Below are 144,179 nucleotides of genomic sequence, written 5' to 3' on the forward strand. Positions count from 1 at the left end.
GCATCCCAGGAATTGGCACTTCACCAGTTTGGTGAATAATTGGTGTTGGTATGGGTGTTAAAAATGGCTTAGACAGCTCATCAACATAATGGGTTCAAGATGTTGTCATTCACAAACTCAATCCATCATTCTTTTTAAGTGCTTATTTATGTTGAGTACTGGAGATATAAGAAACAAGGAGTGAATCCCTACTCATAAAGAATTTATATTCTAGTGGAAGAGATAAGTACATACAAAAATATATACAGAAGAAATATAAAGTGAATAAATACAAATATAAATAAAATAGTTTGATTCAAGGGAGAACATAAGCATTCAGGGAAGGTCAGGAAAGATTTCATGCAGAAGATGCTAGAGTTGCATCTTAAAAGGAAGAGAGGATGTTTGTGAGTCAGAGTTAAGGATGGAGTCCAATCCAGGCATGTAAAGCAGCCAGTACAAAGGCTCAGTGCCAGGAGATGGAGGATTGTGAGAGAAAGGCTGAGAGAAGAACAGTTTGACTGAATTGCAGGATGGACGGTAATGTTTAATGAGACTGGAAAGATAAATTTAAGCTTGCACAACATCATTCTTTGTATTGTATCAGATGTTAAAAGAAAACTACCACTCCCCTGGGCCCCTAGGCTCATGGTTGGGTAACTTTTAGGGCTTCCATGTTACTGCTAACTCATTGAATCTTGCAATCTGGAAACAAACACATACAAACACACATATAAACACACATGGACAACCCTAGAACCTGTTCTAGGATTTCATTGTCTGTGTGACCCTTAATATATCATTTGACCTTGTTGGGCTTCAGTATCACTCGTGTATAAAATGTCTTCTGAGGGTTCCTTCTAGTTTCAACATTCCATATACAAAATTATATAGAAGGCAAAAAAACAGGGGAGGAAGCCCCTACAAACAGGATTGCTGAGGGGAGCAGCATTGCCAATATGTATTCTATTCAAGAATACACAGTTTCCATGCTCTAGTCTAGAGTGTCTGGGTTTTTTATTTAATATCCAAGGCAGAGGTCATAACCTTTCCTGAATTACAATGAGAAAGTCTGAGATAGGTCTCTTGGAGATTAAGAAAAAGACATTATTTTTAAAAAGTTAACATTTCTGGGAATATAAGGTGATGCTGACATTAAAAGTGCTCACAACTATTCCTTTGAAAATTTTGACAGCTCATGAAAAAAGGATAGCTAAGTTATTGGGGAAGAGAAAATGGTTGCATCCTTAGAAGGACAGAAATGAAAACAAAGTTCATCTTTGCAGAGGAGGAGGAGGACTATGGCTGTATATCATTACATATATGGTCATACTTAGATTGGTATATTGACTGGTTTAGTTGATTATCACTTTTCTCTTTCTTTTTTTTAATTTTCTGTTAAAAAGAAAAATTTTATGGAATGAAAGTCAATTCATGTGTTTGGGCTTTAGTTTCGTCAATGAAACAGGGATAATACTTATTCTACTTACCTCATGGGATTGGTAAGAGTAGTGCTTGCCAAAATGAAAAGAACAAAGGATGGAGAGGATTGAGCTGACTAGCCCAGTATCACACAGTGAATCCAGTTGACAAAGTCTTGAATAGAAACCAGGTCTTCTGATTTCTGGGTTACTTCCTCCAAAACCTCCCCCACCCTTACCATAAAAATCCATAACATGACAACATGACTAGAAAAGATCTATATTCTGTGGTAAAATATGAGACAAGTCAAGTAATAACAGATAAGCAGTCCCACCTGACCAATGGTACCCATCACCATTTCCATTATATCATTCTTATTGATGGTTTTTTTTTTAGGTTTTTGCAAAGCAAATGGAGTTAAGTGGCTTGTCCAAGGCCACACAGCTAGGTAATTATTAAATGTCTGAGACAGGATTTGAACTCAGGTACTCCTGAGGTACTCTATCCACTGCACCACCTAGTCATCCTCTTATTGATGTTTATCCCAAGTATCAATTGGCCCTATTCCTTGACACAATGGATTTGTTTCACATTAGTAGTTTTTCTCAATAATAATCACTATGTTTTGTGGTACTCCCACTCAGGGCTTCCCCCAGGAATACCTGAATTTGTCTTGTGGATCTCACAAGAGGGTTTTCAGTTCCCTTATAAACAGTCAGTTGAACAAGTTTGATTTAACCCAGCAAAAAGAGCAGAATTGATTCAATTTGATTCATTATTTTTAGAGTGCTGTTCAAAGGGATTTATAGTTCAATCCTTCAACAATCAAGAAAACTCTCCTCCCAGAGAGACATCTTAAGGCACTTCTAGGATGGATGGTTCTGAAAAATATTTTGGAAATTTATGAGAAAAATCATTAAATTGCTTCTGCTCTTTGATCTAGTAATCTCATGACTAAGGAGATCAGACAGAAAAATGGTCCTACATATATTAAAATATTCAAATCAGTGCTTTTGTGAAAGCAAAAAACTTAAGTAAAATGATTTCTCAGCAATTGGGGAATATTAGAAAAAATATTTGAGTTGGAATGTGATGTAATATTATTATACTAAAAGAAATGAGGAATATGAAGTATTCTGAGCACCATGGGAAGACTATATATATATATATATATATATATATATATATATATATATATTGATGATGATGATGATGCAGAACACAGAAATCAGAACCAGGAGAATGAGTCAGGAGATTACAATAATGTAAAAGAAAACAATGGTAAAAGACAGCTAAGACCCCAATTAAAAAGACAATAACTAAAGACAGATAATGAAAATAATCTCTTTCTAGACAAAGTAGGTACTGAATGGTGTCAGTTGAGTTTACTATGGCAATTTCATTTGATTAATTATTTTTCTCTGAAATAAAGGAGAATTTTATGGGACTATATGGATGCCTATGTTAATTTAAAAAATCTGTAGTGCTCCTCAGAACAAATGTTTTCCATCTTTGGGATCATGTAGATATTATAGCTTCTCTATGTGAGTAAACCTGGACATCTTTGACTCCTTTCCCACCGTCTCTTGTGCAGACTCTTCTTTTATATCAGGACTCTCTCTCTCTCTCTCTCTCTCTCTCTCTCTCTCTCTCTTTCTCTCTGTCTGTCTCTCTCTTATAATTTTGTAAAGGTTTTATTTATTTTGAGTTTTACAATTTTTCTCCCAATCTTACTTCCCTCCCCTCACCCCCCACAGAAGGCAATTTGTCAGTCTTTACATTGTTTCCATTGTATACATTGATCCAAATTGAATGTGATGAGAGAGAAATCATATCCTTAAGGAAGAAACATAAAGTATAAGAGATAGCAAGATCAGACAATAAGATATCAGGTTTTTTTTTTTATAAATTAAAGGCAATAGTCCTGGGTCTTTGTTCAAACTCCACAGTTCTTTCTCTGGATACAGATGGTAGCTGTATGTCCATTGCAGATAGCCCCAAATTGTCCCTGAATGTTGCACTGATGGAATGAGCAAGTTCATTAAGGCTGATCATTGCCCCCATGTTGCTGTTAGGGTGTACAGTGTTTTTCTGGTTCTGGTTATCTCACACAGCATCAGTTCATGCAAATCCCTCCAGGTTTCCCTGAATTCCCATCCCTCCTGGTTTCTAATAGAACAATAACGTTCCATGACATACATATACACAGTTTGCTAAGCCATTCCCCAATTGAAGGACATTTACTTATTTCCAATTCTTTGCCACCACAAACAGGGTTGCTATGAATATTTTTGTACAAGTGATGTTTTTACCCTTTTTGTCATCTCTTCAGGATATAGACCCAGTAGTGGTATTACTGGATCAAAGGGTATGCACATTTTTGTTACCCTTTGGATGTAGTTCTAAATTGCTCTCCAGAAAGGTTGGATGAGTTCACAGCTCCACCAATAATATAACAGTGTCCCAGATTTCCCACAACCCTTCCAAGAATGCTCATTATCCTTTCTGGTCATATTGGCCAGTCTAAGAGGTGTGAGGTGGTACCTCAGTGAAGCTTTAATTTTCATTTCTCTGCTAAGTAATGATATAGAGCAAGTTTTCATATGACTATGGATTGCTTTTATCTCCTCATCTGTAAATTGCCTTTTGCATATCCTTTGACCATTTATCAACTAGGGAATGGCTTTTTAAAAAATTTGATTCAGTTCTTTGTATATTTTAGAAATGAGTCCTTTGTCAGAAACATTAGTTGTAAAGATTGATTTGCAGTTTACTACATTTCTTTTGATCTTGGTTATAGTGGTTTTGTCTGTGCAAAAGCTTTTTACTTTAATGTAATTGAAATCATCTAGTTTGTTTTTAGTGATGTTCTCCATCTCTTCCTTAGTTATAAACTGCTTTCCTTTCCATAGATCTGACAGGTAAACTAATCCTTGATCTTCTAATTTGCTTATAGTATTGTTTTTTATGTCTAAATCCTATATCCATTTGGATCTTATCTTGGTATAGGGTGTGAGGTGTTGGTCTAATCTAAGTTTCTTCCATACTAACTTCTAATTCTCCCAGCAGTTTTTATCAAAGAAGGAGTTTTTATCCCAATAGCTGGACTCTTTAGGTTTATCAAATAGCAGATTACTATAATCGTCTCCTGCTTTTGCACCTAGTCTATTCCACTGGTCCACCACTCTATTTCTTAGCCAATGCCAAATGGTTTTGATGACTGATGCTTTATAATATAATTTTAGATCAGGTAGTGCTAAGCTACCTTCTTTTGCACTTTTTTCATTAAATTCCTAGAAATTCTTGACTTTTTTATTTCTCCATATGAATTTACTTACAATTTTTTCTAACTCATTAAGATGATTTTTTGGAATTTTGGTTGGTAGGGCACTAAAAAGGTAGTTTAGTTTTGGTGGAATTGTCATTTTTATTATATTAGCTCTACCTATCCATGAGCAGTCGATATTTGCCCAGTTATTTAAATCTGATTTATTTTGTGTGAGAAGTGTTTTATAATTGTTTTCAAAAAGATTCTGAGTCTGTCTTGGAAAATATACTCCCAGGTATTTTATATTGTCTGAGGTTACTTTGAATGGGATTTCTCTTTCTAGCTTTTCCTGCTGTATCTTGCTAGACATATATAGGATTTATGAGGGTTTATTTTATAACCTGCAACTTTGCTAAAATTGCTAATTGTTTCCTGTAGTTTTTTGGATGATTTCTTGGGATTCTCTAGGTATACCATCATGTCATCTGCAAAGAGTGAGAGTTTTGTCTCTTCCCAATTCTAATTCCTTCAATTTCTTTTTCTTCTGTAATTGCTGAAGCTAACATTTCTAATACAGTATTGAATAGTAGTGGTGATAATGGGCACCCTTGTTTCGCCCCGATCTTATTGGGAATGCCTCTAGCCTCTCCCCATTGAATATAATGCTTTTTGACAGTTTCAGATAGATATTGCTTATTATTCTAAGGAACTGTCCATTTATTCCTACACTCTCTAGTGTTTTTAGTAGGAATGGGTGCTGTATTTTGTTAAAAGCTTTTTCAGCATCTATTGATATAATCATATAATTTCTGATAGGTTTGTTGTTGATATAATTAATTATACTAAGTTTTCCTAATATTGAACCAACACTGCATTCCTGGGATGAATCCTACTTGTTCAAAATGTATTATGCAAGTAATAATTTGTAATCATTTTGCTAAAATTTTATTTAAGATTTTGCATCTATATTCATTAGGGAGATAGGTCTATAATTTTCTTTCTCTGTTTTAGCTCTTCCTGGTTTAGGTATCAGCACCATATTGGTTTCATAGAAAGAGTTAGGCAGAGTTCCATCTTCCCTTATTTTTCCAGAGTTTATATAGAATTGGAACCAATTGTTCATTAAATGTTTGATAGAATTCACTTGTGAGTACATTAGGCCCTGGAGATTTTTTCTTAGGGAGTTCAATGATGGTTTGTTGAATTTCTTTTTCTGAGATAAAGTTGTTTAGGTATTAAATATCCTCTTCATTTAACCTGGGCAACTTATATTTTTGTAAATGTTTGTCCATTTCACTTAGATTGTCAAATTTATTGGCATGGAGTAGAGCAAAATAATTTCCAAATTATTACTTTAATTTTCTCCTCATTGGTGGTGAGTTCATCTTTTTCATTTATGATTCTAGGAATTTGGTTTTCTTCTTCCTTTTTTAAAATCAAATTGACCAGAGGTTTATCAATTTTATTATTTTTTTTCATAAAACCAACTTTTGGTTTTATTTATTAATTCAATAGTTTTTTGCTTTTGCTTTTATTAATTTTTTCTTTAATTTTCAGAATTTCTAATTTCATATTTAATTGGGGATTTTAAATTTTTTCTTACTCTAATATTTTTATTTGCATATTTAGATTATTCATTTCTTCTTTCTCTAATTTATTCATGTAAGCATTTAAAGGTGTATAATATATCCCTTGACAGCTGCTTTGAGTGAATCCTATAGGTTTTGGTATGTCGTTTCATTACTGTCATTATCTAGGATAAAATAATTAATTCTTTCTATAATTTATTGTTTGATCCACTCAATTCTTTAAAATGAGGTTATTCAGTTTCCAATTAGTTCTGGGTCTATATCTACCTGGACTAATATTGCATATGATTTTTATTGCATTGTGATCTGAGAAAGAGGTATTCACTATTTCTGCCTTTCTGCAGTTGATCATTAGGTTTTTATGCCCTAGTACATGGTCAGTTTTTGTATAAGTGACATGTACTGCAGAGAAAAAAAACATATTCCTTTCTATCCCCATTCAATTTCCTCCATAGGTCTATCAAATCTAGTTTTCCTAACAATCGATTTACCTCAACTTCTTTCTTGTTTATTTTATGATTTGATTTATCTAAATCTGAAAACAAGAGGTCGAGGTCTCCCACTGGTAGAGTTTTGCTGTCTATATCTTCCTGTAGTTCTTTCAGCTTCTACTCTAAGAATTTGGATGCTATCCCATTGGGTGCATATATATTCAGTAATGAAATCACTTTATTGTCTATGGTACCTTTTAGGAGGCTATAGTTTCCTTCATTATCTCTATTAACGCTATCTATTTTTGCAGCTGCTTTGTCTGAGATAAAGATTGCTACCTCTGCTTTTTTTCACTTCAGCTGAAGCAAAATATATTGTGCTCCAACCTTTTACATTTACTCTATGTATATCTCTCTGCTTCAAATGAGTTTCTTGTAAGCAGCATATTGTAGGATTCTGGGGGTTTTTTTAGTTTTTTTTTTTTTGCAAGGCAAACGGGGTTAAGTGGCTTGCCTAAGGCCACACAGCTAGGTAATTATTAAGTGTTTGAGACCGGATTTGAACCCAAGTACGCCTGACTCCAGGGCAGGTGCTTTTTCCACTGTGCCACCTAGCCACCCCAGGATTCTGGTTTTTAATCCAATCTGCTATTCACTTACTTTTTAAGGGAGAGTTCATCCCATTCACATTCAAAGTTATAATTACTAACTCTTTATTGCCCTCCATCCTATCTTCCCTCTGTTTGTATTTTCCCCCCTTTCCCCTTTATCCATATTCCCCAGTATTTTGTTTCTGAATACCACCCCTTTCAGTGTGTCTGCCCTCCTATATCCACCCCTCCCCTTTCTTTCCCCTTTCCCTTTTCCCCCTTTCCCCTTCCCTTCCTTCTGTTAGCTACCCTTTTTCTCCCGCTCCTGTCTCCCTTTTTTTCCCCTTTTAATTCTCTTAAAATTTTTTTAAAATTTTATTTATTTAAGGCAATGGGATTAAGTAACTTGCCCAAGGTCATACAGCTAGGCAATTTTTATGTGTCTGGGGCCAAATTTGAATTCAGGTCCTCTTGACTCCAGGGCTGGTGCTCTATCCACTGTACCACCTAGCTGCCCCTCTGTTTCTCTTTCTGTGTCTTTGTTATACCAGGCCCTAGATTCATGTAATGCTTTGTAGAGTTCATATGAAGATATAAGACTTACCCCACCACTGCCTTCCATAGAGCAGCTTCATGCCTTTGTGTCCATATCTCTTACTAATCATTAGAACTTTGCCAAAGTGCAATGGGACATATAGGGTTCCCCAACAGCAGTGTTCTTCAAAGAGAAGGTAGATGACTATCACTTGTGAGAGATGGCAGGATGAAATTCCCATTAAAGTAGAGGATGGGCTCAATGCCCTCTGAGGTATCATCCTAGAAAGGAATTAGTAAGGGTACAGAGGAGGGTGGGAAGGATAGGGGAGTCTTCCAGTTCTTTGTAGGTTTTGTCTGATTTTTGATTGGATCAGAGAGGAAGAAGAAAAGAAGGCAGGATGGGGAAATATTCTGGGAAAAAAGAAAGGACTAAGAGAGCCTTAGGATTGAAGATTTAAAATTGGATGGGACTATAGATAGATTTCCAATCTCAATGGATATTTTTTCTTTATTCTTAGTGCCCTCATTTTTTAAAAGAAGCAACAGGATGATTTACCAAAAGTTTATTAAGCTAGATTAGTAATTTCCCTTACATTCAAGCCAAGGTGAAAACAATAAATCCTATTCAGGCACACAAAGAGATGTGTTGGCACACCTTTCATAATCTCAGATACTGATAAAGTGGAACCCTCTTGCTTCTTCTTCCAATTCTGCATCCTCCAGGAAGCCAAAATAAGCAGAACTTGGGAATTGTGGGGGCAGGTGAAAGGTATAGAATGCAGATGTGAACTTGACTGATACCATCCACCCAGTATACCCTAAATTACAACCTTGCCCCTCCTTCCTCCTAGAGATAAGCTGAAAGCATGAGCCAAGCAAACACAATAAACTGGGCAAAAGGAGATCTCATTACATACTATTTGAATGATAATACTTTATATTTGAATAAGCCTTTAAAAATCTTATTAAACCTTTGGAAAATCATAAAATCCTTTCACATATAATGACATGTGACCTTATCATGCTGCTTGGAAGCAAGTAGGGAAAATATTATTATTCTTATTTTTTACAAGATGTGGAAAATGAGGTTCAGGATATGTGTTGCAAATTTTACCTCCCTAATTAGATGAAAATCAAGACTCTGGATAAAGGCATTGGGCATCCCTTTCAGAGTTCAACCCAATTACTGTTTCTACAATTAATAACAATATTATATGTTTATATAGTACTTTATAATTTTTAAAGTACTTCACAATCATCTCATTATCTCATTAATAATAGAACATTTATTAAGTACTCACTGGGTCCCAGTCATCATACTAAATTTTGGGAATAGAAATGCAAGCATGTAAGACACCCCTTGTTCTCTAGGAGTATATTCTAATGGGACCTGGAAAGGGGAGATAGATATGGTGTCATGGTGTGAGATAGCCAGGAAGTAATTTGAGACTATTGATTATGGCAAATGTAGAAGTTCTGAATACTGTAGATAAGTTCACTTATCTTAGAAATGTATTTTTTTTTGTTTTTGTAAGACAATGGGTTAAGTGACTCACTCAGGGTCACACAGCTCAGTTATTAAGTGTCTGAGGTTGAATTTGAACTCAGGCCCTCCTGACTCCAGGGTCAGTACTCTATCCATTGTACCACCTAACAGCCCCTGGCAATATACTTTCCAAGGAGGCACACATTAACAATGAAGTTGACATATACGTTGTCAGAGCTAACTCAGTATTTGGAAGGCTCCAAAATTGTGGGAGAAAAGAGGTATTAGACTGACTACCAAATGAAGGTCTACTGAACCGTTTTGCTGATCTCATTGTTGAATATCTGTGAAACCTGGACAGTTTACCAGCTCCATGCCAGAAAACTGAATTGCTTCCATTCAAACTGGCTTAGGGAAATTCTGAAGATCACCTGGCAGAATAAGCTACCAGACAATGAGGTCCTTTCTCAAGCTAAACTGTCAAGAATTCAGAGACATTTACTACAGAGAGCACAACTATGATTAGACTAGCCTTGTCACTGAATGCCAGGTGTACCCTTCCAAAAAAGACTTTTATAGAGAACTCACACAGGGCAAGTGCTCACAATAGGATCAGAAGATACAATACTGGGATACCCTGAAGATCTCTTAAGAACTTTAGTATTGAGTGTGCAGCATAGAAAATAGAGGCAGAGAACTGCCCAGCATGGCATGCCCTCATCAGAGAGAGTGGTATGCCCCTTGAACAGGGCAGAATTGAAGCAGCTCAAAGGAGATTTGAGATATATAAGTTTAGAATACCCACCCTAGATATTCACATGGACTATTTGTACCCATCTGTGGTAGAGCATACCAAGTTCATATTGGTATACTCAATGATAATTGGATGCATTGTAACTCATCTCTAACATAGTGATATAATTTTGGTCTTCTTCAATAACAAAAGACAAGAACCAATATGGAGGCATGGCTATGGCCAACAAGTGAGTTCTCAGTAGTGAGTTCAAGGTCCCAATTAAGGCAGGATGGGGATGTTCACAGGAGTTCAAGAGGCATGCTGTGGAGAAGTTCAGGAAGTCCACTGGTTGTTTGAAGTAGTAGACTAGATATTGTTATCTCCATTTTACTGATAAGAAAACTGAAGCTGAGAAAAATCCCAAGTCCAGTGATCATTCCACTATAATATGCCTATATCATCTCTGTTCAAATGCCATTACTCTTGGGGAGGGATAATTCATTAATAACACTTTGTTGTTGTACAATCATTTTAGTTGTTTCTGACTCATCATGACCCCATTTGGAGTTTTCTTGGCAAAGATATTGGAATGGCTTACCATTCCCTCATCTAGTTCCTTTTATAGATGAGGAAACTGAGGCAAGCTGGGGTTAAGAGATTTGCCCAGAGTTACACAGTAAGTGACTGAGGTCAAATATGAACTCAGGTCTTACTGATTTCAGACCTGGAGTTCTATCTACTGTGTCACCTAGCTGCCCAAATGTAGATATGCATCTCCTCTAGAACAGGAATCCTGAGAGAGAAAGGTTAAGGGACTTGGCCAGGCTCACAAAGTCAGCAGATTGAGATTAGTCTCTATTCTATTTCTAAATGATTTCAAGGCGAATTATTTATTCTCTAGTCTATGACACTTTCCTATAGACTTTCCCTAGGCAATAAAAGTTTTTAGAAAGTCTCTGTCCTATGTAGTGATCAATTAATCAATCAGTATTTCTTTAGCTCCATTTTTGCGCTTGAGAGATATAATGGTATTGGGGCAAGAGTTCTGGGCTGGGAACCAGGTGAACTGTGGTCCAGATCCTTTCTTAGATATTTACTGAGGGCAGCTAGGTGGTACTTGAAGTCAAGAAGATGAGTCTTCCTGAATTTAAATCTGCCCTCAGACACTTACTAGCTGAGTGACTCTGGATAAGTCACTTAGATGTCTTTGCCTCAGTCTTTTTTATCTATAAGATGATCTGGAGAAGGAAATGGTAAACCACCCAAATGGGGTCCTGGAGGGTTCGACACAAATGAAACAACTGGACAATGATAGCATGTAACAATAAGCAAATCACTTAATCTTCCACAGTCTTACCTTCTTCAAGATGAGGAGTGATATGACTTTGCACCCATTACCACGGGGGAGATTGTCATGGCTCCTAGCCTCATTGCTTGGGGAGACAAGGCTAACACACACACACACACACACACACACACACACACACGAAGAACAATTCAAATAATTCAGAACTCCTGAAAATGATTGGAAGCAGAATTGCAGAAAAAAGTGAGCCATCCATCATACCAGAACTGGGAGTAGAAAGGAAAACAAAAGCGGGCAGCTTTTGGAATTGTGGAGAAGATTGTCAAACCAGAACAGTGGAATGAAGATACTACAACACCAAAACCCAGTGAGTATAATAAGCAAGTAGATGGTGAGATAAAGATGAGAGACCACAAAGAGCCAAGATCAGGCCAAAACATCTGGAATTCAGATTGGAGAGCTGAGGATGGTTCTAGGGCATGAGCCGTAGGGAGACATATGCTCCCTCTCACTCTCGAGAGGGTAAATTTGCCCATAATCAAACAAGATAAACTTTGATTGTATTCTTTTCTATTGCCACATTAAACAGCCCATACCTTTGCAACTTTCCTTCTTATAGTCAGGTATCACTGATAGCCATTGAAAAGAGGTCTGAGTCTGAAATCAGAAAGATTCATCTTTTCTGAGTTCAAATCTAGTCTCAGATGCATACTAGCTTTGTGACCCTGGGCAAGTTACTTAACCCTATTTGACTCAGTTTTGTCATCTGTAAAAATGATCTAGAAATGGCAAAATATTCCAGTAGCTTTGCCAAGAAAACCTCAACATGAAGAGTCTGACATTAAACATTTGTATAAATGTTTATTCCTTTCCCCAATACTTTAGTTGGACCTAGACAGGTAGGTAGCATTATGTATAGTGTGCTAGATCCAGAGTCAGGAAGATCTAAGTCAAATCTAACCTCAGACTCTTATCAGCTATGTGACTCTGAACAAATGGCTTAATTCATTGAACCAAATGAGAAGATAGTTATAAAATATTTTCCAAACCTACTATATAAATGAGTATTATTAAATCATTATATTATTATTTCTGCTACTAACATCTACTCCAACTTCATTTTGTAAATGAGGTTCAGACAAGGTTACTTACCCAAAGTCATAAAGGTAAATGTATATAAAGTAAATATATAATATAAGATACTATATAGTATGCTATTACATGTATATTATATAATTATATAATAAATATGAGGTGTGGTTTATAAAGTAAGAAGTGGTAGAGTTCAGATGCAATTCATTTTCTTTTTAAATTTTATTTCAGTCAATGGGGTTAAGAGTGACTTGCCCAAGGTCACACAGCTAGGCAATTATTAAGTGTCTGCGGTCACATTTGAACTCAGGTCCTTCTGACTCCAGGGCTGGTGCTCTATCCACTGCACCACCAAACTGCCCCCTACAAGTCATTTCCTAATTCTCTAAAGTCAGACCTCTTTGTACAACACCATGAAATCTTCCCATAAATTCAGGGCAGAACAATGGATCATGAATCTGGGAGTCTACATTGTGTGAAGTCTGATCCTTACAGAGAGGTGATGTATTCAAAATACAGAATGGGATATATATTTTGAATATGGATATTGTGTGAATTTGTTTTGTCTAACCATTCCAATTTTTTTAACAACTATTTTGTTTTTCTTTTCTTTTAAATGGGTGTGGGAGGGAGAGAAAAATAAAAGCTTGTTAATTGAAAAATGAAATGGAAAAAAAACAAACTTCAAAATGATGGAAAAATAGAGATGTTGGAGCAATGCCCAAATCAGATAAGTTCCTAAGGCCAGATGGAATGCCCTGGGTATTATTGCATGAAGTCTTCCTTTCCTCATCAGTGGAGTGAGCCCAGGGGTTGGGGTCCTAGTGTCCCTGGCTTCTGTCCAGCTTTCAGGCAACAGATCAGGCTCCCTAAATGGTCAGGCTTTCAGTCTACATAGGACTCAACTTTTTTTCTGTAGTGAGAGGAGAGATTAATTGCTGGGGCACAGCCTGGCAGCTGAAGCAGTCACTTTTTAGAGAGAGAGAGCCAGCAACAGGCAGTGAGTAGCTAAGCAACAGGAAGACAGAAAAATTTCTTCATCCCCACAGTTTGAAGAAACTAGAAATGCAAGAGTGGGTGAGTTTCTGTGGGTGAGTTTCTCTGTGAAGCGTGTGCCAATTGAGGTGGGGATGGGTTGGGGGAATGGGAGGGAAGGAAGTCCTAGGGCTGTGATGAAAAGCCTCCCCATTTCACAAGTCACTTAATAACCCATACTGTCCTTCTGTCGGCAGACCTTTGAAATCTGAAGTTGCCGCTTGGCCAGCTTCCCTTCCCAGGCTCCTTGGGATGGGGAGGTGCCTGTGGCCAGGGTTCAGAGACTCAGGGCTGGAAGTCAGGGCAAAGCATTTTAGATGGTTTCCTATTGGCATCTTCGAAGTAGCCACAGCACAGGGGTTTTGTTGTGACATGTGTTAGTGTAGGTGGAAGTGACTCATTCAGCAGCCCTTCTCAGAAGGGAGCTGGCGATGGCTGCGGCTGCCACCGTCACAGCTGCCTGCATGCCGCAGAAACAGCTAAATAAATCCTGCTGATGGCATAGCCTGGAAAACAGCCCACAAAAAACTGTCTGCAGCTAACCAGACCTGCCTGGGGGTCACATAGGTTCAGGGGGGCTACTGGGAAGGGTGGGACATCTGCAATCTGCTTTTGGTTCCCAGAATGGAGGGAACACCTTGAAGAAAGTAGCTCCTCTGCAAATCCATTCATTATGGGTTTTCTTGATAGGAGAAGGCCAGGCCCCTTCAGATCTTAAGTCAATTGGTATCTTTTGGTGATAGAAAACTGAGAAAGCATAGTATTCCAAGGCAGAGACCCCTTCTTAAAGTTGTCCCTCAATTCCTCCAATATAATCCCTACCTTTGGTTTGGAAAACCAAAGTAGGAGTATTGTGTCCAGGTTGTTGGGTTGTTTTTGTCACGTCTAACTCTTGGTCATCTCATTGGAGATTTTCTTGGCAAAGATACTGGAGTGGTTTGTCATTTTCTTCTGTTTGTTTTACAGATGAGGAGACAAACAGGGTTAAATGACTTGCTTAGTCACTTTGAGGCTGGATTTGAACTCATAAAGATGAGTCTTCTTCCTTTCAAACCTAGCTCCATCTACTGTGCCACCTAACTGCCCCATTGTCTCCAGGCCACCATTAAAACACACATGTTATCTGGGAGTGGTCTAACTCTCTCCATGAGAGGCTAATCAGTGTAAAGAGTGTAGAGATTTAGAGCTGATTATAATTTAGTACAAAAATTAAAGATTTTGTTTCTGGAAGTTATTTCTAATAAAGGTTATAATGCAGTCTGTGGTGTAAGCTAACAGTTCTGAATGTTTCATCTAACTTTTTTGTTTTAACTCTTTGGTTTGTCCTCATTCTAATCAGGGAGGCACCATGAAAAATGAGAAATTCCTTTTTGCCCCAACACCCAAATGACTTCTGTGGATTTTTTTTTAAGTGGAGTCCCCAAAATAGGTTTTGAAGCTATAGATTGACAATTGGGAAGTTAACATGTGACAAAAAGAAATTTCCTAATTGTAAGCCTCAAAGTTATCCAGAGTTATGAACTACAGATTGATACTAGGAATAATAAGTGATCAAAAGAAATACTTGGTTTTAGTCTGAGAAAATATGTTGGATTTTGTTAGTGCCAGACTGGCTATAAACTAAAAGCAGGGAGGCTTTACAGTTACTACACCTCAGAGAATAGCCACTTGCCCTGAAAAAGTTAAAGAACTGAAGCCCGGCAGATGACTTCACCAAAAGATGTCAGTAGAAAGATGAGAATTGCTCAGGACATATGTGCCTGATATAGCTCCCTGTTTATATATGCTTTCTACCACTGATAGTATGATAACCTTTGGGAGACATTAAAGCATTTCAATATGGGATAATCTTGTCAACATATCTGCAATGCTGTTTAATTAAATACCTTTTGTTCTGAACTAAGGCAATTTGTTGGAGGCAGCTCTAACCTGCTTAAATGTTCAATGAGAGCATATACATCTCAGAAATCAGCCATAGTTATAAATCAAGGCTTGATTTATGGATTTATTGATTGTCTAGACTAGTGATATCAAACACAAATTCAAATTGAGGGCCACTAATCCATAACATAAGAATCCATATAGTTAGCATTATTGACTTAGTTTTAAAATGTAATATGATCTTTATTTTATTGTATTTTTTTATTTTGTTAAATATTTCCCAATTATTATAGCACTCTAGAGTACTGAGTATGGTAGACCACATACTGGAGACATGAGCCCAAGTGTTCAACTAGACTTAAGAAAGTTTTAATAATTCAGATGAAACATAAAAGGGTTTATGAGTTCCAGTTTTGAATGGCTGTTGCCTCAGAGAATACCTTGGCTCTGTGGTGGTTTTTCTATGGTTCACATGCAAGAGGGCTTCCAGGTTCCATGATAGATTGATTAACTATCATCTTAGAAAGCATAGAGTCTGACCCTGAGGGTCCAAAGTACAAAATCTGTAAGTTTAAATATGAGGGAGATGTGTGAGTTTATGTGGGATCACTAGGTCTGTGTGGGAAGAATGTCCAACAAAAGATTGTGACTGAGAAGAGATCTGGGTAATCATAAATACAAAATAGATCCCTGGAAAAGGAGAATATGGTTAAAGGAAATGGGACCCAGTAGGCAAAGGGCAGTTAGGTAGTACAGTAGAATGCAGAACCTAGCATCAGAAAGACTCATCTTCCTGAGTTCAAATAAGGTCTCAAACACTTGTGATCCTGGGCTAGCCACTTAACCCTGTTTGCTTTACTTTTCTCATCAGTAAAATGATCTGGGAAAAGGAATGGCACATCATTTCAGTACCTCTGACCCCAGATGAGATCACAAAGAAACAATCATGATTGAATGACAATAACAGAGTTCTTATGAGGATCAAATGAGAAAATATTTGCAATTCCTTTCTAGATTAGAATAAAAAATAACTAATAAATTTACTTCAGCAGATCATGCAAACCTTCTTTCTTCAGCATACTCTTTTTTTTTGGGGGGGGGTGTTGCAAGGCAATAGAGTTAAGTGTCTTGCCCAAAGTCACACAGCTAGATAATCATTAAGTGTTGATCAGATTTGAACTCAGGTCCTCCTGACTCTAGGGCCAGTGCTCTATCCACTCTGCCATCTAGCTGCCCCTCATACTCTTTCTTAAATATTCATTGTTTTAGTGACTAAAATGGTTTTTATTAATATATCTTAACAAAATGGCACACCTATCTCATGGTGGGAGAGAGGGGTGGGGAAACCCCCAAAATGCAATCTCTTTTATGCATAAACATGCAATTTTTAAACAAATTTAAAATTAAAATTAATTAAATAAATTTTAAATTAAAAAATTTTAATTTAAAAAAATTTGGATTCCAAATTTTTTCACTCCCCTATTTCCTCCTTAAGACAATAATCAAATTGATATAGATTGTCTGTATGCAGTCTTATAAAATGTATTTCCATTTTGGTCATGTGGCAAAAGAATAAACAGAATAAAAGGGAAGAGGTATGAAAAATAGAGTAAAAAATATGCTTCATTATGCATTCTTTTTCTGAATGTTGATAGCATTTCCCCTCATGAGTCTTTTGGAATTGTCATGCATCACTGTACTGCTGAGAAGAGCTAAGTCAATGGTAGACAATCATGGCACAATATTAATGTTACTGTGTACAATATTCTCCTGGTTCTGTTCCTTTCACTTTGCATCAGTTCATATAAGTCTTTCCAGGTTTTTCTGAAATCTACTTGCTTATCATTTCTATAGCACAATAGTATTTTATTATATTCATATACCATAGCTTGTTCAGCTATTCCTCAATTGATAGGCATTCTCTCAATTTCCATTTCTTTACCAACCTAGCATACTCCCAGTTGAAATCCCAATGTACAAGTCCTGGCTATGCTTAAATAAAATAGCATGAAAAGACTGCAACTTTTTTAAAAAATAAGATTTGTCATTTCAGTGGCATAGAGATCTCCCCCTATAATTGAAAAATTGACATCTGCTTTTTAACATATAGTGGTAGCAAATGCCTGGGGATATTGAGAGGTTAAGTCATTTTTCTAGGGTCACATATTCTGTATATGTCTGAGTCATGTCTTAAACTTCCTTTAAGGTCTTCCTTTAAGTCATTTCTTTATTCTCTATGCCATTTAAATGTAAGTGCATTGCATTTAATTACTTGCTATTTATTAGTCTTTTCATATATATTGCTTAGATACTCATATACATACAGGTATTCTCTATTAGAATGAAAGCTTCTTGAGGGTAGGGATTGTTTCATTTTTGTCTATGTATTCCTAGGTCTTAGCACAGTTATTGGTATATAGTACTTAATGTGTGAAGATTGTTTGAATGATTTTGCTGTTTTCAGTTAGTACTTTTCCTTTTACTAAAAAAAAGATGGGTACATTCCTTATATATTAGCATCAACATTGTCCAATATTTTTGATTTGAGGTTTGCTGCTGCTTAATGTCTTGATTTGCAGAGTTGTAGTAATTATGCATTATTTATTATTCTTTAGTTTCTGTTTTTTTCCCTTGTTCTGTACCACTTTGTATGAATCTGACTATATTTCTTTGAATTCATCATATTCATTGCTCCTTATGGTGTTGTAATATTCCATTACAGTTATGTACTACAATTTTTTTAGCCATTTTTCCAATCATGGTGCACCTATTTTGTTTACAGATTTTCCATCATGACAAATAGTACAATTTTATCTATTTCCCCCCTTTATGTCAATCCCTTTGGGGCATAAATCTAATGGAATTACTAAAGGGTATAAATAATTATGTAATTTTTGTTGTATAATTACAAATTGTTTTCCATAGAGTTTACTTGGCAAAGATACTGGAGTGGCTTGCCATTTCCTTCTCCAGCTCATTTTATAGATGAGGAAACTGAGGCAAATAGGGTTAAGCAACCTGCCCAAGATCACACAACTAGTAAGGGTCTGAGGCTGGATTTAAACTCATGTCTTCCTAACTCCAGATCTGTTGCTCTGTTCTCTACATCACCTACCTTTCCTACTATGTAAGCTATTCATTTCCATAGTAATTGCTCCAACTCTTTCTATTGCCTTTGAGTCTAGAACTAAGGATTAATCCACTATATAGTTTCCTCTAATCAATTGATTATCAAACATTTATTAAGCCCCTACTATATTTAAGGTCTTGGGGTTACAAATTTAAGTGAAAAAAATCTCTTCTATGATCCCAGAGGTCACAGGGGAAGACATAGAGCAGGTGAACAGATACCCAGAGTACCATGCCCCAGTCACTCAGAGCTCTTGTACACCTTGGGGGGGGGGGGGCGGTGATCAACCACTCTCCTTTAGGTTCAGTCAGAAATAATTCTGATGTATTCAAGGACTTAAGTGATTTCTACTGATAACCTAGATCCTAGAGTTAGATCTAGAATGGGAAGGGGTCTCAGGAAACCATCTACTCTTCAAGTTAGTGATAATGTAACTGATGTCAAGGGAGCAAATGGCTTGCTCAAGATCATAAAGGTAATACATGTCAGAAGTGGGATTTGAATTAATGTCTTCTCATTTCAGAAAAAGTGATTATTCATTATATCTCAATGCCTCCCAGATCAGTTTTAGGGGAACCAAGAAGGGAAAAATTGTGCCTTTCATCTGTGGGTTTCCTTCTCAGGCTCAGAGAGAATAGCTAAGTTTGGACTAAAACTTTCTTCCTTTTTTGTTAAATCATGAAAGTTATCCACTTAAATCTTAACTGTATTACTCAAAATAAGTCACTTAATCTCTGCCTCTTACATGTAAAATGGGGTTGTTAATAGCTTCTACCTCTTAGGGCTACAGAAAAGATCAAATAATTCTTGTTAAACACTTAGCATAGCAAACCACTCCAGTAAATCTGGCAAGAAAATTCCAAATGGAAACATGAACAGTCAGACATGATTGAAACGACTAAACATCAACTAATAGGATAGGGATTATCATACCCATTTTATAAATTAGAGAACTGAGACCCAGAGGAGTTAATATTACCTCTGGCTCCAGTTGGGATTGTTAATTCTTATGGTTCTTACCAAGGCTGAACCAATTGGGAAAGAGCAGGAATGGGTGAGGATATGTTGTAGTTAGATTATTACTAGGAGATGAGGATTGGGGGTGGGGTGGGAGGGGTGGTTAGAATATGGCATGAGCTGCTAGGGACATACGTCTTGGAAAAGAAAGGGCCAAAGAGGAAGAAGCCAAGTCCTGGAATCTCAGGATGCCTAATTAATGTTGAAATCTATCAAATTCAAGTCCAGGAAGCCCCAGAGGGGAGCAGGTTAAGTGACCAGTGTGTGTCAGAGGTGGGACTGGAGCCTAGCTTTGAGTCTATGTTATCCTACTTAGAGTAGGGAAATTTCCCAAACTCTCCAATTTCACTTAATTATTTGAATTCCTAGAATCATAAAACATCATAACCATAGGGGACCTCAAGGATCACTTAATCCAATGTCCTGATTATGCCAGCAAGGACAATGACCCAGAGAATCACATGGTTGAAGAGTAAAAAATTTGAAATTGATGAAAAGAACTAGTATTAGATTTGGAATCAAAATATTGATAATAAGAGTTTGCTGTAATGATTAAAAGTTTTATAATTTGTAAAATTATTTCTCCCAACAATTCTATGAGGTATGTAGTACCATTAGCTCTATTTCACAAATGAGGACACTGACACTAAGATGTGAAGTGATTTGCCCAAGGTTATATAGCTAGTGATTATTAGAACCAGATCTTGAGTCTTTGTCTTAATACTTAGATTGAAATTTTTATAATATCTGTAGAAGAGGGAAACAAGAACAGGAGATAGAGGATGAATGTGTAGCAAAAGTTGGATACGTGGTGATGAGAGTGAGGGGGGATCATTCTCTGATTCATCAAAAGCTAAGCCCCACCCCCCAGTCATGTCCAAGAATATAAATGCTGACACATATGATCCTCTTAAATGATTCTTCCTTAGTCTTCAAGATGGAAGCAGGTAGAAGGAATTACATCAAGAGGATAAGTCACTGAGTTAAGAAATACCTCCCACTCCATAGTGAATCTTTTACTCAAGACTTTTTTTTTAGGTTTTTTTTTTGTAAGGCTAACGGGGTTAAGTGGCTTGCCTAAGGCCACACAGCTAGATAATTATTAAGTGTCTGAGACAGGATTTGAACCCAGGTACTCCTGACTCCAGGGCCAGTGCTTTATCCACTAGGCCAACTCAAGGCTTTTAAGTAGTACAATGATTCTTAAATGATTCCTCTTCAATTTACTTACCAGGTGAATTGTTTTTCCTCTATTTTATATTTTCTTTCATTTAAAAAAACTTTTGATTTTGTTTGTTTGTTGATGCTTCATGGAATCATTAGCTTCTGCTTAAGCAGTTCTAATTTTTTTCCAGTTCTAATTTTTAAGGAGTTATTTTCTTCAGTGAGGTTTTGTACCTCTTTTTACTATTTGGTCAATTTTGATTTTTAAGGTTATATACTTCAGGTTTCTTTTTTAACCAAACTGTAATTCTCTTTTCATAAATTTCTTGTATTGCTCTCACCCCCCCATTTTCCCTCTGCTACTTTTATTTGATTAAAAAAATTTTTAAGCTCTAAAAGAAATTCTTTTTTTTGTTTTTGCAAGGCAATGAGGTTAAGTGACTTGCCTAAGGTCACACAGCTAGTAAATTATTAAGTGTCTGAGGCCGCATTTGAACTCAAGTCTTCCTGACTCCAGGACTGGTGCTCTAACCACTGTGACACCTAGCTGTCCCAAGACATTCTTATTGGCTTATATCTGTTCTGCATTTTTCTTTGAAGTTTTGTTTACAGATGTTTTCAAGCTGTTGTCTTCTTTTAAGTTTTGAACTTCCTTGTTACCATAGTAGCTTTTTATGGTCAAGTTCTTTTTTGTTGTTGTTTGCTCATTTTTTCCACACTATTTCTTGACTTTGGTCTTTATTAGAATTGGATTATATTATCCTCTGAGGAAGTTGACAGGTCTAAGCTTCTGTCTTTTATTCCTTTCTGCTACTTTCACAACTCAATGTGGGGTTTTGTTAGTTTTTGTGGTTTCCAATATGTGATCCAGGGAGAGGTCTGTTCATTACCCTTTTGATATGTGTTCTTCTTATATAAGTAGGTCTCTTAATAGTGAATGCTCCTCTCTGCCCTGGAACTATGACTAGAATTGGGTAATGGTGACAGAGCTGTCACATAGCACCTATTCCTGTGCCTAGTGATAGTAAAGGATCCCCTCAGATTTCTTTTTGCCTGTGTGTTCAGTCCTTGCCATCCCTGGGAAGCTAGTCTAATCTCCTCATACTATTCTTTCCAGTCCCACTGACCATGGTCTATTGTGTAGAGTTCCTTGTGAACCTCCCCCTACACTCTAATGCTCACAGATCTTTCTATCTATCTTCCTAAGCTTGGGCTTGGGCTGGAAAAATAGTTCACTATGATTTTTTTCTTGGATTTCCCAATTAGAATTCAATTTGGTATTTTTTTAGGTCATTGTAGGAGAGGTTTTGGGGTATCAAAATTAATAGCACCAAATTTTCTAAACTCTTGCTCTATCATCTTGACTCTACCCTCCATACACCTTTCAAAGGAAAAGAAAACTTCTGCATGAAATCTCTTTACCAACTTCTGGTGAATATGGTGAGAGTTTTCTTTCTTCCCCACTCGCAGCACTTGCAAGAACTTCTCACACTGAGGAGCTATACCAGGTGATCTTCCAGATCAGCACAAACCCAGATATTCAGGCTCTGGATGCTGCTTTGTTGCATTGCTTTTCTCTCCTTGAGCATAAGTGAACAAACAGCAATCATAAGAGAATCCTGGCCAAGCCACTTCATGTTTCCCAGTCTCAAGTTTCCTTAACTGTAAAATGGGGATAATAACAGTACTTACCTCCCAAGGTTCTTGTGAGATCAAAGGACATCATATTTGTAAAGCATTTAGGTTGGTACATACTAGGTGCTTAATAAAAGCCTATTCCCTACCACATATTGAGTATATGGGCAGGTAGGTGGTCCAGTGGCTAGAGTGCTGGCTCTGGAGTCAGCAGGATCTGAGTTCAAATGTTATGCTGGGAAAATCACTTAACTCTGTTTTCCTCAGTTTCTTCATTTGTAAAATTAACTGGAGAAGGGTCTTTGCCAGGGAAACCTCAAATAGAGTCACCAAGAGTTGGACATGACTAACTGACTAAATAACAGATTAAATATCTACTCACTCTGGGAGTAAGAGCCATATGTAAGTTTTAATTGATTTTCCATTTTAGGCTCTGGGGTGAGGTATAAAGAAACAGAAGCAGTGAGGGAAAAAAACTCTTTAGAGGTCAGTCTCTACTAGGACTGAATTTGTTTTACACTGAGGGAGAATGTCACAGATGCCCTGGCTAAGTGAAGTCTATTGTTACAAATACAAAAATGTAACTTGTTATTGTAATACCATCAAAAAGCAGCAAGAAAGTAAAGAGAATGAGATCATGTGCCTCTCAATGTTTTGACTAGAGTGAGAATTCTTAATTAAATGTCTTATTAACGAAGAAATCAAAAAAGAGAAATGAGAAAATCTTGATTACATAAAATTGAAAAGCTTTAGTGGGAACAAAATCAATGTAATTAGTATAAGACAGTAAATTGTCAATTGGGAGAAAAATTTTTTACAAGAATATCTCCTATAAATCCCTGGTACCTAAGTTACATAGTGAACTAATCTAAATTTATATGATAAACAGATATTTCCCAGTGGGCAAATAAGTATTCAAAGGATTTGAATAGATGGTTTCCTGAAGAAGAAATGCAAACTATTAGCAGCCACATGAAAAATTGTTTCAGTAATTACTCAGCAAATTGGCCAAGATGACAAATCATGAGAAGTCAACAAATGAATAAGCATTGATGAAATGTCTGTTATATGCAAAACTCTTTTTTTTTTTTTTTTGGCTAGGCAATGGGGTTAAGTGGCTTGCCCAAGGCCACACATCTAAGTAATTATTAAGTGTCTGAGGCCAAATTTGAGCTCAGGTACTCCTGACTCCAGGGCAGGTGCTCTATCCACTGTGCCACCTAGCTGTCCCTATGTGCAAAACTCTTGAGAGCTCACATTCTGCTGAGAGCAACAGTACATGTCTTAGGGTGCAGCAATAAAACAGGTAGTAAAATCTTATTTATTGACATTTCTTTTAGGTTTAGGACTTGAAGCTAAGATTTCATTTATAAAGGGATCTGTTACATGAGAAAACTCACTCATCAATTCAGGTCAGCCTCTTCTCTATAACTGAAAGTCTTAGACAATTGCCCTGAACAGAATTTTCAAAGTATGGTCTGTGGACTCCTAAGGTCCCTGAGACCTCTTCAAGGTATCCTAGGGGGTCAAAACTATTTTCATAATAATACTAAGACATTATTTGCCTCTTAAAATACTCCCCCCCCCTTTCCCAGCTTCTTATCTATGTAAAGTTTTACTTAATCTATTTCAATCAGAGAAATTCCTAACAGATTGAATACAGAAGCAGATGTGAGAATCTAGTTGTCTATTAAGCCAGATATTAAAGAAATTTGTAAAATTATATAAAACTATTCCTCTCTTTTCTAAATTTTTAAATTTGGAAAACAGTTATTTTTTTTATAAAAATGTCACTCAGATTAACATAGAATATGCTTATTATTTTGAAATGAATTAATACATATTTTAATGTATCCATTTTAATATCAATATAGTGAAATTCAAAAAATAATTCATATAAACAAAAGTTCTCTAGTGTTGTTCATAATTCTTATTTTATTTTATTTTAAAATTCCCCCAACTACATGCAAAAACAAGTTTCAACATTTACTTCCAAATATTGTAAAAGTAAACATACCCCCACACACACACACAAAGAGAAATCTCATGAAAAATAAAGTGGAAAACAAAAGTATGCTTCAGTCTGTATTCAGATATCATCAGCTCTGTCTTTGGAATGGATAGCATTCTTTACCATAAGTCCTTCAGAGTTCTCTTGGGTCAGAGAATTGCTGAGAAAAGGTAGGTCATTCACAACCCCACTTGCACCAGCTAGTGTACATTTTTTTACTGATAGCATCCTGTTCATCATTTCCATAACAGAAAAGCATTTCATCTCAATCACAAACCACACCTGCTGAGCATCCCCTCAATCTCCAGCTCTCTGCCACCAGAAGAGCTGCTATAAATATCTATATATATATATATCTATATATATATATCTATATCCCTATATATAAATATTCATATATATGTGTATATATATATGTATATATATAGAAGTTCTTTTCTTCCCATATTTTGTCTCTTCTGGAATATAGACCTAGCAGTGGCACTTTTAGGTCAAAGGGTAGGCATGGGTTTATAGCCCTTTGGGCATAATTCCAAATTGCTCTACAGAATGGTTGAATCATTTCATAACTCCTTCTAACATTTAGCAATTTCTCCTTCTGAACTATTAGCAATCAATGAGTATGAGCTAGTACCTCAGAAATGTTTCAATTTGCATTTCTCCTAACAATAGGTAGGCAGTGCATTTTCTATTTTATTTTTTAAAAGATTTTATTTATTTTTGAGTTTTACAATTTTCTCCCTAATCTTACTTCCCTCCCCCCACCCCACACAGAAGGCAATTTGTCAGTCTTTACATTGTTTCCATGGTATATATTGATCCAAATTGAATGTGATGAGAGAGAAATCTTATCCTTAAGGAAGAAACATGAAATATAAGAGATAGCAAGATCAGACAATAAGATATCAGGTTTTATTTTCTAAATTAAAGGTAATAGTCCTTGGTCTTTGTTCAAACTCCACAATTCTTTCTCTGGATACAGATGGTATTCTCCATTGTAGACAGTCCAAAATTGTCCCTGATTGTTGCACTGATGGAATGAGCAAGTCCATCAAGGTTGATAATCACCCCCATGTTGCTGTTAGGGTGTACAGTGTTTTTCTGGTTCTGCTCATCTCACTCAGCATCAGTTCATGCAAATCCCTCCAAGCTTCCCTGATTTCCTGTCCCTCCTGGTTTCTAATAGAATAGTGTTCCACGATATACATATGCCACAGTTTGCTAAGCCATTCCCCAATTGAATGACATTTACTTGATTTCTAATTCTTTGCCACCACAAACAGGGTTGCTATGAATATTTTTGTACAAGTGATGTTTTTACCCTTTTTCATCATCTCTTCAGGGTATAGACCCAGTAGCGGTATTGCTGGATCAAAGGGTATGCACATTTTTGTTGCCCTTTAGGTATAGTTCCAGACTGCTCTCCAAAAGGTTGGATGAGTTCACAGCTCCACCAACAATATATTAGTGTGGGACATTTTTTTAAAAAAATATTTAAATAGATTGCTTTGATAACCTTATCTGAAAGCTATTCATGTCTCTTAACCATTTTTCAATTGGGGAATGGCTCTATTTTTTATAAATTTGGTTGTCCATAACTCTTTTTTGCTTTGTTTTTTTGTTTTTGTTTTTGCAAGGCAATGGGATTAAGTGGCTTGCCCTTGGTCACACAGCTTGGTAATTATTATGTGTCTGAGGCTGAATTTGAACTCAGAGTCAAACAGAGCAGGTTATCCACTGAACCACCTAGCTATCCCTGTTGTCCATATTTCTTAAGGATGTAAAAGAATCTCAGAGTTTGAGAATACCTGATTGAGAGCAACAGCAGTTTAAGTGACTTGCGAAGGATTGAAAAGCCATTTTATATCAGTAGATGAATTTGAACCCAGGTTTTTTGGATTTGAGTCTACTTACCTGCTACCAGGTTACCAGTAATTTATCAACTTTCATTGATAAAATGATATTCCTTTTTGACCATAAACCATTCAATAGTGCCAAGGACTAGGTTTCTGAGAAGTTAGGGATTCTGAATTGCAGAGGTGGCTACCAGGTTGTATTTCCCAGGGATTGCTCCCCTGAATAATGGCTAAAGGGACTGAGATTGGAACTATGACAGTGCTCTGGGAGACACTACTAATCCTGAAGCTTCCTGTGGTCTACCTCCACTAGGATCTAAGGGAATATGGTGGCTAGAGGGATGATGATGATTTGACTTTCCTTTTCACATGTCTTCTCTTGCCTGCTCAGCATAGTAGGTGCTTAAGAAATGATTACTAGTTGACTATCTCTTAGAATGTTTTGTTACTTTAGCTAGGAAGGTACTTCATTAGGTAAAGATAGGTAAAGAGAGTCTAATGTTAGAGGGGCTGTAGAAAGACAAGTACACTAAGATACTATTGGTGGAACTGTGAATTTGTCTAACCATTTTTTTTAATATTTTTTTTTTGCAAGGCAATGGGGCTAAGTGGCTTGCCCAAGGTCACACAGCTAGGTAATTATTAAGTGTCTGAGGTCGCATTTGAACTCAGTACTCCTGACTCCAGGGCTGGTGCTCTATCCACTGCATCATCTAGCAACCCCCATAGTCTAACGATTTTGGAAAGCAATTTGAAATTATGTTTAAAAAGTGACTGAAATGTCTGTTCTGTCTTACCTAGAGATCTTGTTGTTGAACATATACCTTAAGGAGATCAAAATAGAAAGAAAGGTCCTATATACACTAAAATATTTTAATAATCCTTTTTGTAATAGCAAAGAACTAGAAACAAAATAGATGCTCAATGATTGGGGAAATGACTAAGCAGAAGTAATTGAATAGAATTGGACATGACTATTGCCTTAAACAATGAATGTTGAAGAATACATATATATATATATATATATATATATATATATATATATATATGCATGTATATATTATGGGAGATTGTCAAATGAGCCCATCCCTTAAGAGCATGTGTAGGTTTTCTTAGTTGATGAAATCTCCACTTGGTCTGTGAACAGGTACATAAATTCTATAATTGATTCTAGTGATTTTTTCTTGTTCAGTCATTTCTGTTGTACCCCACACTTTGTGACCTCATTTGGGTTTTTTTGGCAGAGATTTTAGAGTGGTTTATTTCCTTTTCCAGTTCATTTTACAGATGAGGAAACTGAGACAAACAGTGTTAAGTGACTTGTCCAGGGCCCGAGACCACATTTGAATTCAGGTCTTTCTGATTTCAGGCCTAGTACTCTATCCACTGTGCTTTCAAACTGCCCTGATTCTACTCATACAATGTGATAAAGAAAGACCTTTTTTGACTGGTTGTATAACAAGCACTGAAAGCTTTCAAAAAAAGTGGCTATTGTCAAGTAGAATGTAGTTTTTCTCTTGATCTGACTATATCTTACCTAGATGCGTTCTGGTAAGAGATGGTACTATAACAGGAGAGACTTCAGGCTCTCCCCATTTAAGGCCAACGTGCAGATCCTGAATATAGGTCTTAGTTCTTTGAATAGTTCTTTGTTCTTTTATTTTAGGTAAAAGAGAGTCATATTAAGTGGTCAGAAGAGTCACTTAAGGTCCAGGAGTAGAGCACATGTTAAGTTTTTCAGTTCTGATCCAGTTCTGAGGTTCCCTTAGGAATGATTTTCAATAGCTTAGACAAAGATTCATCCAGCCAAGATACTGCATTTAGACATGAACTTCTTGGAACCTAAGCCATGCAGATGGAAAGTACATTGTCTTTGTTGTTGTCAACAGCCTCTACCCTGTGAATGGCCAGAGTTGAACAGAGCAGGCTAGACAGGAGACTCAGGGATCAAATAGAAGTTTAATTCATTTCAAAGTGAGGAAAACACTTGCAGGCAGAAGTTCTCCTGAGGAGGAGGGCTTAACATTCTGTGGCATGGCAATACTTTATGTACATAAAAATCCACAAGTGGCTGGACCATGACATAATCATTCTTAGGTCTTGAGTAGTGATTTCCTCATCAGGTTCCTGCGTGGTCATTGCAGGTGTTCTTGAGTCCTGTGGGAACAGTCTCCAAGTTGATTGCCTCACAGTGTCACACAGAACCAGAGTTAGCATGATGGGAAGAGGAGTGAAGTACCTGATTTGGTTCACTTGGCAGTCACAAGGAACAGGGATTGTGAGCATGTCAAGAGATGTGATGGATATTGACTCTCAGGTCCTTGGGAAATGGAGTTAAATCACAAATCCCTCAGTGAACACCTGGTGCTGGTCAAAGACGTACACTTTGCCAGAGAATGAGATCATCTAGAGCACAGAGTATTATTGTTATGTCAAGCTTAGGGGCACAGCCTGTTTGTTGGACCTTAACTCTGTGAAGCAAGGTGTCTCCAAATATTTTGATATTGTTCTTCATCTTGAAGAAGGCTATGACATCAGGAAGGTGAAGTCTAGACTTGCTCATGAATTGTTTTTAAGTGAGACAGAGCAACTCAAAGTCATTAGCCTCACTCTCTCCTAGAAGGAACCCACTCTCCTACAAATAGAAAGAGTATAGTGGAGAGTGTGCCCTGAAGGTGCTGGGAAGTAATATTTGTACTTCTCTTCTTGTTATACCTTCAAAGTAAATATCCCTTTGTAAAAGGTAAATCCTGAATATAGCTCTTAGTTCTTTGCATAGTTCTTTGTTCTTTTACTTTAGGTAAAAGAGATTGAGCATTAAGTGGCCAGAAGACTCACTCAAGGTCCAGGAGCAATTGTAAATAACCAGGAGGTAATTGTTAGTAACAGTAAATGAACCTGAGACATTAGTCATTGGCAGCTAAAGATTAGGAGAGCTAAGGGATGTGCTAGAGCTAGTTGATATCAACTTGCAAGAGCAGATTGTTAAACTCACAGTGATTATTTAAACTTTGGAAATTGGCAAAAAATAAATAAATCAGGTCTTGATTTATTGATTTGTTCATTGTCCAGATTCAAGAAAAGTGATAGAGAAAATGTTAATAATGAGGATTAAACTTAAGAAGTGTGTCTTAAGGTCTTTTTTTTTGGTGAGCCAGTTGTTAAATATTTATCCAACTCATAACTGGAGGAACCATTCTGGAATGGGGGCTTGAGATGATAGTATTAAAAAAATATATCTCTAGCCCCTCTCTGAAAGGGAGATTCAGTAGATCTCAGTTTGGGAAAATGAGGCAAGAGTAATCAGTACACAGAAAAACATGTGAACATTTATATGAAATGGTATAAAGTGAAGAAAGTAAAACCAGAAAAACAATATAATATGACTACAATGATGTATAACTGAAGAAGGAAATAAAACTAAATGATCTATATTGAAAATTATCAAGCTTGATCCTGAAAAAAGCAATAAAGCAATAAAAATTTATATAGAGCTGATGATGTTCTGGGGCACTGTATTAATTGCTTTTTTTTAAAAAAATAAATATCATTTCATTTGATCCTCCCAACAACCCTACAAGTTATTCCTATTGTATAGTTGAGGAAGAAAAGATTAAGTGATTTGTCCAATGTCATAAATAAGTATCTAAGATGAGATTTGAACACTAGTCCTCCTGATTCCAGGCCTAGCCCCAAATCCTTAAGTGAACATCCTTCATTTTTTGTAGAGTTGAGGGTATGGAATACTTTATATTCTTTCTGACTAGGTGATGTATTGGTTAGTTTTTCTAAATAACTATTTCCCCTTTTCCTTTATTTTATTATTATAGAAATGAAGGTGGTGCAAAAATAAAAGTTATCAATAAAAAATTAAATATGTCAGAAGCACTAAATTTTTAAAAACAGCAGGAAATATCAATTATTGTTATAAAGAACAAATCACATTTAGTAAAAGACAAGTATGAAGTAGTGAATTCAGAAGCATCCCATTGGGGCAGCTAGGTGGCACAGTAAATAGAGCACTAGCCCTGGAGTCAGGAGGACCTGAGTTCAGATTTGACCTCAGATACTTACTAATTACCTAGCTGCTGACCTTGGGCAAGTCACTTAACCCCATTGCCTTGTTAAAAAAAATAAACTAAAAAAAACGACCCAGAAGCTGTGGGTTTTCCTCCTCCCTAACACATGCCCTTTGTTATAGCCCAAATAAAGTCTTCTCCCTGTCTTGTTATGAACTTTTCCCAATGAATCTATTGATCTTTCTTTTCCCAAATTTCTGTACCAGTTAAAATCTATACCAGATGTTATGCAGCACTCAATTATATCCTGTCTTATATTGCTAATTGTTTTATGTATATAGCTGTGTCTTCCTGTCCATGCCCACATCACAGCCAAGGCAGCCAAGTGGGGAGGAGGTGATGATTATTACAACTTCCATTTATAAATCCTGCCCAATCCTCTGGATTTGTTGGCACTGTAACCAGTCAAGTCTTTGACTTGACCCTGGCAAGGCATTCTGATTTCTCTTTGAGATGAGAGAATTTGGAGCACACCCTTTTTTCTTCAAGCAGGTTGTTTTCCCTCCAGATATATTAATTGCCCTTCTTCATCTATACTTAGCCCCATTACCATAGAGAACAGTGACATTCCTCCAAGAGAGTGTGTAAGTTCCTCAGGAGAGATATGATGTTTCATAACTTGTATAATTATCAATATCAACATTATAACATTACTTCAATATTTCAAAGATCTATACTTCCATTGGTGTGACTATTTTCTTCCACAACACAGATCACAACACCTTAGCAATTGAGGAAATGGTCTTTGAGAGTTCCAATGGCCAAAAAATTCATTGCTCTGTAGCCATCCCAGTGACAAACCTCTCTGAATTCATCTAGGCTAGTCCTTGGAAAACAGATTTGCAATCTGTCACCAAGTCAATATTCAGAGATTAGACTGCCAGGTGGCAGAGTGAATAGAGCAATGGACTTGGAATCAGGACAAGTTGAGTGCAAATTTTGATACTAATTAATTGTTTGACTTAAACTCTCTGGGACTCAGTTTCCTCATCTGTAAAAGGAGAGAGCTGGACTTGATGACCTCTAAATCCCTACCAGCTCTAATTTTATGATCTTATGATTTTCTAGTAGCTAGAATCTTCTAGAACAGGTGTGTCCAACTCAGCCCTTGGCCTACATGTAGCTCTCAAAGTCCATTTATGTAGCATTGTTACATTTTATCATTATACTCATGAATAATATGGGTTACATTGTAATCATAAATAAATATTAAATTCTATATGCAGCTCTTGACAAGTTTTTGTTGAGTGAGGATCCAGAATAGCTAAAAGGTTAGACACCAATCTACAACATGACCTTTGAGAACCAAGGCTCAACAAGTCTTCAGAGGAAGGCTTCCAAGGAGATATTTTACTATCTAGTGACTATTATGTGCATATTGCTAGTCATAAGGAATAGGGATTTAGATTTGGAAGATAAAATTATGAATTAAAAAGATATGTAGCAAAACAAGTTATATGTTAAATGTTAAGTGTAAGGTTCCAGTTACCAGATATTATTGGTAAGCATATTGTGTTAATTGATTGACCTGACTAGTTGTTCATACAATAGATATACAATGGGCATATTTGATTTGACTGAGAGGACAAATTCTTTCTCAGAGTTTATATACAAAAAACCATTTGATCACCTACCCTTTCTTAAAACATTGGGCAGTCATATCAACCCTAGGCCTTTTGATGTCAGATAGAAGGAGTAAAGTTCTATTTGGGATCCAGTTTATACTATAGGAGAGAGTTGTATCCTGTATACATACAATGTGGTGAAGAACTGGGCCAAGAAAAGATATAGAGTGTTGTTATAATGTATCTTCTAGGACTTGTTTTATGTCCTTGATCTATGTTTCTGTGTCATCTCATTTCCTGTATTATGGGACTGATCTCACCCTGGATGTCTCCAGGTTGAGATCAAGCATTACCTTTTTTGGGGGGTGGAGGGGAGTGAGATTATTAAGCACAGGAATGTTGAGTGGTGATATAATTGCTGTTTGTATGCCTAGAATTCTTTTAGACAGGTCAATTGAGCAAGAAGAGTGAGTTGGAGTACAGGAGATATCTAAGTTATGAATTTGTATGATTGTACTTTGAAAGGAAAGAAATTTGAGCAGGTTGATGAACTGAGAAATGGTATTGATTGGGGTAGAGAAGACTGTCAGCGAGGTACTGAACTTAGTGGGGAGAGGATCAACAATGACCTTGAGATGCATGGATGATAGTCACAAGGATCTAGTGGGAAGGAATGAACTTTGAAGAAGGAGAAATAGTTCCAAGTTAATAAACATTTATTATGTGCCTACTATGGGCTAAGCACTTTGCAAAGTGCTAAGGAAACAAAATACTGAGTAGAGGGGTTCTAAGAGGAAGAGATATATAAAGGGAAGCTTGTTAACAGTAAAGTAGAGCTCTAGGTGGCCTACTAAAAAGTAGGACTGAGTTAGATAGGATCTGAGTTAGGCTAGGGTGGAATTTGCAGTGGGGTGGTGGGGTGTAGAGAGAGGTTGATGGTGCATTCTACTTTTATTGTCTGTCTCTCAGTTAATCTTAGACTGATCCTGAATATTCTGAAAGGTTCAGATCCCCAGGTCATACATAATAGTCTGTTGTTGTTGAGCTATTTTTTTACTTGAATCCAACTCTTTGAAACCCTATTTAGGACTTTTTTTGGCAAGGATAGTGAAATGGTTTACCATTTTCTTCTCCAGCTCGTTTTGCAAAAAGAGAAAAACTAAGGTTGTGTGTTGGGGACTGTTGTGTGTGGGAGCACTGTAAACTATCATCACCTGGTGTCCTTGAGCACAAGAGTCTTATTTTACTAAATGCCATGGGAGTGGGAGTGGATTAGAGATGGGAAGGATATTTAAGCACTGGTATTTGGTTCAATAAATGGAGCACTTGGAGATCCTGATGGAGTACTTGTCTCCCTTGTCATCCTTGTCTCTCACCCCTTCAAAGCTCATCTGGGGAAGATTGAGGGAGTCTAGAAAGAAACTCAACATAAGAGTCCAGAAAGGGACTCAACAGTTGTGGTGTGATTTGCTCAGTCTTACAACTAGCAAGTGTCTGAGGCCAGTTTGAACTCAGTTAAATGATTCTTCCTGACTTTAGGCTTGGCACTTTACCAACTGCATCACCTGGTTGCTTACACTATAGTGGAGAAATGGACTTTGGAAGAGAGGTATAAAAGCTGTGGACCCTGAAGGGCAGTAACCTTGAAGCAGGACAAGGAAATGAGCCATGAGGAACTTTGGAAAGGAACTTTGAGATCATCTAATCCAACCCCTCCACATTTTTCAAATGAGAACGATGGGGCCAATAGCAAGGAAAGGAATTGCTTTGGGGTGTCACATAGCTAGCTAGTGACAAATGTGGAGGACCAGAACCCAATTTTCCTAGGAAAAGCTTATATACTTTATCTTTTACTGTGCTTATTCTGACATATAAATAGTAAGGGAAATTGTTTTCATTAATTTTACTTTTCATACATTTCATATTCATTTACTTTTTTTTTGTTTTTGCAAGGCAATGGGGTGCCCAAGTCATTTACTTTTTATATACATTTCATATACATTTGGCACTGTTTGCCTTATATTCATTTTGGCTCTGATTTTTAGGACCTACTACTTTCAATCTATCATAAAGCACCATGGTATTTGGGCTACACCACCCACCCAACTACAGACTAAGGGAGAAGAGTCAATTCAAAACTAGCCCCATTCCAGGAAGACTATAACTACAACAGTAATTCATTGTGGACAACATCTGGCACACTGCAATAGTTTCTAAAATATCTACTGAGATCACAGGGGTAGGGTAGGGACTTAATTAAAAAAATAAATATACCTACCATATAGTATCTTTTAATGAATTTATCCCATGATATTTCCTAAGGAAAGGTCTATTAAGGCAACTTGACAAAAAGACAATGACTTGATTAAGTCGAGAAGGCTCTAGAAAGGATTACAGCTGGAAAGGAATTCTGAAATCACTTACTCTACTTCCCTCCACCCACTCACCCCACCTCACCCCTGCCACTTTTTAGGTAAGGAAAATGGGACCAATAGCAAGGAAGTGATTTATTCCAGGGTATCACATAGCAGCCTAGTGGCAAACTTGGATCTGGAACCCACATTTCCTAAGAAATGTTTCTGTACTTTCTTCTTTCTTGAACTCAGGAAGATGAGTCATCCTGTCTTCAGGTTGGGCAGACAATACAATGTGCCAACTAGCTGCCTTGTGATCATCCAGTCTAGACTAAGATTCCTTTCCGGACCTATATATTTTGAATCCTCATATGAAAATGTAAGCTCTTTGAGGTCAAGGACTGTTTCACTTTTGTTTTTTTTAAAACTTTTTTATTTATTTATGGCAATGGGGCTAAGTGTCTTGCCCAAGGTCACACAGCTAGGCAATTATTTAGTATCTGAGGTGGGACTTGAACTCTGGTCCTCCTGACTCCAGGCTCAGTGCTCTATCCACTGCGCCACCTAGCTTCCCCCGACTGTACCACTTTTATATTTTTATGCCCAGTGCCTAGCATAGGAGGCACTTAAATGCTTGTTGGTTCATTGATTAAAAGGAAGGGAAGGAGTCAAAGCTTCTAAAAACAATTATTGGGGTTTTTTTTCTGACCACTGCCAGAATGATCCAACACAGTACAGAGAAAAGAATTGTTGTTCATGCTTAATTTTTGAACAAGACAGGTGACATCTTGATTTGTGCATGAACTGAATTTAAGTGAGACACTGCTGCATAAAATCATTAGCCTCATGAGTTACTGAAGTCCAGTGGCAGTTCAAAAGTCAAGAAAATTGGTTATGACCCAGTATATAGTGAATGATCTTGGTGTCTTTGATGTCTGACCAAGCTCTAATTACTCTACAAAGCCCTCTTCAGCTGCTTTCATGGTTGTTGGAACAAATTGTTCTCATTTTGCCAGGAAAAGTCTTCACATGCTAAGGGTAGACATCCCGCTAATTCATTAATGAGTTTGAGGCCTATCAATTATCTTCACCTTGTTGTAGTCCATATGCTGAGACAGTTTTACCAGGATGTGACTGCTGAGCACATACTACAACTTCTTGGAGTCATAGGTTGGGTGACCGGTGAATACCAAAGGTAGATGAACAACTCTGAAAGGGTTCTGAAAGCCTTCCCACCAGAGATGCTACTTCTCCCTGACTACCTCATACACTCCTTGAATATCCCATACACAAGATCAGACACATACTCAATGAAAAACTTTAGTTATATAGTTGGAAGAGATATATAATTCATCTGGTTCAATCCCTTCCCAAAGTGAGAATTCCCTTTACTTATTCCTAAAAAACAATGCTTTAAAGCATGAACTTTAACAATCAATCACGTTCAATGTCAAAGTTAGCTTGCATATCAGGAGATAGAAATGAATAAGTTCCAACTACTCATTCATGGAGATAGCATTAAAGAAAATGAATTGCCATCTGTTTTGCCACTGCACCCTAAAGATTATTCACCGGGTTTTTACTTCTGTCTCCTTTCCCTCTCCAACTCTTTTACAACTTACAACTTTTATTTGTATCCATAGAACTTAACGCAGTAAAAGATTAATGAATATTTTTTATTCATTCATTCAATCAATCATTTGCTTAAGAAGTCCAATCCCATTGTAGGTTTTGCAAGAGATGGATCCCAGGCATTTCCCTGTATGTTAGGCCAGTCCTTTAAGGATAAATACCAGTAGCTGTTACCCAGAAAGATGTTATGCCCCAAAGATTATAAAACCATGGGTGGAACCTGACACTTCAGAACTGGTGCTCAGCAAACAGGAAGTTAAATAGGATGTTCTTCCTGAGTAGCAATATAAGACATTATATCATAAACACTTGTGCTATTAAAGGCTTTTATGAGGAAGGTATGGAACAGTTGTGCTCCATATCCAAGGACAGAAAAAAGATAAATGACCTCACACATTGAAAAAAGAAGGATTTCTGTTATATTCAAGATGGAATTTCTTAACCAGAAATGTAAGATAACTCAGGTAGCTAAAAGTAGCTAAAAGATCTTTAAGTGAGGGAGCCTTGACAGAGCAAACTTCCTCTAGAGTTATTCCCCAGTTCCTTCATTGCTTGGAGTGACCGCCATCCAGAGCAGGTGGTGTTGTTGGAAGAAAAAGAAAAGAAAAAAGAAGCATAGAAAGAAGAGATTTGCAGTGTTATGTGCAATCATCTTTTTTTTGTTAAACTATGTTATAGAAATGCTTGTTTTATTTCATAAATTGAGAAAAATCACCTTCCTTTTAGTGCTCTGAGAAAATTAACATGCTCATTTTAAACTTTGGACTGTTGGACTTGATTCCCATCCTATTTCATTCCTACATCATCAACAAGAGATATGTTTAAGAATACAGGTTGAGAGCAGTAAATTCTGGACAGGATGCTCTGGAATCTGGCTGCATCATCATCCTTGCCTCATCCTTTCCTTTCTCTGAACCATCTACCCCCCAAAAAAGAGTTTGTCAGTTGATTGATGGAAAGTCAAGAAGGCAAAGAGATACATTTCTAAATTTTCTCCAGACTGAGGTACACCTAATTAATTTCAACCCCAGACAGTTAGTTGGACAACAAGCATTTTTTTTTTATTAAGCACTTTTTAGGTACTACACACTATCCTAAAAAACAAAATCAAAAACATGGTTCCTGTCCCTAGAAAGTTCATTTTCTAATGGAGGAAAAAATATATAAACCACTGATATGTATCAAATAAATGGAATATAATTTCAGATGGAAGGTGCTATCACAGCAAATCTGGAAAGACCTCCTGTAGAAGGTAGAATTTAAGCAAGTCTTGCAGAAGACCAAGGCAGCCAAGAGGGGAAGATGAGGGGACAGGAAATTAAAATGTCTGGGGGGAGGTCCAGGAAGAAGTACAAACCTGTCTGTCTGGCACCTTGAAGAGTGGTTATCTTTCCAAGGGCAAGAGCCTTCTGTCCTTATTCCATTAGCTGCAGTAAGACTGATGACTCAGATAAGGACAACTCATGAGTCTCAGATGACCTGAGTGCTAAGCATGGTGATGCTAAGCCAGAATCACCACTCTCCTTTAATCCATCTGAGGTCCCCCATCTCCTATCACTCATTTTGCTTCCATAGTTCAGAGAGACGGTAGCAGCATTATTTTCAGAGAGAAAAGGATATTGTTTTTCTGACTGCTGAAAAATTCTATTCTGGAGGTTTGACATAGAAACCTTCATTCACTCTGTGAAGGCCCAATTGATTTCCAAACCTTCAATCTGACTGTCTTCAACCATTCCTTCTCTTTCTAACTTAAAATTTCATTTGGGAAAGTATTAATACACCAATGTTTAGGGAAATTCTATATCTTCTATGATGTTTTGTAAAAGTTTGTTGACCTTCATTCATTTATTCATCTGACTATTCATCTTTCAGTATCATTTACTGAGTACCTAGATTATGGAAGGCAAAGTATACAAAGACAAGTAGGACATAATCTTCACACTTAAGGAGCATTACAATCTGGTTTGGGAGACACCAAAAAAATTGAATATCAACAGGACAACAAGACAACAACCCATATGTTCTCTAGAGGTCAGATAAGTGAACAAAAAGTACAGGCATATGGTAAACAAATTAAAGTGATCTATTCTTTATTATTATTATTATTATTATTATTATTATTAAATCCTGCCTCAGATATATTGCCTTGGTTGTTGCCATTAGTTTAACCTCTGTCTGCCTCAGTTTCCTCAACTGTAAATTGAGAATACAATAATACCTACCTCTAAGGGTTAGTCTCAGGATCAATTGTGATCTTTTTAAAAAATGCTTAGCACAGTGTCTGACACATTTGTTGTTGTTCAGCTGTATCTATCTTTTTGGTACCTCATTTGTGGTTTCCTTGGCAAAGATAGTAGGAGGTTTTGATGCAGAGAACCATGGACTTGAGAAATATTGAAATCAATTGGAAACAAATTTTATAAATCTTTTGTTTGCACCGAAAAAAATCTCTTCACTCTTCCCTTATCTCTGTTAAAACATTTCTGTCTTGACTTTCCTGTAACCTTGGCCATGTTCTCTTTTGGTAAGGAGCAGCTGAGTTGGGCAGACACTTGAAAACAACTTCTGAGACCACCCATACATGAATCCAAGATTCTTTGACCCTTCCTCAAAAGGTGAACTCTCAGTTGAGGGACTTGGGCAACTCCCAAATCACCACCTCTTCCCATGGACCCTGAAGGGGAATTTAAGGAGATTTCGGGAGGGGCTCAGGCTCTTTGCTTTCCAAATTCCTGCTGAACCTGGCAGCTCACCTGTCAAAATTAATTAGCAATCCACATGGCTTTTTCTTTAATCTCTTCCTAACTTTTCTATTACCTTCTTATGTGTTGTAATTTCTTTTTAATAAATTTCTATTTTCTTTTTGCAAAGCAATAGGGTTAAGTGACTTGCCCAAGGTCACACAGCTAGATAAAATGTCTGAGAACAGATTTGAATTTAGGTCCTCCTGACTGCAGGGCCTGTGCTCTATCCACTGCACCCCTTACCAAAAGAGAATGTGGTCAAGGTTACAATGAAAGTCAAGACAGAAATGGTTCTTTTTTCCATTAAAGATTTTATTTATTTTTGAGTTTTATAATTTTTCCCCTAGTCTTACTTCCCTCCCCCCATCCCCCACAGAAGGCAATTTGACAGTCTTTACATTGTTTCCATGTTATACATTGATCCAAATTGAGTGTGATGAGAGAGAAATTATATCCTTAAGGAAGAAACATAAAGTATAAGAGATAACAAAATCAGACAATAAGATATCAGGTTTTTTTTTTTCTAAATTAAAGGAAATAATCCTTGGACTTTGTTCAAACTCCATGGTTCTTTAATCTGGATACAGATGGTATTCTCCATTGCAGACAGCCCTAAATTGTCCCTAATTGTTGTACTGATGGAATGAGCAAGTCCATCAAGCTTGAACATCACTCCCATGTTGCTTGTTAGGGTGTACAGTGTTTTGCTGGTTCTGCTCATCTCACTCAGCATCAGTTCATGCAAATCCCTCCAGGCTTCCCTGGATTTCCATGCCTCTTGGTGTGTTCCATGACATACATATACCATAGTTTGCTAAGCCATTCCACAATTGAAGGACATTTACTTGATTTCCAATTCTTTTCCACCACAAACAGGGCTGCTATGAATATTTTTGTACAAGTGATGTTTTTACCCTTTTTCCTCATCTCTTCAGGGTATAGACCCAGTAGTGGTATTGCTGGTTCAAAGGGTATGCACATTTTTGTTGCCCTTTGGGCATAGTTCCAAATTTCTCTCCAGAAAGGTTGGATGAGTTCACAGCTCCACCAACAATGTAATAGAAGATGGAAATGTTTTAACAGAGAGTGAACAGTTTTTTTTACAGTGCAAACAAAAGATTTATAAAATTTGTTTCCAATTGATTTCACTATTTCCCATGTCCAAGGTTCTCTGCATCAGTTTGCCATTTCCTTCTTCAGCTCATTTGAAAGATGTGGAAACTGAGACAAATAGAGTTGTGACTTACTCAGGGTCTAAGGTTAGTAAGTATCTGAGGCCAGATATGAACTCAACAAAATGAGTCTTCCTGACTCCAGATCCAGCACTCTACCTACTTCACCACCTAGCTGCCTTTCTGACACACATAGTAGGCATAATATAAATGCTTATTCCCCTTAGTCACCACCAGTTCTGCAATTTATAATCTTCCTAGGGCACTTGAAAGTGACTTGTCTCATAGGTAATATTTATCAGAGAGACTTGAACTCAGATCTCCTGACTCTGAAACCAGTTCTGTAGTCATTACCCTACAATACCTTGCTCTGAGTCATTATTATCATAGACTCCCACAACCATTATTTGACTTCCTCTGAAGATACTTGCACTTCCAGGTATGCAGAATATGGTTCTCTCACTCCCAGTCTCTTGGGCTTCCCTCTCTTTCCATTTCCCATTTCTTGGGGTTAGAGATAAAAAAGGAACTTTATTCTTAAGATGGTCTAGGATAGGGTTTTTAATTTTAAAAAATTTCCAGCATTCATCCTTTTGATTTCTACATTTTTTCTATTACCCTCCCTTCCTTCCCTCTCCCCATGAAAGTGAGCAATCTGAAATAGGCTGTACACGTACAATCATACCAAATCTCCATATTAGTCATGTTGTAAAAGAAGAATTAGAATTAAGGGGAAGGGGAACCATAATAAAGAAAGGGAGAAAACCAAAACTTTTTTTTTGGGGGGGGGGTTGTGATACAATTGGGTTAAGTGACTCCCCAAGGTCACACAATTAGTATCAAGTATATGAGGCCAGAGTTGAACCCAGGTCTTCCTGACTCCAGGGTAGGTTCTTTATTCACTGCACCATTTAGCTGCCTCCAAAAAAAAGTTTTAAATAGTGAATATAAGTATGTTTTGCTCTGCATTCAGACTTCATAGTTTTTTCTTGGATGTGAATGGCATTTTCCATAACATGTCTTTCAGGATTGTCCTTGATCAGTGAACTTCTGAGAGGAGCTCATATGTCCATCATAGCTGATCATCTCACAACATTGTTGTTAATGTCCACAATGTTCCTGGTTCTGCTTAATTCACTCAATATTAGTTCATATAAATCTTTTCAGGTTTTTCTAAAGTCCAGCTGCTCAATACTTCTCATAGAACAATAGTACTCCATCACATTCACATGCCAAAACTTGTTCAACCATTGATGGACATTCCTTCCATTTCCAATTCTTTGCCATCACAAAAAGAGCTACCATAAATATTTTTGTACATGTGAATCTTTCCCCTTTTGTATGATCTCTTTGGGATACAGATTTAGTAGTAGTATTACTGGATCAAAAGGTATGCACCGTTTTATTGCCCTTTGGGCATAGTTCCAAATTGTTCTCCAGAATGGTTGGATCAATTTACAACTCTACCAATAGTGCATTAGTGTCCCAGTTTTCCCACAACCTCTCCAACACTGATCATTTACCTTTTTAGTCATTTTAGTCAATCTGATAAGTATGTGGTGATACCTTAGTTATTTTAATTTGCATTTCTCTAATCAATAATGATTTGGAGCATTTTTTATATGATCATAAATAGCTTTAATTTCTTCATCTGAAAACTTCCTGTTCATATCCTTTGTCTATTTATCAATTGGAGAATGACTTGTATTCTTATAAATAGTTCTCTATATGTTTTAGAAATGTTCTAATTAAATCCTTTATCAGAAACACCAGCAGTGAAAATTGTTTCCGGGTTTTCTGCATTCTTTCTAACCTTGGTTACATTGATTTTATTTGTGAAAAACCTTTTTAATTTAATCTAGTCAAAATTATCCATTTTTCAATTTATAATGTTTTCTTTCTCTTGCTTGGTCATAAATTCCTCCCCTCTCCATAGATTTGACAAATCTAATTGGCTTATCATCCTTTATGTCTAAATCCTGTATCTTGGTATAGGATATGAGATATGAATCTATACCTAGTTTCTATCATATGATTTTCCAGTTTTTCCCAGCAGTTTTTGTCAAATAGGTTTTTATACTATAGGGGTTCTTAACCATATATGCATGGTTGACCCCTTTAAGTCAAGCATTTACTGAGTGCTGAGAATTCAAAGAAAGACAAAAATTATCCCTGCCCTAAAGGAGCTTACCTTATAATGAGGAAGACAATGTGCAAACAAGTTAAGCAGATACACATATGACAAATTGGAGGTAATGTCATAGAGAAGGCAATAGCAGGTCAAGGAAAGGCTTCATGTAGAAAGTGGTATTTGAGGTGAGACTTGAAGGAATCCAGGAAAGTCAGGAGGCAGAGTTGATATTCTAAGGAAGGGGGAAGCCAAAGAAAATGCAATAAGTCAGGATATGGAATGTTAGATGTGAAGAACAGCTAGGTAGTGAGGATAGTTGGAAGAGAATAAGGTTTAAAAAGAATGGAATGTTGAGGAGATGCCAGGATGTGAAGGGCTTTAAAGACCAGCCAATTTTACATTAGATTCTGGAGATCGTAGGGAGTGAATGGAGTTTGCTGGGCAGAGTGGAGACCTGTACTTTAGGAAGATCACTCCAGTACCAAAGTGAGGATGGACTGGAGTGAGAAGAGACTTGAAGAAAGGAAACCAACCAGAAAACTGTTGCAATAGTCTAGAAGAAGGGGTAATGATGGTCTTCAGCAGGGTGGCAGGAGTCTTATATGGGAGATGATAGAAAGGTGGCATTGATAGGCTTTAGGGGCAGCTAGGTGGTGAAGTGGATAGAGCACCAGCCCTGGAGTCAGTAGCACCTGAGTTCAAATCCAGCCTCAGACACTTAATAATTACCTAGCTGTGTGGCCTTGGGCAAGCCACTTAACTCCATTACCTTGCAAAAAAACCTAAAAAAACAGAAAAAGAAATGGAAGACAGCAAGAGGATGGATCTAAGGGATGAGAGACAGTGAGGAATCAAGTATGACACCTAGGATTGAGTCTTTGGTTGACTGAGAGGATAGTGATATTTTCTATAGAGAATTTAGGAAGAGTGAATGACTTGGGGGTGGGAGAAAGACAGTAAACTGAAGTTTTACATATGCTGAGTTTAAGGGCATCCAGTTTAAAGTATCCAATAAACCACTGGAGATATGAGACTAGAGATAAGAAGCTCCAGATAATGAATAAATTGATCTGATCATCAACTGCATAAGGGTGTTCATTGAATCCATGGGAGCTGATGAGATTACCAAGTGAGATAGTATAGAGGGAAAAGGGGAGAGGACAAATTCCCAGTTAGCAAGTGTAATCTGGATGAAGAGTCATCAAAGGAGACTGGTAGGAGAACCAGGAGAGAGTGGTGTCACAGAATTGAGGATCAAGGAGAAAAGGGGATTGACAGTATCAAAGTCTGGCAAAGGTCTGGTAAAATCTACAGACCTCTTGCTGAAATAATTTTTTAATATATAAAATAAAATACAAAGAATTACAAAGAATACCAATTGTATAAAAAATCAGTTATCAAAATAATAGGGAAATAAACAAGTTCATAGACTTCCTAGCAGAAAGTACAAAGCCAATCTAGAAAATGCCCTGGTTGGGAAGCATAATCTCCCACTGTAAAGCGGAATTTGAGAAACAGATAGAGTAGTAGCCCTAGAGGATCACAGTTAAGTTGGGTAGGTAGATAAAAACGGCCATTCAAAGATTTTGCAAGCTCAGAGGTAGGAGATATCTTTCCTATGCCCCTTTACCCTCCACCCCCAGATGGAGAAAGATTACAAGATTTCTTAAGATAGTTTTGGTAGGAAGAGTACTTACCTGGGAACCAGGAACTCCATGGTCTAAATTTTACTCCACTGTGTAATGTGTAAAAACTCAATTTTTCTAAACCTCAGTTTCCTCACCTGTAACAATGAGAATTGGACTAGAAAAATCTCTGAGTTCTCTTCCAACTTCCATATTCTGTGATTCTATACTCATTTTTCATTACTGTGATAAATGATGGGAACAGAAAAAGGTGGGGGAGGAGAGATCCTGGATAAAAGGAAATTGTCCCATATGTTTTGATTTTATTCCTTGCAATTAGCTTCCTGTGAGAAGCTGTGAAGCAGAAAAGGACCATTGTTTCTGGGTTCCTGGGGAGTTCCAATTCACAGCCATTTCTGATGCCTCTGGGTTTCAAAGCATTGGCCAGCATTAACAAAGAGCACCATGCCAAGGCTGTCTGGGTGAGTGATCCCTATCTTTGTACATAATGCAGAGATCTGCATGGAAGAACTGGGAGTCCCAGTGCCTCAGAACATGTGATCACAATTTAGCATGCCGGTGAGGGGCCAAGCTATCACTCCTCCCATATAATTGCTAACTCAGCTATCTGAGTCCCTTCCTGGATCTCTGCAATCATTCCTACTTGTAAAGCCAGGGTGATTCAACCTTATAATAATGGCTCATGTTGCTTTAGAGCCTAAAGCTTACAAAGCACTATCCTCATGATAACCCCGTGAGAGAGAGTTAAAGCAGGTATTATTATCCTCTTTTTAGCAACAAGGAGACAGAATCAGAGAGATTAAGTAACTTGCCCACAGTCACAAAGCTAGCAAGTGTATGAGCTGGGATGTGTGTCTGGGTTTCTCCTGCATATATAAGAAATGGGGATGGTTAGCCTTCATTATTCATGTTCATTAAAAGTCTTTTTGAAAAAAAATTTTGAAATGTGCCCTGCAGTTAGTCTTGAAAAAAGAAACCTTGGTGGGGGGTTGTGAGTTGTGATTTTGCATGGAAGGTAACCTAAAGGTCACTCACTTTCCACATTTTGAAATGAGGAAGACAAAATTACATTTTGGCTTAGTTGACACCATATACTGCTAAAAACATCCCTGTCTTTACAAGTGGTTGTCTCTACTTATTTTGTACCCCATTCAAATTAATATGTTTTTGGTGTTTGCATCTGTTCTTTCTTTCTTTGATATCTCAAAGTAAGATTCAATCTATGAAAAGGAAATGCTTGAAGTTGATTGGGACTTCTTTCCATTCTACCCTCTCAATTTAATAGCAAAGACTAGTTTTTATTTCTGTTGTCTCTTCCATCAGGGCCTATAAAAGATTATTGCCCTATTGGGCCTTGGTCTATGGAGTTGACAGAAGGACCAGATGAGGCAATAGTTCTTGTCCAGGAAAGCAGAAAATCACTCTAGATACTCAAACCTATGAAGAAACTGATTCACAAGGACAAATTTTCAAAGTCCTGTTTTCTGTCCCAATTGATCTGTTGCTAAGAACTCTGACATCCCTGGTTCAGGTCAGGGTAGATGGGGAAACACCAGTGTTTGGCCTTGTAGAAAATAAGATATCAGTGAGTAGGGAGCAGGTTACATAGACCATGACTCCTTTAACTCAACAAAGGCTTTTGGATGAGGATGTGAATCCCCACAACCCAGGGTGGAGTTTTGTTGTCCATCAGTGATCTCCATATTTATATGGTTGTAATTATGTTAGTCACTGTGTTCTTCAGTAAAGCAGAATGATGAAAGAAATTCAGTCAAGTCTGAAAGATATTAGGATGCAGGGAAGTTAAAAAATCTTCAATGGGTAATAAAGCTTTTGGCCACTTAATATCATTAGCAAGCAGAACTTCTATGGACTAAGTTAAACAAACTATTTCTTTTCTATAGAATCTGAGCCTCTTGACTTCACACACTGGAAGCACCTTGCATTCCTGTGGCCTCTCCTCAGATTAACTGGTTTCTTCCAGAACTTCCATTTTAAGGAGCATGTCCAGAGCAATCATGGTTTCATTTCTGCCCAAGATATGGTCCAGACTTTGAACTTTCTCTACTGTATACCCCCTCATCCATTGCCTTCATTTCTTCCCACCCCCCAGTGGCTTCCTTTTGGGTATTATCTATCCCATTAAAATGTAAGCTCCTTGAGGGTAGGTACTATCTTTCATCTTGAATTTTTGTATTGCCTATACTTAGCACAGTGTCTAGTATATGATAAGCATATAGTTAATGCTTATTTAAGTTAATGCTTGACTTGAAAAACATTTGTTTCCCTGAAGACATAGTATGAGGGTAACTAGGTGGTATAGTGGACAGAGTGCTGCACCTGGAGTCAGGAAGAATCTTTTTCCTGAGTTCAAGTCTAGGACCAGTCATTTACTAGTTATGTGACCCTGAGCAAGTCATTTAACCCTGTTGGCCTCAGTTTCCTCTGGAGAAGGAAATGACAAGCCTTTCCAATATCTTTGCCAAGAAAACCCCAAATGAGGTCACAAGTCAGACACAATTGAAATGATTGAACAGCAACAAAAGAATCCAGCACAGTACAATGACATAGGCATTTCATGAATCCTTGTTGATTGATTTCCTACTGAGATTATGTATGTATTTATAATATACATACACACATACATACATGTATGTATCCACACATATGTATACTTGTAATTACATACATTGTTGAGGGTTTTTCAATTATATCCAACTTTTCATGACCCCATTTGGGATTTTCTTCACAAAGATACTTTGTCATTTCCTTCTCCATTGTGTGTGTGTGTGTGTGTGTGTGTGTGTGTGTGTGTGTGTATAAAAAAGCAAGGATAAATACCTATCATAATAAGAAGAACAGTACCTCACATTTATATAATATTTTAAAGTTTACAAAATATTTTACATATATTAACTCACTTCATCCTCACAACTAGTGACTAGCTACTATTATCATTTACATTTTATACAGAAGTTAAATGACTCTCCTCTAGAGCTTGCCATCGTTCTAGGTGCTCCATTTACAAGAACAAAACCCCTGGCATCTCTCTATTTCACCATGACCTTCTATTATTCCATTTTTCCTTATTCCTTACCCCTTCTAAACCTATTCTTTTTCCTCATCATATCCTCCTTTTGTCAGTACTTTATGAGAACCTTTCTCTTTTACATTTCCCCCTTTCTAATCTCTACCTTACAGTTAACCAGTCTGACTTCTTATTGTCCTTTACTCTGGAACCCCTTGCCCCTTGACAAATCCTGTCTGTGAATTACTCCCACCATTCCCCCCCTTCTGTTGTTGTTGAATGGAATTGTAGGAGGTCTCAATGAATGTAGGGCCTTCATAAAAGCAGGGCAATGCTTTTAACACATTCCTGAATGATTCCCTAATCTTTTTTCCTACAGAAGTCATTCCAAACCTTCTCTTCTCTTCACAAACTTTTCCTACCTCCCAATTCCCCATCTTTTTACCTCATACTTAGTTGAAAAAAATGGCCATTTTCTGTGAATTCACTCTTTTCTTCATCTCAAAATTCCAACATCCTCTAGGACTTTTTCAAACTGACCTCCTCATAGTTTGATTCCATGTTTACAATTCATAGAATAATTAACAAAAGGAGGTTTATTTAGTCATATAAAGGGTAGGATATTGAAAAAAGGATTTTCATTCAAGCTAAAATCTTGATTCCACTGATGGAAATTCTCTTGAGCTGATCATTTTACTAGTTTGTGATTATAGCCCTGAGATTATAGCCCCCACCTTGTGTTCTGGCTATTTTTATACTTAGACTATTTGAAGCAATCAAATTTTGAGAAGTATCAATACTTTTTAGAGAAAAATTAGTTTAACCTATATGTTGTATGATCTTAATAAAAGTAAGCTCAGAGCTAGACCCTAGAAAATATTGTTCTTACCACTTTTTCTTGCAAAGGTCTAACTTTTCTATAAACTCCTTTGATTCCATTAATGGCTTCCTCAGTCAGTCCCAACTCTAGTCTTTAGTCTCTCCTTATCTATTGATTCCTTCTGTACTAGCTTGAGCACCCCTAAATCTCCTCTATTCCTTAAAACAAACAAATAAAAAAACCCCTCCGTAAACCCTCCCATCCTCTCTAGTTATCACTGTATAATATCTTTTCCCTTCCTGCAACTCCTAGAAAAAGCTACTTCAATCACCTCTACTTTCTCTCTCTCTCTCTTTTTTTTAGGTTTTTGTAAGGCAAATGGGGTTAAGTGGCTTGCCCAAGGCCACACAGGTAATTATTAAGTGTCTGAGACCGGATTTGAACCCAAGTACTACTGACTCCAGGGCTGGTGCTTTATCTACTATGCCACCTAGCCGCTGCTTACTTTTTCTTTTATTTTTATTTCTCAACCCTTTAAAATCTGCCTTCTGATCTCATCACTTAATTGAAACTCCTGATAATCTCATAATTGACAAATTTTGAGGTTGATTTTCTTGGTTCTCACTCTTCTTGATGTCCACACACTGCTGACCACTCTGCATTTTTAGAATATTGCTTTCCCCTGGCAATCCTGTCTCACCACTCCTTTTTAGTTTCTTATGCTGGCTCATCATCTATATTATGTATTCCCCAAGATCTGCCCAAAGAAGCTTTCTACCCTTTCTCATTTAGCGATCGCATTATCTCCCATGTGTTCATTTATCATATCTATTCATATGACTTCCAACTTTATATATCCAACCCTAGATCTCTTTTGAGTTCTACTTCTCAATCACCAGACCCTTCAGATGGAATATTCCATAGGCATCTCACATTCAACATGTTCAAAAAAGAACTCAACATCTTCTTGCCCTCTCCCAATCTATTCTTTCACTGAACTGGAAGTCAAGCTTCTCCCCATTCCTATTTGTTATAAATGGCTCATGAATACTTAGTCCAGAGTAATTAAATTTTTTTTTATTAAGACATCTTAATGGCACACCTCTCTCAAGGGGAGTGGACACTGAAATCCCAAAATGCTAGATGTTATATGCACTTTGAAAGGCTTTGTCCCTGACCCTTTGTGCCAATTGTTGGCTGGGATCACAAATCTAATTGATATATTCACTCCTATACATTTTTCCTACCCTGCTCATTATACTAATGAGCAAGAACAGCTACCTCCTTGACCAGGTGCAAAGGATAATAGCACAGACTCCCATTCAACCCCTGCAAAGTTATTTCACCTTTTCCCTTTGTCTTAACTCTTTCCTTCTTGTGAACAGGTTGGCATTTCTTGAGTTCTACAAAGACCAGACATCCTGATTTTTGTAATGTATTATCCTCACAGACATGTGTGAGACTGGCAAAATCCTTTCTCTCCCTTGTGAAAGCAAAACACTTGCTTCTTTCCCTCACTATTCCTGAAACTCAAGTTTGACCATATTTCACCCTTACTCAATAAATTTCAGTGGTTCTCTATTACCTCAAGAATAAAAATATAAACTGCTTTGTTTTACTTTTTTTTTTCTTAGGTTTTTGCAAGGCAAATGGGGTTAAGTGGCTTGCCCAAGGCCACACAGCTAGGTAATTATTAAGTATTTGAGACTGGATTTGAACCCAGGTACTCCTGACTCCAGGGCTGGTGCTTTATCCACTGCGTCACCTAGCCACCCATCTGTTTTACTTTTAAAACCTCTCTCCAAATCAAAGGTATGTCCATCAATTGAGGACCGGCTAAATAAATTGTAGTATGTGTATGTTATGTAACACTACTGTTCTATTAGAAACTAGGAGGGCTGGGATTTCAGGGATGTCTGGAAAGATTTGCATGAACTGATGTTGAGTGAAATAAGCAGAACCAGAAGAATTCTGTAGACCCTAACAGCAACATGGGGGTGATGAACAAACTTAATGGACTTGTTCATTCCATCAGTGCAATAATCAGAGACAATTTTAGGATATCTGTGATGGAGAATACCATCTTATCCAGAGAAAGAACTGTGGAGTTTAAACAAAAGCCAAAGATTATTACCTTCAATTTAAAAAAAAAATTGTCTTATGGATTACATAATTTTTCTATCTTTAATATTCAATTTATTCCTCAAGGATATGTTTTTTTCTCTCAAAACATTAAATTTTGATCAATACATAGTATGGAAACAATGTAAAGATAATCAGATTACCTTCTGTGGGGGGGAGGGGGAGGGAAAGGAGGTTGGGGGGAAAATTATAAAAATTCAAAACTTTACAAAAAATAGGTAGGCAATATGACCAGAAAGGATAATGATCATTGTTGGAAGGGCTGTGGGAAATCCGGGACACTATTACATTGTTGGTGGAGCTGTGAACTCATCCAACCTTTCTGGAGAACAATTTGGAACTACACTCAAAGGGCAACAAAAATGAGCATACCCTTTGATCCAGCAATACCACTACTGGGTCTATACCCTGAAGAGATGATAAAAAGGGTAAAAACATCACTTGTACGAAAATATTCAAGTAAATGTCCTTCAATTGGGGAATGGCTTAGCAAACTATGGTATATGTATGTCATGGAACACTATTGTTCTATTAGAAAACAGGAGGGATGGGAATTCAGGGAAGCCTGGAGGGATTTGCATGAAATGATGCTGATGGAGATGAGCAGAACCAGAAAAACATTGTACACCCTAACAGCAACATAGGGGCAATGATCAACCTTGATGGACTGGGTCATTCCATCAGTGCAACAATCAGGGACAATTTGGGATTGTCTGCAATGGAGAATACCATCTGTATCCAGAGAAAGAACTGTGGAGTTTGAACAAAGACCAAGGACTATTAACTTTAATTTAGGGGGGGGGGAAACTGATATCTTATTGTCTGATCTTGCTATCTCTTATACTTTATGTTTCTTCCTTAAGGATATGATTTCTCTCTCATCACACTCAATTTGGATCAATGTATACCATGGAAACAATGTAAAGACTGGCAAATTGCTTTCTGTGGGGGGAGGGGGGGAGGGAAGTAAGATTAGGGAAAAAATTGTAAAACTCAAAATAAATAAAATCTTTAAGTACAAAAAAATATAAGTAGAAACTACTGTTTGTATATAATTGGAAAACAAATAAAATATTTATATAATAAAAAATGAGAAGAGAAAAACATTTTAAAAGACCCTCTCTCCCCCTCATCTTTTTGGAGGCAATTGGGGGTTAGGTGACTTGCCCAGGGTCACACAGCTAGTAAGTCTGAGACTGAATTTGAACTCTAGTCCTCCTGACCAAGTGCTTTAGTTGCCTCCTTTTAAAGCTCTTCCAAATCTGCTCTTCCACCTTTTTTTGTAGTCTTATCATATATTTCCCCTTCTTGTACTCATCCAACTGGCCTCTTACTGCTCTCCACACAGTTATTTTATCTCCCATCTTTCTACTTTTGTACTGGCCACCTCACTCCATGCCAGGAATGCTGTCCCTCTTCATCTCTACCTTTTACATTCTTCTCTTAGAGATTCAATTTAAGCTTCACCTGCTTCACAAATCTTTGACTCATCCTCTCCAACTACTAAGGCCCTACCAAAACTATCTTGAATTTATTCTGTATTTGTTCTATATATGCTTATACACATAATTTCTAGCTTCACCAATACAATGCACAATCCTTGAGGGACTGCAACATCTATTGTCTAGCCCAGTACTTGGCTTTATCAAGATCATTACTTGCTTGTTGATTGATTTTTTGACTTTGCCAGCTTTACACAACTACCAAGTATCTTGCATCAGGATTCAAATTGAAATATCTGTGATCCCAAGCCCAAGACTCCATTCATTAGGCTAGGCTCTTTCTCAAGAATACTAACATCCATAGCTGCACAGACATTACATAAAACCAAGGGGATACACACTCATACACAAAAAATAGAATTAACTTTTATGTGACAATATACATTGATGGGCAATGGACTGGAATCATTGGGTTCTGTGCTCTTACATCCACCCCAACTTGTGAGAACACTGGTTCTGGAGTCAGGAAAACCTGAGTATAAATCTGACCTCAGATGCTTCCTAGCTGTGTGACCCAGGGCAAATTATTTAACCACTGTCTGCCTCAGTTTCCTCAACTATAAAATGATGATGATAATATTATTACCTACTTCACAGGGTTGTGAGAATCAACAGCACCAGAGAATATGGTAGGCGCTTACTCTGTTTCTTCTTCCTTCTTTCTTTTTTTCTTTTCCTCTTTCTTTTCTCCCTTTCTCCACCCCTTCCTTGCATTCACTTCATTATGTTTGCCCTCTTAAGCTAAATAAACATAATGGTATTATTAGGTGTGTAGGCAATGGCATTGGGAATTTGTTGGGTTGATAACCTTTTAAACAGGCACATGGGACCTTTTTTGGGGTAGGAAAACTACCTTAGGGTCTTCTGTCCACTTCCTTTGACAGCCTTGAGAAACTAGGCCCTGAATAGGCCCAACCCATTTCCTGTGAAGTTCTGCTAATTCAAATAGTAACAATGAAAGAGAGATGCTTTCCAGGTTCCATAAAATCTGTTTAATTAACTGTCTTTTGCTTTGAATTAATGTGTCTTCTGGTTGGTCTGATAAAAGAAACATTAGATATATAATTCACCCACATCCATATAGGGAATTGGAGTTTCTGTTTTCTTTCTTTCTCCTTATCTGTGAGAAATAATAAATTATGTCACATTTATAGAGCTTCTTAAACTTTATTACCTAGTACTTCCCAGTAACCCTGTGAGATAGGTAATAAGTACCCTATGAGTCAGTTGATCAATAAGCATTTATGCTGCTTAGATGGCAAAAAGGAGAGTCCCAGTTCTGCAGTAAGGAAAACTTGAGTTCAGATCTGGTCCTAGACACATTACTATTGGATCCTGGGCAAATCTTTTAAACCATGAATGTTCCAGTTTCCTTAACTATAAAATGAGCTGGAGAAGGAAACGGCAAAAAAAAAAAAAACCCTTCAGTATCTCTGCCAAGAAAACCCCAAAGGGGGTCACAAAAAGTTGGTCACAACTAAAAAAACAAGTGAACAACATAAATAACTGAGTTGAATTCATGGAAGGAAATCAAATTTAAGAAATCTGGAAAGGTAGAAAGAGGCTGGATTATGAAAAATACTACAATTGCCAACCAGAAGGCTTTATTTTAAAAATGTTTTGGTATAACCTGCCAGAAACAATTTTATTAATTTAAATTATTAAACATTTCTACTTAGAGAAAGGACCAAACATGGGTGGTTACTCCATTAGTTTGAAAATTTTCTCTCACAAATAACTTTCAATCTAGAATTTATCATATTCTCAATCAATAAATGAAATTTCAAGAAGATAAAACATAGTTCTAGAACTCAAGATGGTTAGTTTTGCTTCATCCAATAGAACTATAATCCCTTAACTGTTGGAACAGCCTTAGAGAATCCTCCTAATACCATTCAATCAGAGGATTATGTATTTGATCCTAGAAGTGACATAGAGTTATCTATGCTTGAGATTCTAAAATCATTTTGTCAGCCGAGTGAAGGATGGATCAGTGTGAGGAGAGATTTGAGGCAGGGAGACCAGGTAGAAGGCTATTGTAATAGTCCATTAATTGTATAATGAAAATATTATCCACAAAACCCACTCTATTTCAGGATTATGGTGGCTAAAACTCAGAGATCTATTTATTTTGTAGTTCTCAAGCTAGGAATAAGATGTTTCCATTATTTTGGCCAGAACCCAAAGCTACTAGTTATTCCACTGGAAAGAATGCTTAGATGCTGCTAACCACTGATGCTTAGGGGATAATTCCCACATGCCATCACCTGCTATTCTCCAGGTGCTGGTCCCTCGGGAAGGTGTGAATGGGTTTCCATTGGCAGCTAGTACAAATTCAGGTGGAGAAACGAGTGGAGGCAGGAGCCATAGCTCCCCCTTTTCCTCTGCCTCCCCTCCAAAGTTACAATAACCATGTATCCTAGCATCTGAAGGGAATTGGGACACTGGCCACCTTCTCTGAGGACCCTAGTCTTTCCTCTTCTTCCTGGGGAAAAGTTGACTTGATGAATGTCAATATCTGGCCTACTAAAGCAGACTTGAAGAATCCCTGATGCTCATATCATGGAAACCCTCTGCAGCTAGAAATTCTTCCCTTTTTACTAATCCTATACCCCTAGAGATAGATGTTTGTTTCTATTCTTTCCTTCTTCCCTTCCCTCCTTCCTTCCTCCATTCTTTCCTTCCTCCCTTCTTCTATTCTTTCCTTCCTTCCTTTCTTCCTTATTTCCTTCCTTGGTCCCTTCCTCCATTCCTTTCTTCCTTCCTTTCTCTCTTTCTCCCTTCCTTCCTTCCTTTCTTCCCAGGACTAGCACTAAGGGTGAACAACAAAAGGCTTTTTGTAGAAGCAGGTATTGTTGCTAAGATGCCATAGGAGGGGCGGCTAGGTGGCGCAGTGGATAGAGCACCGGCCCTGGAGTCAGTAGTACCTGGGTTCAAATCCGGTCTCAGACACTTAATAATTACCTAGCTGTGTGGCTTTGGGCAAGCCACTTAACCCCATTTGCCCTGAAAAAAAAAAACCTAAAAAAAAAAAGATGTCATAGGAAACAGTCTGCAAAAATAACTGGGAGGTTATGTGAAGACCTCCAGAAGATATATGTGTGTATCTATGTAAGATATATATCCACATCATATTTCTAAACTTATAGGTAGGTAGTTCAGGTGAAGCATTGATATCTGGCCCATCCCTCTCCAAGGGAGACTGATTTCTGACTGATTTCTGCTTTAAGGGGAACAGAAGGGGCCATGAAGCTAGACAGTTTTTCTCTATACACTAGAATTTTTTAAAACCTTGGATCCTGGAGCATGGATTAACCTTACTGTCTCCCACATCAAGGAGAGTTTCTGGCATATTAGACCATAAAGTTGAAGCACAATTGGGGAAAGCTGGTCTTCCCATAAAATTCATCTGTCTTTGGTGGTAAAGTCTCCCCAGCTTTAGTTGTAGCAGTTAGTCCCCTTTAGGTTCAAAGAGATATCTGCCTATAATGAAGGTCTGGAAAGTATCAAAGACTAATTATAAAGACAGAAACATCCCTGAATGGAAAAAGAAAAGCTGGTTCTCCACTTATCCCATGTGTTGCATGTCATGTCATATGTATATAGAACAGACAAGGCTAAGAGGAAATTGAAGTCCAAGATTAGTGAGAAGATAGTAACAGAGTACAATACTTCTTTCAATACATTTAAGTCTCTTGCTCCAGATGAAATACACCTTCAGGGTAGCAAAAGGACTGTTCCATGTGATTGCTGAAGATCTGTCAGATGTCTCTGAGGAATATTCAATCACAGGAGAGATACTAAAAGAAGGAAACATGTTTTCTTAATTTTATAAAGGGGAAGAAAAAAGTAGTTCTGGAAACTACAGATCACTAAGTGGCAAGTCTTCAATAAAATTAAAGAATAGTTCATTAAAGGGATGGATTATTAGTACTTAGGAAGGAAAACATTAATCATTAAGAACCAATAACTACCTTTTGACAAAATTCAGTTCAGTTCAATCAGGTGAGGGAGGAGAGACAAAAACTACAGCCTGGAGTATGCCCAAACACAAAGAAGGATGTGGGCAGAGAGACTGATCCTAAGAGAGGGGTGTCAAGGCACTGGAAATGATGGATTGAAGGCATACCACCATAGGACCTTGATGCAAACTGCAGCACAGCAGTTACCTTGGAGGAGGGATGAAGTATATTCCTCAGACAAGTCATTGCCATTGGCTTACATTGCATATCTCTTAGGGTGTTGTTTCTTCTAAATTTCTTTCAGGATAAGCATTGATCAAATTCTGTCTTAACATTATTTTTATTCAACATTTATTCATCATTACTTTATTTTCATCATTATTTAATTTTTATTTATCAAAATTAAAAGCCTAAAATTTAATTAAGCTTCATTTTAAAAAAATAACAACTAAACTTTACTTTAAACATACAAACTTTTAAAAATAAACTTCTAATTAAACTCCTCTCAGAACACAGAACAAAGCCATTTTTTGTAGTCTTCTCTTTTCGACTTTACAAGTCAACTGGACTCAACTCTGCATCTGTCACCATGTACTTTGCCAGAAAGACCTGGTAATCGAGCTTTAGATTCAGACTGTTTTCTTTAAAATTTAAAATTTTAACATCTTTGCCTTCCTCACCCCTACCATTCAGAGCTTTAGGTCATTTTATACTAATGGATGAGCTATAGAAAACAAAGTCACAATGGAAGTTAAATAAAGGAGAAATATCTAGTTGATATTATAATATTTGGGGGGGGATTGTGGTTAAGTGACTTGCTCAGGGTCACGAAGTTATTAAGTGTCTGAGGTCAAATTTGAATTCAGGTCCTCCTGACTCCAAGGTCCAGAGATCTATCCAAAGCACTACCTAATTGTTCCCATGTCTTTTTATTTAACAAGGATTTATTTTTTCTGTCTTCCATTTGCCCTCCTCTCTAAATGAAAAACAAATAAAAATAAAATTCTTAAACAAATATGTATCATCAAACAAAACAAATTCCAACATTGCCTATGTCCAAAAATATATTTCATTCTGAGCCTTGAGTCAGTTATCTCTCTGTCAAGAAATGGGTTGTATTATTCATCAGTGGCCTTCTGGAATTGAGGTTGATCATTGCATCAATCAAGGTTCTAAAGACCTAAAATTGTTTTTCTCTATAGTATTTTCATAACTATACAAATCATTCTCTCGATTCCAATCACCTCACTCTTCATTTGTTCAAAGAAATCTTCCAGTTTCTCTGAAATTTCGGGTCAAGTTAAGTGAAGTCAACAAGAATTTATTAAAGATTAGCACTGTACTAAGTACTGAGAATATAAATACAATCTAAAAGAAAGACATTTCTACCCTCAAAGAGCTTACACTCTTAATAGGGGAAGGTAGAACATTAAAAAAAAGGAGCTTTCAAAGAGGGGAAAGGAGGGACTGACCTAGGGTTCTGGGAGGAGACAGTCAAACAGAGGAAGAGGTCCAAGGTCAGAGAGCACTTCCAATATGAGAAATTCTCCAGATAAGAAATATTGAGTACTATTTCCAGGGCTCTGAGGTTTCTGGGGTATGACAGAGAAAATTCAAAGAGTCAGGTGTGTTGTTGGGAGAAGAATGAAGATGGCTGACCTGGGCATCCTCCTTAACATAGAAGTCCTTAGAGAAATCAATTCATCAGAAGGAGAAGCTTCAGCAGTGGAAGGGATTTCAAGTGTGAGAACTTCAGGGATAAAATGAAGTTTCCAGAAAGAAATGGAAGAAATTTTCTTTTTTGTCATTCCTTATGGAATAATAGTATTCTGCTTCATTGATATTTCATAATTTGATTGGTCATTCTCTACCTGATGGTTATTCACCAAGTTTCTAGTTCTTTGCTGCTACAAAAAGAGTCAGGATAAATATTTTTGTGCATGTTGGTCTTTTTTATTTTTTTGATCTCTTTGGGTTAAAAGGCTTTGCAGTGATATTTCTGTTTCAAAGGATTTTCCCAGTTTAGGAACTCTTTTTTTTCCCCTTAATCTGGCTGTAGTAGGGGCAAGGGAGTCCCCAGACATCAGTAGAGGCATTCTGGGGAATGGAGGGAAGAGAGAAGATTGCCTACTCCCAACTCTGTCAATAAGAAGACCTATTAAAGGTGATGACATAACAACCAAAAGAAGAGGGTTATGTCTCCTCCCAACCCCTTGATGGCATAGAGCCTGTATCATTAAACCTACTTCCTTCTTCCTGCATAAAAACCTTGTGGAAGAAGTAGAGGGGAAGCAAGTAAGAAGTGGAAGAAGGAAGCAGGAATAGTAGGTAGTAATGTATAGCCACAAAAAATTGAGGCTCCAGTGCCCTTTGTGAGTTCTCGTAACAATAAGATATATATTAAGATGGGGCCTGAGTATAGATGTGAACAGTTTTGGTCCTCATCATGAGACAAAATTCTGTTTGCTATGGGTTAATTACAGTTCTAGGTTTAGTAATAAAGAAGTCTAATGATACACACACACACACACACACAGAGATATATATATATATGTATATATATAATATATATTTTTAAATATACATATATTTTGATAGGCCCGCTAGTTTGACAGATCAAAGAAATGGTGCAAAGGGTATCAAGTTAGACTTGATGTATATGTAAAAAAGACCTTTGAATGAAGGACATTCAGAGTTGCTTTTCCCGACTCTGGTCCATCACATGTTTTTGGTTTTTGTAAGGCAACAGGGTTAAGTAACTTGCCCAAGGCCACACAGCTAGGTAATTATTAAGGGTTTGAGGTCAGAGTTGAACTCAGGTCCTCCTGACTGCAGGGCTGGTGCTCTATTCACTGAGCTACCTAGCTGCCCCCTGGTCCATCACATATGAACTTGGGGCTTTAGGATATTCAGCACTAAAGAATTTGCCTTATTGACTACTGAGAAGAACTGATTCTCTTCCCTTCTGATTCGAAATTACTTCAGGACTGTTTTGAGCTGCTTTAGGCAACAGGATGAAGGAAAGGGTCAGTTTACTCTATTCCTCTCCCACTGGCTAAGCAACTGTGAGAAGACATTTCTTGCTGATCTTGGTTCAACTTTGCTGACAGCATCCAGTGAGTAATAATGCTGTATGAGAAGAGGTCTTGGATCTTTCTTACTGTGACCAACATATTGCTCCAATGAAATGGACCATAATCTTTGACCACAGCATCTTTTTTAATTGTTCAAATGAATGATATTATTCTGAAGGTTTTGACTTGTGAGTTTTGAAAGATCAAAAGAGCAATTCTTCAGGAATTTGGGAGTCAGAATCCTTTCCAGGTTTTTCAGTAGCATCAGTATCAATGCCCCAGAAAGCACGGAACAACTTTCAGAGGTGATCTTTGGGACCCAGTCCAGCAGTAGCTAGGATGAAGACTCATTGAGAGTCACACTTTCTGGACCATGTGGTTGGTGAATCAGGTGGACCATAAAGTTGGTAGGACTAGAGTTATATGGAAATTGTGCTGAGAGGGATCCTATTCTCCCCAAAAGGTTTAAGATGATATAAGGAAGAATTCATTCTCAAGGTATTGGGGTGGGGAGAAAAGAAATGCTTGTTCTTTTTAAAATAGTGTTATCTCCTCAAAGTAAATATTCCTTTCTAAAAGCTAATTGATGTGAAATATTTAAGGGAACAGTGTTGGTTACTGACATCTAATAGTGGAAAGAACAGAGCCAGGGGAGGCTCAAAGCAATGACGTTAAAGAGAAAACATCCTCAAATCCATTAACGTACCCTGCAGTCCTGCCTGAGGGGCAGATGTAGTAGTCTAATTTGCTATACTGCCAATTTGCTATACTGAGATGGATATGTCCAGGATTAGAGGTGATCAGAATTGAGGTAGGATTGAGAAGTCCTGCAAATTGCTTTATATTCTAATGAAATTAAAAATATTAACCTTCAGGGTGAATACATATATGTATATTCTCTTAATTAATTAATTATTATATTATTATTATTTATTTAATGTTATAATAAGTTACTTAAACTTGTTTTATTTTGTTCTATTAACATGCACTGTATGTCTTTTGTGTTCTTTAAAATTTCTTTTGTGTGCAGGAAATAAATGCATGCTCCATTTGTTGTTCAGTCAATTCAGTTGTGTCCGACTCTTTGTGACACCATTTGGGGTTTTCTTGGCAAAGATACGAGAGTGGTTTGCCATTTCCTTCTCCAGCTCATTTTCTTCAGTTAGCTTTTTTGTTTCCTTTCCCAGTTGGTTAGTTTCCAGCTCATTTTACAGATGAGAAAAACTGAGGCAAATAGGGTTAAACAACAGCTGCTAAGGGTTGGAAGTTAGATTTGAACCCAGGAAGCTGAGTCTTCTCAGCTCTAGGACCAGTAACTACACAATGTACTGCATCCCCTAATACGCCCTAACCTAATTTATATTGTGCATTTGTGATCCTTTAACTTCTTTTGGGAGACTTGAAACAAGAGTCAAAAACCCAAATTTTAAATAATTTCCCTTCAAAGTGATTGAATTGGGTTTGGCAAGCTGAATGAAGAATGGGGGGGGGGGGGGCAAAGCAACCATAACTCCTTTCATTAGAAGTCAGGCTACCCTGGGACTGAATTGAATTAAGACTATATCCTGAATCCAGAGGTGAGTGGTCCTTTAGGGAGAAGGACTGGGTACAATGCTTCGGCCCTCTGGGTCCTATACTGATTCATCAGTTTTAAAAAAGGAAAAACATTCTAACAAACTGGTCCAAAAGTAAAATGAATTTCTTATGGAAGTAGTGCAGTTCTCTTTCATGGATGACTCTCAAGAGGAAGGCTAATGACTTTTTGTTGGGGATGTTGTATAGGGATACTAGTTCATTAGATTGTAAGCTTTTTGAGGGCAGGGACTTTTTTTCCCTCTTTTTGTTTATATTCTTAGTGCTTAGCTTAATAAATGGCACATGTTATTATTATTATTATTATTATTATTGAGTCATTCAGCTACTCTTCATGACCCCATGAATCATAGCAAAGTCCTATCCTTCACTATCCCTCAAAATCTGTCCAAGTTCGTCTTCCTGTTCATTGTTTCTATGACATTATCTATCTTATCCTCTGCCATCCACTTTTCTTTTTTGTCTTCAATCTGTTATCCTTGGGATTTGGGGTTACTGAGAGATGAAAGAATTTGTGTGCTCCCTGGAATTTTCAAACTGCTCTGGATTTTATTATAAATTATTACAAAGTAAATATGTTAAAACTCTTCTCCTGAAGAAGCAACAGGAACTTTAGGACAGAGTGAATATCAAATGGCTTGGTGAGGTTGCTTGGAAGACAGAGAGAGAGAGAGAGAGAGAGAGAAAGACAGACATTCAGGGAGAGCTGACCGGGCCAGAGAGCAGACCGGCCCTGAGCAGGGGTTTAAGTCTGGTTTTTATAGCCTTGCCCATTATCTGGGCACTGAGGGCAAACGGGGAAATCTTCCCCCCCCCCCCCCCCATGACCGAAACTAGGTGGAAAGTTGTCGGGGTGGGGGTGGGGACTGGGAATGAAGAGACAGGATACAAATTTTACATTCTCTGCCATTTTCATCTCTCTGGACCTCAGTACTCTCCTCTGTAAAAATGAGAGTTTCAACTCTGCCTCTAAAGTCTTTTCCAGCTCCAGAGTTACAATCCTACAGTATTATTTTGTGGTCCTATTTCTTTTCAGTGTGTGAGAGAGATCCTTTTTTTTATACCTCTCAGTCATCTATGCAACTGGGAAGATGTGGCCTGTTGTAGAAAATAGATTGCAAAAGCCTGGCTGCTTCCTTCTCATTTTTACCTCAGCAATTCCTAATCCCCGGGGTTATAGTAATGGAAACAATCTTTAGTTTCCTTTTAGAAACTTTGACTCTTTGAAATATCTCAAAAATCAGTAACTGAGTTCTTTTTAGATTGGGTTGCCTCCAACACAGTTTTATTTTGAGTGTATTTATTTAGGTGCACTCCAAACTCTAAGTAGGAGTTTTTGCACCTGGGGCTATCATTTTATTAAACACATCCAGGACATGAAAAACAAAAAAAGAATCAGGGCCAGGAGAACACTCCCATAAATAGAGACCTCAGGACATCATGTAGCCACCACTCAGGAGGTCAACTAAAATAGAGAAAAAGCCTCCCATCTGGTAACTGCTTAATTTTCATTTTTCTTTTCTTTTCATTTTTTTTTATTTTTGCAAGGCAATGGGGTTAAATGACTTGCCCAGGGTCATACAGCTAGGCAATTATTAAGTGTCTGATGCTGGATTTGAACTCAGGTCTTCCTGACTCCAGGGTCCGTGCTCTATCCCCCTGTGCCACCTATCTGCCCCTTATTTTCATTTTTCATAGCTTAGTCACTTAGGTTAATTATTTCTCCATGACTGACAACCAAAAAATCTGATTGTTGGGGAAAGGAATATTGCTGTCTCCCAACATCAAATGGATGTTTGGAGAATAGGGAGTAAAAAGAGTGCCTTAAAACAACACCTTTTTCTTTGTTCAGTTGTGTCCAATGTTTTGTGACCTCATTTGATTTTCTTGGCAAAGATATTGGAGTGGTTTGCCATTTCCTTTGTCAGCTCATTTTGTAGATGAGGAAACTGAAGCAAACAATTGAATGAATTGCCCAGGGTCTTACAACTAATAAATGTCTGAGGTCACATTTGAACTCAGGCCTTTCTAATTCCAGGCCTGGTGCCCTTTCTATTGTACCACCTAGCTGTCCCTTTTATTTACCTCAATATAAAAAAATTAAAAGTCCACAATTTCAAAATATGAAAAAATATGATGAGTCTAAGTTTTCCTACTCATGGGTCAGAATGGAGGTCAGGTCCCACCAGCCACAGTCTTGGATCTCTTCTCTCCCATCATCTGGGGAATTCTGAGAGACAAGAATCAGTGCCATGACCAAACTACTCCACATTGCTAGCCTGATCTCGCATCTGTTCTTGACATATTATCACTGAGCTCCACCCTGCCAACTCCTAGAAATAGGAAAATGCCTCAGTTGTCCTACATTGTTTGCTGCTCTGGGTGTGGCCTCCTTTATGACTTGCTCTACTTAAAAACCATTTCTACCCCTTACATCTTTGTATCAGGAATTGGGGTAGTGGGTTCTAAATTAACTAGATAACCTAGGCTTCCATCTTCCCATCTCAGATTTATTTTCTTCATCTGTAGAATAAATGGGTTACCTAGATATTCTCTAAGATGTCTACCAGTTGTTTTGCTTTGATTTTGTTTTAAAGCAACATAGTTAGCATGTACATATAACTTTAAGGCTTGCATGATGTTTGTTGCTTCAGTTGTGTTCAGCTCTTCCTGACCCATTTGGGTTTGTTTGTTTTTGTTTTTGCTTTTGGTAAAGTTACTGGAGTGGTTTGTCATTTTCTCCTCCAGCTCTTGTTACAGATGCGGAAATTAAGGCAATAGGGTTAAATGGTTTGCTCAGGGTCACACAACTTGTAAGTGTCTGAGGGTAGATTTGAATTTAGGAATGTGAATCTTATTCCATGCCTGGCACTATATCCACTGTGCCACCTAGCTGCCCTTTAAGGTTTGCATAGCACTTTACAAATTTTAATCTCTTCTTATACTCACATCCCTGAGAGGTAGGTGTTATTCTTACCTGCATTTTACAGGTACTAATAAAATATTCTAGTAAATGTAGCTAGTAAATGTCTGAGGCTAGGTTCAAACTCAAATCTTCCTGGCTCCAAGTCCAGCCTTCTATCCACTGCACTCTTTAGATGCCTTTTAAATTAAATGTCTTATTATAAATTAAACAATTAAACTTGTTTAGTAAATATATGCATCTAAGTAAATTAATTTCAAGCTATAGATTATCAAAGAGACAGTATGGCAGAATAAGTATTTAAACTCTATGACATTCTTTCTTGAAACTGTGGCTTTCTTAGAATGGCTTTAGAATCAAGAATACCTGAGTTTATATGTGGCCTTTCAAATATGCTAAACTTGGGCAAATCACTTAACCTCTCAATGTCCCAGGAAACCTTTTAAGACTAAGTGGTTGCAACTATCAGTCATTTAGAATGAATTTCTTCCTGGAGGTTTCAAGTCCAATAAAAAAAATTATATTTTTTTCATTCTTCCTTCTAAATTCCCATAATGGTTCTTTAAACACTGATTTAAATTTACATTTCCTTAAATGATCATAGCTAGACCACATCTCCTCTTTTTTTGGCTGTCTTTTTAAATTTTACAATATTTTATAAAGATCTCTCTAAATTTCTATATTCTGTCTTAATTGCATCAAGATCTCTCTAAATTTCTATATTCTGTCTTAATTGCATTATAACCTGTCTGCCTTAATTACATGATAGCATTTCATTTAACTGTTCCCGTATTTAAATTATTTATATTGGGCTTAGTTTTTATTATTGTTTTGCAATGTAATATAATTCTTTCTGTGAAAGTTCTCTGATTCTTTTGTCTATGCAAAAGCTTATGCAAGTATCACCACACGAGTCCACCTCATCCTCTACCTTCTTTTGCCACCCCCAGCTCTGCCTTTCTCTATGGCAAGAAATCCGCTTCCCCCTACAGTGAGAGAATCAGCCAGTCCTTGTGGCTGAGAAGGTAAATGAGTGATCTCTAAGAGGTTCTAAAGACATGTTGCCATGGAAGCCCTAGAAGGACTGTTATTCTTATCCTAGATCTGGTACTAAATAATAATAACTCACATTTTTATGACGCAAGATAATCACAAGGAATTTGATGTCAAGGCTCATATTTGATCTTTACCACATTCCTATGGTGTATGTAGTACAAGTATATTTATCTACATTATGCAGAGGCTCAGAGAGGCTCATTCCTTGTCTATGGTCACATAGAGCATAAATCATAGATTCCTAGGATTTCAGAACTAAAGGGAATATAGGGTTTTCTTGGTCCAAACAACTCATTTTTTAGATATTAGGGAAACTGAGGCCCAGAAAACAGCCAAGGTCACATAAGTAATAAGTGACATCCATAGGATTTGAATCTAGGCCCATTTTCCATTATTCCAGTAGTCTGATAGCCTTTACATTGTTTCCATGCTATACATTTATCTAAGTTGAATGTATTGAGAGAGAAATCATAGCCTTAAGGAAAAAAAAATATGAGAAAGCAAAATTACATAAAAGAACGGTGCTTTTTTTTTTAAAAATTAAAGGTAATAGTCTGGTCTTTGTTTAAATTCCACAGTTCTTTCTCTGGATACAGATGGCATTCTCCATCACAGATACCCCAAAATTGTGCCTGATTGTTGCACTGATGAAATGGGCAAATCTATTAAGATTGATCATCACCCCCATGTAGCTGTTAGGGTGTACAATGTTCTTCTGGTTCTGTTTAACTCACTCAGCACCAGTTCATACAAACCCCTCCAGGCTTCCCTGAATTCCCAACCCTCCTGACTTCTAATAGAACAGTAGTGTTCTATAATGTACATATACCACACTTTGTTCAGCCATTCCCCAATTGATGGACATTTATTCAATTTATTTTGGGTTTTCTTGACAAGATGCTAGATGGTTTGCCATTTTCTTTTCCAGCACATTTGATAGATAAGGAAACCGAGGCAAAAGAATCACACAGCTAGTGAGTGTCTCAGACTAGATGTAAACTCAGGTCTTCCTGACTTCAGGCCTGATGCCCTATCCATTGTGCCCCCTAGCTCTTTAACTGAGATCAAAAGGTTAGGGGCAAAACAAGAACAGGTTAAATTAGTGGCTGTGATCATGGTCAGCAAAAGAATTACAGGGAATGCAATGAGATAGAAATACTAGACTTTAGGAATGTCAGAAGGAAACTCTTCACTCACACCCTTCACAGCTGGCATATTTTCATCCCCTCCCCCTCCTGCACTTGGTTTTTTAGCAACAAGTATACTCTAATGTCCACAGGCACCAGAGGCATTTTTCCTCAGCTCTTGTTTTGACCCAGATACTTTGAGTCATCAATCACTCTGTCTCATTTGGGGGGGGGGGGTGTTGTTTTATTGACATTTTATGTTTTTAATATCACTTTCATTTTTCAAAAATTCCTCCTCCCTGGATACCCACTTAGAACCTTCCCTGGTAACAAAGAAGAGAAGTAGAGCAGAGCAAACCATCACAGGGACCACATCGGGAGCATTCTGCCTCTATTTATAGTCTAAAACCTTTTGAAAGGAAGAAAATACACTCCATCATTGGTCCTCTCAAATCAAGATAAGTTACTGCATTTTCCATCTGAATTTTGATGAATTTTTCTTATTTTATTCATTTAATTTTTTATCTTGTTGTTTATTGTGAGCATTATTCGTTTGGTTCCTCTCTCTTTTTTTCCTGCATCAATTTATACACGTTTCTCTGAATGCTTCAGACAAGACACTCCATCTGTGGCTCCCAGCATTTTCTTTGGCTAGCCCCCATAGTACTGACCTACCTAGCTTCAAGTGTCAACTAATATTCCACCCTCCACAGGAAGCCTTCCCCAATGATCTCCCTTCTGTTAATTATTTCTTATTTATCTTGTATATAGCTTGCTTTGTATATATATATATTTGATTGCATGTTTTCTCCCTCTATTAGATTGTAAGCTCCCTGAGGACAGGGACTGTACTTTGCTTCTTTTTATATGTTGTTCTTGTCATTTCTTTGTGACTTGGCAAAGATATTGGAGTGCTTTGCCATTTCCTTCTCCAGCTCATTTCACAGATGAGGAAACTGAGGCAAACAGGATTATGTGACTTACCCAGGGTCACACATCTAGTAAGTATCTGAAGTCATTTGTGAACTCATTAGGATGAGTCTTATTGACTCCTGGGTCAGCATTCTCTCCATTGCTCCACCAAGCTACTCCTCATTTTGTACCCTCAGTGCTTAGCACATTTCCTGGAACATAAAAGGCACTTAAATGCTTATTGCTTGGGGCAGTTAGGTGGCGCAGTGGATAGAACATTGGCCCTGGAGTTAGGAGTACTTGAGTTCAAATCCAACCTCACATTTAATAATTACCTAGCTGTGTGGCTTTGGGCAAGCCATTTAACCCCATCGCCTAGCAAAAAAAACAAAAAACAAAAATAAACAAACACCAAAAACCTAAAAAAAATGCTTATTGGTTGATTGATTGATCATATGGTACAATAATATTCCATTATATTTGCATTCCATAGTTTGTCATTCTCCAATATCTTTCTCCCTAAACCTGCTCTTCTTCCTAATTTGTCTACTTTTAACAAGGGCATCTCCATCTTTTTACTTATTCAGACTTTCAATCTCTGATTCCTTCTCAACTCTTTACTATCCCTCTCCCCACATAACTAGCTAATCAATTGCTAAGTCTTGTCATTTTATACTCCCATGACATCTTCCTTTCTCTTTCCTCACAGTCCTAATTCAAGCTCTTATTACCTCTTATCTGGAATATTGTAATACCCTCCTGATTGCCCTCTCCCCTCTCCCATGCTTCAAGTCTCTCTCTTCTCTTCAATTCGAAGTTGCCAAGATGATATTCCTAAGGCATAAGCTTGACCATATCACTAACTTGATAAACTCCAGGGGTAATTAGGCCCTGCTCAGGCTAGCAAGAGCTGATTGTTAAATTTCCAATGTGAGTTACCTCAACAGTTGACAAACGCTACAAATTAGGGCTTAATTTGTTGTTTTCTTAGTTGTCTAGATTTAAGAAAGTGATGGAGAAAATATTAATAATGCAAATTAAACTTAAAAGTGTCATGGGTGCATTTTTGCCTCTGGAGATCCTGTGACTAAACATTTATCAGAATTCTGCTGGAGAAACTCTAGTATCTCTTTATTAGCTCTGAAATCAAATGCAAATTGCTCTGTTTGATGTTTAAAATTCTTCACAACTTAGCCGCAGCATATCTTTCTAGGTTATGACTTTCACACACTTCATAGTGTAGTAGATCAGTCAAAGTGACTGTTCCTCATAAATGACATTCCATCTCCTAAACATTCTATCTCTAATCTTTGTATAGACTGTCTCTCATGGACAACACAGTGGATAGAGAGCCAGACCTGAAATTAGGAAGATCTGAGTTCAAATGCAGCATCAGACATTTAAGTATGTCACCCTACGTGAGTCACTTAACTTCCACCTGCCTCAGCTTACTCATCAGTAAAATGAAGATAATAATACAATCTAACTTCCAGGGTTGTTATACAGAGCAAATGAAATAATAAATATAAAACATTTATTTCCTACTTATCTTTTACATTGTTTGTTTTGTTCATGTGTGTTTGCTCTGTGTGTGCTCTGTCATATATTAAGCACTAAATGTTAGATATTATTATTATTATTATTATTATTATTATTATTATAAATTCTTGGTTTCCCCCAAAAGTTCTATTCAATTGTCATTCCTATTTGAGGGCTTTCCTGATTTCCACCAGCTGCTAATTTAGCTTTCTACTAAATTATCTAATATTTATTATATATGTATATGTTTGGCATATACTTTCATGACTGTGTGAAAGTTTTGTATACACTTACATATTTATCTGAGATTTCAGAAAAAACAAAAAGTATAGAGGACTAAAGAACAGAGATATCAATATGTAAAAGGAAGGGTCTTCAGATGCAAAATAGACATTCCCCCACACTAGAAAATGTCTAAGGCTTCACTAGCTTGGTTGCATGGTGAAAAGTCCTGAGAGACAATGAACTTGCTATAAGGTCACTGGCTGCATTCATACCCTTGTTCCTGGATGTAGTCAAAGTAAGAACCCCAAAGGAGTACAGGAGGTGATGCTGACTGAACTGAAACAGATTATCTTAAAGAAAGGTAGTGGCTTACTGAGGGGAGGAGTTTTAAAAGCCAGGTTGAACTCTCATACTAAAGAAGTTAGACTTCATCCACTTCCATCCTCTGAGGGAGTCAAAGAAAAGAGACTTCTGTTGATCCTTGGCCAAGAGTCACTACCCTAGCTGAATGGGCTCTATAGTGCTCAGACTAAAAAGAACTTTGTTATATACCTCATAGAAAAACATGTAGCTGAACCAGCAGAAGATGGTGGGAAAGATTACACTGCTCATCAAAGCAAAATTAGGGAGTCTAGTGGATTGACCTGCCACATAAGAGATGCTATACCTGAAAAAAAACTCAGTAGACAAGTTACCTGCCCAAACCCAGACTGGCAACAGCAGAGCAACCTGGCTGGCCCAGGTTAGCAGATTAAGTCCAGGGAAGAGCCAGATTAGTGACTAAGTGATACACTAGACTCAGGTCCATAGCAGACCATCACCTCTTTGTGAGTACTTGGTCCACTCACACCCTTTAGCAAATGTCCTGAGAGACCTTCAGATAAAGAGAGACCACAGAGGTCCTAGAGTTCTAGAATTGTGAATTCCCAAGGTCATGTGTGCTAGGTGGTGCAGTGGATAGAGCACTGGCCCTGGAATCAGGAGGATCTGAGTTCAAATCCAACCTTAGACACTTGACACTTGCTAGCTATTTGATGTTGGGCAAATCACTTAACCTTAATTGTCTCACAACCAGGGCCATCTCCAGTCATCCTGATTCATATTCATTAGATATCCATATTCATAGCCATTAGACCCAGATGACTCTGTAAGAGAAAGTGAGGCTGGTTACTTAGCACAGCATCCTCCCACTCAAAACCAATTCATGTGTTTGTCAGGGCTTCACCTCCCTGATGTCATGGCTTTCTTTGAGAATGAAGGACAAACATCAACAAATCTCACTTCATTGTATTTTAAGTTTATGTATATTTGCAGGAGTATAACCCTAAGTGCTGAGGGGGGGGGACAGATGCTTTTTAACTATTGTTCTTGCTGTGCTCTTGGAGTAAATGCCTTTGCTAAATAATTGAATCTATTGTCTTATTATTACATAGAAGTATACCAGTGGGGGCTCATGAGTTAAGGATTAGCCAATCACAAGGTTACTCCTAGAATTGTGAAAGTAATAGTAGCCACGCATCTTGAGACCCAATCTGCCAGTGTCAGTATGAATTGGATGAGTGAGCTAGAGGGGGAGGATGTATACACAATACATATGCACACATGCAGACATACACACACACATACATATATACTTATTTTGTTCATAGTTATATATAGATTTATCCCTGAAAGGATGTTCCATGAGAGCAGAGATTATTTTAATTTTTTTTATCCTCCTCCCACCCCCACCCCCACCCCCAGGCCTAGCACAGGGCTTGAAACATATCAAATACTTAATTTGTTTCCAGGGTTTTGTTTTCTTTTTATTTTTTGAGGGTTTTTTTTTTTTGACATTTTGACATTATAAAATTCTATGAATTCCATGAATGTTTTGATACATATGGAACCTTTTTTTCTGTCATTGGCCTCCTTGTAGAATATATCCATTAATGGCATTATTGGATCCAAAGGTATAGTTTAGTCACTTTTTTGGTGTGTCTTGTGCATAAATTCCAAATTGATTTCCATTACTAGTGGACTAATTCACAGATCCTCAGAGTATTAGTGCCTGAACTTCCTATAGTCCTTACAACATTCACTTTTCCATCTTAACATCTTTGTCTCAGCTTTTCTTAACATCTTGCCCTATTGCTCCCAACCATTGGGGCTTAAACTCAGACTCTTGTGCTGAGTCCCCTTTATCTTCATCTTCATTTAGCCTCGATGTAAAAACTCTTTAAGTGGTGCCACTGCAAATAGATCTAATCCTTCTTTGCTTTTTCCTTCAGATCTGTTTGTAGGGATAAATCAGCTCTGAAGTTACAGGGAATTCAGAGAAGAGACAGGTCTGGGTTGAGTTCAGAGGTAAAGGGTATAAGGTACCCATTATTATATGGAATAGAAGGGAAAGGGCTTTACAAAAACACAACCACCAAAAAGTAAGCAGGGAAATGCTTAAGTGAGTAGGGTTTCTTTCCTGTCTACCATGTCCCTTTGTAACCTTTGTGCTCAGGTTAGCCAGGTAAAGGGAAAGAGGGAAGGTGTGTAAAAAATGAACTGGGAGGGACCTTAGAAAATTGAACTTCTCAGTCATTTATGGTATAGAGATAGCTTGGTAGAATGACTATGAAATCAGAGAACCTGAGTTCAAAACCTTTCTCTTCCACATACTTCTGGTATGATCTTGGACAAGTCACTTAACAACTTGTGAACCTCAGATTCTCCTGGAAAATGAGAGTACTGGTCTATAAGACTTTTAAGATTTCTTCCAGTTCTAAAACTGTGACTATTAAATGTCCTCATAGGGAATGAACCTAATCTAAAACCAGGGTGGAAATACAGGTTTTTTGATGTCCTGAACTAAGACTTTAAAGTGCCCAAGAATTATTTGGCAGAAATTGATATCACATCGTTGTCTTTCTTTTTTTTTTAACTTTTTAAAATTTTAATTATTTAAGGCAATGGGGTTAAGTGACCTGCCCAAAGTCACACAGCTAGTCAATCATTAAGTGTATGAGGCTGGATTTGAACTCAGGTCCTCCTGCCTCCAGGGCTGGTGCTCTATCCACTTCCTCACCTAGCTATACCCCTCATCATTGTCTTTCTAAACTACTCCCTCTTGACAAAATCATCAGAATCAAGGTCAGGGGGATGTTACTTTTAAGTCATAGATGTTCACTGCTGACATAAGGACAGGAGGGGTTGCTCAATGAGCATGTATGAAGCATTGCTAGTAACTGAATTAGATGCTAGAACTACATATACTAAAATGAAATGATCTCTGCCCTTAAAAAGTGTCATTTCTACTAGAGGAACACAACCAGGGTTGTGCTGAAGTCAGTTTTAACCAACCCTTCAAAGTTAATTGTTAAATTTTCCATATTGGCTTTTGCCATCAAAAATCCACAAAAGCTACAAAATTTTAGTGGAGATGGATTCTCTCTCTCTCTCTCTCTCTCTCTCTCTCTCTCTGTCTCCCTCTTTATCTCTGTCTCTCTCTCCTTCTCTGTCTGTCTCTTTCTCTCCCTGTCACCCTCTATCTATATTTCCCCTATGTCTCTCTGTTTCTCTCTACCCATTAAAAATCTGTCTACCTAGGTTATCTAATCACATCTCTCTCTTTCTTCATTTATTTGTTTCTTCACTCATTCATTGACTCACATATTTATTTATTTGTTTATTTTTGTGAGGTAGTGGAATTAAATGACTTGCCCAAGGTCACACAGCTAGTAAGTATCAAATGTCTGAGGTTGAATTTGAATTCAGGTCCTTCTGACTCCAGGGCTGGTGCTCTATCTACTATACCATCTAGCTGCCCCTCACACATTTATTCATAGCCTTAAGAAACCAATGGAAAAAAATCTTAATATACAGATAAATTTTAAACTGCACTCTCTCTCTCTCTCTCTCTCTATATATATATATATATATAAAATATTATATTTTTTCTTGGAGATTCAGTTGTTAAGCATTTACCTGGTAAGTATATAACAGATATGTATGTGTGTGTGTATAATGTATATGCATATTCATATGCATGTATATATTTATATGTATATATATATATTTATAGGGAATACACACACACACACATACACACACAATCAAATACACAGTAATAGAGTAAGGAGGATAAAGGAGGGAATCAAGAAAGACCTCTCTTGAAGGACCTGGTACGTGAAACTGAGTTTTCTAGAGATTTGGAGTTCTAAGAGGCAGAGTTGAGGAGGGAGGATATTCCAGGTATGTTAAATAACCTGTGCAAAGACATGGAGGTTGAAACTTGGTACCTGTTGTGGGGTAAGTTGAGGTTTATGGATCATTTGAGTTCGAGGGTTCTGTGATGCAAAAGGAGTAAAACTGATCAGATTTCCACATTAAATCTGGCCCTAATGTAAGTCTTGTTTGGTACCATCAATTGTGTCTATGACCCCATTTAGGGTTCTCTTGGCAAATAAACTGGAATGGTTTGTCACTTCCTTCTTTAGCTCATTTGATAGATGAGGAACTGAGGCAAACAGGGTTAAATGACTTATCCAGATGGTAAGTATTTGAGTTCAAATTTGAACTCATGAAGATGAGTCAACCTGATTCCAGACCCAGCACTCTATTCTCCAACCCACCAGAAAAGAGAGCCACCATATTATCTGAGGAGGGGCAGACTGAACCAGATGAGAAAAAACAAAGCTGATCCAGGTTGATCAGCTTTGGTTTGGGGCACTTGAATGACCACTGTACTTCTAGACTAGGAGAGAGAGATAGGAGACTCAGTTTCAAAAAAAAAAAGACATGGCAGTGAGAGATGAATGTGAAATGGCCAGTAAGCCAATTTGGCTGGAGTACAAAGTTTGTAATGAAAATAATTTTAGACTGTGTCATTTTCCTGAAAAGATAGATTGGATTCAGGTTACAAAGGCTTTGAAATACCTAAAAAGTTTGTATTTTATGCTAGAGACTGAAGTTTCTTGAGCTAGGGACTGATACCATCAAATCTATAATTTAGGAATATCAATTTAGCAACTATGTGGAGGGATAGATTAGAGAGGAGAAAGGCTAAATCCAGAGATGTCAATTGAAAGGCTACTCTAACAATCCCTGCAGAGTGATGAACTTTTAGACTAGATTAGATTTGTGTAAGTAGTGAGACAGGAATGGTGATGTGAGATATTGTGGAACTAGAATCTATAAGACCTTGGCAACCAATTGGATATTAGGTATAAGAGAGAATATGGGCAGCTAGATGACATAGTAGATAAAGTAGATAAAGCCCTGGGCTTAGAGTCAGAAACACCCGAGTTAAAATCTGGCCTCAGATCCTTACTAGCTATGTGACACTGGGCAAATCATATAACTGTTTGCCTCAGTTTCCTCACATGTAAAATGAGCTGGAGAAGAAAATGGCAAACCATCCATATCTTTGCCAACAACAACAAAAACAACAAAACCCAAATGGGGTCATGAAGAGTCAGGACTAAAAATGACTAAATATCAGTATAAGAGAGAGTAAAGAGTAAAGGATGATTCCAAAATTAGGTGGAGGGGATAACCTTAACAAAAAGGGAATTAGTTCTAATTTAGACTTTTTCAAATTGAGAAGCCTATGAGACATTTAGCTGGAGCTGTTGATCAAGTAGTTGAAGAGCCTTACCTTCCCCTAACTGGCTCATCCACATTTACTCTCCTCTGTTTCTGTGTTTTGACATCCACCTCCCCTGGGTATTCCTGTGTAAAGTGCTTAGCTTTTACTGAGCATCTCAGATGCATCTCATTTCACACCTGTCACTTCCCCTCAATTGTGTAATGAGGAGGCATGACAGCCATCTATCATTGATAGATTCCAGTCTTATCCTCCACCAACCCAGGAGGAAACATTCTTTCCTCTCCTTGTATCAATAGTGAATAGATAAGACCTAACAGCTGACAGACTGTAATACTGTTGTTCTGGTCAGATTGCTTGTTTCTACTTGAGCATGACAGTTTATTTACATGTTAATTCATCAATTTATTAGTTTTTTATTTCATTTAATTTTTATGGATATGTTTTGTTTGAACATATAAAAATCTCAGTGGTATGGAGTCCCTTACAATGTAGAATCTTTGAAAACAATTCAAATAAAACAATGCCAATTCAATGATAATTCATGAAACCTTAATTTTTAGTAATGTAATACTTAACAAAAGGATGATATGTTCTTTTTAGATTAATATCATTGTCATCTGATGTTTCTGACCAGAGCTTTCTTGCATTTTAAACTTGTCTTTCTATATTTATAATCAATCTGCTTCGTTGCCAAGTAAATTTGCAGAAGTCTTCTTGTAATATACTATATTTTGTTTAGTCCAATCTTAGGGTATATGGTTTGTTTTCATTTTTTTTTGCTAAGAAAAATTGTGCTGCTATTAACAATAATGGTGATGATAAGTTAGCATTTATACAGCTCTTTAAGTTTTGTATGCACTTTACAAATATCTCATTTGATCTTCACTGGGAAGTAGATACTGTATTTATTTTCATTTTATAGATGAAAAAACTGAGGCAGACAGATATTAAATGATTTGCCCAGTGTTTCACAGCTAGTAAATGTGTGAAGCTGAATGAATTTAAACTTGGTTCTTTCTGAATCCAGGTCCAACACCCTAGAAACAATAAAATCTAGCTATCTCTCACATAGCCACATATAATCACTCATACATTTTTATTCAAAGTTCTTTTTTGCTGCTAATATCCTTTGTTTTTGAGATTAAAACTTAATAGTAAGATGGCTTAATCAAAGGCTTTGCAAGCAAAATTATAAGTTTTTAAAATAGTTTTTCAAAATGTTTAGACCATTTCATAGCTCCACCTAGAGTGAATCAGTATACCTGGTTCTCTGCCAACAATTCATTTTTCCATTTTTTTTTTTGGCCATCTCTGTCAATTTGATAGTTTTGAAATGGTAATTCAGTTGTTTTCATTTGCATTTCTTTGGTTATTAGAAATTTTTATAATTTTTGATGGTCATTTGATTATTTTAATTTCATTCAGAACTACTTGTTCAATTCTTTAATCATTGAGAAATAACTAATGATATTACAAATTTGTAATTCCTTGAGTTTGTGTATCAGACTTTTAGAAGAAAATATGAAATAGATAATTAGTAGAGAATGAATGCTCTATGAATAATATAAGAATTGGACCAAATCAGATATAGAGAGTATTATGAAATATAAAATGAATGATTTTGATAACATAAAATGAAAAAATTTGCACAAAAAAGTCAATGCAACCAAAATTAGGATTACAGAGAACTAGGGGAAAATTTTTATAGCAAGTATTTTTTTTTAGGTTTTTGCAAGGCAAATGGGGTTAAGTGGCTTGCCCAAGGCCACACAACTAAGTATCCGAGGCTGGATTTGAACTCAGGCACTCCTGACTCCAGGGCCAGTGCTCTATCCACTGCACCACCTAGCTGCATCTATAGCAAGTATTTTTAATGAAGTCCTAATTTCTCAAATATATAAAGAATTGAGTCAAATTTATGAGATTAAAAGTCATTGTCTAATTGATAAATGGTCAAAGAAGAAATCAAAACTATATTTAATTGAGAAAAATGCTCTAAATCTCTATTGATCAGAGAAATAAAAATTAAAATAACTCTGAGATACCACCTTAAATCTATCAGATTGGTTAATAGGAGGAAAAAGGGAAAATGATAAATGTTAGAGGGCTGTTGGAAAATTGGGACAGTGATGCACTCTTAGTGAAGTTGTGAACTGATCTAACCATATTGGAAAGTAATTTGGAATTATTCTCAGTGCTATAAAACTGTGCATACTCGATTTAGCAATACCCCTAGTAGGTTTGTATACCCTGCAAATTTTTTCTTAAAGGGAAAACTTTTATAGCACCTCTTTTTACTGTGGCTAAGAAATAGAAATTAAAGGCATATCCATTAATTGAGGAATGCCTGAAGAATTTGTGGTATATAATTGTAATGAAATATTATTGTGCTATAAGAAATGACAAATAGGATGATTTCAGAAGACACATGGAAAGACTTACTTAAAATGATACAAAGTGAAATGAGCAAAACCAGAACATCCATTCACAGTAACTAAATGATGAAGAATTGTGAATGACTTAGCTATGCTCAGGAATATAATTATCTAAGACAAACCCAAAGGATTAATAGTCTCTATTGCCAGAGAAAGAATTGATGTCATCTGACAAACTATTTTTCATTTTTTTGTTAGTTTTCTTGCATAAAATGATTAATATGGATTTTTTTTGGTTACACATGAATAACCTATATCAGATTGCTTACTTGTCTCATGGAAGGAAAGATAGAATTTGGAACTCAAAACTGTTTTTTTCAGGTTTTTTGCAAGGCAAATGGGGTTAAGTGACTTGCCCAAGGCCACACATTATTAAATGTCTGAGGCTGGATTTGAACCCAAATACTCCTGACTCCAGGGTAGGCACTCTATCCATTGCACCACCTAGCCGCCCCAACTCAAAACTTTTAAAAAATGAAAGTTAAAATTATTTTTACACATAATTGGGGAAAAATAAAATATTATTTTTTAAAAATGTGCAGTGGACTAATATGTCTAAAACAGAACTCATTTTCTTTCCCCAAATCCTCCCCCATTCCTACCTTCCTTATAACTGTGAAAGGTAACATCATCTTCCCAGTCTCTCAGGCTTGCAACCTGAGGCATCATGGACTCCCCACTCTCTCACCTCACATATCCAGTCTGTTGCCAAAGCCCTCATCACCTTGTGCCAGAATACAGTAAGAGATTACTGGTGCATCTGCTGGCATCAAATCTCTCTTCACTCCAATCTATTGTCCAACCACTAAATTGCTCTCTAGTTTTCCCAGTACTTCTTGGTATGTAAAGCATAATCTCCCTTGGACTTTTGTTTATGGACTGATGTATACACTTTCTCCCAAGTCTTATTTATATAATCTATTCCACTAATCAACTTTTCTACTTTTATTCTTTGAACATTTATATTAACAAAAGTGGACTAATAAATTGATTATAGAATTTTCTTAAATTTGAAAATCAATAAAATAATATCACAGCAAACAAGTTTCAGAATTTAAAGCCAATCTAGATCAAAATTAAAAACAAAATTTATTAGTTAATTTGATTCAAAAGAGCAAAAACTAATAAAATCAAAACGAAATGGAGTAATTCACAGAAAAAAATGGAAAGACAATAAAGACAATTACTTAAAACTGTTATATCAACTTATATGGCAACAAAATTAAAAACCAGGGGTGGCTAGGTGGCACAATGGATAGAACACCAGTCCTGGAGTCAGGAATACCTGAGTTCAAATCCGGCCTCAGACACTTAATAATTACCTTGCTGTGTGGCCTTGGGCAAGCCACTTAACCCCATTGCCTTGCAAAAACTAAAAAAATAAATAAATAAAACCAACTGAAATGAGTATCTGCAAAAATATTAAATACCCTAACAAAATAAAAATGATAACCTAAGTTATCATTTGGCCTCTGAATGAGCCCAAAATGAATTCCCAATGGAGTAAATATTCCAAGTCTAGATGGATTTACAAGTGAAGTCAATATAATATTAAAAATTAAATAATTCCTGTGCTATATAAATTGTTTTTAGAAATATTAATAGAAAATATTCAACCAGATTCTTTTTTTTAAAGAAAGATTTTATTTATTTTGAATGTTACAATTTTTCCCCTAATCTTGCATCCCTCCCCCCACCCCCAGCAAGAGGCAGTCTGTTAGTCTTTACATTGTTTCCATGGTATGCATTGATCTAAGTTGAAAGTGATGAGAGAGAAATCATATCCTTAAGGAAGAAACATGAAGTATAAGAGATAGCAAAATTACATAATAAGATAACAGTCATTTTTTTAAAATTAAAGGTAATAGTCTTTGGTCTTTGTTCAAACTCCACAATTCTTTCTCTGCATACAGATGGTATTCTCCATCGCATATACCCCATAATTGTGCCTGATTGTTGCACTGATGGAATGAGCAAGTCCATTAAGTTTGACCATCATCCCTATGTTGTTGTTAGGGTGTACAATGTTCTGGTTCTGCTCATCTCGATCAGCATCAGTTCATGCAAATCCTTCCAGGCTTCCCTGAATTCCCAATCCTCCTGGTTTCTAACAGAACAATAGTCTTCCATCACATACATATGCCACAGTTTGTTAAGCCATTCCCCAATTGAAGGACATTCACTTAATTTCCAATTTTTTGCCACCACAAATAGAGCTGCTATGAATATTTTTATATAAGTGATATTTTTTACCCTTTTTCATAATCTCTTCAGGGTACAGACCCGGTAGTGGTATAGCTGGATCAAAAGGTATGCACATTTTTGTTGCCCTTTGGGTGTAATTCCAAATTTCTCTTCAGAAAGGTTGGATGAGTTCACAGCTCCACCAACAATGTATTAGTGTCCCAGATTTCCCACATCCCTTCCAACACTGATCATTGTCCTTTCTGGTCATATTGGCCAGTCTGAGAGGTATGAGGTGGTACCTCAGAGATTCTTTAATTTGCATTTCTCTAATATTTAGTGATTTAGAGCAATTTTTCATATGACTATGGATCACTTTGATTTCCTCCTCTGTAAATTGCCTTTGCATATCCTTTGACCATTTTTCAATTAAGGAATGGGTTGTCTTTTTAAAAATTTAACTCAGTTCTATATTTTAGAAATGAGTCCTTTGTCAGAAATACCAGTTGCAAAAATCATTTCTCAATTTATTACATTTCTTTAGATCTTGCTTACAGTGGTTTTGTCTGTGCAAAGCTTTTTAATTTAATGTAGTCAAAATTGTCTAGTTTATTTTTAATGATGTTCTCCCTCTCTTCCTTGATGATAAACTGCTTCTCTTTCCATAGACCTGACAGGTAAAGTATTCCTTGATCTACTAATTTGTTTAAAATATTATTTTTTATGTCTCAGTCCTGTATCTAGTTTGATCTTATCTTGGTATAGGGTGTGAGCAACTTTTCTACTTTTAAAAACAATTCTGTTTAATTTTGATGATTATTTTATCATATAACTTGAGAACTAGTAACATCAAACTCGATTCATTCCCACTTTAAAAAAATTATTTTCCTAAATATCTTGACCTGCTGTTGCCCCAAATGGATTTAGTTATCATTTCTAAACTCTTCAAAATATTGTCTTGGTAATTTGAGTATAAGTCTTTAAATTAGTTTGAGTGATAACCATGATTTTTTTTTTCACTCTATTGACACAGACTAGTCATGAACATTAAATATGCAAGTATTTACTTGGGTCTCTATTTCTTTGAAAATTATTTTGTATTTGCATAAATCCTATTTGTATGTCTTGGTAGATTCTATCTCATATATTTAATTCTTATTTCAAATGCTACTTTTTCCTTTTTTGTTATTGATATGCATGTAATTTGTTTTGTTTATTTTTTCTCTAAGATTTTCTATATAAATCATAGGGCCCCAAATTTTGCTTTCTCTTTGACAGTGCTTATTCCTTTAATTTCTGTTTCTTGTCTTTTTACTATAACTAGCCTTTCTGATATTGTTCAGTAATAATGGTAATAGCAGGTATCTTATCTTTATTTTTTGATCTAATTAGGAAAACTTCTAGTGGTCCCTCATTAAAAAAAAGTGCTAGCTTTTAGTTTAAATGAGTACTTTTGTCTATATTAAGAATAAGTCATTTTTTGTAAGTATTTTAGTAATTTAAAAAATAAATTCTACATTTTATCAAAGTGTTTCTAAAATTTTGATAGAGTTATATAGTTTTATTTATCATATTTTCATTATTCATATTCATATTCATATTATGAATCTGAACTATCACATGAAATTTTTCTTAATATCTATCAGTACGTTCCTAATAAAATTCAATGTAACCATAATGTATAATTTATATGTATACATATATATTGCTACATATTACATATGCATATATATTTTATGTATATTGCTATAATCCTTTGGGCAATAATTATTATAGTTTTTGTAACACTTGATTAACATTTTTCCTCTATTTGTGACCTCCCTGATTTGGAACTCAAAACAATGTTTATGGCTTAGAAAGACTGATGAAATGCCTTTTCTCTATTTTCAAAAATAATTTATGTAGCATAGGTATTGTTCTTTAAATTATTTGTGTAAATCTACCTGGCCTTTATGCTTGTTTTACAGAGAAGTTCATTTATGCCTTGCTTATTGTGTCTTTTGAAGTTCAGTTTATGTTTTCTTTTTAATCATTTCAAAGATTTTATATTTCATAATTTTTTGTATTTACTCTTTTTTAAAATGTTGTTTTATAATTTTTAATAGATGGGGATGTAACAGGCATTGTGTGCTTAGTGCTTTTTACAAATATTATCTCATTTGATCGTCACAATATCTGTGGAAGATAGGTGCTATTATTACCCTCATTTTACAATTGAGGAAATTAAGTAAACAGAGGTCAAGTGACTTGTCTAGTGTTACACAGCTGGTAAACATCTGAGACTAGATTTGACCTCATATCTTCCTGACTCCAGATGCAGGGCTGTATCTACCATGCCACTAGCTACCTCAGAGAATTTTCACTAATTTTATTTGTTTTTTAGTTGTGTTGATATCTATCTATCTATCTATCTATCTATCTATCTATCTATCTATCTATCTATCTATAGTTACAGTAGTTTCAGATAATGTTATTTTCTCTTCCTTTATTATGAATTCTTTTAATTTTTTTATCTTTTTCTCAACTGAGATAATGTTTTATATGTCTTGTTAATCTTTTAGAAACTATCGCTGGGGGGTGGCTAGGTGGTGCAGTGGATAGAGTACTGGCCTTGGAGTCAGGAGTACCTGAGTTCAAATCCGGCCTCAGACATTTAATAATTACCTAGCCGTGGGGCCTTGGACAAGCCATTAACCCCATTGCCTTACAAAAAAAAAAAAACTAAAAAAAAACCCCAAAAAACTATCTCTGAAATCTGGAACTATCCTCAAATGGCGATCAAACTGTACATATCTTTGATCCAGCAATATCACTACTAGGTCTGTATCCCAAACAGATCATAAAAGAAGGGGAAAAGACCCACATGTTCAAAAATATTTATAGTAGCTCTTTTTGTAGTGGCAAAGAATTGGAATTTGAAGGGATGCCCATCATTTGTGGAATGACTGAACAAATTGTGATTTATGAATGTAATGGAATAATATTATGATATGAGAAATGTGGAAAGACTTACATGCATTGATACTGAGTGAAGTGAGCAGAGCCAGGTTAACATTTTACATAGCAACAGCTACATTGTGTGATGAGCAACTATGAATGATTTAGCTCATCTCAGCAATACAATGATCTAATACAATTACAAAGGACTCATGAAGGAAAATATTATCTACATTTAGAGAAAAAGTTATGAATGCAGATCAAAGCATTCTATTTTCACTTTTTGTGTATGTTTTTTCTTTTGGACAAGTTTTTCTTTATTGCTATGACTAATATGGAAATATACTTTACATGACTGCACATAAATAACCTTTAGCAGACTTCTTACTGTTTTAGGAAAAGGAGAAGAGATTTGGGACTCAAAATTTCACAAAAATAATGTTAAGCATGAAGAAAAAAAATAGCCTGGAACCAATAAGAAGGAACTTTTCAGGGAGGACTCATCATTGTTGACTTCCCTTTAAGAAAACTTCTTTCTTCTGATGCTACCACCATACTAGTGCAGGCCTTTTGCTTAGATTATTATAATAGCTTGTTGGTGGGTGTACCTGCTTCTTCAATTCATTCTCTCCAGTCAATCAAAAATTGATTTTCCTAAATACAAGTCTGGTCGTGCCACCTCCCTAGTCAATAAACTATTGCCTCCAGGAGCAAATACCAAATGCTTGATTTGGCAAGCAAAGTCTTTCATAATTTCCTACCTTTCCATTCTTCTTACTGCTTACTCCTCAAATGTATTCTTTGATTCAGTGACATTGACTTCCCGGCTATTTTCCAAAGAAGTCATTCCATCTCTTAGTTTGTACATTTTCTCTGGCTATCCCCCCATGCTCTCCCTCCTTCACTCTGACTACCGATCTCCTTGACTTCCTTTATGTCCCAACTAAAATCACACCTTTCACAGGAAACCTCTCCAACTTCTCAATTACAGTGCCTTCTCTCTGTTCATTATTTCCTGTTTATCCTCTTTACAACTTGTTTTGTATTTGTATGTTGTCTCCCCCATTAAATTGTAAGCTCCTTAAGGGCAGGGACTTTTTTTTCCTCTTTTGAATCCCTAGTGCTTGACACATAGGAGAAACTTAATAAACTTAATAAACATTTATTGATTGATTAATTCATCTGTTCCACCTTTCTATTTCTATTAAATCATCTTTTGTAAACTGTTCTATCACCCTCTGCTCTAATCAATATTTTTCCCAATCTCTCTAGTGCCTAAACAACTTTGACCCATAAATTAAGTTACTCTCCACCAGTATCTTCCATAAACTCATTGAAGCTTCTGTTTCTTTTTCATTCTGCCTCCATAGTAATAACTCCTCATAATTATAGAACATTTTGTATCTTTTCACCCAGCAACTTTATGAGATACGCTGTAATCTTCACTTTACTTCCAAGAAAGCTAAAGAGAGCTTATGTGATTTGTCCTTCTAATGAGTACGGAAGTCTAATTCAGATACTATTTCAAGTCCATTGCTCTCTCTCTCTCCCTTTCAGTATCTTGCCTCCTCTTGCCTATGATTCTATGGATTCAACTTTCATCTATCCTTTACCTCATTTCAGTTCTGCCCTTATGGGAGGCTAAAGAGCTCCTCCCAAGGCTTCCACTTAAGGGTACCCAGATAAGCTGTCTCTTCATTTCCCACCTGATTGCACTTGTTGGACTTTACCTTCTGTTCTCTCTCCCTCTTGTCCCACTTCTTAGCTGTTGTGTTTGTCTTCTCTAATTAGATGCTAAGTTTATTGAAGACAGTGATGATCTTTTTTGTATTCCTAGTGCTTAGCATAGTAAGAGGTTCTTAAGTAGTCATCTAATGAATTTTAATTAACTGACTGCTTCTCTTTTGCAACCTTACCTTTCCTCCTCAGGTTCATGTTCTCTCATCTCAGGTTATCTCCTTTTCAGAATGGCCATAGGACATATAATTTATTTCTAACAAGGTAGAATTTGACTATAAATTATCTTCTGATGTCTTCTAGTGGTTTTGGGGTGACTCTGGGGTCCCTGACTAGACTGTAATGTCCTCAAGGATAGGTCCCATAAAGCTCCAATACATACATTGACTGAATTGGAAGCTTCTTAATTGGTGTCTGATTAGCTGGTGTCCTGACCTTTGGGGCTCCTGGGGTTTCATTTGGTGTCCTAGAGTTAATTTGTGAGCTCATTTGAGATACAAATAATTGTGAGCTCATTTGAGATACAAATAATTACCCTAAATATGCACACAAGCATACAGATAATATGCTATTGTAGAGTCAAAATGCTGTTTTGGAAAGAGCATTAGATCTAGGGACAGAAAACCTAGGTTTGAACATTGGCTTTCCTCCATAATTATGCTGTATGACTTTTGAGGAGGTAAACTTCTCTGGATTTAACTCATCTGTACAATGAGAACATTGAACAAGATAATGTCTAAGGACCTTTCCTTCTCTAAATCAAGTTGTCTTTAGGTTTAAAAAAAAAAAGGATGATGCTACAGACCCACAATCAGTAGGACATGTACTTGAGCTGTTTCACAGTTTCCCTTGTTATCAACTGCACAATGTACAAGACAGGGGAAAATGAGGTTGAGAGTCAGAGAACAGCATCTGGCACATATGAGGAATGAATCTATACTTCATTTGTATCATATTCTAGTCTAACCAATGGAGTTAGCCCACCGCAGAAAATGTTTCCATCAGCGCCATCTGTAGGATATGAAAAATTAGGACAGATCTTGAGCAGAGCCTGGCAGATGGGCAGTGACTCAGGGAGGAAGCTTGGCAGGGGCGGTAGAAAGAGAGAAAGAAGTGGTTTCACCAACTGGTGATTAAAAAGACTTAGGCTTCATACATACCCAGAGGCATGCATGCACACATACATGAACACATGTGCAGTCCATCCCCATGGTCACTAAAACAAAAGAATGCAATTGTCCCTTTTCATTTTCACACTGATTTTAGGTTATACTTATTCATTGAAGTTTTTATTTTAAAGTTTCTGATTTTACCAGGATAAATATGTTGGTGGAGGTTAGACAATGTCTCTTCTCAGGCCTATAAACCCCATCCTGGGGGTAATTTTGAACCCTGTGACTTATACAGTTAATCTTGTGTATAATAACAGGGTCCCAGAAAGCAATGAGTAAACTCCAGTATAAGTGATCCTAGGAAGAAGGAAGAGAAGAGGACTTCTTTTTTCTTAGAGATCTGGGATTTAATCTTTGGCCACCAAATCTTAAATGAACCCTAATCCTAACTGATTCCTACAGTAAGACAAAGCTTATTTTAAACTCCCCATTCTCCTATTCTTGCAATTCCCAACTAAGTTTTCACATTGGAACATTGGCAGTTGGAGTGTAGTAACAAGCTCTGGGCAGACAGCTGAGAATAATACCCTAAGAGTCTCTGTATTCCCATCTATTCAGGATAATCTCCCACCTAGGATAAGTCCATGAATGGATCCTGAAGAAATCAGAATGTGCTCATTCCCTAAGGTTAATGTGTGAAAAATGTGTGGGATGGGGAGAGAGTAGTAAAGGGATTGAAGAGGGATGGATCAGTGCCTTTGCCTTCAAAATCAAAGCCTAGGAAGGGCTCAAATAAAGTCTGTTTCCAAGAATTGCTGGAAAGTCACTATTTCATCCCAGATGGTTGTTTCCAAATAATTTTGAGAAAAAGATATATTGGCACAAATCTTGCTCAGAAAGGAAAGAAGGTCACTGGATGAAGGGGAAGGCAAATAGAAAAATGGGCAGGGAGAAGTGTAGGACAGGATACTCCATCTCAAAATATAGGTATGATGGGCTTTTGGCCAGAGATGGAGGCTACTGAAAATGCATTTCCTTGGAGTCTTACAAATTAAAGGGGTATTAAGGTAAAAATGAAAGGAATTGGAAAATAAAAACTGCCTATATATATATATATATATATATGTATATATCAATCCTATAGATATTATAGAAGGTTGTGATGTAGGGAAGAAAAACAATGGGAATACTTCTTATTTCAGAGTAGATAAAAATCTAAAAAGAGAGGGAGTAATAAAATCCATGGTGTTAGATATCTGTATGCAAATTCATAAAACACTGGTTACAGCTGAAGTGTGGTAGAGATGTCAGGGCAGAGGCAAATTGGACCTCATAGGTATCATTGAGACTTCATGAAGTAGAACCCAGGTAGTAATAGGGTAACCCAGAAGAAAATAGATAAATGAAGGAAGAGGAGTAATGTAATATAAGATGACACTGACATACAAAGAAATCTAAAAATCTTGGAGAACAAGTCTCAAAACCCAAAGAAATTCATTGAGTCATTTGATAGAGGAGAGCAAACAGGAAAGGAGGTATAACTTCGTCTCATCCAGACTCTAGAAGATTTCAATTATATAGGATTTAGACCTGGGAACAAGGGAATCTGTTCACAAACCATGCATATGCAGTTAAGCAATTTTGCTATGAGGACAACTTAAAACAAAGTAGATTGAGATGGATATTAGTAAATACAAATGTTTAATAAAATTTGGGTGAAGCCAAAAGACAAAGAGAATCCAAAACAAATTTAGGTGAACCCCAAAACAAAATCTAGGTGTGGGGTGGATCCAGGACCTAGGGAAACTCAAAAATTCTTTGTAGTCATCTCTAGTATACCTGGAGAGTTACTGAGGTCAGCATTTCATTCTGGGTACAAACCTTCTCTAATAAAAAAAAGTTTGATTTAAATGTTATTCATAAGTTTCCTGAACAATATAAGAAGTAGAAAATATTTAAGTGAAGATCAACAGGAGAAAAACCCCCCAACAGAAGTAATATTGTCTTAGTGCATTCTACAGAACACCAGGACAGAAAGAGAAAAGAGTTGAGAAAGCATCACAAACTTTACACATAGTATACAGTGTTTCCCTATAGTCTCTAGGACAAGATGCAAATTCATTAATTTGATATTTAAAATCTTTCTATTATCTGACTCCAGCTGACTTTTTTTTGAGACATTTCAAATTGGTTCCCTTCATGAGAAAAAGGTACCAGTTTAGAACTATATCTAAGTGACTCCCCACAATTTGGCGGGGGGGGGGGAATTCTTTAATTCTTGGGTTCAAGCTTCTTTCCTGATTGCTACCCCTTAAAGATGAAGGGATAGAGCTTATAGGCAGAGGTTAGATCTCTATACTACGAAATGTGAGTTACATAAAATATTATCACAAAAATGAATAGAGAATAAACTTATTTATCCCAGAAGATAGCAAACAGGAATTAAAGCAGTTGTACAGATAAGAATATTTCAGAAAATACGTGTGGTGTGTGTGTGTGTGTGTGTGTGTGTGTGTGTGTGTGTGTGTGAGAGAGAGAGAGAGAGAGAGAGAGAGAGAGAGAGAGAGGAGAGAGAGAGTCCCCAGTTTCACCCAAGAGGAAATTCCCTAAAGTCTCTAGGAAGGAAATCTGGGAATCAGACATGTTGAGCTGCCAGTTCTTCTATACATCTGCTGTTTCTAACGTCTGTTCTCTTCCTCTCCAGATTTCTTTCCAAAGAGGGTCTGGTGCCATGTGTTTCCTCCTTCAAAGCAGAAATCAAGGAGATCTCTCTTCACGCAATCTCTCATGCCAACTCTGCTCATCAGGTAGGCATACAATGTCAAGTCACCAATGAATCAAGTGTTATTGAAGTCATTCATGTTTGAATTCTGGGTTAAACTTGGAGTTCTCCAATATCTTTGCTTTGCCTATCTAGTGAGATGAAATTGAATAGAGAAATGCAAGATCATACAATTAGGTTCAAAAAATCCATTTCACAAGTATAAGATAAAGAAGGTGTGTAGTTGTAGCAAATAGCTTGAGAAAGATCTGGGATTTTGAGTAGTTTACAAGGTCAAAAGTGTGATATGGCAGTCAAAAGAGCTAATGGGATTACAGACTGCATTGAGAAAGACTTGAATATCTAGAACTAGACAGCTGAAAATCCTGCCTTCTTTAATAAATAATGTATTGTTCAGTTACAGGTACCACATTTTAATACAGATATTTACAAGTTAGAGAACATTGTGGAAAAATACAAAGAATTTATCAAACACCTATGATGGGCCATGCAGGTGGTACCATTGATTGTGTGGCAGGACCAATGTCAGGAAGATCTGAATTTAAATCCAACTTCAGACAGTTCCTAGATGTGTGACCCAAGTCACTTATCCCTGTTTGCCTCAGTTTCCTCATCTGTAAAATGAACTGGAAAAGAATATGGCAAGTCACTTTGGTATCTTTGCTAAGAAAAATCACAAAAAAGTGGACATGCTTGAAACTGACCAATGACAACATGAAATCATGATAAAAATTTTACAAATATATCTCATTTGTACCGCACAACAGCCCTGGGAGGTGGGTACTATTATTATTATTCTCATATTACAGTTGAAGAAAATGAGGTAGACCAGGGTAAAATGCTTTGAGGCCATATTTAAACTCAGGTCTTTCTAGCTCCAGGCCCATTGTTCTGACTCAGTGTGACCTAAATTACAAAGGGCTTCAATGCCACATGAGAATCATTTGAGTATGTTGAACCTGTAGGTTTAGAGGGACAGAATAGCAATCCTCCCTATTCTAAAGACTATCTCTTTCATGACAGTGGAAACATACTTTTTTTTCAGTTTGACTCCAGAGGATAGAATCAAGAGCAAAATGAGCCCCCAAAAAAAGGTAAAAAGTTGGAAATTTTAACTCTGTGAAAGAAAATAATTTTCTAATATTTGGCACTTTCCATAAATGTAAAAGGCTGCCCCTAGGAGGTAATGAGTTCCCCATCCCTGGATGTCTTCAATTCACAACTGGGTGGCTATTTGCTTCAGCTATCATAGAGAAGATCCCTGAACAGAAACCAGCATTTGGGGCTCTGTTCCCATCAGGAGATTTTGCAATTTCACTATTTCCAGACTCAAACCTCAGGATCAAGGAAGGGGACTTGACAACAACACCCTAGGAAGAGGGTGGGGGAAGATTCTTTTAGGGAAATGCAGACCTGGCTCCATTTCATCAAAGGGAATGAGAAGCAATCAACAACTTTGCTGAAACACATCTCACCTCAGTGTGAGCTAATGAAGCATGCCTGGCAGGCCGATGTGAGGCCCAATTCTCCCTCCCTGAACTCAGCTAGCCATGTTAATGAGAGGCAACAGCAGAGAATACTAGGAAGAGACCTGGTTTTGGAATCAGAAGACTTGTGTTTGCATCCCATCTCTTAGTCCTCATGTCTCCTGGGGCAGAGACCTTGACCACTCTGTATCTTAAGTTTCCTCACCTAGAAAATCTCACATAGAGTGTTTAAATTCACTAAGACCCTTTATAATTTGTTGTCTTAGTATTCCAAATTAAGAGTCTTGTATTCAAATACATGTTTATAACTTTAAGGTTTCCAAGGTTAATTCTTCACACAAATTTCATTATACCCATTTTGTAGATGAGGAAATTGGGGTTCAAAAATCATGTATCTTTTCTTAGGTCACACAGGTAGAAAGTGATGGAGTAAGACACTCCAACTTTCTGCTCAGTCCTGAGAGTGGGGAGCTCAGATAGGAACCCAAGTTTTCAAGCTTTCAAATCAGTGCTCTTTCCACTATGTTTTTTCCATGGTTGACCCCCAAGGTATATCTTAATAGATGCTTTTTTGGAGTGTAACAGACTGAAGGGGGATGGAAACTTTCATGTTCTATATGGAACTGCATGTGGAATTGAACATTGGAGGAGGTAGGGATTAGGCCTATGATTTCATCAGTGCAGGGAGATCCTAGTTAGAAAACTTTCTTTTTAAGAAACAAATCAACATCTTTGCAGAAACTTATCATCCTAGAATGGGGCCAAGGACCTCTGAGAGATGAAGAGACTTGGCAGATATCCCAAAGAAGAAAGATTTGAATCCAAGTCTTAATGAGTCAAAGACTAGTTCTCTATCCCCTGTGTTCTTGTGGAATTTATGAAACACAATAATCCTGGAAAAGGGTTTCTATAGTTCTAAAACTACTGCCTTTCACCTCCTTTCATTGTTTCCCTCCTATCCTCCATGTCTTTTCCCACATAGCTATAGATATTAGTCAGACATAGTCTTTTTATATTAAGAGCAAGGGGGTCTATGCCCCTTTTCCAACAACTCTAAATGATTAAACAGGCTTGGGTCCTCTTTATTTAATTTAATATTTAATTTTTCCCCAATTACATGTCAAAACAATTTTAGCATTCTTTTTTTTTTTTTCAAATTTTGTGTTCCAAATTCTCTTTCTCCCTCCCCTCCCATCTCTTTGGGAACACACACAATTTGACATAGGTTATACATGTATAGTCAAATTCTCTTCTAAGAATAATAACTAGCATTTATATAGTCCTTTAAGGGTTGTGAATCATTTTGCATATATTATCTCATTTGATTCTCACAGGAACCCTGGGAGGTAGGTGCTATGATTTCTCCATTTTACAGTTGAGAAAACTGAGACTGATAGTGGTTAATTAATTTGCCCAGTTACACAGTTTGTAGACATCTGAAGGAATGTTTGAAATTAGGTCTTCCTGAATCCAAGTTCAGCCCTCTTGACCTAGTTGCCTCATCTGCATTTCTCAGATAGAAAAAAAAAAGAGAAAAACACTCACATTGAAGCTAGCTTCATTCCAAGGTTGAGGGTCTGACAGGTGGTCAGGTTGAGCATGGAGATAGAAGGAGGTAGAAATACAGGAAATAATAAAAAAGTGAGGGCAAATGAAGATGGTGCATTTTCTTTCTCATGCCCTCACCTCCTCTCTGCCTTGAGCTAGCTTCCTCTTTTTCTGTTTCCGGGGCTCTGACTTCTCACTCCTGTAGGGAAATCAATCTCCAGGTTTTTTACACCTTCAGGCTGGTCAGCAGGTGGCTGCTAATGGTCTACACAGGTGGTGGGTAATGGCCCTGTGACTACACAGGTGGCAGAGACCAGATCTGGAGAGGAGGAGGAGGGGAGTGTAATAGAGAAGGGAGACTATTAAGTAGTTCAGCTTTGCTCTAGAGGTCAGTGAAAAGGGCTTTTTGCAGCCACCTCAGAGGACTTTTTAGCCTCAGCTCTCTAATATCCATTGGTCAGAAAGCATTCTCTTTTGAATTTACTATGGGGTTTAATCAGAATGAAACATGTAGTATGTTCCCTTCCTTTGTCATTCACCTCTCTGGTGATTTTAATGCTTAACATTATTAGCTTTTCTAGGTCTACTTTCTTTTCTTTTTTTTTTAAAGAAAGATTTTTACTTATTTTGAGTTTTACATTTTTTCCCCCTATTCTTTCTTCCCTCCCCGCCCCAGAAGGCAGTCTGTTAGTCTTTACATTGTTTCCATGGTATACATTGATCTAAGTTGAATGTGATGAGAGAGAAATCATATCTAGGTCTACTTTCAACTTCAAGAAAGAAATAGGGCCATCTCTCTACCATAAATGGATCATAAGCTTTAATGGCTCTTTCCACAGAGATTATAGATACCTGGTGAGGACAAATTTCAAATTCCAAAATGCAGGAGGAGAAAACAACATTTCCTAACCCATCTCATCCTTTCAGGAACTACCTGTGATGCCTCTGACCCTGATGGTAAGGACCTGAAATTTCAAATTCCCATAGCAATCAGATGTTGGCATAGAGACAACTAGACTCCCAGGTCACCTGATAGAGATAGCAAGAAACAGGCATTCCTAGGATTCCCTAGGTATGAAGTCAAAGATTGACTCTTACAAGATGGCCTTGGTTAAGTTGCTGAGAGTGGCAGTGCTGACCTAGAACAAGGGCTCAGGCTGACTTCTGGGCAAACTTTTGACTATGGAAGGGGGAAGAGAAAAGCTACAAAAACTATCATAAGTGTAATCATGACAGATTAACAGCCAAGACCTCTAACTGAAGGCCTCTCTACTGATAAAACATTATGCTCTGTCCCTATTTTTCAAGTAAGGAAAGAAGGAGCTGTGTTACCCAGTTGACCAGTTCCATTTGGGTTCCCCCAGTGGGGCAGCTCCTACTTCTACTCACAGGCTGCTGTTTGTCCTTTGTTCTTGAAGAAGATCATGACATCAGGAAAGTGATGCCATGACATTCAAGTGAATGAGATTTAAGTGAGGGTGGGCTGTGCAAAGTCACCAGCCCCACTCTACCCTCTGGAGATATCTAGGTCCAGTAGCCAGACAGAGATCAGGACAACTGAAGATGGCTGAAGGTGGCAAGTCAGGTTGCAGGAGAAGAATAGAAATGCTTTTTAATTTGGGGTATGATTGCAGCAAATATTTCTTTCATGGCTCTGTGTTTTAAATTTTCTTTTTCTGTTCCAAATAAATTCTTTTGCAAGCTTTATATTGTTGTTTTGCCTAAGTTTCTGGGAACATTTTAATAACTAAGTATTTGGATCTAGATTTATTTTAAACGTTTCCAGTTTCACTCTGGGGTGAGGACTCAAGCCACATGCTATATTCTCATCAGAAAATTACAATCATAAACATGAACCCAAGTCCATTAGAGGCTAGTGCTGGCTGGCCCACTGGGCAACAGCCAAAAGACAGGTTGAGCAAATTCTCAATATCCAGAGACCCAAGCAGGCCCTCCTATCCCCTGACCTCAGTCAAAATTGAAGAGAACAAGGCATGCCACAGATTGCCCAGCAAAAGCATTTCCAACCTGGGTTCACTTTATTGTTGTTGCTCAGTCTGTGCTGAATTGTAAGTATTGTAAGTAAGTAATTTAACTGGAATCCAAGGGTGGGGTTATAATTATACTCCAGAGTTGTACTTCACAGGCCAAATCTCTTGTTGCCTGACCAACTTTAATATCAAATAAGGTATATCTGAGATTAAGACCAAGTACTCATCACCTGTGTCCTGCCTCCCCTGGTGCTAAGGCAAAGAAGTTTACTTTCCCTCACTATTTATATTGATGGATATCCAATGTGCCCAACTTCATCCCACACATGTTCCCAGACACACAATTCTCCCAATTCTAATTTTAGGTTTTTGCTGCTAGTATTTGCAGCAAGGTGGCTAGATACTGAGGTAAATGGACCTAGCAGGAGTTTGATATGGGTATGAGGATATTCCAGAGAGTGTTTTCTTCTAGTTCCCTTCCTTTGTCATTCACCTCTCAGGTGACCTTACTGCTTAGGATTAGACCCTTGTAGGTCTATCTTGCTTCAAAATCAAGAAAGAAGTCTAGCCATCTCTCTGCCTTATGAATAGACCATGAGCTTCAAAGCTCCTCCTACAGAGGCTATAGACACCTGCCCAGGAAGAGCTTTACATTCCACAGTGAAGATCAGTTAGGCTAGAAAGCCAGAATGGTGAAATGAAAGGGCTGGTAAGTAGGAAGGTGGAGGTTTTTACCCCTCTATATCAGGGTTATCTGCTGATTAGCTTTGCCCCTTTTTTACTGCAGCTGGTTCCTGGTCAATAAATTTGCCACCATTAGTTTTTTTTCTTTTTATCTTTTTATTTTTTGTTTGTTTTTGGAGCCAATTGAGGTTAAATGACTTGCCCAGGTTAACACAGCTAGTAAATATCTGAGGTTAGATTTTAATTTAGATCCTCCTGCCACCTAATTGTTCCTCCTGTTTTGTTTTATTTTTTAAATAATGAACTTAAGATTTTTAAAAAATTTACTCAGAGCGGGCAGCTAGCTGGTGCAGTAGGGGGCAGCTAGCTGGCGCAGTAGGGGCAGCTAAGTGGTGCAGTGGATAGAGCACGGGCCCTGGAGTCAGGAGTACCTGACTTCAAATCTGGCCTCAGACACTTAATAATTATCTAGCTGTGTGGCCTTGGGCAAGCCACTTAACCCCATTGCCTTGCAAAAACTAAAAAAAAAACAACAACAAAAACTCTTTACTCAGCTTCTTCTTTCTGAAACCAAAGGTTTGATCATGTTCATATTCTGCTTTAAAAAAATATTTAATGATTTTTCTATTTTCCCTAGCTAAAAATCATAGGAAGTCCCAAAAGTCTTAATATAGTTTTAAACTATTGAAGCTTTTGCTGCAGTTGTTCAGTTGTGTCTGTGACTCTGTTTGGAGTTTTCTTGAGAAAGACTTTGGAAGAAACTGAGGTAAATGTGGTTAAGTGACTTGACCAGGGTCACATATCTAATAAATGTCTAAGGCCAGATTTGAACTCAGAAAGATGAGCCTTTCTGACTGTAGGCCTAGAACACTATCCACTGCACTTTTCACTAAAACTTAATCCCATTCTGGAAGGGGGTTTCTACAGATGTAAAATTGCTGTCTTTTTCTTCTCTTTGATAGTTTTTCTATTGTCCATTCTAAGAATGTCACTCAGTCTCGAAAAAGCCTGAGAAAGTATCATTGCTTTTTTAATGCTGGGAGTCAGGCAAGGGGCCATTACCTAAGGAGTAATAAATCTTTTGGGACATTAGTCTATCATCAAAGGTCCTCCATAATCTGTCTCAAATTCAGCTTTACTTTATTCTGTTCCCCTAGGCCAACTGAATTATTAGCTATTCTCAGACCTCACAGCCTTTTCTCTTCTGTCTCTGGACAATAGTTGGACCAAGTCTCATAACTGGAGTACACTTTGAACACAACTCTAGATCTCAAGGTCCAGCTCAGGTTCTATCCCTTCATCATTCAGCCTGAAGTTGAGTTCTCCATATTTTATACAGCACTTCATCTAGATCCATCCTTTGTCGTTCAGTCTTGTATCATACTCATGTGTGTGTATCTTATTCTTCCCATTAGACTATAAGCTCCCTGAAGGCAAGTTCTATACACAGTATCCTCGGTGTCTAGTTTAATGCCTACAAATAGCATTTAAGAAATCTGATGAATTTAATTTGCTTAGTTATTCATGGAAGAATAACTGGACAAAGAATAACTCCTCATCCTCATTTTCCTTTCCTTTTCTTTTCTTTTCTTTTCTTTTCTTTTCTTTTCTTTTCTTTTCTTTTCTTTTCTTTCTTTCTTTCTTTCTTTCTTTCTTTCTTTCTTTCTTTCTTTCTTTCCTTCTTTCTTGCTCTTTCCCTACCACTGATTTCTACTATTACTATTATGCTTTGCTATTATTATTATTATTATTGCATATTATTTTTCCCCTGGCAATTGGCCAGAATCAGTTAGTACTTGGAGCCAGGAAGATTCTTCTTTCTGAATTCCAGCATGGCCTTAGATACATATTAACTGTGTGTTCCTGCGTAAGTCAATTAACTCTGTTTCCTCAGTTTCCTCATCTGGAAAATGAGCTAAAGAAAGAAATGGCAAACCACTACAGTAGCCTTGCCCCAAATGGAGTCATGAAGAGTGGATACAATCAAACAATTAAACAACATGGTTAGGGGTAGATGTGAGAACAATCTTAGTTCCTAGACTATTGTACTTTTTCATTTTTCTGATGACTTGGAGTGGGCCATAATAACAGCCAGATAGCAACCAGGAACGGCAGGAGGCAGTGAGATGAATGCTTAACTGGGAGTCAGAAGATCTTGGTTCTAATCCCAATACTATTACTAAAAAAAATTGTGAGCTTAGGATAGTCACTTATACTTGGAGGGCCTCAATTTCCTTATACATAAAATGAGAGTTGGATTGTTGTTGAGTCATTTTCAGTCATATTAGGTGATTCCTAAATTAATGCCTTTTAGCCTTAAGATTCCTCAAGCCCTAATTAGGGTTCAAATTAGTGCTACAGGATTTGCCATTTTTTTCTCCTAACTCATGAAAAACTTCAAATCTTGCAGTGAAATCTAAGCCCTTGTTACACCAAAAAAACCCAGCAAGGTAGTGAAAAAAGTCCATCATGTGTAGTTTTGGGCCAGGGGGGGAGGTAGCAAGTTACCCCTCTGCTTCTGGGTCATGAACACTTTTTCAGGAGCAATTGCTGACTGGCTTTTTCCCTTTTTGCTTCCCTTCAGAGGTCTTTTCGAAGTGGTCCAAAGATATTGGCAAAACTCAAGCCCAGTTGCTTGGGAAGAATGTGGGAGAGAGACTGACAAACAGAAATGAAGGTGGGGCGAAATGTGGCTATGACTCCAAGTGAGAGATGCTAAGGTGATCAGAAGGAGCATAGCCCAGTCTTCGGGGAATAGAACTCAGAGCACTGTAATTCATAGCAATTATTCAAATGGCTCAGGGGGATCTCGACTCTCTGGGCTCAGATGTGAGTTCTTTCTGGATTCTTTTCTCTGTAAACAAAACTCATCTATATTTGGAAGCCATATCAGCCTGAATGCTTGGAAAGGAGGCTGGTAGCTACTTTAGGGGATCACCACATAAAGAAGACTCCAGGTTCCAGTTGGGTGGGGACAAGTAGCCAAAGAAATGAAAAATCACCAAAATGTACCTAGATCTTTCATGTAAGAAGAAGGTCTCTGATCCAAAGGTTACATAGATATAAGGACACATGGATTGTAATCTCAGCTCTGATATTGTTGCATGCAACTAATGACTTTGCCTTAGAGCTACAAATTAACTGACGGCAATAGAAATCAGTTTAAAAATTTAAAAAAAGAATGTTGAATGCAGACATCAGAAGGGACTGGCTACCTGACTTTGATCCCAACTAGATCCCAACTTTGATCCCAACTGGATCCCAACTTTGATCCCAACTGATTGGAATAGGTCCAATCTAGTTTCCCAGTTGCAGTCCTGAAACTGCTGTTCTGACCAATTGTCAGCCCTCCCCTACACCTCCTCTGGTCTTCCCTATGGACTTCTGGTTGGTATGCAAAGCAACTTATGTAACAGCTTCTTGGGGCTGAACTTCTCATGAGACTCCCTCCCTGTTGAAATGTATTTAACCCTGCTCCTCTTTGCCTTTCTTGGATTCTAGTACTTTGATACTATATGGTTACCCTGAATTGCAATTCCCTTGCCTTCATTAAAGTCCCTAGTTTTTGCTAATTTAGGGCAGCTAGGTGGTATATAGTGGATAGAGAGTCAAAGCTGAAATCAGGAAGACTCATCTTCCTGAGTTAAAATCTGACCTCAGATACTTATTAACTGGGGAACCCTGGGCAAGTCCTTAATCCTATATACCTCTGTTTCTTCACCAGTAAAAAGAACTGGGAAAGGAAATGGCAAATCACTTTAGTATCCCTACCAAAAAAAATGAAGTCATGAAGGGTTGGATGGGACTGAAATAACCAAACAACTTTGCTACTTTGGTAGTATTCTTTATTTCAGGTTGATCATACTTAACTAGTTGAGTAAGTTATGTGGGTTCTTAGCAAGTCTCAGAGTCCTCAGATCTGTAACAATATCAATATTACTTATGATTTATTTAGGATTCTGTGAGGGAAGTACTTCACAATTCTTCTGCACTTCAATCTAACATTTTACCAAAAGAGGTATTCAATACGTCAATACAAGGAGCAACTCTCTGCAGCTTAACTGGGCAGTTTTTGAGTCTTGTGGTGATTGAAACATTGATCATCCTGCAGTCAACCTGGCAACGAATCCTTCCGAAAACTTAACCAGGCTGGTCCCTGACTATCGTTCAATAGGGAAGTATGGAAATGCCTGTTTTGTTCCATAAATATGTATTAATGTAATAAAAAAGGGGTAAATAGAGAAGTTGCTTGTTACTAAGTCCTTACTTGAATTCTTTCCATCTTGATAGACCCTGCCATAATGTACAATCTACCTTTGAGAATTTTCCATTCCCCTTCACACAATGGTGAGATATTAGAGTTAAATTTAGTCAAGTTTTAGAACCTTAAACATTATAAAAATTTCAGTTTCTCAAGGGTTTCATATGAGATACTAGTTCTAATTTTGTACTTTCTAGATGTGTGACTTTGGACAAATCCCTTAACCCTTTTAGCCTCAGTTTTCACATTTGTCAAATGAACTGGAGAAGGAAATGACAAACCACTTCAGTATCTTTGCCAAAAAAATACCAAAAGGGGTCATAAAAAATTAGACATATCTGAAATGACTGAACAACAAAAATAAGAATTTGTGTACATATGTACCTCAGAGATGCAATGGGGCTGCAGTACAGAATGATTCTTCTTCTGAAATGAGTAACTAATGTCCTAACCCTTTGGGCGAGGCACTGCCTCTATGTCTTTCCCCATCCACTTATTTGCATGAGAAAATGTAAAAAAAAAACCCTAAGGAATCTTGAACCATATAGCTGTTTGGCAATTACTGGGCAAATGGCTATTATCTGGCTTATAGTCAAGTCTATAGAGATGAAATTAGGGAGGCATATGGACAGTTTACCACAAGCCAAGATCTGATAGAAGAATTGGATCATGAAGAGAGTCTAAAGCAGGGGTCTTCACCCAATTTTTTGTGTATGGTTTGCTTCAGCAATCTGGTTAAACCTATGGGCCATTTCTTGGTATCATTTCTTTAAATGCATAAAAATAAAATATAGAGGATTATAAAAGGAAGCTAATTTTATTGAAATCATAGAAATCAAAATATTTTTAAAATATGGTGGGGGATCTCAGATTAAGAACCCCTAGAAAGAAAACACCAAGGCTGAAAGTATTAATTAACTGGGAGTATACTGTTTTTGATTTGAGAAACTTGGTATTTGGAATTGTCAATCTTTTGTTGGAAATATAAGTAGCCGAGATTTACAAGAATCTGAAAGTTGAGTTTGGCATCCCCTGCTTTTTTCCTTAAGGAAGAGATGAATGAAACAATAATTATCAGTTAGCAATGTAAAAAACACTATGGATCCAAAAAAAAGTAGGACAATTCCTGATCTCAAGGTGCTCAATTCTAATATGGGAAACAATACATAATGAAGGTTTCAGCTAAAAGTCAGATGGAAAATTCTGATAGTCCTCAGGTCAGGAGCAAATCACATGGTAATGCCTCTTCTTTAATGTCATTTCCACTAATATAATCATGTCAGTTTCTAATGTTGAACTACTTAATATGCCAATGCAGGAAAAAAACATTCTTTTCTGTATCTTTCAGGAGTCATGGTTGTAGCATTTCCAAATTAGTAGTTTCCTAGGAGGTCTCCAGGCTGGAAGTTTTGCTATATTCTCAAAGTTCTTGGGTTATCTCTATCAGGTTTTTAAAAAAAAAGTTTTTTGCAAGGCAATGGGCTTAAATGATTTGCTCAAGGTCACATAGCTAAGTAATTATTAATTAATTATTAATTATTATTATTATTATTAATTAATTCCTCCTGATTCTTGCCCCCTCTCATTCAGGTTTTAAGGGGAGATGGTGGTACCTTTCACGTTGCATTCTACTTCCTGATTGTCATTTAGGATGCCTTGCTGTTTCAACTAGACTGAGTTTATCTGTAGCATTTGGTTTTAATGGCTGGTTCCTTCTCCACTGTAGCTGCCCATGTCACAATCCTCCTCCAGATGATAGTGATGAGGAGTGGGTTGGAAGCAGGTCTGGTGGTTTGGGGGTAGTGGATGTAATGACATTCTCAGGGATGTCACTATACTCTTTCATTAAATGACTTGTTTCAAACCAGTAGTGACTTCAGTCTGATTATTAATAGTAAGAACATCAGCAGTGGGGATTCATGAACTATGTTTTTGGGGACCGTCAATCTACAAAGTACCTCAAATCTGGTGTAGACATTCCTTGAAGGAATCTAGCTTGGGATTTGGAAGGTGCTACAGACCCTACATCCATTTATGTCATCATATATTTTATTGGTGATTGTTAATACTAAAAATTTCAAATAAATATTCATCATCATTATTATTATTTCAAGCCTTCCCTTTCTAAAATTCTAGAAACTCACATAGCAGCTTATAGAAATACACAAAGAAATGGAATGGCAAATGAATTGCAAAATCACAAAATCTCAGTTTTGGAAGGAACTTAAGAGGCCATCTATCTATTCCAGGACATAATTGATTGACAAGTAATCATTCGGTTTCTACTTGAAGAAATGATGGTGAATCTGTCAGCTCCCAAGAAAGCCCATTCCATATCTGGATAGAGCTAATTGCTGAGGTTTTTTCCTTATATCAAAACTAAATTTGTCCTTTTTAAATGCCCATTCATTTCTTCTAGCTTTGGTCTTTGGTGGTAAGCAATAGGAGTCTATCATGTGACAGCAATTCAAATGCTAGAAGAGAGCTATTATGGCCCTAATAAGCCTTTTCTGTCAGCAAAACAACCAACCTTTGTATAGAATGATCTCAAGGTCCTGGATGCCATTTTCCTTAATAAAATACAAAATCTACAGCTAAACAGATATAGTATAATCTCTGACTATCACCTCCCTGGTCTCAGACATTATATTTCTCTGAAAGTAGACCTAAGATTGTATTACTTTTCTTGATAGTCAAATCACTATAATGACTAATATTTAGCTTGCAATCCATTAAATTCTCAAGATCTTTTTCAGATGTGATCTAACCATGGATTGCCATCTTGTACTCAAGACATTTTGATATTTTGAACCTAAATATAAGATTTTATGTTTTTGTTCAGTCATTTTAATTGTGTCTGACTCTTCACAACCCCCTTTTGGGTTTGCTACTGGAGTAGTTTGCCATTTCCTTCTTTATTTTTTAGATAACAAAACTGAGGCATAGAGAGTGACTTGCCTAGCTAGTAAGTGCCTAAGGCCACATGTATCCACGATGCCACTATTAACCAGATTGAACCAACCTCTAATCTGTGGATAGTTGGAGTCAAACAGAACTAGAAAAAGGAGTATCAGGAATCAAAAAGAAATTTAATTTCAAAGTGAAGGAATGGCTTCCAAGAAAGAATACAGATGCCAGAGACCTACCCCTAGTGGGGGAACCTGAGATAGTATGGGGAGATCGCAGTACATATTCCATTGCATATACAGTGAGCTGTAGCTGACAATGGACATATTCCATTGCATATACAGTGAGCTGTAGCTGACAATGAGAGTTTACAGCAGCAATGAGACAAATATGATTCATAACAGGGCTTTATAACCAGAACATGGATACAACAGGTGATTGTCTGAACCCAGAGAACATCTGGTACTGGTCAAAGCAATACAATAATTATATGAAACAATTTTGGGATTTTGCTGTGGCTGAGATCATCCAGAGGGTGAGTGCAAAGGATTGTTGTTATGCCAAGTTCAGGGTATAGCTTGCTTTCTGGGCTTTAGTTCTGGAAAACAGGATGTATTATAATATCTTGACATCACCCATCCTAGCTGCCTCAATCCTGTATTCATCTCTGTTAATTCCATTAATATAAAATTTAACCCAGTAGTCTAGCCAGTGAAGGTCTTAGTACATCCTGACTCTGTCATCCATTGTGTTTTGTGTCAATTGCAAAGTTGTTAAACATGTCATTTTTGCATTCATCCAAGTCACTGATAAAAAATGTTAAATAGCTGAAGGCCAAGCTAACATTTTTGGAGCACTTCACTGGAGACCGTCTTCTTAAGTTGAGAGATATACAAGCATCTGAGTAAAGGGAACTAGCAGTGGTCTGTTCTAGGCTTTTAAGGACACAATAACACTACCTACTGTGAGGGCTGGTTTCCCTGTGTCTAGGGATAGAATTATCCAGATGGTTGCTATAGTCAGTTGAGAGATATACTGAGAATTAGAGAGCAATTCTGAATCTTCAAATCACCTACTTTCAATAGCAGACCTCCTGCCATCCACTGATACTGCTTAACTCATTACTTTATCCTTAACAGACTTACTTCTCACTCTTTCCATCCCAGTGCTGAAAACTGTTGAAAAACAATTCTCTTGTTCTTGGTCCCTGTTGTCTGCTCCTTGATTCTCCTTGTCTCATTTCTATCCATCCCTTGTTCATGTCTCATTCCAGATTTGCCCACCCATTCCACTCTGCCTTCTGAAATGCTATAATTCAATGACATCCTTTCATTTTTGTACTGCTTTCTCTCAGGCCTTTTCCATGTTTTGTCATTCACTCAGACTTGACTGTCTTTGTATGGCCAAGTAGAGTCAATAATAGTTTCAGTGCTTTTCTGTACTGGTTGAAGTTTCTTACATACCAATCCCAACTCACTGGTCCCAGAGGAGAGTCTCTTTGCTCTTTTTCCATTGGCACTTTCAGACTTCCCTTTTACCACTATCCAGAAACCTCTCCTCTCCAAGAGGGTCACTTTATACAAATATCACTCAATCAAGATCCTGGTGATTATCATTTACTGATTTCCCAGGACATTTGACCACCTTTCTCAACTATTTCAGTCTCCATATGCACCCCAATTCCTGCCCTCATACTAGGGGACTTCAATATATATATATATATTGCTGTTTCCTCAAGTATTCTAACTCCCCAATTCTTCAGCTGATTCAGTTCCTATGACCTACTCTGTGACTCCATCTTAACTCAAAGCATCCAAAATAGAATTTATTATCTTTCCCCTAAACTCACTTCTTTTCTGAATTTATCTATTGTTGCCAATTCTTGTCATTTCTATCTTCATAGTATCCCTCACATCACTCTTTCTCAATCACAGAACTGATACTGTTGTTGTTGAGTCTTTTTAGTAATGTCTGATTTTTTTGTGTCTTCATTTGAGATTTTCTCAGCAAAGATACTAAGGATGTTTGCCATTTCCTTCTCCAGCTTATTATGATGAGGAAACTGAGACAAACAGAGTTAGGTGACTTTCCCAGGGCCAAATAGTTACTAACTGTCTGAGACCAGATTTGAGGTCAGGTCCTCCTGACTCCAGACTTGGCACTCTATCTACTATGTACTGCCCCAGTCATACAGCTAGGTCCTATTTGTTTCAGCCATCATCATTCCTTCCTTGAAATATTGCCATGGTCTCCTAATTAGCCTCCAAGCCCCACATCTTCCTTCCTCCCTTCTACAATCCATCTTCCACATAACTGCCAGAGTGATTTTTTTAAAGTTCAGTTCTGATCATGTCATCCCACCATTTTCCTGCCCCCCCATTACTTAAAAAGTTCCAACAGCTCTTTATTACCTCTAAGATAAGATACAAACTCTTCCATTTAGTTTTTAAAACTCTTCACTGGTTCCAATCTTTATTTTGAATCTTCTGCCTTCTACCTTCTACCTCCTACCTTCCACTCTACACAAATTATAGTGGACTATTTGCAATAGGCCACACACCACACTCTGTCTCCTGTCTCAATGATTTTGTACTTTCTGGCTCCATGCCTGAAATGCTTTCTCTCCACCTATCTATCTCATGGAATGCCTGACCTTCTTAGTGATGCAGCCCAAGGGCCACTTTCTGCAAAAGATAATTCCCATTCCTTCCAGAGGCTGATACTTTCTCCTCTGAGGTTGCTACCTTTTATCTATTTTGGATGTGTCTGATATATACATAAGGAATATAAAATTACATATGAATTTGTTCATCTGTACAACAGAATTTTGTGCTTAGAATTTTCATTGAAACTCCCTTCTAGAACCCCTTAGGATCATCACAGCTTGAGCCAAGATGATTTGGTGACTCTGCCAATAGGCATCTGTTCAGCTTTTACATAGCTGGGAATTGAGATAGCTTCCCAGAAGAGATACTCTGGAGTTCAAGAGAAAGCTAAGCTCAATCTTTAAGTGGACTTTCACAACAAAAGATGAAATTAAGCAAGAGCACAGGTGCAAAACAATCTGGCTAATGCTTCCCATTAGTTACTAACCTCTGTCTGGAAACAATTAGCATAGGTCTGATCAGCATAGAAATGCTAGTGATCTGCCTACTATGACTGAACCCTTCCACCTAGTGCCAGTTTATTAGAAAGGTAATGTAAAGAAAGGAGACTTTGTAGGATGCTGTAGCCATGATTCCTGGAGGATGCCAAGTAGTTCTATTGCTATAATATTATTTCATGCATATTTGTGTCCTAGCCTTAGGTCCTAAGAATGGAGATTGCTGGTGGAGAGCTTCACTTTTTGGTATTTATCAGTGTGTAACAATAGTGCTCTGGGAGATCAGTCTGAGCTGGTCAATTTACGAGACACGATAGACACTTCTGAGCTAAAGCTCTTCCCAGACTAAGCTCACTAGGCTCTTGTCTGATAGTATGACTCTGGGGCTCCTCCTGTCATTACAGTCAAAATGGAACACCCAGGGAAGCTTTCTTTCAGCACGGTTACTCAGAATTCTGAATGCTATCTGATTGCATTGCTAGCTCAACTGTTTGCTCTGATCTCACCTATCCCTTTCCCCCAGGATCTAATTGATTCTTCTCTGTCAACCTGGGCAGGCAGCCAATCTGAGAGTGGGTCAGCCAGAAGACTCTAAAAAGAATGATAAAGTGTTTTATGAGAGCAGGGCAGGGAAGGTAACCAATACCCAAAGGGTGTGAATACCTAAGAAGAGAATTGTGCTAGGTAAAAGTGAGCAGCATTAAAGAGTGTAAGGAGTAGTTATAAGATGACACTGAAATGATATTTGCGGGGGGATCAACCAGCAAGAATTTTGAGCTCCTCCTGTTTATAGCTGGGGAGAAAGGTAAGGTATAAAGCATATTCTGTTCCCTTAAAGATCTTGCAAAGATCTTGGTGGTAGTGGTAGCCAAGTGAGAATTGAGTGTCCAATTGCTGTAAACCTCTAGGGACATTCCTCAGTTCACACAAATACCTAATCGTTCCTTTTCTTTTTATCAGACAGCTGAAGAATTGTCCTGTTTACCTTTTCCCCCACTATTTATATCAACATTTCTTAATTTGGGATCAATGGTTGTGGAAAGATATCAGGGGATCTGTAAATTTGATTGGGAAAATTGTATCTTTAAAACAACTAAAACTTAGCATTTTCTTCAATTACAATTTTTTAAATATATTATTCTGAAAAGGAATCCATAGGTTTCACCAGAATGCCAAAGGAATCCATGACACAAAAAAGTTAAGAAATCCCATTCTATAAGGTGTTTTATGACCCTGAGCAAATCACAATCCTTCTGAATCTTAGTTATTATATCTATAAAATGGATATAATAACACCTACACTTCTTTCCTCACAGGGCTACAAGGAAGATCAAATCATGTGAGAAAGGGGGTAGATAGAGATTAATTGACTAAAAAGTGCTGAGTATTTTGAATATGCTTAATATTTTCTGCCTAGTGTTAACACACATGGACACTTGGGAAACTTGACAAAAGGGAAAGGGGTTTGGCTCAGCCTGAATCAAACAGATTGGATTTTGTGTTGAATTTATATTCACCAATGACATTGGTCTATAGTCTTCTTTACCATCTATTTTAAGCTTTAGTACTATATAGATTTGTTTATCTTGCTGATAGATTTGTCCAAAACTGTAAAAGGGATATCCTATCATCTTTGTATTAGTATCTAAGTCTTCTTTTAGTTCAGTTAATTTTTATTTTTTGAATTTAGATATTAAGGCATTTGTAGCATATAAGTATAATGTTGATATTGGTTTGTTCTCTATTCTAGAAGTTTCAAGCATGTGACCCATAACACCCCCAAGTACAGCCTACAGCAGTTCAGAATATAATGGAGAAATATTTTTAAAAATAAATAAGAATGGGGGTAGAGCCAAGATGGCAGAGTAAAGGCAGGATTTCCCACAAGCTCCCCCCCAAGACCACTTTAAATTCCTTTAAACAATAACTCTAACAAAATTCTAGAGTAGCAGAACCTACCAAAAGACTAAGTGAAACAATTTTCCAGCCCAAGTAACTTAGAAGATATGCAGGAAAGGTGTTATTATACCAGGGTTAAAAAGGGCTGCACACAACCTGCCCAATGCCAGAACTAACTAGCTTGAGCCATCCAGAAGTAGCCTGTGGGATGCCCAGGTACCTGGGGGCACCTGGGTTCCCAGAAATGGTAGCAGTTTCCAGACCTCCAAGGATAATTGGGAAACTCAGCAGGAAATTTTTGCCACAGCAGAGTGAGTGCAGAGCCCAATCCAGAGCAGGCCTCAATGCAGATCCACCTGAAAATCAGGAAGAGTCACCTGGCAGGGTGTCACTTGGCAGCTGTTTCCAGAGCACTCAGGCCATAGACCATAACATACTCACATCCAGACTACATTCTAGGACCCTAGAATCAGAAAAAGAAGCTTTACTAACATGGGGGGGGGGGGGGGAGGGAATGGGAGGGTGGGAAAAGGAAGGGGGTGGGGAGGTGGAAGATGGAGTAGGAGAGAGGGGAAAGGGCAAGGAATGATGAAGGGGGAGGGGGTATAGGTGGCGGAAGAGAGGGAACACATGGGAGAGGGTGCCAGATACAACACACTTTTGAGGAGGAACAGAGTGAAAAGAGAGGGAAAAAAAGAATAAATGGGGGAGGGGGGATTGGATGGAGGGAAATACAGCTAGCAGTAGCAATTGTGAGAAAAAAATTAAGGCAATTTCTCTGATGGACTTATGATAAAGAAAGAGCTGATAGTGACTGCATACAGACTGAAGCATACTTTTGCCCCCCCCACTTTATTTTTCTTGTGGTTCCTCTTTCTTTGGGGAGAATTATATCTACTTATACAACAGGAATATTATAGTAATGTGTTTTATGGCTACACATTTTTAACCTTTACCAAGTAACTTGTGGTGGGAGGAAGGGAGAGAATTTAAAACTCAAGGTTTTGGAAATAAATGATAAAACTTGCTTTTGCATGTAACTGGGTAACAAATTTAAAAATAAACTTAAAAAAAATTTTTAAAAATACAATAGAACATAGATAATGTTAATATATAGTTTCCTAAGTAAATATGTAGCCTACAGGCATCTTCATGTATAATTTAAGGGCCCCCTGTTTATCTTTGACTCGGATATCATTGTTCCATGTTTCCTTTAAAAGTAATATAGCTTGGGGTGTCTAGGTGGTGCAGTGGATAGAGCACCAGCCTTGGAGGGAAGTACCTGAGTTCAGATTCTGCCTCAGACACTTAATAATTACCTAGCTGTGTGGCCTTGGGCAAGCCACTTAACTCCATTTGCCTTGCAAAAACCTAAAAAAAAAAAGTAATGTTGGCCTCTTAGTTTTTTATGCTGTAACAATGTTTCTTTTTACTTTGAGAGCACAATTTCACCTCCTGCTTTTCTGGATTTGCATGATACACAGTCAGTTTTGTTCTAGCCATCATTTTTGTTTTCTGAGTGGTTTTTATTTGTTTTAAGATGTGTGTTTTTTTAAACTACAGATTGTGGAGTTTTGTTTTCTTATCCAATCTGTTACTCTTTTTCATTTTATTGGATTGTTTAATCAGTTCACATTGAAAGTATAAGAGTTAAGCATATTATTTCCCTCCATTTTCCTCCAATATTGTTTTTTCCTCTGAATTATGATTATTCCTCTATAAACACAGTACTTTTTCCTCTTTGGTTATTTGAGCTTAATATACTATAAAGCAATTCTATTTTCATCAGTTCTCTTCCTCTTAAAATCAAGCTCCTTCTCTTTAATTTTTACCCCCTTTTCTAATTTTAGATTTTGATTGATTTATTACTTAGTATTATTATTATTAACTATTACCTAATTATTTAATACTTTTCCTCTTTTTTCCCCACAAAAACATGGATTTATCTGTAGGCAGGCATTATGAGGGTTGAGTTCATTATGTTTTAGGACTATTTCATTATCACTTCTCTTTGACTTCTGCTTTCACCTTCATCCCCTTGTGAACTTTAAGAAAGAAATCTTAATAGTCTGTTGTTATTTAGTTGTTGTTGACTTGGTTGTTAAATTTGTTTGTTTATTCATATATTTCTGTTGTCTGGGATGTTTGAAAAGCAAGTAATTCATTCCCATCTGGTTTTCTTTTCTAGGAATCTTTTGAATGCCTCATTTTTTAAAATCTAAGTTTGGGGGGGTGGCTAGGTGGCAGTGGATAGAGCACCACCGGCCCTGGAGTCAGGAGTCCCTGAGTTCAAATGTGGTCTCAAGCACTTAATAATTACCTAGCTGTGTGGCCTTGGGCAAGCCACTTAACTCCATTTGCCTTGCAAAAACCTAAAAAAAAACAAAAATCAAAGTTGGGTTTAAAAAAACCAATAGGCTCAAATTTGCAGGGTATGTCACTTTGTGCTGCACCTTTTCATTCAGAACATTATTATTTTTGCTCCTTTGGTTTCTGGTGTGTGCTGAATAGTCTTGAGTTATTCAAATTCATTTCTTTTAATATTTCAAAGGTTTTTTCCTCACTTAACTTGCAGAAATTGTTGTCTGTCATTGGAATTGTTAAAATTAACTACTCAGTCTTGGAGTTTGCAGCACAGCCTTTTGTTTTGCTTTGTTTTGAGGGGGTGATCAATGAATTCTTTCCATTGGCATTTTGTTTTCTGGGTTTATATGTCTGGTCAGTTTTCTGTATTTCTTGATGCTCTTTTATGTTCTTCTGGAAGTTCCATTATACTTAAGTTTTCTCTATGTGTCCTGTCATCAAGATCAGTATGATTTGCTTCTCAGTAAGTTATGTCTTCTTTTAATGTTGTTGCATTTTGTTTTCTTCTTCCAGATTGTTCTTTGCTTCAATTTATTTGTAATCACAGTTATACAGTCTTTTGTTTATTTTTGATGCCACTATGGATTCAGTGGTCTGCAGTGTAGGCCATAAATTCAGATTTTATAATTATTATTTTTTTACAAGATCTTGAAATGAGTTTATTCTTTCTTTCTGAGATCTTGAGTAATTACATTCTTTTTATTTTTCTTTTATTGCTCACTTTCTAACTCCTTCACTTTTGGTAATGGCTTCCCTAGAGGATAGACCTTAAAGTCCTTAAGTTTCCTACCAAGCTAAAGCATTCACATCTCACCAATCTCAATCTCTGCCCCAAGTATCTTCTGGGGGGAATATAACTGGCTTCAGTTTGATTGTGGGTCCTTTGCTTCAGGCATTCATATAGATCCATACACTTTCTAGCATACTATACCAGATCCCTCTGTTCCTCAGTTTTCCAGATGAGTATTATTGCAGTTCAGAGTGCTATAGTCCCACTCAAAGCAGTCTTCTGCCTTTTGGTTTTCCTTGTATTGAGAAAAGGAAGATAGGTGGAGTTGAATTCTGTTGTCAACCTGTGGGAGTGCTTATGTAGCTCTTATAGAGCATGATGGGTAGTAGGGGAGAGGGTACTGAATGAGGATATTAGGCTTCGGGTTTAATATTCTTTTCTGTTATTTCAATGGTTCTTAACCTTATTAATAACCTAATTAATTAATTAACATATCTTTGTGTCCTAGACCATGTCAACATTTGACAATGGTTTATTTTTTTTTTTTAGTTTTTTGCAAGGCAAATGGGGTTAAGTGGCTTGCCCAAGGCCACACAGCTAGGTAATTATTAAATGTTTGAGGCCGGATTTGAACTCAGGTACTCCTGACTCCAGGGCCGGTGCTCTATCCATTGCACCACCTAGCCACCCCAATGGTTTATTTCTTGCACAGAATTCCTATTTTAAAGAGGTTTAAGAAGTTTTGAGGATCAGAGAAAATATAGTCTTCTATTTTGGTCACATGACCTGGCAGCCTCTCAGAGCTTGCATTCTAATACAACACATAGAAGGAAGCTAAAAGGAGTAGGAGAAAAAGGGCATACCATAGATGTCCATAGAGTTCAAAGCACTATGGACTCAAAGCACTATCCCCAACATGGAGGTCCCAGAACAAATCCACCAATAGAGAGAAGGGGGTTAGAAGGGAGGAGTAAGAAGACCCCAGTCACTGAGGGAAGCTATAGGATAAAAAAAAAACAGCTAAGTCTAGAGAGGGTAAGAAACTCAGCAGGGAGGAGAATAAGTCTTACTGGCATGGCCCATCCCCAAAATGGAGGTCTTAGAAGGAATTCACCAATGGGAGAAGAGAGTCATCATGGAAGAAGGATGTTCCATAGTGAGAAGATTTTAAGTAAGGGAAGTACCAGGATGAAAAGGCAGCTGCAGTCACTAATGCATTCACTGAACTAACTAGACAGTGGGGGAGGAATAGAAAGAATTACCAGAACAATTAAGATTTACCTGATCATCTAAAAATATATATGCATAACCCCACTTTCCCCCCCATCCCTAAGTTTTCAAAGAGGAGCTCTTCCATCACACCTTTTTAAATGCAAATATGACTTTGAGATGGGTAAGACATTTAACAAAATTATATTTGAAGGTAGAGCAGGTATCCTAAGAAGCTATTTTAAAGAGGAAAAACAAAAGAAGAAAATAAAGGTGCCATAGAATATATATTTCTTCAGCTTCTCAATTTTTTTTCCTAGAGAAGATGGGAAATAAATTGATCAAATTCCCACAACATTATACAGGTAAAGGCCATCACATTACATTGGGAGTTCAAAAATAGGATTAGAGCTGTCAGGCAATATTCTTGTATTTATAGGATGAACAGACTGTCCATTATATCTTCTTTTGACCATCACACCTAGAGTATTATCACCAAACCATAGAGAAAAAAAGATAAAATATATTCCTGGTTGTACTCCCCCTTCTAGACTTCCTCCTAAAGACTTATTACTCTGTAAATACCTCACCCTCTTCCTTGTCTTCTAATTGGGGGAGTCTTTAGACCACCATTTCATGAGGTGCTCTGGCTATGCTCACTTTCCTCCTACTTCCACTCCTTATTCTCAGGACCATTTCACCTGCTAACAGTCAATTACTCTTCCTCTTTCACCATTTGTTCTTTATATATTGTATAAAATATGAGCTCCTTGAGGGTGGGAAATTTCTTTTTTTGCTTATATTTGTTTCCTTAGGGCTTAGTATAATGCCTGATATATAGTATATGTTTAATAAATATTCTATCTAGTTATCATCTATCTGTCTGTCTGTCTATATCATTTACATGTTATCTAGCTATCTATTATCTATAATTCTATCTGTCTATCTGTATCTATATAATTTGTCTGTTTATCTGTCTGTCTCTATCTTTCTGTCTGTCTGTCTGCCTGCCTACCTGTGTCCATCATCTATCTGTTCATATCATCTACCTGTCTATCTGCCTGTCCATTTATCTATCTGTCTGATTGTCTGTCTATATAATCTATTTAATTCCTCTATCTCTCTATCTCATCTATATGTCTGTCTAGCTATCTATCATCCATCCATCCAATATCTATCTATCTATCTATCTATCTATCTATCAGCATTGAAAAAGAGGGTTTAGGGTACAGACCCTGTGCATCTTTCCTTGATAGTAAAGGCAGATTCGCTCCTAATCTTAGGGTCAATTCTCAGCAGCAGCAGACCTCCCAATTAGAAATCTGGCCACTCAGACAGTTCCTCTTTGACACTCAGAGGTCACCAACTTTATGCCAAGTTGTTCATACTCTCAGGAGCCCAAAGACAGGATACATCTCTCCTGCCCCCATCTCTCCCACAGTGGTCAAACCAAAGGCAGACATGTGAATTTTCCCAAAGCAGCAACTGCATGGATCTCTTGTATGTGTCCCAGTTGTAAAATTGGGAAGAGTTCCTAATCTACCCAGCTCTCTCAGCAAGCTGAGAAAAGCAGCTAATTAGATCACCAGTGTACTAGAAGTTCCTGATGCTGGGTGAAAGAGTCCCAGGCTAACTACCTTCAGCAGAGAGAAACAGCTGGGGGTAAATGCCATCTTGCTTCACCATCTGGGCAACTATTCTCCCCAATCAAAACACCTACATCCTAGCTTTCTTTTAGACTCAGATTATTTTATGGTGAGCATAGTTTTAGCAGAGTACAAGTGAGTTTGTTGTTTACTTCCTTTCATGTCTGTGCTCTACAGCCCCAGGGTATGTCCTTGTCAAGTGGGATGAATCCGTGTTGTTGACACCTATACTGTAACCTGTCAGAAAAGATGAAGAATTGGGAACATCTTTGCTCCAAACAGCAAAGGGAGCTCCATCCCTATGGGGCAGGCACTCCTAAAAACACCAACATGTATAAAGCTGTACCAGATCAATAATCCTGCTACATAATCAGTGATTTCAACAAAGGTCACCAGACAAATGCTGTTAAAGTAGAATAGTAAGGGGAATTTTTGATGCTCAGATCAACTCTTTGCTGCATGTTCTCCCTGCCCCCCCCACTCCCAACAGAAGTGAATCAAGGTCAGATGCTTTGATCATGTTTTAAAGCTTTGAAATTTTTAGGTGATGGTCTTGGTGCCTCAGGTAACTCTCTAAGATTACTGTTCTGCATTGGCAGACTTTTCTCATTAGGAGTTTCTCATTGAAAGGAAATCATGCATATAGTGACCTGCCCCTTCCCCATCTCTTTCCTTGTGTGCTGGAAACAGTTCAATCCAGGTCAAGAGACCCATAGTTAAATTTTCAGTGAGAGCATTTATATCATGGAAATCAGCAAACATCATAAATTAAGACTTGATGAAGAAAATGTTAAGTATGCAAAATAAAGTTAAAAATATATCATGCCAACATTTTTACTAGTACATCACTGTCTCCTCTTGTTTTTCAATTTAATACTGCAAAAGGGTAATACTTCCATGACCAATTAACAAAAATGAGGAGTAGGGGAAATTAACCTTGATATCTTCTCATTTCTTTTTTCTTCTTTATACCTCTTCTCATTTTTCAGGTCATATTCTTATGGTATCTTGCTTCTAACTAATGATCAGAGCTGGAGAGCACCTATTTTTTTTTTAGGTTTTGAAAGGCAAACGGGGTTAAGTGGCTTGCCCAAGGCCACACAGCTAGGTAATTATTAAGTGTCTGAGACTGGATTTGAACCCAGGTCCTCCTGACTCCAGGGCCGGTGCTTTATCCACTACGCCACCTAGCTGCCCCCTGGAGAGCACCTATATTGAGGAGTCAACTGAAGGGTTGTCCATTCCATGAGCATCTACATTTTAATACAGGACTCTTGTGGAGGAAGCAATATCCCTTCCCTCTTTCAGTTTGGGCTAGTTTTTCTTTAAAAGGTATGAGGTCATCCTCAGGACTTGACTGAGCTCAAGGGACTAAGAACTTGGTCCATTGTTATCACTTTCAGGTCACTTGAGTGAAGCGACTTGTTTTTTAGGTTGACTTGGTGACCGATGATGGATATCTTCAGAGGCAAGGAAACTTCTTTTTCCTGAATTAACTCATGGTTTCCATGATGCATATCCTTACTGAATATCCTTCCCCTGTTGAATGATCTTTGAATGTATCACTTCATTGCAATATCCAACCTAAAGTGGATTGACCTTGGTTAGGCCTACCTCAGAACAAATCCTAATGATTCAAAAGACTAACCTTTTCAAGGTGAAATTTCAGGCATCATAGTAGGAAGGATATACTGTTAGTCAGGAGAACCTTCCTAGTGCCCCTCAAATCAGTAGGAGGCTACTGATTAGCCCTTTCTGCTCTATCTCCCAAGCTAAAGACAGTCCAACTTTTTGCTGGATGTTGTTTCTATTCTCTGTAACAATAGATGAAGACTGGCAAATCCAACATGATTTCAACCAGGGTAACCAAGTTAGGACTTTTACTTTTGTTGGCTGTTTATCAATATAGCTTGTGAGACTCATTCTGCTTTCTGAATATTCATGGATTTAGAACTTAAAACAACCTAAGAAGTTATCTGATCTGACCACTTCCTAATTTCTAAATCCCAGTCAAGTCATCCAGTCCCTTGCACATAGTAGGTACTTGATAAAGGTTTATTGAATTGAATTGAATAGAAATGCAGACTGGAACAAGGACAAGGAAAGACTGAGCTGTAACTTAGCAACACTGTGAAGGCAGCAGCATTGACATTCAAAGAAAAGCCAGGGGAAAAAAATGAAAGCCTTCATAATTTGGTAAGTGTAGCTTCTTTGTGCTAGTCAAGGGACTGATGTCAGTAGGGCAGTGCATGATGGAGTTATCATGGACCATGTTGAAGGTGGGGCTATTGTGCAGCAGATAAGACTGCAAAAAAAAAACAAGCCAGATATTTTGTTGCTACTGTTTAATCATTTCAATTATGTCCAACTCTTTATGACCCTATTTTAATTTTTTCAATTGAAATTTTATTTTATTTTTCCAATTACATGCAATGGTAGTTTTTCAACATTCATCCATTTGCAAATTTATGAATTCTACATTTTTCTACCATCCTCCCTTCCCTTTCCACTTGCATTGCAGCAAACAGTCTGTGCATATACTTATATATAAACTTGTACATAAACATTCATATTTAACATTATTTACATATTAGTTTATGACCTTATTTGAGGCTTTCTTGGCTTTCCATTTCCTTCTCCAGCTCACTTTACAGATAAGGATTTTGAGGCAACTAGGGTTAAATGACTTATTCAGAGTCACCCAACTATTGAGAGTCTGAGGCTAGATTTACACTCAGAAGAAGAGTCTTCCTGACTTTAGGCCCAGCACTCTATTGACTGTACTACACTACATACACATTGAAAAGGAAAAGCATCATCTATTTACAAATTTCTAACTCTAGCAGAAATCAAGACATTTTCTTTCTTTCCTCAATTATTTCAGTGCCTGATTAACATTTTCAACTCAACTCTCCTTCTCATACTAGAAAACTTCAAAATACATTTTATTGATCTTTCAAGCATTCTAACTTCCTAATTCCATAAAATATTCAGTTCTCATGACCTGCATCTCCACTGCACCACAGATATACGGAAATGATCTTATTCTTGATCTTTCAAATACCCAATACAATTGTTTCATTTTCAAGTTTATGAACTCTAAAACTGTATTTATCTAATCAGAATCTCTTACTGCTCCATCTTGCCCTGTATCTTATGATCCTTTGCCCTGTTCTTCATCATCATCACAGTGCACTTCATTCTTTCAGTCTATTACTCCCTTCATGGCTAAACTTGCTTCCTTTTCCTGTCTCAATATCACGGTAAACCAGTTCAACTCTACACTATTCTTTACTCTTGAATTCCTTGCTTCCTTATCTTATTTCTGATCATGCCTTGATAAACCTGAACCCTGTTCTATTTCTACCATTTGTTTTCTTTGCCCTCATTCCCCATGCTTTTTTTAGTTTTTTTGGAAGGCAAATGGGGTTAAGTGACTTGCCCAAGGCCACACAGCTAGGTAATTATTAAGTGTCTGAGGCCACATTTGAACTCCTGTCTCTGGGGCTGGTGCTCTATCCACTGCACCACCTAGCCATCACCTTCTGCATGCTTTTGAATGGATCTAGAGAAAATAACAGAATCATGTTGATTATATCTACTAAAGATTTTTTGATATCTTATATCAACTGGACCCTCACTGCCTCAAGGCAATTTTTCACCCAATCAATTTACTATCCAATTCCCCATAACAACTGTTTAAAAACTTCTCATCAATTCTCAAGTCTCCCTTGGTACCCCTTCCCACGACCTTTTCTACTCATGGCCTTCCTTCATATATCACTGAAAAAATTGGAGCCATTTGTTGAATGCTCTATCTCCATTTCTCCTCATATCACTCAGACATATTCCCTCATTATCTGCTCTTTCCCTTCTCTATCACCTTACTGCCTCCTTTCCTACTGCATTGCAAGCATTCTCTTGTATCACCAATCATAAAAAAAATCCACTTTCACTTGATCTGACCATCTGCACTAGTCATTACCCTCTCCCTTCCTCTCCTGAAATAAATTTCTTAAGAAAACCATCTATATTCAGTACTTACATTTCCACTCCTTTCAGTCTTAATCTTCTGCAATCTGATTTACAACCTCTCCAAATTGACCAGTGATCTTTTCACTGCCAAGTCTTATGGTCTTTTCTCAGTTCTCATTCTTTTTGACCTCTCTTCTGCATTTGACATTGATCACCTTCTTCTGGATAATCCCTCCTTTCTAGATTTTTGCGACACTGATTTCTCTTGGACTTTCTACTTGTTTTTTAGACTCCTTTACTAGATCTTTATCTATTCCCCCTAGGTTCTGCCCACTTCTCTTTTCTTTCAGCAATCTAACCTCATGTGGATTTGGGAGCTCGCCAATGACACTGAATATATTCAGGGAGGAGGGACTGAAGATTGACTGAGAGATCTCTGAAAGAGAAAAGGAGGAAAGTGAGAGGAGAGAAATGGGACAAGAAAAGAGAAGGCATAAACATTGAATGTCCCTCTCTGAGTCATAGGCTGACAACATGCCCTTTGGTTCCAGTACTCACAATCCCAGAGACTTCTAAGGACAGATTGTTTGGGCAATATTGTTCTGTCTCAGGTAATTATTCTCTTTTCACCCTCTAATTTCAGTCAGTTGCCAAATTGTGTCATTTCTACCATCATAGCACCTCTCCAACATATTCCCTTCTCTCCATTCACATGGCTACTGCCCTAGATCTGGTCCTCATTATAGTTTATTACAGTAACTTTCTCTTTAGGAAAAAAAAAATCACATTTGATATCTTTTTGTTTTTCTATAAACAACTAGATTTCTTTCTGTATCCCATCTCCCCTCCACCACTAACTCAAGAGACTTCTCTTATAAGGAGGGATGGAGAAAAAGAAAACAAACATTTATTTAGCAGCTGTTATATGATAGGCACTTTACAGATATTATCTTATTTGATCCTCACAATAACTTTGTGTGGTAAGCAGTAAGCACTATTATTAACTCCATTGTACAATTGAAGAAATTGAGTCAGACAGAGGTGACACAGCTAATAAGTATCTGAGGCTGGATTTGAATGGACTAATAAATCGCATTCTATTTAAAGAAACAATCTTAAAAATGCATCTTTATGAGATCCCATAGTGCTCCCAAGTCTTGACACTACTCTTTATTATATTGAATGGCTAATCAGTTCACTAAGTTCTATAAATTCCTGTGTTTGCTCTCCTGTTTTGTTTTTTTTTTTTTTTGCCACCATGGTGTTCTAGAAAATAATTTCTTCTTTCTAGAGGTCTTTTCTGCATCCCCTTAAAATCATCCTTATTCCACCTCATCTTGAAATGGAAGCTCTAAATCATTTTAATTACAGTATTGGCATCCCAGTATTGACAATGCTTGTCAGGTAAATTCCAAAAGAGACCAAGCATTTACAGTTGATGACATGTATAATCTAAAGTAATTTTAATTAAGGTTATAATTTCTTGCAGAACCCACTGCATTTAAAGGAGTAGAGGAAAATTAGAATGGCAAAATTGGGTACAGGGATCCATAGATCCAAGCCTGGAGAGAAGGAAGGAAATTTCTAAGGCTGGATCATTGCAGTCTTGTTTAAGGATAAAATTAAAAGAACTCTTTGAGGACAAGAAGTTCTTTTGCCTTTTTTTCCTCCCCCCAATGCTTTGACTCAGAGTAAATGCTTAATAAGAGACTGCTGTAGACTTGTCCTGGATGCACGACCATGGATAAGTCAATGAGCAAAGGCAAACTGGAATCCCCACAGCATGAATATTTAGACCTCAGAAATTAGCAAATGCTGCAAATTAGGGCTTAATTTATTATTCTGTTGATTTCTAGACTTAAGATGTTGATGGTGAAAGTGCTATTAATACAATTTAAATGTAAAAATATGTCTAAAGAACCAGTTGTTAAACACTTGTCAGCAGTCCCCTGCTCAGTTCCTCTGCTAGTTTACTATCTTTTCTGTTCAGTATTTCATTCCTTAGAAGGACCATTCCAAAATTTTGTTTTCTTCTCTTTATCTTCTTACTTACCCATACAAACTCTTGATTTAGCCTTTTATTTCACTGAGTTTAGACATCAGACATAATCATCACCAGTTTCTCTCTTCTATTCCTCAAACTTCTCAACATCATCCCTTCTCTCCTTTTTTATCCATCCAGCCAAAGAAAATATCCCTACTCTTTACTAAGTTTAATATAACGACTTGTGCCCTTGATGCCATTCCCTCAAGATTCCTTTAGGACTTAAAGAGGTCATCATTTCTCATTCATACATCTTCAATTTCTCCCTCTCCACTCATTGCTTCCTATCTATCTACAAACAAGATGTGGATTTAGGCTGCTTGATTATATTTGTTGTTTGTCATTTGCTCTTGAAGAGGATCCAGACATCAGGAAAGTGATTATAACTTGCAAATGAATTGGATTAAAGTGAGAGAGGGCTGTGCAAAAATCACCAGCTTCACTCCTTCAGAGTACTTTTTAAGCTAGGTTCTTTTTTTTAATTTAAATTTTATTTATTTATGGCAATGGGGTTAAGTGATTTGCCCAAGGTCACACAGTTAGGTTAATTATTAAGTGTCTGAGGTCAAATTTGAACTCAGGTCTTCCTGACTCCAGGGCTGGTGCTCTATCCACCAAGTGACCTAGCTGCTCCCTTAAGCTAAGGTCTTTAACAGGTTTCATTTTGTCTGAGGCAACAGCCTCCTTTACCTAATTAAAAAAAAAAAAAGCAATTGTTTTTATTTTCACCAGAAACTCTGAAGGTCTTTCCCTCCCAGACTGACTATATTTATTTTTTTACAAAGAAGGGTGGTTTTTTTTTTGAGGAGGGGGAAAGTAAGAAAAAGAAGGAAACAAACACTTATTAAATATCTACTAGGTACTATGCTAAAGGTTTTACAAAAATAAAGACATTTGATCCTCTCAGCAACTTTGGGATGTAGGTGCTATTGCTGTTGTTCAGTTGTATTAGACTTTTTGTGACCCCATTTAGGGTTTTCTTGTCAGAACTACAGTGTTTTGCCATTTCCTTCCCCAGATCATTTTTATAGATGAGGAAACTGAGGTAAATGGGATTAAGAGATTTGCCCAAATTCACACAGTTAAAGCTTCTGAGGCCAGATTTGAACTCACAAAGATGAGTCTTCTTGACTCCAGGCTAGCACTATCCACTATACCACCTAATTGACCTATTTAGATATTATTATTATTATCATTATTATTACTAATTATTATTCCCATTTTACAGTTAAAGAAATTGAGGCAGTTTAAATGACCTGCCTAAAGTCAAGTAGCTAGTAAGTATCTGAGATTGGCTTTAAATTCAGAACTTTATTTTTAATTTCAAGACTAATTATTTTTATTTAAAATATTATTTTAATTATTTTATAATTACAAGCAAAGATAGTTTTCAACATTCATCTTTTTGTGGTTTTGAATTCTACATTTTTCTACTTTCTTCCCTCCCCTCCTCTCAATGACAGCTAGTAATCTGATGTGGGTTATACATGTACAGTCATACTTAACATATTCAGCTTATGAAAGAAGAATCAAAACTAAAGGGAAGAAAAAATCATAAGAAAGAAAAAACATAAAACATGTCTTAAAAATGAAAATAATATGTTTCGATCTACGTTCAGACTTCATAGTTCTTTCTCAGTATATGGATGACTTTTTCCATCACAAATCTTTTAGAGTAGTCTTTGATCAATGTATTGCTGAAAAGAGCTGAATCTATCATAACTGATCATCACACAATGTTACTGTTACAATATTCTCTTGGTTCTACTCAATTCAGAGCATCATGAACAGAACTTCTACCTGCTGCACCACCTAGCTGCCTTTTGTATAGGAAGAGTTATGGAGGGAGATTGAGGGAGAGGGGAAGGTTAGTAATTATAATTCCTCACTTTGCCACCTCCCTAAAAAAAAGAAAAGAAAGAAAAGTATCTTTGATAGATTCAATAATCTGAAACCCTACATCATACTTCATTCATGTTAGAAATTATGGGGTGTTTTTTTTTCCACAGGATATGAGAGGATATTGCTAGGATCTTACAGGTATCTATTAAAACAATACAGAATAAAGGCAGTCACTGGGCTATTGATTAAGCTGAAAAGGCACTAGCTTATGTCCAGAAATATTGAAGTAAAACAAAGGGAAGGATGATAAAAGACTTAGTTCTGACAAGTCACTGAATGAGAAGAGGTTCCTTAATTTAACATGAAGACCTCTTAGCCAGGGAGTGGATAAACTAGGTCAGTAGTTGACCTAGGGTCTCTGACCTTTGCAAGTTCACTTGTTTAATGAGGTTCATAGATATTATTATACGCTCCCCCTGTGAGGATTAAGGCTCATCAGCATAGCATGCATTGTATGACCAGGGAGGGGAAGAAAACATGTTAAGGGGTGTCATGGAGATGGATGTATCTTTTAGATTGTACCCCTAATGATAAGGACCTATCCAGACTCAGGAGGGAGGGAACAAAAGTCTTCCTTTATAAGGTTGGACATTGTTGAAATTTGGGGCTTTTCCCACTGGGGGATTGCTCATTCCTGCAAGGATGTTAATTAATTAAAGTTCTTCCATCATTTTAGGCTGAGTTTCATTATTATATGCATTTATAACAATACAGGATAAATATTTTTCCTTATAAGGTATTTAAACCACTGTTGAGACTTCATTGGTTCAGAGGAGTAAGGTTCTAGCCATTGGATTTAGTTTTCTGGTAGCCAAGAACCAAATATCAGGGCACAGGGACTCAGCATCTTCATCCCTTAGGGTTCTGACAGTAGACCAGCATGACTAGTACAAAGGAAGAAAAACTATGTTCAGTTCCATTCATTCTGTATCCTTGCTAAGTATCTTTCTTTTTCTATGGCTAAGGAAAATTCATTTTTTAAATTCTTCAGGTTCAGGACCTGACTTTTTTTTTTTTTTTTTACAAATTAGTGGGGTTAAGTGACTTGCCCGAGGTCACACAGTTAGGTAATTATTATGTGTCTGAGACCATATTTGAACTCTGGTCCTCCTGACTTCAGGACCAGTGCTCTATCCACTATGCCACCTAGCTGCCCCCATTTTGTAAATTCTTAGAACCATTAGTATATCATTTCATTCTAATCTCAAATATGAATAGTTAGACTTGAGTCAACCCTGTCCTACAGGAATATCAATAAACATTAGAAAAAAAAGAAAGAAAAAAATAGAGAACAGAAGAAAACAAAAGGGTGTTCAGAAGAGGACACAGACTAGCAGGGTAGTATTTGTACTGTGTTAAATTTAATATATACTTAAAAGACAAATGTAATGGATATTCATGGCATTATTTATAATTCTCTTTTCTGTTATATGGAGATGTTCATGCTGACATATGTTTGTCAATTTCACAGTTAAAAGGAAATTTATAAAAAAAACCTATGATTTATTGTTCCAGTGAAAAAGCAGTTAATTATTGCAATTAACTCTTCTAAACTAAATGCAGGAACTATTTTTTTTGATGGTAAGTGATTTGACTCTGGATAGAGCACCAGACCTGGAGTCAGGAGGAATCATCTTCCTGAGTTCAAATCCTACCTCAGACCAAGCTGTGTGATCTTGGGCAAGTTACTAAACCCTGTTTGCTTTAGTTTCCTCATCTGTCAAATGAGCTAGAGAAGGAAATGGCAAACCACTGTTGTATCTTTGCCAAGAAAACCCCAAATGGGTTCTCAAAGAGTTGGATATTACTCAGCAACAATATCCTAAAGATATCTCCACTTTCCTAAGGCATTAACCCAACAGTAATAATAGCTATGTCATGCCTACTAATTATTTCCTGGATCTATCTCTTGGGACCTAGGAGTGGTGAATTTCTCTTGGGGAGAGTTGGTTCTTTTCTGGGAAAGATAGAAACTCCTTATTTCAGGTTGTTCTGACCAGATGCAAAACCACTATTTAAACTTGTCACTCAGATAAAACCTATCTTAGTTCAGCTCCACCTTTTTTTTTTTTAATTTGTGGTTTAAATGTTACACTTGCTTTCTGAAGAGATTTAGTTGAGAAGGACCTGGTTTGTACTGTCTTTAAAGAGAGAAGAAGTAAATGAATGATGGTACTTTAGAGCAGCAGTTCTCAAAGTGTGTTACAAGGATCTCAGGAGTCCCCAAAAGCAGAGAGGTAAAATTCTCATGCCACAAAACTCCAGAGTGTGTCTTGAAGCAGGTTAAAATGTGATAAATTTTAATGAAATAAATAAAAATATAATACAATATAGACAATGTTAGTTTGTGAATTTTGTGGATCAAAACACCCAGCAGAGTTTTCTAGGCAAAACAACCTTTATAATAACACTAAACTCTTCCCTTTTCCAACTACTTATCTGTGTGAGGCCGGATTTTCTTCTGTAACCAAAATAACAGATTGCAACAGATTGAGTGCAGAAGCAGAGATGAGAATCCAGCTGTCTCCTATTAAACCAAACATAAAAGAGATTTTCAAAAATATGAAAAGTAATGCTATTCTTCTCACTAGCTTTTTTATTTTGGAAAATAGAATTATTTTTCATAAAGTTATTTATATAAACATATCATTAAATTGTTATTGCTACTTTTTAATGAATTAATTTTAATTCCTGATACAATAAATATGGATGGATAGAACCAACATAAACAAAATTTTGGGATCCTACATAATTTTTAGAAGTATAAAAATTTCAGTCTTTATGTAGCACAGAACCCTCTTAAGATGTAAAAGATTGAGTAATGTACATGATGCAAAATAACAATGGAAAACATCTCTAAAAATCCCTTACACTCCTTATGTTCTCTCCCTAGAAAATAAGACTCTTTGTGGACCCACCAAACAGATATTTTGCATTGTAGCATCCAAGCAACTAAGCAGCTTTCCTAGCCAGTTAGCTCTTTAGCTATGGGAAGAGTTATCCAAGCAGTAGTCACTTCTCTAAGAAGTCTGCTGTTAAGGAAATCCTCCTTCCTCCATCTTCTGTAGATTTAATGTTGACTTTAAGCCCTCTCTACCCATAAGGTAACCACCATGACTGGAAACATAATGATATTTGTCCCTCATTCTTTAAGAAGACTATGATATCAGGGAGGTGTTGCCATGACAAGCACGTGAATTGGATTTGAATGAGGGGCAGCTGTGCTAAGCCACCAGACTCACTTTTTCCTCCAGAGCCATCTAGATCCAATGGCCAGATATGAAACAGGATGACTGTAGATGACCCTGGATGTGAGGTAATCAGGCTAAGTGAATTGCCCAAGGTCACACAGCTAGTAATTGTCAAGTGCCTGAGGCAGAATTCAAAATCCTGTCCTCTGGACTCCAAAGTCAGTGCTCTATCCACTGTGCCACCTCACTGCCCTTGTCTAGAAACAACCATTTTTTCCAGCCTTGCTAAGGGGAACAGGAAAGTAGAAAAAGATAACCAAGCCTTGGAGTTCCAATCTCAGGCCAAAATGGGCAGGCACCTGTCTCCTATAATCATATACTTGTGTTGCTGAAGGAGAAGAAAAAAATTCTCAAACCTCACCTTCCTTGCTGAGAGACTAAGGGAGAATATATATATTGAAGACAAAGAGTCCCAAAGGAAGGTCTTAAAGCTCTTTCTCTCTGCCCTTCTTAAAGATGACAGAGTTGGACATCCTTATTGACAAGTCCATCCTCCTGATTCTTAGTTGTAAATCTTTTTCAGCACTGCCTTAGTCACTTACCAATAGGAAAAGAAAATTCCCTGCATCCTTCAAAAATGATGCAAGTCTCCCAGCAAAGAGTCAGAGCACTAGCCCAACTTTGACCTTGGTGGACAGGATCATAGGATCATCAAGCTAGAACTGGAAGGAATCCCAGAGGACATCTAGGCCAAGGCTCTCCTTGTGCAAAAGAAGCCACTGAAGGTCAAGGAACTAAATAGCTTCTTCAAGGTCACAGAGGATTTGAATTTTAGGTTCAGTCTTCAAAATTACAACCATCTTTTTCATTCCTACATGCATGCATGTATTCACTAAAATTTATATCCTTGTCATTTTTGTATTTGTCCCTTCTCCCATATCCAATGAACTATTTCTAGAAATAAAAGCAGTGGTAATGGGGAGAGACTTGGGGAGAGAACATGAGAGGGAGGAGAGAGAAGAGAAAGAGAAAAAGAGAAATGAGGCAGAATGAGAGAGGGAAGGAAGAAGGGAGGGAGGGAGAGAGACAGAGAGGGAAGGGGGAAAAGAGAGGGGCTGGAGGTAGAGCAGGATGTGCAACATAAGAAGATACCAGCACAATTAGGGTGGTGGGCAGATGGAAATACAGAACCTCCAACTGTCATGCATTCAGCTGGGCTTTCCTAGATTTCTCTAATGATGTTATGAACATTTGGGGACTAAGACTAAACTATTCTGGGGGTGGAAGAGGGGCTAAAAATGATCCTTACTTGGAAGAGATGTATATTATTTTCTTGCTAAAGAGATTAAATATTAGCTCCTGATCTGTTTATTATTGACTTGAATAAATATTATGTGCTTAAATGCTTATTGGTAACCTTGGTTTTCTTCAGGAAAAAGATCAGGGAAGGGCTAAATTAGTCAGTTGCTAATTTTTCCAGATTCTGGGTGTGACTATGATTAAGGGAGAGTTTTCATTTCTGAGAAGTTTCTTAGATTAAACTTGGGTCCATTTGAATCCAGAGCTGCTTTCCTATGATTTGGAAGTCATGAATTAAATAGGTACAAGGCACTATGCCCAAGTGCTGAATAAATGAAAAATGACATAGGTCCTGACCTCAAAAAACTTATAGCCTTCTAGGTGGAAGAAACTGAACACATCCACAGAAAAGGACTGTCCAAAGGGGTGTTTGGGTAAACAAGATATAAACAAAATACTCTAGGAAGGAGAGTACATCATCTGACAATCGTGGAATTGCCCAGTAACTCTTCCAGAATCTCCTCACCTCCAACCTTATTCCAACATGGGAATCCTGTTTACTTCCTGATTGTTATCAATCATGAGAGGAAGTCAGGAAAAGCTCTTAAGTAGAGGTCCACTAAAAAAACTCATTAACAAGGAATGAACAGATTGTTTCATTGTTCATTAGCAGGATTCATGCGCTGTCATACATAGTAAGGTCACTAGGAGTATCTAGCACTTGGTCCATGTGTCTCATGGCTCCCAACATTCCTGGGTGGGGCAGAAGCAGATTAAAATTTTATTAGGAAATGTTTGAAAAAATAAATTAAAATGCTTTAGAGCACAGATAATGGAAATATGTGGTTTTCTACATGGCCTCAAAGATCCTTGTGTACCATTCATTCTCCTTCTTTCTCCCTTTGTATTTGAGTTTGACACCAGTTGTCTAATACATCAGAAACTTACCTTCCAATGACTCACTTTAAGAGAAATTGAAGCTAAAAAAAAACACAAGAAAATTTAAAAAAAATTTAAGTCTGTCTTTTTAAGTGAATTAATGTGCTTGAAATTGTGCAGGATGCAATAGACACTTAGCATGAATTAGATTTGCTTCTTCAGTGGGTGTTGGTAACAATATGGGGTAATCACTCAAGGCTCCTAGATATATGGAATTTACAAGAGGGAAAAATGAAAAGAAATATAGTTTTGCAGCTCCTTTGTGCATCAAGAGAGCAAGTTATCTCTAGGTACTGACTGTTCTCATGCTGATGGGGGAAAGATCTATTTTGAGTTAGACAGCATTGAGCTGGCAAGTTAAAGCATGGTATCCTCCTTCACTCAAATTGTTTTCATAGAATTAGAACAGTAAGGACCTTAGAGAGAGCACTTTGTCCAACCCTGCCATTTTATAGATAACGAAACTTGAGATCTAGAGAAACTCAAGAGCTTACTCAAGGCCTTGTGGATTAAACTAACAGCTATGATTTGAAACTTGGATCCAAATCCAGTTTTCATCACACCTCTCTCTCTTCACCTGCTGAATTAAAACCATAACCCACAATGCTACCTATTTTACAAGATCTATTTACAGTCACTCTGGTTAGCAACCATTTGGGGGAAGGGAGATGATACAATGGATGGAAGGCTAAGCCTGGGGTCAGGAAGACTCCTCTTATTGAATTCAAATCTAGCCCCATATACTTACTAGCAGTGTGACCTTGAGCGAGTCACTTAATCTTGTTTGCTTCAGTTTCTTCATCTGTAAAATGAGCTGAAGAAGACAATGACAAACCATTCCAGTATCTCTGCCAAGAAAATCCCAAATGGGGTCACAAAGAGTCAGACACAACTCAAATAACTGAGAAACAGCATGTGACTATGAGCAAAATATTTAACTTTCTAGAGTGTCTATTTCTTCAACTGTAAGATTGGGAAATAATGTGACTTTGTGCCCATTATCATGGAGGATATAGAAAAGTCATATCTTCAAGGAGCTTATAGTCTTTTGGGGGAGACAAAGCTAACACATAAAATAATGGAGACCAAATAATACATAACTTCTAAAAATGATTAGAAGTAGAATTGAAGAGAGAGTGAAATATAATACCAGAACTAGATGTGGAGAGGAAAGAGAGACCCAGAAGCACTAAACTTTGTTTTTTTAAAGACAGAAATTATGGGGCCTCAGGAGGACCTGAGTTCAAATTTGACCTCAGGTATTCATTAGCTATGTGACCCTGGGCAAGTCATTTAACTCCAAAAAGGAAAAAAAGCCCCAGAAATTATGTCAGAGACTATCAAGCCAGAGTAACAGTAGAATATAGATTTTGAAATACCAAAGTTCAGTGTGTATAAGGAAATGGATGGTGACATTCAGATGAGAGAAATCAAAGAGAGATGGGGCCAACACATCTGGAGTTCAGATGGGAAAGTTGAGGATGATCCTAAGGCATGCGCTATAGAGAGACACATGCTGGCCATCCTCCCTCTCACTCCTTAAAGAGATCAAATTAGGGGTGGCTAGGTGGCGCAGTGGATAGAGCGCTGGCCCTGGAGTCAGGAGTACCTGAGTTCAAATTTGACCTCAGATACTTATTACCTATCCGTGTGGCCTTGGGCAAGCCACTTAACCCACTGCCTTGGAAAAAAAAAAAAGAAAGAAAAAAAAAGGTCAAATTGCCCTTAGTTCAACAGGATAGATTTTTCCTATATTCTTTTCTATTGGTACACGAAATAACCCTTAAGAAGACAACTACAACTGTTTAGCAACATTGGAATCATACCTAACTTTTCCTTCATATCTATTTAAGTCTTGTAGATTCCCATATCTATGATTTCTTTATTCTCATGACAAATATTCTAGTTCAGGTTTTCATCTCTTCTTCTCACACTATTGCAAATCTGGCTTCTAATCTCTACTCTCTTCAATCCATCCTCCATCCACATGTAAAATAATCATCCTTAAACAGAAGTCTGACCATGTTACTCCCAAGAAACTCCAGTGGCCTTCTAGTGCCTCTGATGCTGTCCACTTGTCAGTTCTATCTGAGTCTTCATTGATTTTGGGGTTTTCTTGGCAAACATACTAGAATGGTTTGCCATTTCCTTCTCCACCTCATTTTATAGATGAGGAAACTAAGGTAAACAGGGTTAAGTGACTTGCCAGACACAACTAGAAAGAGAGGCAATATTTGAACTCAGATCTATCTGACTCTAGGTCTGGAGCTCTATCCATTGTGCCACTTAATTGTGTCCCTAGTGCCTCTAGGCTAAGATAAACACTCCCAAACTAGACTTTTTAAAGTCTGTTACAATTTGCTTCTAGCCTATCTTTCCAGGCTTATTTTAGTTAGTCAGCTAATGAGCATTTTTTTCCTTTTTTAACAAGACAATGGGTTAAGTGACTTGCCCAACTAGGTAATTATTAAGTGTCTGAAGTTGGATTTTGAACTCAGGTCCTCCTGATTCCAGGGCCAGTATTCTATCCACTGCACTAACTAGCTGCCCCCCTAACAAGTGTTTTTTGAAAGCCCACTATGTTCTAGGCCTCTTCATTTCCATCTATTAACTTCCCTGGTTTTCTTGAAGTCTCAGTTTTTTTACAGCAAGTCTTTTTCATCCCCTCTTAATTCTATTTCCTTCTCTCTGTTAATTATTTCCTGTTTTTCCTTTCTACAGCTTGCTTTGTATATATTTGTTTGCTTATTGTCTACTTCATTAGATTGTAAACTTCTTGAGGGCAAGTGTCTCTTTTTGTATTCCAACCTGTTACCATGCCTTTAAAATATTTATTGATTGAATGATTGAGGATAAGTTAAATACAATAAGAGACAATCAGCATAAAGAAGGTAGTATTGAGGGATCATGAAGGGCTACTTGTAGAAGGGAGGATTTTAACAGGGACTTAGTTCACTTTATTCCCATTTAGGTACTCCATATTCTAGTGCAACTGGTCTACTTGTTGTTTTCCAAACAGCATCCAATTTCCCATTTCCATGCCTTTGCATGGATTCTCTATGTCTTTGTTTTTATTTTTTGCCTCTGTTCTCCTTATCTCTAATTCTCTCTGTCTCTGTGCCTGTCTCTATCTCTGTCTGCCTGTGTGTGTGTGTGTATGTGTATACTTCACTATCTTTCTCTTTCTCTGTCGCTATCTCTGTTTCTCCCCACCCACACTCTACTCCCTGACTCTCTCTAGTTCACTGTCTCTTTCTGTTTCTCCTATTGTCTCTTTCTCTATGACTTTCTGGCTCTGTCTCTCTGATTATCAATCATGTTCCTTCCTACTCTAAACCTTTCCTGGTATCCCTAATTGTTAATGATCTCTTCTTCCTCTAATTACCATATATATATATGTATATATACATATATATATATGGTTTTATGTGTGTCTATGAGTTATACATGTAGTTATATCATAAAGGACTTGTCAATGGGACCCAGTCCTTAGAGCATTTGAGATACATCTTACTGGTTTTAACTTCATGAAGACTTAGTGAGCCTGCATCTGGGCAAACAAAATAAAGAACTACTTCACCTCTTCTCACTGCTCATGTACTCATCCCCTGACTGTTTCCTGTTGGCTTTCTGTGTGGTAAAAAAAAAAGGGGGGGGGAAGATTTTTAATGCTGTCAAACTGCAACTGTGAATATAAAAGGTTTGAGAAAATGATCTCTCCCTCTTTTCTCTTCTTGTGAAAAGGCAAAGACCACTATGAACTGCCAGAGAGAGGAGCCCCTTTCTCACCTGGTCACCACCTGGCCACCACTGGGCATGATCTCACAATGTCTCTATTTCTTCTATTTCTGATTTTAGGTGAATGAGCGTCCATCAGTGGGGGTACTCAGTTAACTAGGGAGACTGCTAGAGCCATCAAAGCTATCTGAGTTTCCACTGATGACCAGATTAGTAATAGCAGCTGAGTCTGTTAAAGAATCAGCCCAGGAAAAAGCTAGTCCATCTGGACAAGGGAATAATTTATCTATTGCCTATGACATACTTAGAAATTAACTTGATGGAGAATTCTTGAAGAGACAAAAGGATTCTCAGAGTTAGGAAATATTTCCTCTGATGTGGAAAAATAGGTACACCAATGCATTGTTAATGGAGTTGTGAACTAATCCAACTCTTCTGGAAAACAATTTGAAATCATATTCAAAGGGCTTTAAACTGGATATTTTCGACTCAGTAAAATTCTCCTAGATCTATATCTCAAAGAGATGGAAGAAAAGGGGAAAGGACCTATCATTTTAAAAATATTTATAATAGTTCTTTTGTGAAGGCAAAGAATTAGAAAAGGAGGAAATACCCAATTGGGCAATGGATGAATAAGTTATGGCATATGATTGTGATGGAATACTAATGAGATATAAGAACTGACAAGAATTGTTTCAGAAAAACTTGGCAAGGTATCAGAAACTGATACAAAATATAATGAGTAGAACCAGGACAACATTGTATAAAGTAACAGCATGATGACCAAGTGTGAAAGACTTGGCTACCCTGATCAAGAAAGTCCCTTGGATTGGAGATTGGAGAAAGGGAAAGGTTTTAGAGCAATTACTTAAAGTTTAAGTTCATTCTTCCCAGGAACCAAATGGGTATGTAGAGATTGGCACATTCTGTCACATTCCCCAGAGAGGGATGTTTTACTTCAGTGGTTATTTTTTCATAGGAAACAATCCTTTGTAAAAGTTAATTTATATTAATTGGCTATTTTGAGCAATGCTATCTATTAAATTTAAATTAGGGGAGCAGGGAGTATATACATGGCAACTATAAAAGCAATGATATTGGCAACATTAATCTCTTGGATTTCTCCTGGGATCCTGAGGGAAAGAGTAACCAGCTCCTTCCTCTCTGGGTACCCAACCCAATGGTGGTCGGGAAAGGGAGCAGAAAGACTGTTTTCTACATATGATGTCTGGTGTGAACCTGGGTAATTTCTAAGACATTTCTTTATGACTAGCAAAGAACCAAAGACCATTGCTCTTATTGCCCCTTGAAATCGAGACCATTAAGAACCCTGGGCAAATACTGAACTGGTCCCTGCAGTATTTCAACTTTATGTGAAGAAGGGGGGTAAAAAAAGAAATCTCTTTCTCTCCATGGTAATGGACTCTCTTCTTGCTAAACTTAACTAAGGACATGTCTATCTGTCCCATATGATCTTACATAACATAAATGAAAGAAAAATAGGAAAAAGAAGCTCTGCCATCAACCAGTGGAGTATAAGTGGGTAAATCACTAAACTTTCTGAACTTCAGCTTCTTCATCTTTAAAATAGAGATGATAATATTTTTATAACAGCTCTGGACCAGAGTTTTAGTCTTTAAAAATAAAAAAAATTATATTGGTGATCTCTAAATTCCTTGCAGTTCTAATATATATGAGCATTTAGTCTTATTATTAACAATAATGAAGTTTCACAGGAAACTTTTCCTAACTTTTCCCCAAATGAGCCATGGCCACCATATATTTCCACCTTCCAATGCAGACCCAGATGAAAGGAATGCTTTATTTTTAATGCTAGGGATTTTTGTGAGGATGGGTTGGATAGAAGATACTCAAGCTGGGAAATGATTCATCAGGAAACATGATTTCTACCTATGCAAAGCAAAAACCCACAGATAATTCAGTATTTTTTTTAGTTATTTTTTAATAAATTTTTACATCTTTTGCTTTTACATCTCCAAATTTTTCCCAACACCCCTCCCTCTTCCTCCTTCCAGAGAAATATGCCCTATAGCAAAGAATGTTTTTTTTTTAAAAGGGATAATTGGAGCATCTAGGTGGCGCAGTGGACAGAGTACCAGCCTGGGAGTCAGGAGTACCTGGGTTCAAATCTGGTCTCAGACACTTAATAATTACCTAGCTGTGTGGTCTTGGGCAAGCCACTTGACCCCATTTGCCTTGCAAAAACCTAAAAAAAAAAGAGGGATAATCATATGAAGAAATGCTCCAAATCATTATTGATTAGAAAAATGCAAATTAAAACAACTATGATATATTACCTTACACCTATCAGATTGGCTAAGATGAGAAAAAGGAAAAATGATCAATATTGGAGAGGTTGTGGGAGGATTGGGACATTGATACATTGATGGTGGAGTTGTGAACTGATCTAACCAATCTGAAGAACAATATGCAATTATGCCCAAAGAACAATAAAAATGTTCATTCCCTTTGACCCAGCAATCCCAATTCTAGGCCTATCTCTGGAAGAAATCATTAAAAAAATGGGAAAAGTTCCATGTGTTCCAAAATATTCATAGCAGCTCTTTTTTGTAGTGGCAAAGAATTGGAAACTGAGAAGATATTCATCAATTGGGGAATGATCAAACAAGTTATGATACATGAATACTATGGAATATTATTGTTCTATAAGAAACCATAAATAGTTGGACTCTAGAGAAGCATGGAATGAGATTGAGTGAAGGGAGCAGAACCAAGAGAACATTGACACATTTGCAACAACATTGTGGGATGATCAGCCTTGATGGAAGCAGCTCCTCTCAGCAGTTCAGGGAGCTAGGATAATTATATTAAACTGGCCATGGACAATGTTATCCCCATCCAGAGGAATAAAAACAAAAAAACCAAAAAAAAATCTTTCAGATTCTGTTGGAGACTTGATAAAAATTATCTCTTAAGTATTTCTTTCCCTTAATCCTAATTCCTCATGCCAACAATGACTAATCTGTGTTAGGGACTGTTGTGTATGGGAGTGCTGTGAACCTCTATCACCTGGTGACCCTGAGCACCAGAACCTTATTTTAATAAGTGCCACGGGAGTGGGAGTGGATTGGAGACTGGGGAGGTATTTAAGCACTGGTATTTGGCTCAATAAATGAAGACCTTGGAGACCTTGGTGTATAGGGAGAAACTCATATTCCTTGTCTCCCACCCCTTCAAAGCTTGCCTGGGGAAGTTTGAGGGAGTCCAGAAAGGGACTCAACAAATCTGTAAACATGTTTATCAAAAATATATATGTAGAATGTTAACCTGACTATTCATCACTGAAGGGAGGGGGGTTGGAAAAGAAGAATGGAAAGAAATTTTTAATTTAAAAATATACATATGCATATGGATGAATGTTGAAAAAACTTTCATAACATATATTTGGAAAAATAAAATATCAATAAAAAAGAGGGAGAATACCAATGAACCAATCAATACATTGAAAAAGTCTGAAAACGTATGTAATATTTCTTACTTATGAACTTCCCATCTCTAGAAAGGAGTAGAATAGGAGTATTTTCTCATATTTCTTTTAGGCCATTTTTGTTACTTGTAATTTTGCAACATTCACTTTTCATCTTGATCATTCTGTAGTTGTTCTATTCGTTTACATTATTTTATATTACTTTCTTGGCTCTGTTTTACTCCGTGTCAGTACATGTCAATCTTTCCAAGCTTCTCTAGATTCATCATGTTCATAATTTTTTTACAGCACAGCAATATTCCATTATATTCTTGTGTCACAATTCATTTAGCCATTCTGCAAAGGATTGAAGCTACTTTGTTTCTAATTCTTTGCTACAACAAAATTTGCTGTTATAAACATTTTTATTTTTATGGGGATTTTTTCTTATTAATTTATACATATAGTAGTGAAATCTCTGGGTCAAAGGGAGTAGTAATTTTAGTTATATAATTCCAAATTTCTTTCCAAAATAGTTGTACTTATTCACAACTCCACAAACAATGCACTAGTGTCCCTACCTCCCTCCAATTTCTCTAATATTTTGCCATTTACCAATTTGTTGGAAATGAGATGAAATCTTTGGATTATTTTGATTTTCATTTCTCTTATTATTAGTGATTTGGAGTATTCTTTCATGTATTATTAATAGTTTGCAATTCTTTTAAAAACTGTTCATATCCTTTGATCACTTATCTATTAGTAAATAGTTTTGTACTAATACATACACATATTTATCTGTTAGTTGTTTATTTTTCTTGGATACCAAATCTTGCCTAAAAAAAATTATATAAAGATTTTTTTTTCCTATTCAAACTTTCCTATTTAAGGTAGAGGGCAGCTAGGTGGTACAGGGGATAGAGCACTGGCCTTGGAGTCAGGAAGATAGGAGTTCAAATGTAGCCTCAGCTACTTGACTCTTAGTAGTTGTGTGATCTTGGTCAAGTCACTTAACCCTGATTGCCTCACAGCCAGGGTCATCTCCAGTTGTCCTGAATCATATCTGACCACTGAATTCAGATGGCTCTGGAGGAGAAAGTGATTCTGGTGACTTAGCACAGCACCCCTCACTCATGTGCTTGTCATGGCAACACCCCCCCCCCAATATCGTGGTCTTCTTCCAGAATGAAGGACAAACATTATTATCATCACTTAACATAGATGCATTAATTTTGGGGGGCAGCTTTCAATTTTATATAATCAAACATATCTATTTTAATTTTTATAATTGCCTCTATCTCTTGTTAGGTTAAGAATACATATACTCTCCATAAATGTAAAATATATATGATCTGTTGGTTTGGTATGGTTTTAAATTAGGTTGAGACAAAAGGAGGAACAAAGAAAGGCTAATCTTTCTGCTTGGCATTGGGTGGAATCAATGAGCAATAATAAGAAAGTTGGACCGTGAAACATTTTCCTTGCTTCTATTTTCTTTTTTCAGGAGAATGATCTTTGCTTTGAGAAGAATAGAAGAACAGAGTTTGAAATTCTAAGAATTGTTATAGGGGAAATATGCTAAGACCTACTCCTATGCGAATTAGGCTATTTTTCTTCCCTTAAAAAATATTGAGGGGAGGCTAGGTGGCATAGTGGATAAAGCACCAACCTTGGAGTCAGGAGTACCTGGGTTCAAATCCGATCTCAGACACTTAATAATTACCTACCTGTGTGGTCTTGGGCAAGCCACTTAACACCATTTGCCTTGCAAAAACCTAAAAAAAAAAAAGATATTGAGTCCTTCCTTCAGATTTCGTTGGTTCTGATAACTATAGGTTTAGATTATTGATGTCACTTCCTTATATTGCCTGAGGACCAAACATCCATCAAGAGCTGCCAGTATGCTCTGATATTTGTCTGGCTGATGGATGGATCAAGATAGAAAACTCAAGCAAAAGAACTTGGCTTAGATGAATCATCTAGAGGTATCTTCAATGACTAACCTTGTTGAATATCCTTCTGCTTTGGCTAAGTAAATCTCTTATTAACTATTGAATGATATTGAATCTTTTCAAAAAATTTTATTTATTTAAGGCAATGGGGTTAAGTGGCTTGCCCAGGGTCACACAGCTAGGCAATTATTAAGTGTCTGAGGCTGGATTTGAACTCAGGTCCTCCTGACTCCAGGGCCAGTGCTCTTATCCACTGTGCCACCTAGCTGCCCCCCCAATATTGAATCTTAATGATGAGGGATCTGTTCTGAGTTAGATCATGTAAGAGAAATGGCAAGAGTTCACCTTACCCTGTTCAATGAGTTCAAATCACCAATCCCCTTCAAATCTACAACTTTAGTTGCTAAGAAAAAAAAGACAAATGTTTTGTCTTTCAACAAATGTTGAAGTGCTATCAGTAGTCTTTAGGGTTAGGAGAACAGGAGAGATCCTGAAAAGGGCAAATGTCCTGAATTTCAAAAAAAAAGGGGAAGTGGGTAGAAGCAGCACAGGGTAGACCAGTAATCTGGTCATGGCAAAATTCAAAAAACACATGATCAAGGAGATACTTTATAGGCATTTGGAAAGGGAAGAAGTGACCACTAAAAGTCAGTATGTCTTCATCAAGTACAGGTCATGCCAAACCATTTCCTTTTTGAACAGTTTAGATAAAGGGAATGCTATAGAGTTAGTATACTTGGATTTCAGCTAAACATCTGGTAAGATCTGTGTGAAAGGAGCTCCCCCAAAATGAGGATATCCTCATTGAGTTTTGGTCTGTTGGAAATAAATATGTGTTAATCTTCCCAGAGTTTGTCCTAATCAAGTACAAAAGTTATTAGAATTTTTGGCCTTAAGAAAGAGTAAAACAAAATTAGGCTAATAAGCACATTTAATAAGAAGAAAATTATGCAGGCCTATTGTCTTCCTTTAATAACCTTGACCATCTGAAGACCTGCTCTGAAATGTCACCCCAGCCTAATCTAATCAAAGAAGGTTGGGAAAGGTAGATAGGGTGAGATGATGGGAGGGTCCAGGTAGGAAAGAGGTGGAGTGAGGCAGGACAAAGCAAAATTTAGCCTGAGGAGTTCTTGATGGGATCAAGACAAACTTTAGTTGTTTTACCATTAAGGGAACAGTACTCTTTTCAATTGCTAACTCAACTTGATTAAAGGAGGTTTTCTTTAGTATCTGATCAAGTTTGCCAACACCCAAACTTTATTCTTAGGGACCCAGAAATATAATTATTTAGAAGGGCAAAACTCATTGTTGATATCTGCCATACTAATGTAAAGTAGTTGTTGAGACATTTTGGTTATATCCAACTCTTCATGAACTCATTTGGGGTTTTCTTGGCAAAGATACTGCAGTAAAAACTACTGCATTTCCTTCTCCAGCTAATTTTTTTTACAGATAAGGAAACTGAGGCAAACAGGGTAAAGTGATTTGCCCAGATCACCCAACTAGTAAGTGTCTGATCACCCAACAAGTAAGTGTCTGAGTCTTCCTGATTCTGTGCTCAGATTCTATGTACTGTGCCACCTAGTTGTACTTAATGTAAAATAACTGACAAATTTTCAGGAAAGGGCGAGTAAGAAGATGAATACCATATAAGGATACCATTCAAACTGAATGTGCACTTAGTAAAGAATGAGGAACCCCTTTCATTTGTAAGTGGATCATTTTATAAAAGGATGTAAAACACCTTATAAAAGGTTTAAAATTTAGAGTAGTCTATTTGAACCCAGTAAAGGTTGGGAGATTTTGAATGGCTCATTTGCATATGAAAAGGGCAGGAAATCTATTGAGTTGCCAAGGAGACAATAAACTTATCCCCAGGGCATAGATTACCTCTCATTTTTCCCAACCAATTTATTTGTACGGGCCTACAAGTAAGACCTAGAGTTTTAAAACCTGAGGAACCCTCAACTCCAGAGCTGTCTGGTAATTAGCAGGCAAATGACTATTGCTTGGTTATGACACTGCCTAAAAAGCTAAGGTGAACTCTCTAACCAAGAAGACCAAGTTCTGCATCTGAGAGTTGTTCAAATCAAAGTCTGTGAAATTCTACATGTCCCAAAAACTCAAAAACTTTCTTTCCTCATTATAGTTCCTTTCTATGGAATCTAACTTAATGGACATATGAAGAAAGTTTTCACCCTCCACCATCTTTTTGGACTTAAAGTGATTTTTATTACATTTGCAATACACCAAACAAATACATTCTTAATGGTCTTCATTAGATATACTCCAATTCATATCCAGGAGACTGTCATTTCTATGGTTTAAGATGTGGTTCAGAAATACAAATCCCATTCTTATACATCATCTCCTTAGCTAGTTCACTTCCCAAATCACCTTTTCTCTCTAAATTCTTTGTCTTCAGTGAGCAGCTATGATGAAATTACCACCTGTGCCCCTATGGTCTTAAGTTTCTTGTCCCCCCAAAAAGTTAATAATCTTTGGTAATGATTTTTCTGACCATTATTTGCATCTGCATCTTATTTCCTACTGGCCTGTAAATTCTATGGAGTCAGGGACTTATCTAAACTTTTCATCTTCCCAAGATTCTTTTTTTTTTGCAAGGCAATGGGGTTAAGTGGCTTGCCCAAGGCCACACAGCTAGGTAATTATTAAGTGTCTGAGCTGGAATTTGAACTCAGGTAGTTCTGACTCCAGGGCTGGTGCTCTATACACTACACCACCTAGCCACCCCTTCCCCAGATTCTTAATATGCATTTATGGAATGAATGAACCAATGAACAAAAAATCCTATCAAGTTTAATATCTACAAATTTGAGTGTCTGATTCTTTTGTCATAGAACCAGGGCCACCCCTAGTCTCTTTTGTTTTAACCATTTCTCACAGAATCCTAACTTTAGAAGTAGAAAGAGCTTGGAGGTGATTCAGTTCAACATCTTCACTTTTTAGATGAAGAAACCAAGAGACAGAAAGAGTGATTGCTCAAGATTGTTATTGTTTGCCCCTTGTTTTCTAATATAATCAATGACATCATGAGAAGAAGCCTTGACTTACTAGTGAGTTGGATTTAAATGAAGCTAAGTTGCACGGGCATTGGCCTCCCTGTTTCTTCCAGAGTCACTGAAGTCCAGCTGCAAGACAAAAGTCAGGCTGACTGGAGATTACTCAGGATGCAATGGATGACTTTGTCATCTTTGATGTCTGACCAAACTCTAAGCATTCCATGGCACCTGCTTCAGCCAATTTTCATTGCTGTTGGAACAAAGAATACTCATCCACCCATTCCACTAGAGAAAATCTTCACTTGCTTGGGCTAGAGATCCCTTTAACTCAGCAAAATAAGTTAGAGGTCTACTGGTTAGCCCTTTTGCCAAAATAATTTTACTTGTTATAAAGGTGCTGCTCAAGCTACAACTTCTTGGAATGACAGATAAGAGTTGGGAGATACAGATTGGCCAATATGACCAGAAAGGATAATGATCATTGTTTGAAGGGTTGTGGGAAATCTGGGACACTATTACACTGTTGGTGGAGCTGTGAACTCATCTAACCCTTCTGGAGAGCTATTTGGAACTATGCCCAAAGGGCAACAAAAATGTGCATACCCTTTGACCCAGGAATACCACTACTGGGTCTATATCCTGAAGAGATGATGAAAAAGGGTAAAAACATTACTTGTACAAAAATATTTATAGCAGCCCTGTTTGTGATGGCAAGGAATTGGAAATCAAGTAAATGTCCTTCAATTGGGGAATGGCTTAGCAAACTGTGGTATATGTATGTCATGGAACATTATTGTTCTATTAGAAACCAGGAGGGACAGGATTTCAGGGAAGCCTGGAGGGATTTGCATGAACTGATGCTGAGTGAGATGAGCAGAACCAGAAAAACACTGTATACCTTAACAGCAACATGGGGGGTGATGTTCAACCTTGAAGGACTCACTCATTCCATCAGTGCAACAATTGGGAGCAATTTTGGACTGTCTGCAAAGGAGAGTGCCATCTGTATACAGATAAGGAGATATGGGGTTTGAACAAAGTTCAAGGACTATTCCCTTTAATTTAGAAAAAAACAGATATCTTATTGTCTGATCTTGTTACCTGTTAGAATTCTTGTCTCTTCTCTAAAGATATGATTTCTCTCTCATCACACCCAATTTGGATCAAGGTACAACATGGAAACAAAGTAAAGACTGACAGATTGCTTTCTGTGGGGGGTGGGGGGTGGGGGAAGGGAATTAAGATGGGGGAAATTGTAAAACTCAAATAATATCTTTAATAAAAATTAATTTAAAAAAAGAATTGGGAGATAGATGGACAAGTGGATGAACAAACTTGAAAGGACTCAGCAGAATTTCTCACTAGAGATGCTAGCCCTCCTTGAACATCCCTGACCAAGATTACAAAGATAAACATTGTGGCAGAAATTGGTGTCTCCAATTAAGATTGAAAGCTCTTGAAGTTGAGAAAGTTACCACTAGCCCTGGAGTTGAAATAGCTCAGGATTTTTATGTCACAAATCTGCAAAATTCATAGATTAAAACTTTTTTCCTGGAGAGACTGTAAGCTGCTTGTAAGTGGCTTGAGGACAGGGTGAATAACAAAAGCCTAGGTTTGGTGTCTGAGGCAAAGAGTGAAAGGAAAGCAGTTAGGAAAGCTGACCAGGCTGGGACTCCTTGCTTGGAGGAGAAAGAGAGAGAAAGGAAAGACAGCCATAAGAACTGGTTGGGCTAAGGCAGAGCTCCATAGTTCTCTAGAAGCTGGAGCATGTGGTTCTAGCTTAGAAAGAGAATGTGCCCATCCTTCAGAGAAGAAAGAAAGGGAAAAAAAGTCCTTCTCTTCCAGGAGACCTTGCTTAAATGCATTTCCATTGTGGTTTGGACGAGGGTGATGCTTGGGGAGTGACTCCTGGCACTCTCCAACACATTCACCACTGGGGTGATCCTCCAAGGAGTGGCCAAGACAGTGCTCTTTGCACATGGGTGGAGTCTACTCACTAGTCTCTTTGGTCCCAAAGGACAAGATTGTTTAGTCCAACCCAAGTCATTTTCTGCATCCTGCGTCAGTGAAAGAAGTAGGATTTGAATCTGGATTCTCTCATTCTAAATTTTCAGTTCTATTCTACTTGATTAAAAACAAAACAAAACAAAAAACTTAGTCTTGTATTTTCAATACAGTAGGGAGATCTCAGTGAAGAAATTTACAGTGTATATCTCAGTGTATATCTGAGCCAATTGAGCTCTCCATAGGTTACATAGTATGTGATGGGTTTTTTTTCTTTTTTTCATAGAAATGGAGAAGATGGAGTTCATAGAAAAGTAAAGATCAAAGAGCTCCACAGCATATTCAACAGATAATTAATCAAATTATTTAGTATAAAGGGAGTACCATATCACAGATTACTGAACTCTTTTTTATACATACATATATGAGAGAGACAGAGAGGAGAAAGAGAAAGGGAAGAAGAGAGAGGGAGAGGGAGAGAGACAGAGACAGATGGGAGGGAGGGAGGAAGAGAGAGAGAGAGAGAGAGAGAGAGAGAGAGAGAGAGAGAGAGAGAGAGAGAGAGAGAGAGAGAGAATGAGAAAATGAGAAAGGGAGAAGGAAAGAGAGAGATGGGGGGGAGAGTCATTGAACAGGAGAGATATTTTAGTCATTAATTAGGGTTTTCCAAATATTTGACCTGCTCTTTACTTCCTGCTTTATGATTTGAGGCAAGTCATTTCTCCTTTCTGGGTCCCACTTTCTTCATCAGTAAAAGAAAGATTTTTGGATCAGAGTACTTCTGAGATTCCTTCTAGAATGGATGACCTCTACACAGCTGAATATAACTGTACTTCTGAACCAAAGGACTGTCCTCCCACAGTATCATTAGAAAATAAACTGCCTATGTTCAAATTAAAGACTGTATTCAATCTTTTAATTAATTCTGAGAAATCTGTTAAAGACTTGACTACTTGTTCTAATGCATACATGAAATTTCTCAGTGTCACCAGTGAATACTCACTCTGTCAAGAGAGAAATAGGGTGGGGTTCACTAGAACCTCAGAATTTTTAGTTTAAAAGTAAGGTTGTGGTTTTTACAGATGAGGACACTCAGAAAGGTAGCTCAATGTCAAACAGTTTAGTTTATGGCTATTTGATCAGATATTTTTCTTCTCAATATATTAATAATAATAATAACAACAGCTGCTCACATTTATATGACACTTAACACATTTTCTTCATAATTCAGAGGTAAGTAATGCAAGTATTTTTATCACCATGTTAGATGAGTCTTAAAATCTTGGGTTCAAAAGCCCCCTCTGTCAATTTATTAACTGAGTGCCTCTAAGCAAGTCACTTAATCTTTAAAGTTCTAGGATTTATGTGTTAGATAATATGTTGCAATCCATCCTTGGTGGAAGCAATGTCCAACCCTGAAACCTCCTAGATAAGTAAACTGAAACTCTCAGGCTAAGTGGCAGAGTTGGGACTTTTCTCTGGGTCTTCAGATTCTAAGAGCTATAGCATCCCTGCATTGTCCTTTATAGCTTAAAAGGGCCTTAGTTACAGTATTCTGATTTCAAGATCTAAGCTCATTTCTATTAAGTTGCTATTGTTGTTGAATTGTTTAGTCATATCTGACTCTTTGTGACCTTGTGGACCATGCTATCCTTAGGGTTTTCCTGGAAAAGATACTGGAAGCAGTTTGCCATTTCCATCTCTAGCTCATTTGACAGATGAAGAAACTGAGGCAAACAGGATTACATGACTTGCCCACGGTCATATAACCAGTTTTTATCTGATGTTAGATTTGAATTCAGGTCTTTATGGCTCCAAGTCAAGTCTTCTGTCTACTGAGCCATCCAGCTCATTTCCATTATACTATCCTGTTTCTCAGCAGAATAAGTGGAAGGAGAAAATACAGTTGGTGTCTAAAAAAATACAGCGTGCTTTTTGAAAGACTAATCAATGTTTCCAAAAGAGACATAGTCATATCAGAATTGGCAACTTTGATCATACTGCATACAACAAAGGGTATAATTCATCCTGGAGAGGGGATTTAGCAGTGGTCTTAAGTATAAAAGACTTACACACTGAATCAGAACCCTGTAACCCTAAGGACACACACACACACACACACACACACACACACACACACACACAACAAGCACTATCTAAAGGACCTTGGACAAATGACTTCCCCTTTCTGAACCTCAGTTTCCTGATCTAGCCAATAGAGAGAGCTAGCTCCTTTCCAATGAGCCACACAGACATGCTCGCAAGCTTCTAAAATATAGTCTGAGCTCCTGCTGCCATCTTGTGGCAAATTATATAATTGTGCATAATTGTGCCCACTAGGACAGAATTAAGAGTACTAGTTTCTTTCCTTTAAATCTCACATGGTAGGTTAGGTTTTGGGGTTTTCTTGGATTATATTCATGACATGAATCCACAGGGTCCTTAAAATTTGGTAGGGTATCATCTTGGAGATGGGTGGAAGAAAATCAGTCTTGAGTATAAATGAATAGGTACAATGTGATTTGTTGATAGCCAAAGCAAGATTACTTCTGATTTTCTGTAATATACTCATGCAGGTGGGTCTAGACCTGGGGTGCTTAGTTGAATTATGGCAGAAGGCAACTGGACAGAAAGGTAGCTTCTGTTGGTATGGTGTATGCTAAAGAGGAGCAGTAGCAGCAGATAAAATATATGGAAGAAAACCAGGAAATATGAAGAACAAGCTCAAATGATGGAGCCCTGCACCTGGTGAGCAGTGAATGGATTTTAGCTAATCATTTGACAAAGCCTCTAGTATAAAAATATCCATGGACTATTAATAGATGCTGCTGTCAGTCATACTTATCAACATAGCGAGACATTTTAATAACAGATTTATTATATGCTCCAAGCAAAGTCCCTTGGTATCAACAAAAAATACGGGCCATGAGTACCATTTTCAAACATCTTATATAGGACAATGCAACATGGATGCAATTTAAATTTTTACAGAAGGCAGAGAAGAATGTAAAAATTTAAACAACATAGAACTGAAAATTGAAAGGGAAGATGATGTACCTATCAGCAAATACCAGGCCTAAAACTGAAATCTCAACCTGGAATTTTGCCAACAGGCAGAAGAAACTGACCATATAGCAACTAAAAATTTGGTTAAAATTAGGTGGGTGGTTCTTTGGCAGAGCTTTTTCTTTTTTTCTTTCTAATTTACTATCTTTCTCTTCAGCTATGTCTAGATATAATTAGGCTAATTCGAATATCCTGGTGAACATGGGCATTCATTTTAGCCTCATTCACTTAAGAGGACATAGGTTAGTGAAGAAAACATGTATTTGGCAGGCAGTGAGGTGGGCTTCATGGGACTCCCACTATGGAAGTTCTCTAGCCTGAACAAAGGTCTTGTTTACCTTGGAGAACTTTGAAGGGGAACACTATGTCATCCATAAAAAAAAATCCTCTTGTGAGACAACAAAGAAAAGGAACTTAGATGGGTAGGAGAAGACTAATGAAGTTTCAAAACATCTCTCCCAACTGTCAGTAATACTAAGCAGGGACTTACTCTCACTGATGTTTAAAATCAGGCTTTCCATGGGAGATAAAGAGGAAAAACTGGAAGTTTCTAGCCTTCACAACCTGGATCAGGTATGAGATTGCAGAGATAAAGACAGTCAAGAAAAGGAAAGAAATCTTTTTCCTGTTATGTAGAAATTTATGAAATTATTAAAAATTAAAATTTTTAACAAGTATTATGCCTTTACTGTAAATTTCCAAATTGTGGGAACATATTAGTGGAAATTGAGGTTTGCAGTTAGGATTAAGACTAAGTATAAAGCACAGCTTCAGTTCCCCTTCTGGAGGATGATAAATACAGTTTGTTCTAATAGGTAATTTCATCCTCTAAAAAAATACACTTTTCTTTTAGGATTTTGCAAGGCAAATGGGGTTAAGTGGCTTGCTCAAGGCCACACAGCTAGGTAATTATTAAGTGTCTGAGCCCGGATTTGAACCCAGGTACTCCTGACTCCAGGGCTGGTGCTTTATCCACTGTGCCACCTAGCCGCCCCCATCCTCTTAAAAAATAGAGCTACAGCTAGACTGAAATGATAATACTTTATCAAGTTTTAACATTTACCTAATGGCAACTATAGAAATAAAATTTGCTGCATGAAATTATTCAAGTATAACATATAAAAATACTGCCCTTGAAGGATCATTAGAAGGGTACGTCTCAATCCTAAAACCCTTATGGATTCCAAAAAGAGGAAGTTGGGAATTTGAAACAGAAACTATGTATCTTTGGAAGTGAATTGATTGAAATCAGTAGATTCCATAATCTGAGATGGTAGCAGCTTCTGGCCCTTGGAAAAATTGATATTTTTGAATGCTATCATTAGTGATTATAAATTCAGATTTGATATTGACCTGAAACTAAATTACAGTGTAGTCTCATTTACAATAAGGTGTGCTCTCCTATTATAATAGTTGTGGTAAATTAGAACTTAATGCAAAATACTTCTGATATTTTTCTACAAGATGAAATGCTTGTAAAATGCATGGATCAGGGAAAACCTTAATTCAAATCCAGCTGCAACAATTAATTACTTGAATGAAACTGAGCAAGTTATTTCACTATTTGTCTCAGTTTCCTCATCTATTAAAATGGCATAAAGATAACACCTACCTCCCAATATTGCTGTGGGGGCCAAATGAAATAAATATTGCCTATTATTATTTTAACTAAATATAATTGTATTATACTGGTTTTTTATGTGATTGATATAGAATGCCAAACTGATTGGTAGTAATTTTCTAGGATTAGAAAGAGATTTAGAAAATTCATTCAAATGAATTGATATTATATGACTAACAAAAACTTTAGTTATTTTTTAAAATCCATAATATTGTTTCCTGTCATTATTAGGCTTCTATTTTTTCTTGTATTTTGATTTTGGGGAACCCATTGTTTTAGAAATATCACCTTGAAAAATGATACCCAGAGAATGTTGACAATTATATCATTAGAAAAGTATCCACTCTTTGAATTCAGATGCTGTTATATCCTATAAATTGAGCTGTTCAAGAATGTATTCAAAATGTTTGAAAATTATTAAGTATTTAATTGGATTGCTCAGTCATTATCAGTCCTCTCCAACTCTTCATAATTCCATTTGAGGTTTTTGAGATACTGGAATGGTTTGCCATTTCATTCTCTAACTTATATCAAGGATGAAGAGACTTGGGCAAACAGGGTCAAGTGACTTGCCTAGGTCAAGATAGTAACTAAGTCTTCCTGATTCCAAAGCTGGCATTCTAGCTACTGCTCCACTTAACTGGCCCTTAACAGAGTATATTTCACTTTAAAATGGATACAGATTTTAGGACTTTCTATTCAGGCAGTGTCAAAGATCTTATCAACTCCACTAACAGCATATTATAAAGTTCTAAAGTAATGAAGTTTGAGAATTTAGGATCATTCCCAGATAAAATGGGGGGGGGACTTACAAGTTTTCTTATAGAAAACAGTGCGTTTTGCCTGATAGATTATGAAAAATATGAAAATGTATCTGGAATAATATATATTAAAGTTATATCTTAGAACTAATTTAATAATAATAGATCTTAGATTCAAAAATGTTATTTTGCCTTAAAGGTTTCTAAGCAAAATAGATTGGAAGCTTACAGTAGTCAGCACTTTTCTGGTGCTTTTTGAATCCTTTTAAAAAATTTTTCCATCATCCTATTGATGGCATTTGCCTGTTCAAGTAAAGAAAGAAAAAAACAAGCAGTATATAATAACTGAAAATCTCTGAAGTTTAGATAAATTGTAGTTTTCTCATTTAATATCTTTTGTATTTGTTGTTAAAGGGGTTAGATCCACAAGATTTGATCTGGTTTTCATCACATGAACTGGTTGCTAGCAAACCAAGTTTAAGATATTGTATTTAAAACCTATTGAGTCTTGGTCCTGGCAGATTTTAGCGATATTAAATAGAGGATTTCTTTAAGTGACTCATAACCAGAAAAGGAAATCTGCTAAGAAGTGCTCTTGAGAGGTGCCTTGAGAATGAGATGTATTCCAGAATTTCCAAAGGAAACCTGATCTCTGGAAATACCTACCTTTGAAAATTCTAGAGAAGTTTAATGTAACTTACATGGGATATACATACCTTCACAGATATCTTACATGTGATGACTGGGACTCAAAATGTAATTTCTGACTAAATAAAAATTGAGAACATGTTACCAAGAACAAGATGATGCTATTTAATATTAATCATCATCTAGTGTATTACTTCAGCTTTTTCTTTTATGCTATTTATATTTGTCTGGAAGAGGAATTATGCCCTAATTATGTTCAATTATTGTTCAGGGACCATTATAATTCCTTCTGTAACTTTTTGGTCAACTGAAAACCCATTTTCAGTTTATATTAACCTTACCTGACCAAAATATGACTTATGTAATAATAATATTAAATATTTCTGCAGGAAAAAATTCTGTTGTTAATTCCCCTGGACAACCTCTGAAATTTACTTACTCAGATTGATCTCTCAGAGTATAAGACATTGGGAAAAGTTATTTATCTCATCCCTACCCCTATTTAAATAAAATATTAGACAATATGGATAGGGCAACTAAGTGGCACAGTAGATAGAGCATTGGCCTTGGAGTTGGGAGG

The 144,179-nt window shown here is 37.1% G+C and overlaps 1 long non-coding RNA gene across 2 annotated transcripts; it reads left to right on the top strand.

Annotated features, from left to right (window-relative positions):
* The first annotated feature begins 13,388 nt into the window (after positions 1-13,388).
* LOC141520374 (uncharacterized) lies at positions 13,389-87,414 on the top strand. 2 transcript variants are annotated; one of them, XR_012477602.1, is made up of 3 exons: positions 13,389-13,527; positions 86,082-86,184; positions 87,205-87,414. It is a non-coding gene; the product is annotated as an uncharacterized LOC141520374 (long non-coding RNA). The 2 variants fall into 2 exon arrangements; XR_012477601.1 differs by having other exon boundaries at positions 13,389-13,513.
* Positions 87,415-144,179: the final 56,765 nt, after the last annotated feature.

This window comes from Macrotis lagotis, chromosome 4 (genome assembly GCF_037893015.1).
Source record: "Macrotis lagotis isolate mMagLag1 chromosome 4, bilby.v1.9.chrom.fasta, whole genome shotgun sequence".
Lineage (NCBI taxonomy): Eukaryota > Metazoa > Chordata > Mammalia > Peramelemorphia > Peramelidae > Macrotis > Macrotis lagotis.